Source organism: Lepidochelys kempii, chromosome 4 (genome assembly GCF_965140265.1).
Source record: "Lepidochelys kempii isolate rLepKem1 chromosome 4, rLepKem1.hap2, whole genome shotgun sequence".
NCBI lineage: Eukaryota > Metazoa > Chordata > Testudines > Cheloniidae > Lepidochelys > Lepidochelys kempii.
This window is the reverse complement of record NC_133259.1, coordinates 70,323,350-70,467,528: the sequence shown is the minus strand read 5'-3', so window position 1 is coordinate 70,467,528 and position 144,179 is coordinate 70,323,350.

Genomic DNA, 144,179 nt, shown 5'->3' with positions numbered 1-144,179 from the left:
GCGTCCAGCCCCTCACTACTACTAAAAAGCTACAGCAACATCACACTCCAAACTTTTCTCTTAAAGAACACTTGCAGGGCTAGGTAGTCCCTGCCCAGCCCTCTTGGGTCTCTGTTCCTGGATCTTTCTCCCCAGCATCTCCTACCTTCACCATTGTGCTCAGAGAACATAGTCCTTGCAGTGAAGCAGGGCGCAGAAGCCACTGTGCCCCATCAGCAGGGGCTGGCTGTGGGATGCCCAGCATGGGGCCAGAAAGCAGGCTGTCCCAAAGTGCCCAGTAGGCACAGAGGATCATTGTCCCTTAGTGTACCATTGGAGCTCACAGTCATTGTTCCTATCAAAGCAGCACAACTTAGAGTCCCTGGCATGCACCTCAGCGTACCTAGATCAACTCCAGCAAGGCACAGCTGTCCTCCTTCACTCCCACATTGATGTCTTATGGGACCCATTTAGATTCAAGGCTGTTGCTGCTGAGCTGGGTCTCCTGCCCCATGGGTCCTCCAAGCCATCTCCCTGCTCCAGTTGTGTCCCCGGGGGAGCAGCAGCTCCTGTTCCACAGGGCTAGACCCAGCTCCCTGCTCCAGCCTGTCGGCTTTTCCCACTCAAAGATTTGGAGGATTCTGTCGAAGTACCACAACCTGTATCCATGCACAGGTGCCTATAGTGCCCACAGGGATCAGTAGTAGCCCTGGCACTATTCAATGTTTTCACCAATGATCTCAAAGTAAATATAAAATCACTCCTGAGAAAGTGGCAGATTACATGTAGACTGATCAAATGGTAAATAATGAGGACAGGACAGCTATATAGAATAATCTGAAATACTTGGTAAACTGGTCCTATTCAAAGTAACTGCTTTTTAATGGTCTGCATTTCTTGTTCCTAGATGTCTTACAGAATGGTAGGCTGTATCCTGAAAGCAGTGACAGTGAGAAGGATTTATGGTCAAGAAACTGAAAGTGGTCTCCCAGGGCAATGCTGCAGCAAAGAGGCTTAATGCAATGCTTGGTTGTACAAATATGGAGTACTGATTAGGAATAAGGGAAGGGTTTTATCTTTGTATACTGCAGTGGGATAACAGATACTGGAGTACTGTGTACAGATAGTTGTCATGTTCACCTTTTAAAAAGGATGTTGCAAAAATTGGAGAAGTGCCAAGGAAGTCTACAGGAGTGATTTGAGGCCTGGAGAAAAAAAGCCTTACGGTGAGAGACTTAAAGAGCTCAATCTGTTTAGCTAATAGAGAAAGAGATGGAGAGGTGGCTTGATTACAATGTAATAGTACCTTCACAGGAAGAAAATACCGGATACTAAAGGGATCTTTATTCCTTCAGACAAAGGCATAAAGAACCACCACTGGCTGGAAGCTGAAACTAGGCAAATTCAAATTAGGCACACACTTAACAAAGAGGATAATTAAACTACTAGAAAAAAAATAATCAGGAAGTGTAGTGGATTCTCCATCTTTTCATGCCTTTAAATCAAGCCTGGATCCCTCTCTGGAAGATATGCTTTAGTAAAACACAAGTTATTGGGCAGAATACAGGAGTAACACATGAAATTTGTAAAATATAATGGCCTGTGCTTTACAGGTCGGACAAGCTGATCTAATGGTCCCTTGTGGCCTTAAGCTCTATGAATACTATTCCAATGGTCTGTTTTCAGTCTAGGTTACTGGTGGAAACGAATTTCTGTCTGCTATGCCATAGCTGTACTTCCCGCTGCCATTGCTTTCCCAGAGAAAATTTACTGAAAGGACATCTTTTTCCTTTCAAGCCTTGAGTAATCCTCCTAGGCATCTCATTTTTTTAAAAAGCAAATAGGAAAAATTACTTTATTCAATGTTTCAGAAGTCCTGTAGTCTCTCGGTTGCCCTCTTCAACTTCAAGTGGTTGGGGACCAGAAGGCGGGGCTGGAAATCAAAAAGGAAACAATTAACCCTTTCTGCTTTATAAGATTTTTCTAAAGTCTTTGGGAAATTCCTCCAAACAGCTTCTTGTTTCTTGCAGCTGCTCTTCTCTCAGCTCTAGCCACAGCTTAGACACAGGGTTCCTCTTTTCTTCATGGAAAGAAATCTTTCAGAAAAATAAAGTTTCCTTTTCCTTGTACATTTTACTATCTTAATGGTCTTCAAAGTTGTTCGAGTGGAAATGTTCAGGCAGCACAGCATTGAATTTATTCTGTTGCTTCCAATGAAGTTTTACCTGATTCTGGTGGACAGTGCTGAAAATCAGAGTTGCTGATTAAAAGCCACCTCGGTGCCTGAAGAACACAGTTTACAAGTTTGTGTACATTGGCGGTTTTAAGAGAAAGGATGGTCTTGAAGTTAAGGTTCAGATCTGGGTGTAAATCCTGACTGTTACAAACTTCCCGTGTGATCTTAGGTGCATCAGCTAGGTCTATATTCAAGAGGCACTTACACATGTACTTCAGTCCATCCTATTCCAGAAAGTACTTACACACATGCTTAAATTTAAGCATGTGCTTAAATGCCCTTCCTGAATACAGAAGGCTTTCTGGATTAGGGCCTTAATATTTGTATCTCAGTTTGCCATATGTAAAATGGGGATAGTATTTTTCCCCACCCTCTGTCTTCTTTTTAGATCAAGTACTTTTTGAGGCAGGACCTGCCTCTTTTTAGGACTTTGTACTTCATCAAGCCCAGTGCATCCTGATGTGGCTGGGAACTCTAGGCACTGTAATATGAAAAAGCTAAAAATGATACAATTCTCAAATGGGCACATATCACAAGATTTGTGATGTTTCCCCATCACAGTATAAAAGCACATGAAAAGTGCACAACACTGCTTTCTCAGTTTCAGATCTGGAACACATTGTAATATCAGGTTTATTAACATTTCGATTCATAAGTTAACAGCAAGATTAATTTATTTGTTTGCAAAATTATGTATTATAATTTCAGCTATTTGTATGATTCTATGTAAAATGACTAATTTACATACCCAACAAACTTCATTTTTATGCAGTGCTTAAGGTCAGAAAGCAGTCATTGGATATTTTTATTCTCCATTCAAATTTAAACTCTCCTTCCGGGCTCTCAGTTTTGCTGGCCATAAAAAAAGTTCAGCAGAGCTCAAAATACAGCCCTAAATAGCAGGCAGCTGAATAGATGCTTTATTGTCACTAGCTCTAGCACATGGCTAAGATACATTTATTGGCTTTCCAGGCGCTTAGTTCATTCTCACTCTGCACTGAAACCTCAGGCATGCTCCTAATAACTTATAATTCAATTCTCTCCAAAACTCTAGGCTTCAGCTACCTGGAGCTCTTCACATGCGCACGACAATTCAGCCAAAACATCTGCCCAAAATTATATTCTCAGCATCCCTGCATCCCTCTCATCATTCATTTTCTCAGTAATTCACCAATCTCTTTTGTCTGGATAGCAAGTAGTAAAACCTCTTTCTAAAGAAACTTCTCCCACCATGAAAGAAAATGGTGGGATCTAAGAGCTCATTGTGATTAGAGGATAGCCAAAGAGGCTATTTCTATGCATCTGAAGAAGTGGGGTTTTTACCCATGAAAGCTTATGCTCAAATAAATCTGTTAGTCTTTAAGGTGCCACCAGACTCCTTGTTATTTCTCTGTGTATAACTACCAATCTACTGGTTAACTCAAGAACAGTTGCCCTTTTACATAATCTAGAAGCCACATCGTAATTAAAAAAAAAAAGTGTTACATTTTCATTCCCACAACAAATCCATGTGACACTTAGCATATGTATTTCTCCTCCCACCCCACCATATAAAAATGTTGCTTCAGAGTGCTAGAAAAGTGGATAATCGTCAGTCTCTGTTTGACTGGGTATTAATAAGATGTCTTGAGAGAATCAGGTTCATTAAAGTTCTCTCAGATACAGCCACTGATTGTTGCCTTGTGTTTTATTTATATATATGGAAATTCAAACGTGTAACACTTCTGTCTAAACCATGTGAAATAAAGAATTGTGAAACAAGGTAAACTTTTTTTGTACTAATAGTGATTGTTTAGAATGGATTTTAACTAATAGCTAGTATTCATGGTGTAAGGGAGTATTTACACAAGGAATCTGTGGTAAGGAACTTCTTATGGGGAATCATTAGGGAGCAGGGTATTAAGCATTCCTACCTAAAGTGCCCAAGATTATTGATATTTTTATATAACAAGTTATTGCAAATTGGAAAAACCAATTTGTTGTAGTTAAAGTATGGCTACCCATTCATCTAAGGCCATTTGGAAAAAATATGGACCAACTTTTAAAATAAATTGGAAAAAGTGTCAGTGAAATAGACATCTGAATTTAATAACTAGAGATTTATGGTAAAATAGAGAGATTAACCTTTTATTAAAAAAACAAACTTGGGTTTGGTGGATACATGAACCTTCATGATGCACTATTACAGATTAGGCTGATAATCAGGATTTTGGATCTGATGACTTATGTGGGTCAGCAATATAGGGTCTTTTGACGTTACCTCTTAATTAGATCAAATTATAATAAGGTATAGGTGAAATAAATCTAAGAAAAAAAAATTGACCCAAACCTTTACTCACAACCTGCACAATATCTGAATCTCTTTGGAAACTGAATTAGCCAAATGGAAAGATTCCAGTACCTGCATGCAGTTCTATCCCATGTGCTGGATTTGGAGAAGAAAGTCACAGGCTCTTGGGAGTATCTGAAATATAAGATTGGTGAAGATCAGTTAGCTTCATGCAACTTATTGACAGGGGTAATTTCCATTAATATAGTATCTTAAGTATGCTGTCAAACTGGCACAAAGTCTTATGCATTAGGTTTTCACATGAACTCTAGGATGGAATATTGTTTGTAAGAGCATGAAAGCATGACACTGCTATAAAAAAAAAGCATACTGCACGCCATTAACATAGATCTTTTACTTTAATACACAGACTTTTAAAATATAGTCTTTACCTCTCCTGCTCTTTTAGACTGAATATGAAGGCAGAAAGTGATTTGGAAGCCAAAACTTTATCTGTTTTTGAGATATTTTAGAAATGTGCTTAATTTCTTAAAGTAATTTAGGCTTGATTGTTTAATTGCTTATTTTGCTTTCAAAATAGAATTTAAAAGTATTAAATGATGTTTCTAATATTCCTTAAATAGCTTCCTCTGGTGTGTAGACCAAAAGGATGGAGTTCACCAGAAAAAGAAATAGGTAGGGCTGATGAGGGAATCTTCCATTATTACAGTCCCTGCAGTTGCCTCCATGATTACGAAGGATTGGAGAGGGTTTGTCCCCATGCTGGAAATCAAACAGGCATCACAGATTGCTATTTGTAGACCAGCTGGTGTTCTACACAAATAGATATTCAGTCCTAGCAGTAAACCGATTGTTTGAAGTTTGTCTACTCAAAAATATTTTGATTATTATTCATTCAGGGAGGAATTTATTGTTAACAAGCAAGCAGAAATAGTGCATTTTGCTGCAGGGGAAGGACAAGATTCCTTGAGCCTATGCAAAGGACATCGGCTATACACTGCTAAACTATTTAATTGTTCTCCATCCGAGTGTCCTGGGCCCTAGCATAGAGGGAGCTGTGTGGGACTGGCAGCGGCAGCGCCGAAGTCAGCAAATCCACAGTTATGTAGATCTATCAGCCATTTCCTCCTCTTGCAATGCCCAGAGATACTTTCACAACCAGGCAAATCCTCAGGCAACTGAATTCCCCAGTTTTGCAGCCACTGTGGAAATGAATCAGTGAAAAGCAGCCACTGAATGGCCAGGATCGGACTCTGATAGTATTTATTCTAAGTACGGAAAGCTTAAAAATAATTTCTAGATAGTTTGTGCAAGAGTCTACTGCCAAAGTATGGGGTGAAATATTTCAGGAGAAAAAGCGTTAACAATTTACATGGAAAATTGTCAGTCCTGATGTTACTAGATATAAAGCTGCTCCACGTACTGAAAACAAGTCATTGTCAGAATCCCCAGATCATTTTAAGTGTTGTATTATTGTACTGGAAATTCACTGAACAAGCTTTACACTAGTTTCATGGTTCCTCTCATGTAGTATTTAATAATGTTAGAGTACGATGAAAAGAGGTGGAGATGTGACACCTATTGAGCAAATGTTATTTTTACCTCACATAATGTACATAGGAATTGTTTATTGTCATTACTAACACATTGCACTTGTTTAGTATCTCTCATTTGCAGATATCAAAGCATTTTTGTAAATGAACTGAGTCTCAGAAAAGCCCTGAGAGGTACAGCATTGTTATAAAGAGCAGACTGGAGACTGAAACTAAGGGACAGAGCAATTAACCCTTAGAATCATCAGGACATGTATCTGCATCCTGAGAATTCCAAACTGAGGGACAGGGCTAAGCAAACTCAGCTAATGTCTTTCTCCTGCTTTTCTCCAACAACAGGTCCCTGCCTCCTTCCTCTCTTCTGCTCCTTCTCTCCCATTCACCTGTGTCTAAAGTGACCACATCTATCTCCTCAGTTTACCACTTGTGAAGTAGATTACTGGTGGCATCATCAGGACTGAGTGTTCGCCATATAAACTGGGCATATTTTTGTCCTGTAACTTCACCCCAATATTTAGAATATTCTGATGGATAGTGTGGTTTATTGATAAAGATTATATAAAATGCATCTGAAATGTGTCAGCAGGAAAACCACTGCAATAACACTGTGAATTATTTAGTACATTTCCTTTAAACACAAAAGTAGACAGCATGCAGTTCTTTAATGCTTGGTTAACTTTCTTCTTAAATGACTGGCAGTTTAAGTATTAGCCAAGTTTGGCACCTTACTCAGGTATTGAGCCAATTGCCTGGATGACAATGTTTCCAAATATAAGTAATTCATAAGGATGTTTTATAACAGATTTTCCAGTAGCAGCATATTTTCATTAATGAGAATGCAAGACTCACACGAGTGTTAATGGCATATAAGCACCATTTGTGTCAAAGGAACATGACTAGGTTGCTTAAGATATTCATGCCAGTAGCAAGTTGTATTTTTAAAATGACCCTCACACCAAGGTGTCCTTGAATGTTATGCCAAAGCATTTTAAGATTCCAAAGTCAGTATAACTAATAAAAATAAAATCTGAAATACCCTTTGAACAAAAAATTCTGTGCTGTCTTCCCCCTTCCCCTCCCCATAAACACTTGGGAAACTCTGTTTAAGACACAATTAAACTTCACCTTCTCAACTAGGAGCCAATCCTGCAAACATGTATGTTTAACTTTACTCATGAGTGGCCCCACTGGCTTCATCTACATGTGTTTGCAGGATTGAGTCCCAAGTGGGTTAACCATACCTTTCAACTTGGTTTAACCGTGTGGAATATAAAAGAAAAAGTGAATGTTGAATAGTACCACAGTAACATAAGCAATTGTTACATTAAAAGAAAAAGGAACTTCCTAGATTCCAAGACTAGAAGAGACCACTGTGATCATCTAGTCTGACCTACTGTATAACACAGGCTACAGAAGTCCCCAAATCTTGATTTAAAAATTGCCAGTGATGGAGAAACCATCACGACCCTTGGTAAACTGTTCTAATGGTACCCTCACTGATAAAAGTGTACTCCTTATTTACAGTCTGAATTTGTCTCACTTCAACTTCCAGCCATTGGCTCATGTTATACCTTTCTCTACTAAATTTAAAGAGCCGATTATCAAATATTTGTTCCTCTTGTAGGTACTGTGAATGACTAAACTCTGACCAAGTTACGCCCTTAACCTTCCCTTGGTTAAGCTAAACAGATTGAGCTCCTTGAGTTCTACTGCTATAACATACATTTTCTAATAATTTAATCATTCTAATGGCTCTTTGCTGAAACCTCTCCAGTGTATCAATATCGTCCTTGAATTGTGGCTATCAGAACAGGACACATTCCATCAGTAGCCTCACCATTGCCAAATACAGAGGTGAGAACCTTTCTACTGGAGATTCCTGTTTATGCATTCATGCATTGCATTAGCCCTTTCAGCCACTGGGAACTCACGTTCAGCTGATTACCTACCACAACTCCCAATTCTTTTTTGGAGTCACTGTTACCTGTGACTGTAAATAGGGCTTACATTCCTAAAGTATATTTAGCTGTATTGCAATGCATAATTTGCTTGCACCTAGCATACTCAAGGCACACTAGAGTATGTCAATGTTATTACATGACAATATAGTCACTCCAAAGTCAGAGTGAAAGTTCAAGGATCATTTGAAGTTGTCCATTGTAGTAGCAAGTATTTTTTCTCCTTTCAGTAGAAGGTTAATGTTGGGATCCCAAACCCCAGCAAAGTGTTTGAAGTGCTTATATATAGGTGGCAATAAAAAGAAAGAAAAAAAAAAGACACCCAAAGGCATATATTACACTTCAGTGTTCAATTTTTCTAATGAAGTAAGTTCCTAAATTTGTAGCGAAAATATTTCAGTGCGTGAGCTGAGCCTAGACAACACATACATCCAAAACTACATCTAGGTCTTTATATTTAAATGGAACAGAGCTCAAGAGTTGTAAAGACATAGAACACAGACCCATAGCTCTCTCGTGACACTCTAATATTGTCTTTCTGAAGATGGCAGGCAGAAACTTGACCAATTTGCTCACTAGCTACCCTTTTTGTCCTGCCAGATCCCTGTGTCCCCTTTGTCCAGGACAGGAAGGAATCTTCCTAGTTGCTATATGATTTTCTATTGATACTCACAGCCATAGTATTGATACCTGACAGGTTAACCCTTTCCTTCCTACCTCCCAGGAGGCATTCTATCATAGCTAAGATATGTTAGGGCTTAAGAGTGGAGGAGTAGTCAACTATTTAATTTTTAAAGTCAGCGCAAAAAGAGTTTTTACCTGATTGTGACAAGGTACTCTACTCACCACTAGGATGACACCGCCTCCTGGTTACTCTGGAGAATAGGTCATAGGGTCAGTACCCCTTCCCCAGTTGTGTGCTGTCTCTCTCTCTCTGGGTCTGCAGCCCCTCTCTCACTCCACAAGCTACAGATTCTTCTTTGTGACTTGGCCCTCTGACCAGGTTGCCCTACAGATTTTACCCTTTCAGATCCTGAAGTCTTCCTTCTGAAATCCTGGGCAGTCTTCCCATTCACTGCCACATAGTGCCACTCCCTCAGTGTCTGGCAGGAGAACCCAGAACTACGCTCTGCTCAGGGTCCCTCTAGCCAGCAGCCAAGGTCTGTTCTCTTTTAGACCTTACTGCCTTTGAGTCCTTTCCTTACTATTTGGCATTCCTGCCTCCCTGGGTTTGCCAGCTTCACCACTGCCTCATCCCAGGGAAACAACTGCAAGCTACAGGTCTCTGCTGCCTCTAAACACTCCTTCTTCCAGATAGTGACTACAACCTATTTCCCAACAGCTCCCCTTCTAGTGCCAATGTCCTGTCTTTATAAGTCCAGCCTGGCTCGTTCCTTCTCAGGTGGGTTCCCTCAGTCAGGGGATTGCTTAGCCACATGCTTCTACTCAGCTGTGGACTGCTGGGTTAATTAGCTCCCTTCACAATCTGCCTTAACCCTTTCAGGTCAAGTGTGGGAGAGAACACCCCCATCACACTGATATTATCTTAAAGACGTAGGGGGTAAACCATTTGTCAGCAATAATGTAGTACTAGTCCCTGACTCACAAAGAATAGGAACAGAAATACTGAGGAAAGACAACCATAAATAAGATCCACAGAAGACCAAAGGTAGGAAAAATTTTAATTCTAACAAGCATTATTAACTGGAAGAACATATGTTTTCTATATCGTTTTCATGCTTTCTGGACAGGGAGGTTTTGTTGTTTTTAGAACTAATGAGAATCATTGCCCAAGCTCAGATCCTGGTAAATGGGTCAGAATGTTTTGGGTTCTCTCATTCCTGCTGAACGAATCAAAATCCAAGACTCAACTCTCCCAATTTGTCAGTTGCTTAACTGTCTTTACTGCCTATATCTACGTGTTTTGACAACATTTTTCAGTAAAATGTCCAATAAATATTTGGCTAGAAGAATACACCCTACAAAATAAGTTCAGCTTTGCTTGCTTGGGCTACATGATATGTTGATAAGCAATAAAGCATTGGTATAGGATAGCACCAAAGTGTCACCCTATTCAGCAACTCTTCAGATCCATGCACCAAAGGTTTAAAATTCCATTCAGGTGAACATAGGAAGGGTTGTGTGTTTGTTGTTATTGTTACATCTTAGTTGCAGAGTCCACAAGAGAAAAGAGCATTTGTGAAAGTTATCTCCACAACTATAAAGGCCAGAATCTCACTTACTACGAAATCTGTAACCCACTAACAACCTCCTGCATCTGCTTCTCCCCCCCTATGTCTGGAGGGGTGTTAACAGGTCACTTGAATGGTCCCTTGAAATGTGTTAACTACTTATGTGACAACTCTATTTAGCTGTGGCACTTTGAGTTAGTTTCCCAGACCTGAAGAAGACCCCTGTGTGGCTCATAAGCTTCTCTCTCTCTCACCAACAAAAGTTGGTCCAATAAAAGATATTACCCACATTGTCTCTCTAGAATCTCACTTGGCATAAATCAGTGAAACTTCATACCTGACTTAAATGGAATCAGAGCTCGGGCCTTTGGGCCTCATCCAAAGCCAATTTAAATCAGTGGAAGTCTTCAAGGGCCTCAGAAGCCAAAACATTTTTTAACTGTCAATATTTGAATGAAAGGCTTGTAGTAAAAGTTTTGTCCATAGCTCACTATGCCACAATCATAATAATGCACAATTTCAAGGAAAAATGAAAATAAAAAGGCTCCTAGCTCTGCTATATGCTAGATCAACTGACCATCACACATTAAAAACAAACAACAATTAATGCATTCTGTTTTGCAGTAAATCATTTGGGAATGTTTGCTACTTTTAGTTTGCCAGAGTTTTGCTCTTCTACAAATCGAATTAGCAATCATATATCTTGTTAGGCAGAATTTTAAGGAAACTGCAATTCATGGACAGTTAGGCAGCAATGCCCTAAGCTTTTTGTTGCTGCTGGGGGTCTGCTGCTTGCTAACAAGATGCAATCACAAGATGAGAGCGCCTAAGGGTTCTGATGTAACAAAAGTCAGAATTACAGAGTCCATGAAGCTCATTGAGCATCCAGATTCTGTGCTCGATGAGCATATTTGAATCTCAGCCACATAGTTTTATTCTTTTGATTGTTTCTCATTATGCAGCTGTACTAAAATATCAGTAAAATTAAAATCTTTTTATAAGTGGATTATAAAGCAACGATGCTGATATTAATAATTAACAGCCTAGAATGTAAGCTTCTCTGAACAGAGAGCTTGTCTTATTTTATGGGACTGATTCTGTAAATCCTTACTTACCTCAGTAGTTCTTATGTAATTAAAGCTCACTCATACATGTAAAAATTGTAAGATAAGGCCCTGGGTTTGTTAAGCACCATTAGAACAATGGATCTGTTGTGATAATTGGGCCTACAAATTTACCCTAGTTGTGATCTCAACTGTAAGAAGTATGTGAAAGTTCATAAGGTATCACAGTAACTTATAACAAATGTTAATGGAAAAGATACAAAAGGGAGGCAAAGACTGAATTTGTAAAAAAACAGCAACAAACAACCACCACCTACTGATATACAAAAGCTATTAAACTCATGTTTGGTAAACAAGAACAGTGTAGAATGAGAAATCAGTGAACCAAAGTTGGTGAGTCAGAAACTAGGCCTAATTGGTTGACAAAATAATAAGGGCAAGGGCTATTCTGCCCACCATACCCTTGTGGGTCCATACAGGAAAGACTTAGGAAGAAAAATTGGCTAATAGATAAAGCTGCACTATCATGGCTGACATCCCACCATCTCCTGGGACCATGGGCCTTCATTATCCTGATCCTTACAGATATTCAGACCAGGCCAGAGAGAGGGACCCAGATGACTTTGCCTCCTCTACCAGCTGCAGCTAAACCTCAAACTTCATCCAGGATGAAACAGGATCAGACTTTAGCAACAAGTATCAACAACAACAGCTCCAGCCCATCTCAACTAACTTCTTCTCTTGTCCCAAAAGAACAATTATTGCCATCTTTGATACCATCTAACAGACTGTCAAACAAGGTGGTTTTTCCATCTAAAAACTCTTTCCAGCTATAGGGAAAGGAGACAAGCAATGTTAAAATGAAAGCCTTATTTAATACTTTACATTTCAAATGCTTTAATTCTTTTTCCTTCTTTTATCTTTTATTAAAGATAAAAGAATATTTAACAATGTTTTTGCCATGGTACTAAGCAGGCTGAGGGCTCTGTATATCAAAACCCAGATGTTGCTTAATATTATTTAATGTTGGAGAGTAAGTGGATTACATTAATACCTTTAGTCCACATATTCCATCTAAATTAATGTAACAGCCCAACTGCAATATACACATTAGATAATATTTTTCCTTTAAAGAGGCCTCCTGACCTGCAAGTACATTAATATCCACATAAGAGTAATCTTCAAAATAAAATAGATGTATTTCTAAAGGGTTTTCAAATAGCAAGGTCTACTAAACTTATCAGGCACTATATGCCCTCATGTTGTATAACTGAGAATATACACCAAAACCGAATTACATGTCAACATTCTCATTTCTCTTCCATTAAGTTATTCTGTGCAAATTCCTGAACTAAAACTATTAATTTCAAAGATAATATACGCCAAAAAGGGAGCATATATCTACTAACCAATGACACAAAATCATATTGATCCGTAATTCTTGTACACTTTTTTTTACTTACTCTGTTGAGGGTTTGATTCTGCAAACCTTACCCAAACAAAATTTTCATTAACTTTAACAAAGGTTTAATCTGAGTAAAAGTATGCAGGATCCTGTACGAATATGTGTTTTACAAAGCTGAAACTTTTTAATAGGTATGACAAATATCATAGCTACATTTTAAAAATGCAGGAGGATTCCCTTTTTAGATGACCATAATGTACTTAAAATTAGAGCCCGGCAAATCTGTGCACATCTATGTTGTATCTGCAGATCATGCTTTGAGGATCACAGATCAGATGTGGATGCAAACTTTGTATCTGCACAGGTCTCTACTTAATATCTGTAACTGGTACATTCCCTTTAAGCTGAAGCAGTGGTTAGTGTTACATTTGTTATGACACTTGTGTGCAGGACATTTATTAAGAGAATTCCAGTATAAGATTACACATCTGATATTGTCTCTCAAAGTAAATTTAGAGTTATGGTGTGGTGGGGCCTACCTAATTGTTCTGCGAACATAGCCATTTCCTCAGTTTTCCTTGGCAAGCTGGTTTATCTGTCCAGCCAAACTACAAACTCCACCTGATCAAGGATGACAAAATTCCAAGTAAGCAAAAGTCTGGACAAAAGCAAATTCTCTAGCTGTTCTCTTAAAGCCAAAGGGGAGCTCGCACTCGGTCTTCTGAGAATGATAGCTTTGGTTCCTGGGTTACTAAATGGGCATCAAGTCTGACCCTGAATTTCTTTTCCCTTTAGATTACTTCCTTTGGCTCAGTTAGTCCATGGCCTTTCCTCCCCCTAGTCTTTCATAAACTGAGGAAAGGGAGCTGTTTATATATAGCCTCTCTTCCTAGCATTTTTTACTGTGAGGACTACAGTTCCCATGTGTCCCTCCAGACTAAATGTGGCAGGCTAGCACTGGACCCTCGGCCAGCCTTAAATGCTGTTACATATGTAACCCTTCTGCCCATCAGAGTTGGCAGCAACAAGGGCCGGGTTCAGTATCTAGGGGTTCCATTCCAGTAACACAATGCAAAACTGGCTCGAGCCCTCACCTAGTGACCTGGGACAAATATATACCACCCCCGCTGGGCGCCTCTAAGAGGGAATACTTCCCCTCTCGCAAGCACAGCGTCTGAGTGTAGCAAAAGCCTTTTAATAACAGAGAGAAACAATGTGGCATTATGTTGGGGAAACACCACCAACAAGATTCATAACACAACCCATGAGCAAAACCCATCCCAAGCAAATTGGGCCATGTCCTTTCCCTTTGGTTCTTGAGTCCAGCAACCCAAAAGTCACCCAAAGTCCCAAAAGTCCAACAACACAAAAGTCTCTGTCCCTGGTTAGTGCAGCCCCAGAATTTGAAGGTTTATCTGCAGAGTTTTACCTCCCAATCTGGGTGGAAATGGGGTGGGGGGTTTAAGGGTCACCTTACATGGTCCAAAGCCAATTGCCCCACCTCTTCGTGGGGCTCTACTCCACTCCACTCAACTTTACTCTACCAGCCATCCCACAAATCACTCTGCTGTGCCAGTCCCCCCCCTCCATGAGCTGCTCCACCCATCCCGCAAACTGCTCCATTCCACCAGCCTCTCTGCTCTGCCAGCCATCCCACAAACTGCTCCACAATATATCTTCAGCCCCCCTGCCCACTACTTAACACAACACACAGTAATTTTAGCTCTTTTGTGATTTTAGCTTGTAGTAGGGGAGCCTCAGCGCTGATACACCATTGGCCCAAAATGAATTCAGCTAAGCAGCCTATAATTAGACACCTAATAGAATCAAAATTAGCTTTGACATTCTACAGTGGAGGGGAAAAAGGAGGTGCAATTGGCATGTAAGATCCTCACTAAGAGCCCATACCACCAAGTATTAATACCTACCCTCAGCCTCTCTCAATTCACTGAGTTTTGGAACCCATGTCCCTTGCCTAGTGAGTGCTAATTAGTTGATGGCGAGTCCCTCCATCATAACAAAAGGGCAAGTACTATCAGGATAATAACAGTTTATTCTTCCTGCACCAATAACAGAGAAACTGGGGATCCCACAGCAGCCAAAGTGACCATTTGGGCAGCTATGGGCTCATTCTAGGTGAGGTGGGTGTGCCTATGCAAATGAGATCAGCCCCTGAAGTTCTTTTCCACAACTTGCCACAACTCACCACCAGATGTCAGGGTGGAGCTCATCCTGACTCTGCTAACATATATTTAGATTCAATCTTGTGTCAGAAATTTGATTGACCAATGGTTCAGCTAGTCTGAGGCTTAGATACCTGCAGGTATCCTACAACAGTGTTCAATTAGGCAGTCAGGTAAAACATAACCAGCACTATCACTCGCCTAATGGTGCAAAGTTTTAACACAGGTGGACTTAGGGTGATCAATTTATTTCCCAAAGGAAGCATGAGAATTGATCATTGTTGTTGTACCAGAATGATTGATTGAACTTGTGAGGTGCTGAATACCTGTTAGGCTCATGGCCCACATTTGGTCCACACCAGAGAACTAAATTAATATGATTTTTAAAGGTATTTTTACAAGTTGACTGCTATTTACATACAGTGTTTGAACAGAGTTACATTTTTGTTCCAGCAAACACATGAAGAAAAGGAATTGTAGAAACTAATCTGGAAAGTTGTTGAGCTGGAAAGGATGACATAATATATAGAATAGACACAAAAGTTTATAGGGCTGCATGCATACCACTGACTTTGCCCTGAAATAATGTGTGTTATAGATTTTGAATTTGCACATGATAAAACAAATTATTTCATATAAAGACATCAGGGTGCCATGCAAGACTGTTACCTACTTAGGAATACAGTTTTATGCATACTTAGTATTCATGTTACTCATGTTTTTCCTCTGACATTCTTTTGCCTCCAGATAGACTTTGATGTTATATATTTCAGCATGATGCTCATAATGCATTCAAATCTTATGTAAAATGAGATGTTATATAACATTGGGGGTATGTGCATATGCACATTCTGTATGATTATTAAAGGTTTTAAATATAATTTTGATTATTATATTATATTTAATTTAGTAGATCACATCATATATTTTAATTTTAAAAATGTGATTTGTTATTGCTAGTGTGGGTGTGTTTATGGAGGAAAAGAGACAAAGAAAAATATGTTTATCCTTTTGAGAAAGTCCTATGGAATGTAATAGAAAATTATAACCTTTCCATAGGTTTTAATATTTAATGGAGAATTATATTGCAGACATGGAATTCTATAGGATGGTTTAAATAAAACATACAGAAATGATATTTATTCTCTATTAAATCCAATCGATATTTCAGAATGAATTCTAAAGAACCTTACCAGTGCTTATAAGGTATAGGTATAATTAGGTAGGTCCAACACTGTACATGGACTGAAAGGGTATGTTTACACTTCAATTTGAAACCTGTGGCTGGTCCATGCCAACTGGCTCACAGGGCTTGCAGGGCTCAGGCTAAGGGGCTGTTTAATTGTGGTGTTGATGTTCTGGCTCAGGCTGGAGCCCAAGCTCTAGGACCCTCCCATCTCACAGGGTTCTATAGCCCGGTCTCCAGCCTGAGCCCAGACATCCACATTGCAATTAAACAGACTCTTAGCCCAAGTCCCAGTCTGCTGGCATAGGCCAGCTATGGGTTTTTAATTGCAGTATGTACATACCCACATAGACAGGTGCACTAACACAGAGTATCAGGTCTCCAGAAATCTGGCTTGTTAAACCTGTCCCTGGTTTCAAGAAGTCGCACTCTAACAATGTTGGATCATATTAAAGAAGTTCTGTATTAAAATCACAAATGAGTTTGATTCCCCAGAGTTTAAATTCCAGGGTATTACTAATTAAGAGGTCTCTTGGTTTTTGGTACTGTTTCTCTCCCTCTCTGTGTGAAACTTGCAAGCTGCTAATTGTGTTAGTACATTCTAAGACAGAGTCTGTTCTCAAAGCAATTCACAGAGAGAGAGACTCAAAGCAATACTCTAACAACTGAAACAGCACCCAGAGACTCCCCACCCTTTTGTTGTATTAACAATTGTGATTAAAATAGAGATAGAGGATGTATGTGGATGGATGCTTGGTGTGGATAATAACTGAATGATCAGGGAGGTGACAGCCTAAGAATCCAGTGTCCATTGGCTGAAGAAGGCGTCAAGTGGAAATAACTAGACGACCCCCCCGGAGGGCAGACTGGAATCCACCCAACAGCCTCAAGGATGGGAGAACCAAAGAACAAGATAACATCTTGGAGCCGTCAGGAATGTGCTATCTGCTGATTGATTCAGCAACAGCATGATGAAGCAATTCCCATAGACTGGCATAGGAAGAAATTCCTATAAAAATAGACTCTAAAAAGTGAGAACTTTGGGGTCTGATTCTGCAGACCAACTTCCAGGAGCATCAGATGAGCATCTGACAAGGCCCTGCTCCCTCCTCATGTCCAGGCCACCTGGCCAGTGGCTTGGCATGAGCAACTCTAAGGCTGGTAACTATGATAACAACCTTGCAGAACCTGTGTGTGTGGGTGTGTATGTGTGTGTGTGTTTGTATGAATGAATGTGTGAATAAATATGAGATTGAATGGAATGTTATAACTAGAACTAACTGCTTACTATGATTCTTTCTGTATTCACAATAAATGTGGTATTTTGCCTTTTTCCCTTTAATAAGATCCTGCTGGTTTTTATTTTATTGGTACAACAACAATATCGATTCCACACGTTTTTCCGCCTTCCTGTATATATTTATAATTTCAGCTTTTCCCTGGGGCAACTGCCACAGTGTCACTAAGACATCATGCAATGCCTTCAACCTGAGAAAGGAGCTCCACGCAGATAGGTAGAGCCACAGGTGACTTAAGTGCCTCAGATTATGTATCATTGTGTCAAAAGAACTAAGCAAAGGAAAAGCCTTAGGCAACAGAAGCCAATAGCCATCTTTTCAATGCCTTCAATGAGCATTTATCAGGCCTTTATCATGAAACATTAACCATGAAAAGTTGTGATGACAAACATTGCTTTCCTATCTTTCCTTAAAAATATTCTTTTGCAAACTTTCTTCATAAGATCTATGAATCACAAATCCTCCTAAAGAAATGTAAAGTGTCTTTATATAGCACATCCTAATTTAATTTCATGTTGTTACCTAAATAATCTTTTCAACCTCATATGGCAGTGGTCCCCAGACTTTTTTGTCTGTGCCCTTCTCTGGGAGGCATGGTCAGGAACCGGGGCCAGGAGTGGGGCTGTGTTTGGGGCTGGGGGCCATGGTTGAGAGAGGAGTCAGCGCGGCAGCTGGGGCCTCAGCTGAGAACAGGCCTGCAGTTGAGTCAGGAAGCCAGGGGCCACATCCAGGAGTGAAGCCAGGAGCAAGTGGCTGAGGCCAGGGCCAGACCTACAGCTGGGGCTGGGGCCACAGTGGAGATGGGGACAAAGCTGGGCTGCCCTGCCATCCCCCCAAAACATTCCTCTGCAGTGCACCCCCCTAAAGGTGTTTGTGCCCCACAGTTTGGGGACCACTGTCATATGGGGTATAAATAATTTGATTTCCTTGGTGGTTATGCTGATATGAAGAAAATAATTCTAGGCTAAAAGTACATACTTTAGAGGAGTCTTAATAGCATCTGCTGTATGGTTGAAATTGCAACAAAGTTTCAGTTACAGGCGCTTATTTTCACATGTTCATATCTTCACAAAATGCTTACCTTTGGGACTGGAATTTTTCATACTTATCTGTGCCCAAAGTTGATTTGAAAGTCTGGGCAAAATCCTTTCAGCCACATTTGAGTTTAGTGAGGATGGAAAATCTGCAGCTTGCAGTAAGTCTTTCATTGGGGCACATAATGTGTTTGGGTAGTTTCTTGTGGCATATGATTCGCTGGACAAAATCCTCATTTTTCTTCTCAAGTGTTATCTGAATACGTTATCCAAATAAAAAAAAATTGTGTATGCTTTCAAAATACTGCAGTCAAAATGTACTGTCTGTGCAATGGAGACTGCTGCCCTTTAAGCAAATACTTTTAGTTTCTTCCTCTCATAGTACTTTGAACAATGTCCTGCTGCCCGTTCCTCTCAATATGTTGCTTCATCTTCTTTCTTTGGCTTATATTGATAACCTCCTGTAGTGGCATCTTTCCTATTCACTACATTATGCAGCCTGCAGCACATCAGGCTCTGCATATTTCCCTAAATACTTTGCTGAAGGTCACCACTGTCATCTGGAAGAAAACAAAACACACGGAAAGTTATGCTGAGCATCACTTGCAAAGTCTGGGAATGAAAAAAATTACTTTTCTGGTGGTGGTGTTAATTTGCAACCCTGGGACATTCTAACCTTTGATTTTGGGCAGGCTGCCAAAAATAACAGCAGGAGATGGATTCTGGCATATTTCACTTGGGTTGCAAACTAACACAAAACAGACCTGGAGACAAGACAGGGCTGAAGGCAGTGCTACATGCCTACAACTGACAACCTGTGGCTGGATTGCATTTGGAAAGCTGGGGTGAAATTCAGGCAAAACTCCTGTTGATTTCAATGGCATTAGGATTTCACCCCTGCAATTCAAATGGAGCTTCTTGGACGAAGGAGCGGCGGTCTAGTGTCCCAGAGAAATGGATGCTCCCCCAAATAAAAACAGGAGGAGAAGTCTGAGCAGGATAAGGATTAGTTAAAGTAGGTTATTTGGTTATATGTAAGGTAATATAAATACGGTCACAGTGAGTTTATTTCCTTCGTTATTATTTAGATAGGAACAAATACTAACCCTATATTTGTAAGTCTGAAAAGCCCAATAGACAGTAGAACTTGTGCATTTTCACTCTCTTTGGTGTTTCCTCATGTGCACACACACACACACACACTTCTTAGCACAGAGGGTTCAGCATCGTCTACAATTCTGAGACTGAGCTGTGATTACTCCACAGATTCTTTGCAGTAGAAGAAGTGGATTCAAGCTCTCATGTGCCAAGTCATTTGACCTGGAATGGACAAAGGGCACAGATTTGGCCCACAATAGCATAGCTCCATTTGTGTGTATGTTAATAATAGTTGTCAGTGCTTTCATATATCATATATATGGTTCTTCTATCCAGACTTTTCAGACACCAGACTGCTTTACCTGCACACTGCCCATTCTCACCCCACACAGGACTACATCTAACCTTCCCAAGGCTCTGAACAGATTCAAACAACGGCCATTGCTTAAAAAAAGAAAAAAAAATGATGAGAAAAAATGCTTTTCTTTCCCCCCTTGTTATGTGGAATTTCCCCTCTAAGCTACACAGGCACATTGCTTGAAGAAGCAATATTTAGTCCTGGACCTGGGACAAATTTAGTGTGTGGAGTATCACTACCCACCAGTGGAAGCCAAAAGAACCCTTCCATCCCTGCAGTGTAAGGCATTTGTTTCTAGCAGATCATGGCACTGAACCTGTGGTGGATGGCAGTAAAATGTATACAGTATACAAGCTATTTTAGAAGCCTTCAGAATTGCCTAAAACATGTCATAATATTTCTCTCCTGAGCCCTGTATTTTCAGACTCATGCTAATGAAAGCATCTGAGTTTACCTGTACAAACATCAAAAATAGTACCCATCTATTTTTAAACAGCTCTCCCAAACATTGATAAAATAGCTTTTCTATAAAACATGTGGCATGTGCAGAATAAATAATGACTTGATGCACTCTAGAGGTTATTGGCACACTTTTGGGGATGATCCTGTATAACTTATATTTTTTAAAGTTACTTTGTGGCTATCCCAAGCTCAGGATTATAAAATCTGTATACCACACCATCATGGTATTTTCTTTGCCAGTGTACTGTGTTTGTACACTGGAGTTCTTTGTTTTATGCAAATTGTGTTCCTATGGTTTTTCTTTGCTCCTTTGATTTTGTTAGTATTTATAAATAAATACATCTTTTGTTTCTCTCCACTCTTGTAATCTGTCTCCTGACAGTAAAAGGAAACATAAAAAGAAATAGCCTAATTTTCATCCACCCTTACATTGCCCTGAATAGCTTCAAACCTTAAAGAAAGAGTTGAAGGTAGCAATAAAAGTTCCTACAATAACCCTCCTAGGAATCAACTTGTTAGGGACAGTATCTGTTTAGGTCCCCAATCTTGCAGTGGGCTCAATGGAGCTTTTATATAGGGACCTACCCCCATGGATCTCATTGCAAGATCAGGGTCTAGGTTACTAAGGGTTTATTTACATAGGGAAGCTATTGTAAAATAAATTAGAACAGTGGCTTTCAAACTTTTTTTCTGGTGACTCAGTTGAAGAAAATTGTTAATGCCCGTGACTCAGTGGAGCTGGGGATGAGGGATCTGGGCTGTGGGAGGGGCTCAGGGCTGGGGCAGAGGGTTGGGTGTGGGGTGAGGGCAGGGAATGAGTGGTTCAGGGTGTGGGAGGGGGCTCTGCGCTGGGGCAGGGGGTTGGGGTGCAGGAGGGGGTCAAGGCTCTGGGCTGGGAGTGCAGGCTCTGGGGTGGGGCTGTGGACGAGGGGTTTGGGGTACAGGAAGGGGCTCCAGGTTTGGGGGGGCTCAGGCTGGGGCATGGGCTTACCTTGGGCGGTTCCTGGTCAGCAGTGCAATGGGGGTGCTAAGGCAGGCTTCCTGCCTGTCCTGGCACCGCAGATTGCACTGCGCCCCAAAAGTGGCCAGCGGCAGGTCTGGCTCCTCGGTGGAGGCACGCAAACGACTCCACGTGGCTCTTGCCTACAGCCACCGACGCCCCCAGCTCCCATTGGCTTGTTCCCTGCAAATGTGAGTGCGGAGCTGGTGCTTGAGGTGGGGGCACCACACGGAGCCCCGTCGCCCCACCACCTAGGAGTCAGACCTGCTGCTGGCTGCTTCATGGTTTCAGAACAGGTAGGAACTAGCCTCCTTAGCCAGGCAGCACTGCTGACAGGACTTTTAATGGCCCGGTCGGCGGTGCTGACCAGAATCGCCGCAACCCAGTGCTTTCCATTCCGCGATCCAGTACTGGGTCGCGGCCCGCAGTTTGAAAACCACTTAGTTAGAGTATGAATTTAATGCATGACAGCTACTCCTCCCGAACTCCCCAAGGGACATTTCCAAAGTGTATTAAGGTAAACCTCACAAAGGAACTCAGCCTGGAATAAGTGTGTCCACAGGGGGAGCTACTGGAGAATGGCTATTGAGGTATTGAGGGAACAGCTATTTTCACATCAGCTCCCCATGTAGACAAGACCTGATAAGTACTAGATGTGCTCAGCGCTATACAAAATACAAATCAAAAGACAGTCCCTGACCTGAGAAACATCACCAGAAAGATTAGAGAAAGGGAGATACTGAGATGATGTTGACAGACTTTTTTGTTTTCTTTTAATTTCACTATCATTCTCCTCCCACAAGGAGTTGGGCATGAACAACACATGTGACTAGTATGAGTAAGTGTTGGTGGATCTGACTCCTGATTATCATCTTCATTGTCATTGGATTCACATGGCAATAAATGTGGTTTGTTTGGTTTTTTTTTGGTGTCACATAGAATTGACTTCCATCTTGAACATTCCCTTGCAAGTCTTCTTCCCTTGTCAAGAATTAGTATGGGAGGATTTATGTTTCTGAAATCCCTCAAAATAGTGTTTTCCAATCTCATTCCTGGCTGACCTCATCCTTTATGTCCTTCAACCCCACATCTATAAATCCTCAGTTCTTCTGTACATTGGACATGAGCCCATCATTGCAGTCATCTTGTTCTCAGCTGGTGTAAGATGGCAACTTACCAGTATCATCCAGGTATTTTCTCGGCTGTGACAAATCAAATCAACAGTTAAGAATACACCGTAACTTTTGGCATTGAAAATTGTTTAGTTTTCTCTCCTCAGCTGTTTTTAAAGGCCATGTTTCTGCTGCATATAACATATGACTCCTGATCAAAGGATTAAAACACAAAACTGATCAATCCACCAGTCTGACCCTGCTGGTAACATTGCGTGAAATCAATCCATATTCCACTAGGGCAGTCATATTTTGTGAATTTAAGTGGGACTTGCATGGTACATAGGACCTTATACTGGTCCTCTGCATACCAGTGAATTTTACCCAGTATGATTAGTTATGTGATGTAAGATTTACATATCACATTTATTGTGACTTCAAGATCACATCAATTTTTTTCATGTTTGTGTTAGGATGTCTCTATCCTTTTGTATACATCTTTCGTAGGCACATCTGAAATAGCTGCACTTGGTGATATGAAACCTATTGATAGAACTAGAACTTGAGAAAAATTGCCTCTGACCTCAGAGTATTCAAAAGACAACTTCTAAAGTGAAAGTTCCTTTTCCAAAGAATATTTTCAGTAGGACTTTGACTCATTTCTATCATAAGAACTTATATTGGACAAGCCCTCATCTCTCCAGTATCTGACTGGTGCAATATCCTTAATAAATTTATCCTTACCACAACCCTGTAAGATAGAGAAGTACTATTATTCCCATTTTACAGATGGGGAAACTAACTCACAGGAAGGCTAAATGACTTGCCCAAGGTCACACAGGAAGTCTGTGGCAGAACAGGAAATTGAACTCAGGTCTCCCAAGTCCTAGGCTAGTACCTGAATGAGTGGACCGTCCTTCTCATTTTAAAATGTCCTTTTGCATTTTTCTGACCATACATGTTCATTTTGATTAAATCCTACATTGAATTTGTGTTGTCTAGCCAAGAAAATCAGACACATTAGTGTAATGCATTTATGTGTGGCAATATATTCTGATTCACTCTAGATTAGTATCTGCTTTAATCTCAATTAAATATACAACAAATACATTTATTCACCTCATTATATGCTTTCGCTGCAATTTAGAAGTTAACAAAAGACAATTTAATTGCTTTAAGAAATTTACTGTTACTGTTTTCTGTGAGTTATAAACTAAATATTATGCATATCAGTCACTGCAAATACAAGTATAACTCACATTTTAATAACACTAAATGCACTTTCACTGAATAAACCTCCACTGTGATGACACATAATATTCAGATTACCTTTCATTTAATAGCAAAGGGCACTGAAAAGAAAAAGAGAGCTTAATTTTAACGCCATCATATTTTCATTTCTGTTAAATATACACAGTATGATACACATGAAACAATCTGGATATGCAGTACTTATGAGCTAAATTATGTGTAATTTTTTTATTAATTATTCCACAAATCAGTTTGTATGGGAAGACCATAACAAAATGAACAGTTTCATAAGGGCATCACATGTTGTCCCTAAGTTTTTCCCGGACTCCAGTTAAAGAATGAATCAGGAAATATCACATATTACTTTCCCTCTTGTGATATAACATATCATACAACTATTCAAGCAGGTACCAGTTTTCTTTCTTGTATGCTTTCTTGCTAATGATATGTCTTTGAAAGATTAGGCCTGGATATTCAAAATTAAGGGCACACAATTGTAAATACAATAATGTTTACATAATTGAATGTCTAATTTGCACATATAGTTACCACAAGTTTGATAATTAAATAGATAACTGTCCATTTGGATTTGCAAGTACCTGATCTGTGTGTGTGGTCATGGTAATGACATGTACCTAATTTTGAAATTTAGGCCTTACGCTGAATCTGAGCTGTGTGCTTTCAGCCCTTCATAATTCTGGGGCGAGCTGGGAACTGGACTGGACTCAAAGCTTATGGCTGCTTATAAGAAAAGACATTAGAAAGAATCAGACTGCCAGTTGCTGCATGTACAGTAGATTTTCAGTTCATATAGACAAGGTCTAACAAAGGAATAGTAGGGTGGGCTGTATTTGTTTCAATGCGTCTGAATTTTTCTGTCCACAGCCTCTTCAGTTTTAGATTTACCAGAAAATGACTGCAGGAAAATGCTGGTTAAAAGATAATGCCGTCAAAATTAAAGTGACTTTATCAATCAATTACAGAAGATATTAAATCACAATAGGAAAGATATTATAATGTGATGATTACTCTCTTGGGACATTCTAAAGCATGACAAGCAGCCAAGAGTTTCATACACTACGGAACTGTGAATATCTCATGACAACCATAGACCCTGGAGATCACTTCAGAGCTATTTTAAAGAGATTGTGGAGAAAAAAAGTGTGTATATGTTGTGCTACAGGAAGATGGAGGTGGCACTTTAGAATCACAAGAAGTAGTTTTAGCTGACTGTGAGGTACACATTGATTAATGTAAAGTGTTATCAGCCAATTGAACAACTCTTCAGTTGAAGCATATTTATAATACAGTGTACTGTACAGTTAATCACACTTTGAAACTGTAACATAAAGAGGCAGTTTCAGGGTAACTCCATTTTGATTGCAGTTATTTATCCTAATTCAAAGTGCTTTCACTCTATTTGTGCCTTTAAATAACTTTTTTTTTAAATGTAAGGCTGTTCTCCTATTTCTTAAAAATTACTTTAAACTTTGGCAGTTGGCCTACTTATAGAATACCGCTGAAGAGGGATAGTTAGAAGGGTTGTAAGTAAGCAGGTTTGAGTCCTGCGGAATTTCAATGACTGACCTAACTGAACTCAGTTTACAGTTTTCACAAATAAGATCTTTCTATCTTTGCCATATGTATATAATAATTCCAATTTTCCAAATATGCATCTGCTTACATGGTTCTATTAGTTACACATTTCAGTACCCCTGGAAATATGCAAATCATCCCCCTCTGTCTCCAATGTCTCATTTAAACAACAGTATTTCACTTTAGCCTGCAAGTTTTTCAGACAGCCCATGCATTCGATTACCGTTCTGTCAAAACAAACTATGTAATGAAGGAACTATATAAGAACTTTTGTTCTGAACTCTCTGTGCTGCTTTTGAAAAACAACCTTAAAGAAGTGCATAGAAAATTGAATTCTTACATATGAGAATATTTCATGCAAAAATCCCAATGTGGGTTAAGGAATTAGCAAGCAAAATGTTAAACTATAAGGCAAGGATTTTGATAGAGCTGGGTTCAGTTTTATAACAGCCAGTTCTGTAACATGAGCCATAGAAAATCATTTGTTGCTACTTTCATAGCCTTCTGCAGTGATTATACTGATATATTCTTCAATTTAATCAAGCCCTCTGAGGACAAGGTTAGCACCAAAAGACTTGTGGATGTATAACATCCTTCTTATATTTAATAAAGAATCAAGGGAGAATACAAGGAACTATAGTGCAGTAATCCTCAAAACAGGTATGCATAAGAGAAGAAATAGAAGCATGGTAATAAGAATATATTTTTATTTTTATTACTTTTTTAATTTGCTCCAGTAATGAATATTGGTGCAATTGAAACAGAATAGCAACAAGCAGCTAAAATGATTCTAAGGGTACGCATTATGAATAAAGGTTATCCAGATTTAGTCTATATTGTGGCTTATCTTTTTTACTAAGAAATCTTGTGGAGATATGAGAAAGGAAAGGAACAGATCATTGTTAGTGCTCTGAGATAGTATTTAATGGGAAACTGAAGCTTGTGCCTATTCCTACTTGGTGCTGGGAGTCTTCAAAATGGGAGCTGAGTGCTCTCAGCACCTCACAGACCTGTGAAGAGGGAACCAAACTATGAGAAATTTATGCAGAACTTCTATATGCAGAAGGGGTGAAATTCATCCCTGGGCAAGGGGCCAGAACAAAGTTTATGCCCCACTTAAGTTTTATGTTGAGGGCTTAAGAGGCACTTGTGACCTTGTGCTGGCCATCTGCTTGAGATGAATTTCATGTGTGGTGATTAGAATATGGAACAAATTGCCAGACAACATTGTAGTGTTTTTGGATAAAATATGAACAATATCCCTTTTGAGAAAAGGGATGAATCTAGAGGTATCATTAGTCACCAGCCATAGTTCAGAGATTTAAATGAGCCATCAGTTGTTTTGTGTTTCCTGAATTTAATAGAGAAGTAGCTAATTAATGGGCCATGTGATCGCTCTTGGCTTATTATTCCTCTCTTGCAGTTTACTCTTAAACACTCTAACACACTATGTAAGAAATTATGCAGTATTCCCTTTACAACACATCCTCTGTGCCCTTACTAAAAAAGCCTTACTTACTGTCACAGGTCAGAACAACTGCACCTGTATTTTCTCTCCATGGTCCAGCAAGGGCACCCACTCTCAGATTTCCAGATTTACCTAGTTGTTTCCTTTCTGGATGGAAACCCACATCTCTCTTCCTTCTGACTGGAGGTATTTCTAGGCTGCACATATCCTTGACTACATTGTGTTATTCCCAGCACAGATAGGTTACCCAAGGATACCTGCTTGTTTTCTCTTTAGAGACGGTTAACACATGTAATTGCTACAGTTATAAGGTACCACGCAGCACTTCCTAGGCAACCCTACTTTATTCAAGAGCAGTCTGTCAACCCCCTCCCAAGGGAGATTCCTTGTGTTTACAAGTTCATTGCAGCTTCAACTCAGAATCAGCACTCAGTCCTACCACCACATCAGTATCAGATAAACTGATTATCATGGGGCACGTTAATGCAGGAGTTGAATCTGGTGGCTTGATATCAGACAGCATAGGACTGTAATAGAGAATAGTAATGGAACTCTGCTGCTAGTGTCTAGCAGCAATAAGCAATCATGAATACCTTTTTCCACCAATCAGACAAAGAGAAAATGTTGTGGATGCCCCCAAGTTCTAAACAATGGCATTTTATTGACTACATCTTCATCTGTCGGCTAGATCTACAGAAATCACCGCAGCCATGCCCGGGGCAGTGTACTGGACAGACCACCACATGAGCCACTGCAAACTGTTATTAATAATTCAACCAGTGCATCGCAAGTCATCTAAACCCAATCAGACGGCTCAATGTAAAACGATTACAAGATGAAGTTACATGATTGCAGCTCTGTCATAACATTACTCCAGCTTTGTGTGACCCTGCTCGCTTGACAACTCGTGTTAATGTAAACAGTGAGCTCAACACAATGTATCAAGCTGCTCTTGCCACACTGAGTGGCAGCAAAATGACATAATCAAGACGGACTTGATGAGAATGATCCAGAAATTCAACAGCTACTCACTAAAAACAGGAGATGCATTATCAAATTTGTGTATCCCATGTCTCTGTAGGTACAGCTATAACATATAGGAATCTGTGTCATGAAATCCAATGTTCGATGAGACCCAAATGCCAGTCTCCGGATACATTTTTGATTGTCTGGAAAATTATTTAATCTGAATAGGTTGCAATCTTTCACAAAAATCTTTGAGGCAGTTGTTCACGAGCTTCAATAAGCCAATGACTGTGCTCTCCAGGCACATACTGTAGAAGATAGACCACTGATTATGGACAGATTTGCAGAGTCTGCAGAAAGATTCAGGCTGAAAATCAATCAGAAAATGACAGAGGTCATGTATCAACCTGTGCCAGGGAAACCCTACACAAAACCAAAAGTCACCATCAGCAACAAACAGCTGAAAGCTGTTACAGACTTCTGCTACCTTGGTAGTATATTGAATGATGTTACTGTAGACAAGGAGATGACAAGTGGTATCAACAAAGCTAGTTCGTTATATGGCAGGCTCTCAGGCAGAATCTGGCAGCAACATGGCATTAAGCTTCGAACCAAGCTAAAAGGAGTTGGTGGATGTGATTGCAGAGCCATTGGCCATTATGTTTGAAAACTCATAGTGATCGGGGGAAGTCCCAGACGACTGGAAAAAGGCTAATGTAGTGCCCATCTTTAAAAAAGGGAAGAAGGAGGATGCTGGGAACTACAGGCCAGTCAGCCTCATCTCAGTCCCTGGAAAAATCATTGAGCAGGTCCTCAAGGAATCAATTCTGAAGCACTTCGAGGAGAGGAAAGTGATCAGGAACAGTCAGCATGGATTCACCAAGGGAAAGTCATGCCTGACTAATCTAATTGCCTCCTATGATGAGATAACTGGCGCTGTGGATGAGGGGAAAGCAGTGGATGTGTTGTTCCTTGACTTTAGCAAAGCTTTTGAGACAGTATCCCACGGTATTCTTGCCAGCAAGTTAAAGAAGTATGGGCTGGATGAATGGACTATAAGGTGGATAGAAAGTTGGCTAGATTGTCGGGCTCAACGGGTAGTGATCAATGGCTCCATTACTAGTTGGCAGCCGGTATCAAGTGCAGTGCCCCAAGGGTCGGTCCTGGGGCCAGTTTTGTTCAATATCTTCATAAATGATCTGGAGGATGGTGTGGATTGTACCCTCAGCAAGTTTGCAGATGACACTAAACTGGGAGGAGAGGTAGATACGCTGGAGGGTAGGGATAAGATACAGAGGGCCCGAGAAAAATTAGAGGATTGGGCCAAAAGAAATCTGGTGAGGTTCAACAAGGACAAGTGCAGAGTCCTGCACTTAGGACGGAAGAATCCCATGCACCGCTACAGACTAGGGACCAAATGGCTCGGCAGCAGTTCTGCAGAAAAGGACATAGGGGTTACAGTGGACGAGAAGCTGGATATGAGTCAACAGTGTGCTGTGGTTGCCAAGAAGGCCAATGGCATTTTGAGCTGTATAAGTAGGGGCATTGCCAGCAGATCGAGGGACGTGATCGTTATTGTCTATTCAACAATGGTGAGGCCTCATCTGGAGTACTGTGTCCAGTTTTGGGCCCCACACTACAAGAAGGATGTGGAAAAATTGGAAAGAGTCCAGCGGAGGGCAACAAAAATGATTAGGGGACTGAACACATGACTTATGAGGAGAGGCTGAGGGAACTGGGATTGTTTAGTCTGCGGAAGAGAAGAATGAGGGGGGATTTGATAGCTGCTTTCAACTACCTGAAAGGGGGTTCCAAAGAGGATGGATCTAGACTGTTCTCAGTGGTAGCAGATGACAGAACGAGGAGTAATGGTCTCAAGTTGCAGTGGGGGAGGTTTAGGTTGGATATAGGAAAAACTTTTTCACTAGGAGGGTGGTGAAACACTGGAATGGGTTACCTAGGGAGGTGGTGGAATCTCCTTCCTTAGATATTTTTAAGGTCAGGCTTGACAAAGCCCTGGCTGGGATGATTTAGTTGGGGATTGGTCCTGCTTTGAGCAGGGGGTTGGACTAGATGACCTCCTGAGGTCCCTTCCTACCCTGATATTCTATGATTCTATGAAAAGTTGATAAAGCAGTTGTGCTGTCTGACTTGTTGTATGAATGTGAGATCTGGACCTGCTACAAGCATCACATTAAGCTTCTTGGTAAGTTCCATTTATGACATCTCATACCATACTTTGCAGCAAATGGCAGGATAAAGTTAAATAATGAGATTTGGGACTGTAGTCACTCCACAGGGATTGAAGCCAGGCTCATCACATCACAGGTGCGCTGGGCTGGTCATGTATGGAGGATGGGCAACAGCAGAATGACAAAGCAGTTGCTTGATGCCAAATAAAGCAGACAACCACGTAGGAGGCAGCCAGAAGAAACTCTTCAAAGACAAACTGAAGCATAACTTGAAACAGTGCAACATTGATGCCAACAGCTGGGAGTCCTCAGCAACAGACAGATCATTCTGACAAGCAGTAGCCCACTATGAGGTTGCCCAGTTCAAGACTACCGAGCATATAGATCTTGAGGCGCAGAGGCTGAGCCATAAACAGCAGTTGGCACAGATTGTAATCCCTTCCTTGGCATCGAGCATATAGATCTTGAGGCGCAGAGGCTGAGCCATAAACAGCAGTTGGCACAGATTGTAATCCCTTCCTTGGCATCAAGCTATCTATGTACTTCATGCAACAAGGACTGCAACTCATGCACTGATCTTTTTACCTACAATTGTACTCACAAGACGTAAAACTGTCATCAATGTCATCTTTGGTTATGAAGGACAAGGACACCAACAACAACAACTTGTTTTCAGTACTTACCTGCTTCCTTCAGTGACCAGGCTCTCTCTTCAGAACAGTGCATCAAAGACCTCCTGGTACATCAAACAAAACACCCAACTCTAACAAGGGCCCACTACTTAATGCCTGTTGCCTGTCAGCATCTTGCTCTGACTCCCCACGCAGCTATTCCTCTCAGCTCCCAGCAGCCAACAGTCATAATGTGATCTCTTTCCCCATTTGGCTGATTTCTTTCCTGAGAATGGGGTCAGGAACTGGTTGGTCATATAGGGAGCTCAGGCCAGGGGAAGAGTAAAGGTGGATTCTTTGTAGAAGGAAGAAGGGTCAGGTTGGGATTTGTTCCACAAACAAGTCTTGACCTATCCCACCTCCTACCTGTAAGAATCTCTTCCTCTTTACTGCTCAGTGCTCCATCTTACATCCAGAGCTCTTAACCACACAAAGTTAATGAGTTCCCAAATAGTAGCTACCTGAGAATTGGACAGTTTTCTAAAGGATAACAGAATATCACACCCGCCCTTAGCCCTGTCTGCATCCCTGACCCTGGGAGCCTGAGGTGGTGGGAGGGAATGCGCAGACAGGGGTAAGGGGGCTGAGGCTAGGGCTGCAGCTGAGGGTGGGGCTGGGAGCTGGGGGCCACGGCTGGAGCAGAGCTGGGGGTGGGGCAAGGCTGGGTTGCACTCCCACCCTGTCCCCTGTGTGGGTTGACCTGGCCCCCAAATGTCCCTCTGTGCCCCCAAAGAGGGATGCATCCTGGAGTTTGGGGACCTCTGGAATATGGCATAAATAGGGCCCTACCAAATTCACACTCCACTTTGGTCAATTTCAGAGTCATATGATGTAAAAAATTTCATGATTTCAGCTATTTAAATCTGAAATGTCATGGTGCTGTAATTGTAGGGGTCCTGACCCAAAAGGGACTTGTGGGGTGGGGGTCGCAAGCTTATTGTAGGGGGGGTTGCGGTGCTGCTACCCTTCTTCTGCACTGCTGCTGCTGCTGGCAGTGGCTCTGCCTTCAGAGCCGGGCAGCTGGAGAGCAGCAGCTGCTGGCCAGAGTTGCCGCTAGCAGCAGCGCAGAAGTAAGGGTGGCAGGGTATGGTGTTGCCACCCTTACTTCTGCGCTGCTGTCTGTGGAGTTGGGCCCTCAGTCAGCAGCTACTGCTCTCTGGCCGCCCAGCTCTGAAGGCAGCAGCACAGAATAAGGGTGGCATGGTATGGTGTTGTCACCCTTACTTCTGGTGCGGCGCTGCCTTCAGAGCTGGGTGCCTGGCCTACAGCTGCCGCTCGCCTGCCACCCAGCTCTGAAGGCAACACAGAAGGGTGGCCATATCGCGAAACCCCCAAAATAATCTTGTGACCCCGCTGCAGCTCCCTTTTGGGTAAAGACCCCCAATTTGAGAAACGCTGGTCTCACCTGCGAAATCAGTATAGTACAGGGTAAAAGCACACAAAAGACCAGATTTCACGGGGGGGAACGACCAAATTTCATGACGCATTTTTCATGGCCGTGAATTTGGTAGGGCCCTAGGCATAATACCTCGTGTACAAATATTTAGAAAACATTAAAAGTGCTTGAGGCTGAATAAGTGCTGCCAAAAGAAAATGGCTAAACTGAAGTGTTAGGAAGTATTAGTTTTGGGAACAGTTGACTCTATCTGGTTTTTGCCTTCAGTGTGCTGCTGGTCTCAATCCACTTTTATAGAGGTTGCATAACAGCTTTCTTTGTAATTGGGACAGACAGCTCCTTTTATAGCAGCACAAAGCAGGAAAGCTGTCCCAAAGGAGCAGCCAAGGATTATCACATAGGGATCATGTTGGGGGCAAGAAAGGGTGAGGAGGAGTTATTCAGTGTACAGGGAGGAGCACACCTATCCTTGATGCCTGCAACGGTCTCTGTGGGGCAACTGCATTCATCCTAACTAAGGCCTAAGCCTACTGTAAATTATCCTGGGGGCTATTTCAGCCCCCAGTTGCCCTGAAACCAAAACACAATGTAGAGCCCACTTTCATCCCTACTCTCCTCCATTGCAGGTAAGTTTAGCATAGCTGTGGATCTGACTCCGTGTATTTAGTATTGCACCATCTCGGTGGGTCTGAGATGGCACAAAGAATTTTTTTAAAACCAGGTTGCACAGAACAGAACAAAACAGAACGGTGAAGTGCAATTTTCAGTGCACAACCGTTAGTATGACACTTTTTTATGGACTCTCAATATGTCAGTCAAGTACTGAATATGGAAGAGATAGTCAATCTTATTATTTTCTGAAAAATGTGTAGCATTGATATCCATTTATCCTCAAACATTTCTGCTCACTGAGTAGTTTGATTGGTATAATATTCAATGAGTAGGTGGTCTTTTATTAAATGGAACCAATTGTCATAGCATGGGAAAGTGTCAAATGCCCAGTAGTTTGAGCTATATACGGTTTGTCAATGCAAGTAAAAACTGATACACTTCACCTGTGGTTTCCTTAATTGCTTTCTTGATTTTATTTCCAACAAGCAAACTTCAGAACTGGAGGGAAAAGTACATTGACCGGTTTGTCCTAATGCCAACTGGATCTCTTTGCAGAAATTCTGGATTATGAGATGGGGATGATATGGAACAAAGAAAGGAGAGGATGATTACTATGTCTGTTATCGTGGATAATATTAACATATAAAATATTCCGTTAACATTAAATTAAGGTAATTACTATATAAACTAGTAAGTTTAAAAAAACCGCTCACCTATTAAGAGAAATTAATATTCAAATACACGCACAGTTCATGCAGTATCCTAAATAAATGCACACATATAAAATTTCATATTGCATTTCCCCCAAACCAACAGTAACTCTGTCCACTATAGTGGCCCGCTATCCAGCTAGCAAAGGTACCCTTATATCAGAGCAACTACAACTCTAGATATTTTTGCAATCATTGACTACAAGTGAAAATGTAACTTTGTCTCAGTGTACTACATTGAAGAAATAATGTAAGTGAAAAAATAATTTGGCTCTTTGAACCAGATTTTTAAAACCCATCCACTCCTTTTTTCCCTCTCAGCTGATGCCAGTTAGTCATGCAAATGCTTTACATATGACAAAATTAGGTAGTTAGCCATCGGGATAACATGAACTTCTCTACATAGAATAATCAGCATTTACAAAAAGGGAGACCACATTGAGGCCTTGTCCAAAATGTCATCACCAGTCTGTATTGAGAACTCCCATTCAAGGCAAGAGGATTTCCGTATTTGGATGGCTGCAGTATTGGACCATTAATTTACATTTTCTTTATTTTGTTGCAAATGTTAAGGCTGCCCTGTAATAATGGATGTGCTCTAACTTTAAGTCAGTGGTTCCTAAAATGTAAATTAAATTCAACATTATCTTTTTCCTCTTCACAAAATGGGTGAAAATGGCTTTCAGCTGAACAGCAATCATGAACACCCATAATGCAGCTGACTCTTACTTGGCACACGTAGCTTCTGTCTCTACTTCTCTGCTACAACATTTTTTTCATTGTAAGTAAGTACATACAACAGAAAATTATTACAAATAATACTCTTTTTTGTGGGGAGGGACAGTAAAATACATCAGTGCCCACTGCTTTTCCTATCTATCTTTTCTCTACCTATTCTATCTCTGCAAAATATACCTTTTTGTCAGTTGCTTCACAAATGTATTTGCATTATCAAAAACATTCAGAGCGCACTTCCAGACAGAAAATGTTCCAGAAGGTCATGGGTGTCAACAGTACAGCCAAAATCCAGAATCATATTCACAGCCATTTGGTAATTTAGCCTAAAGTGATGAGTGGCCCAAAATCTGTCACAGACTGTGTTCAGCAATTTAGTAAAATGGCATTTTCTTTGTGATGTGACACGTGTCTAGACAGTGGACAATGATGACAAGTGGCTGAATAGCTCTCTGATAACATCAGTCACTACAAACTAGGCTCAAAATCTAATAATTGATAAATGATTAGGACTGTGATAAGCTCAACAATTTTGCTTTTCAGTTTTATATGTGTATTTTATGCTTGGCTGCCATTAGACATTTGCCTGAGTCACAAAGCTGGGTGGTATTCTGGGTCAGCATGTGATAAAATGGAAGATCAAGGTCAGACAACTTTGATCTACAGCTGGAGCCTGACTGAAAATTCCTCACAGTAGTTAAGAGGATGGTTTGGAGTGAGATTCAGTGACCCAGTTCAGACTTTTGTGTATACGTGTATTGCCTCTTTGTATTGCCGCAGGAAGCCAAAATGGAGGGGGAGAGGGTCGGTTCTGAGCACAAAGTTCTGCAGTCAGAGAAGATGTAGGAATAAGATTTTTCCTCATTCTAATATATTTCCTTGTTCATTATTAGAAGAAAGTATTTCTATTTGAGAGTCTTTAGTAGTGCTTGTTGGAATATTTCACTGCAAATGAAACATAAGACAAAAATCAAAAACAAAGTTTTGTGAAATTTTTCATAATATTTCCCCTTACCATCTGCTCTATTCTTTATCTTGTTTCATTTCCCCCTGGCTTCAATACCCACTATATAAAATGGTAAAATAGCCATGTTTAATCTAGTTCTACATCAAAATGGGAAACTTCATTAACTGTACTTAACTTTGAAAAGATATCAGAAACCAATGAGTTTATAACAAAACCTCACAGGGTGTGTGGTTTCACAGTGAACATTTTGCACAGCTTCCCTTGAGATCTAAAGATGAAAGAGTCCATGGTTTGGATCATTCTGCCGCATTCTCCCACCTTCAAAAAAAATATTTTACAAGAGGGTTCTGGGGGAGAAAATCTCCAGCACGATACCTCTGAGATACAGCTCTCCCATGTCCCATTGGGGGTGAGATTTGTTCAGAAACATGGTAAATTTAGGAGAAGTGATGTGCTTCTACACTAACTCTGGGCTAAGGTTGTTTCCTAGTAGTGCATGTCTATTGGAGTCACATTACCACACAGGCTTCCTGGATCCAGGATGTATTCTCTTTTCCACTTTGCTTCTTCAGGGTTTTGAAGAAGTGTGAGGGAGGGAGGATTTGTCTGTGTTCCTACTGACACTGCCATGGGTCTGCCCGCTCTTCCCCATGCCTGCACCCCAGACTCATGGAGAACGCTCTTCAGATCTGAAGAAGGGTGGGACAGTGTTGCTAATCCCCCACCTTTATCAGCACGTGAAGGGAAAATATATGTGTTAGCAGTGTGAGGAACAATGTAGGTTTCAGGCATATATCTTCATCTGCGATAGAATTTTGGGTCTTGTTTGTCTATTTGATTCTTAATACACTTAGATTCCTAACTACCTCAGGTGAAAATACAGGTCTGAAGCCTACATTGTTAAAACACTCCTAACAATATGTACTGAGGGGCTATATCCCTGACAATAAGCAGTTCTACAAAATTTTGACTTTTCTGGTTCATTTTTGCTGAATGTCAATCGTCAATAAACTTTTAACAAAATGCTGTGTCAACTTCATTTGGAATTAGCATATCTTTAATGAATCTGACCCTTTTATTCTCAACTCCAAGAAAAACAACAAAGGTATAATGAACTGTCACATTGTTTAGCATACATTCTTTTTAATCTCATTTAATTTTATTGCACGTTTTTTTAGTCTTAAATCTTTAAAAGTTTATTGAGCAATTAAACTATGTTCTCTGTCAGGGAAAAAATGCCCATAAAAAAGCAATAAGCTAAGCAGTAATTTCTAGAGAGAAGTCACTTTTTATTTCTTCCTGTCCAAGTATGAATGAGTATTTGCTCTGTAAAATAAGAAGCAGAGCCTGCTGAAAATGACAATTGATTTTTAGTGAGATGAAGTTTAGGATTCTTGGAGTAACAGACTGTTTCTGCTATACTGGCTTCCTCAGATCAATCAATAGAACGAAATAAGCAATAGTTGATGGGATCCTTTTCTACAACCTTTTTGCTGACTTACTGCTACTTTCATAGCACTGCACATTGAATTTGTTTCCAGAAAGCATCCCTGCGTTAACATGAAGTTTTTATTGGCAGCCCTGTTCCCACTAAGAAAACTAATGAAATCCTGTACTTGTTAAAAGAAATTGATCTGCTGCTCAAAGAAAAAAGACGGAAGAGACATCTTAATGATGTTGCTGTGATTCCTAAAGAGCTATAAAGATGATGCTTAGAAATATAAGATGCTACTTATGGTATGTAAACATGACCTCAACGGTAGCAACTACGAAGATCAGAATAATTTTTATAGGTAGGAGTCTTATGTACATTTAAAATAAATATTTAAAAAGTTTTTATAAATCAATATGAATGTACCCTATTAAGGGTCAGGTTCTGCCATCTTTATTTACAAGAAGCAATACCTTACTTCAGGAGTTGCCCCTTCGATTTTCACTGGATGAGTCACAGAGTAAGGCACCACTCAAGATGAGTAGAGATGGAAAAATCTATCCTCCCAAAAATATACAGAAATGCTAAAAATTGGTAAAAGTGCAGATGTATTTTCCTTGTGAAAAATTAAACATTTAACTCCCGAGGCATCCTGAGATAATCTAACACAGAGTAAATTTCTTTTCTTCTGTCTACTGCTAAAATATCATTGAGAAAGTGGATAAAAAAATCACTAGGTTTCCCAGAACAGACCTTGCTAAAACAGTTAGAAAATATACAACTAGAAATATACATAAGTGACCACTTATTAACTGTACTCTTTCTTTGAGTAAATATGAAAAGTGATAAGAAGATACTAGCAGGGAACAATAACTTGGGAAGAGATAACACATACTGCTTGATCTTCACAGAATCATAGAAAAGTAGGACTTGAAGGGATTCAAGAGATCATCTAGTCCAGTCCCCTGTGCTGGGGCAAAGACAAGTATACCTAGACGATCTCTGACAAGTTGTGGTGGGGCGGTGCCCCACACCCAGGCCAGATTGGGCTACAGTAGGCCAGAGTGGCTGCAGGCAGCCAATCAGAGAGGGCCTGAGGGGAGCCAATCAGGGCCAGGCTAGGCCTTATATAAAGGCTGCCCAGGAAAGAGGCAGTCAGTCTCTCTCAGACTTTTAAGGGAGAAGGTCTGTCTCCTGAGCAAAGGAGACCAGCACCCAGGATAGTGTGGTGCTGGGCAGGCTTGGGGAAGCTGAGGAGAGCTCCAGCCCAATATCTGCCAGGTTGCAGGTCCTGACAGAAGGGCCCACAAGGTGCAAGGGGGCCAAAGGAGAAGCGACCCAGGGAGGAGAGGCAGACAAGGGGAGCGAAGGAGGGCAGGGAGGCTGCTGTTAGAGGGTCCTGGGCTGGGACCCAGAGTAGAGGGAGGGCCTGGGTCCTCCCCTTGTACTAGACCCGGCTGTTAGAAGTGGACATAATAGACTGCACCCGACCCCTGATAGAAGGGGTTAGACTTTGGGGATGTGGTTGGCTACTGAGGCTGGGGTGAAGCGAAAAGACTGCTGTTAACAGCCCCCGGGAGGGGTTGAGCGTGGACTACGGGGCACTGCCGGAGGGCAGCGTCCTGAAGAGGATGCTGTGAGAAGGGAGCAACACGGGTCCGGATGCCAACAGAGGGTGAGAGACGGACTGGACACCACCAACGGAGGGTACTCCACATGGACTGAGCTAATTCCCAGATGTGCCAGTGGGAGGTGCTGCGGTGGTGAGTCCCAACCCCAGGTTTGCCTAACCTGTTCTTAAAAGCTTGCAATGTAGTTAGAAAGTTTTTCCTAATACCTACCATAAATATCCCTTGCTACAGATTAAGTCGATTACTTATTGTGCTACCTTCAGTGGCCATGGAGAACAATTATTCATAGTCCTCTTTGTAACAGCCCTTAACATATTTGAAGGCTGTCAGTCCCCACTCAATCTTCTCTTCTTATGACTGAACATGCCCAGTTTTTCAATCTTTCTTCATAGATCAGGTTTCCTAACCTTTTATCATTTTTATTGACCTTCTCAGGACCCTCTCCAGTTTGTTCATATCTTTCCCAAAGCATTGTGCCCAGAATTGTCAAGCAGTGCCAAGCAGAGTGGTACAATTACCTCCCATGTATTACATCTGACACTCCAGCTAATACATCCAGAATATTAGCCTTTTTAACAACTACATCACATTGTTGATTCATTAAATTTGTGATCTACTAGAACCCCTAGATCCTTATCAGCAGTACTACTGATTACCCAGTTAGTCCCTATTTTGTATTTGTGCATTTGATTTTTCCTTCCTAAGTGAAGTACTTTGCACTACCTTTACTGAATTTCATCTTGTTGATTTCAGATTGATTTTTCCAGTTTCTCAAGGTAATTTTTAATTTCTAATCCTGTCCTTCAAAGTGCTTGCAAATCCTCCTAGCTTGGTGTCATCTGCAAATTTTGTAAGCATACTCTCCACTCCACTGACCAAATCATTAATGAAAATATTAACCAGTACTGGACCAAGGACATACCCCTGTAGGACTTCACTAGATACGTCCTCCCAGTTTTACAGCAATCCATTGATACTCTTTGAGTATGGTCTTTCAATCACGTATGCACCCTCCTTATACTAATTTCATCTAGAACCCATTTCCCTCATTTACTTATGAGACTGTCATGGGGACTATATAAAAACGATTACTAAAATCAAGATACATCACAGAGGGGTTCTTAGTTGCGGAGAGAGGGGGGCACATGACTGCCCCATGTGTCGCCTCTGGATGCAGGAAACTTCTAGCCCCACCTTCCTAGGCTCAGCCCGCCAATCCCGCTGGCTCTTGGGGGAATGGAGTCACAGGAGCAGGATGCATGTGTTGCCAGGCCAACCCTGCCCCGGGTGTGGAACTCACAGCAACGAAGTTTCTCCCTGGAGCTCCCACACCATTGCAGACAACTCGGTGGGGGAGGGGCACAGGCAATGCCCATAACTCAGGCTGAGCAAAGGGAACCTGCTTCCAACACCTTCCCCAGCAACCCTCTTCCCTGTGCCCAGCTGCCATGATCTCCCTGCCCACAGGCCACTACCGCCACTCCAGCTGGGCTCGTGAAGGTAACTGCTGCACTGCACATGGGCAGCAACCTGGAGCAACCACCCTAACCTGGCAGGAAAAGCAGCTCCATCCTGCCCAAGCTTTTCTCCCCACCGCCAGGCTCAGCTTCCAGAGAGAGGGACCAAGCAAGCTGGAAACATGGAGCGGGAAAAGACAAAGCCCCCGACTCCCCTGGCAGACCAAGCTCAATGAGACCAGGAGTGGCCCACTGAATCATCATAGAATATCAGGGTTGGAAGGGACCTCAGGAGGTCATCTAGTCCAACCCCCTGCTCAAAGCAGGACCAATCCCCAACTAAATCATCCCAGCCAGGGCTTTGTCAAGCCTGACTTTAAAACCCTCAAAGGAAGAAGATTCCACCACCTCCCTAGGTAATACATTCCAGTGCTTCACCACCCTCATGGTGAAAAACTTTTTCCTAATATCCAACCTAAACCTCCCCCACTGCAACTTGAGACCATTACTCCTTGTTCTGTCATCTGCCACAACTGAGAACAGCCTAGCTCCATCCTCTTTGGAATCCCCCTTCGGGTAGATGAAGGCTGCTATCAAATCCCCCCCCTTTCTTCTCTTCTGCAGACTAAACAATCCCAGTTCCCTCAGCCTCTCCTCGTAAGTCATGTGCCCCAGCCTCATCATCATTTTTGTTGCTCTCCGCTGGACGCTTTCCAATTTTTCCACATCCTTCTTGGAGTGTGGGGCTCAAAACTGGACACAGTACTCCAGATGAGGCCTCACCAATGTCAAATAGAGGAACGATCACATCCCTCAGTGTGCTGGCAATGCTCCTACTTATACAGCCCAAAATGCTATTAGCCTTCTTGGCAACAAGGGCACACTGACTCATATCCACTGTAACCCCTAGGTCCTTTTCTGCAGAACTGCTGCCTAACCGTTTGGTCCCTAGTCTGTAGCAGTGCAGGAGTCTGCACTTGTCCTTGTTGAACCTCAAAAGAACCAGATTTCTTTTGGCCCAATCCTCTAATTTGTCTAGGGCCCTCTGTATCCTATCCCTACCCTCCAGTGTATCTACCACGCATCCCAGTTTAGTGTCATCTGCAAACTTGCTGAGGGTGCAGTCCACACCATCCTCCAGATCATTAATGAAGATATTGAACAAAACTGGCCCGAGGACCGAACCTAGGGGCACTCAACTTGATACCAGCTGCCAACTAGACATGGAGCCATTGATCACTACCCATTGAGCCTGACAATCTAGCCAGCTTTCTATCCACCTTATAGTCCATTTATCCAGCCTGTACTATTTTAACTTGCTGTCAAGAATACTCTTGGAGACTGTATCAAAAGCTTTACTAAAGTCAAGGAACAACACGTCCACTGCTTTCCCCTCATCCACAGCTCCAGTTATCTCATCATAGGAGGCAATTAGATTAGTCAGGCATGACTTTCCCTTGGTGAATCCATGCTGACTGTTCCTGATCACTTTCCTCGCCTTCAAGTACTTCAGAATTGATTCCTTGAGGACCTGCTCCATGACTTTTCCAGGGACTGAGGTGAGGCTGACTGTAGTTCCCCGGATCATCCTCCTTCCCTTTTTTAGAGATGGGCACTACATTAGTCTCTTTTCCAGTTGCCCAGGACCTCCCCCCCATGAGTTTTCTCCATGAGTTTTCAAAGATAATGGCCAATGGCTCTGCAATCACATCCACCAACTCCTTTAGCACTCTCGGATGTAGCACATCCGACCCCACGGACTTGTGCTCGTCCAGATTTTCTAAATAGTCCCGAACCACTTCTTTCTCCACAGAGGGCTGGTCACCTCCTCCCCATGCTGTGCTGCCCAGTGCAGCAGTCCGGGAGTTGACCTTGTTTGTGAACACAGGCAAAAAAAGCATTGAGTACATTAGGTTTTTTCCACATCCTCTCACTAGGTTGCCTCCCTCATTCAGTAAGGGGCCCACACTTTCCTTGGCTTTCTTCTTGTTGCTAACATGCCTGAAGAAACCCTTCTTGTTACTCTTATCATCCCTTGGTAGCTGCAACTCTGAGTGTGATTTGGGCTTCCTGATTTCACTCCTGCATGCCTGAGCAATATTTTTATACTCCTCCCTGGTCATTTGTCCAACCTTCCACTTCTTGTAAGCTTCTTTTTTGTGTTTAAGATCAGCAAGGATTTCACTGTTAAGCGAAGATGGTCGCCTGCCATATTTACTATTCTTTCTACACATCAGGATGGTTTGTCCCTGTAACCTCCATAAGGATTCTTTACAATACAGCCAGCTCTCCTGGATTCCTTTCCCCCTCATGTTGTTCTCCCAGGGGATCCTGCCCATCAGTTCCCTGAGGGAGTCATATTCTACTGAGCTGTGGTGAAGGCTGGGAGCTGGAGGGGGAGCAGCAGTGGGCACATTGGGCCCTCGCGGCATGTCACACAAGCCCAGCCATGGCTCTTCATGGGGCTGCAGGCCTAGTTTGCTCTGAGCCCTGCAAGGACAGCTCAGCACTCACAGAATTCTGGGGGGGAAATGATCCCATGCTCCCCTCCCCCCCACATGTTGCCTCTGATACATCATGTCTACAGCTTTATCCCCATCCACTAGACCTGTAACCCTATCAAAGAAGGAAATTAGGTGGGCTTGGCATGATTTGTTTTTCTTATCTCATATTATTGAAATATTCAGAGGGGGAAATGAAATGATAGTCTCATTAACATGTATAAAGAAGCAGCATTGCTTCTGGTTCATAATTCACTGTGGCCCTAATTCAGCAGGGTACCTGAAGTCAATAGGACAACTCAAATATTTAAAGTTAGGCACATGCTTAAGTACCTTGATGAACTGGGGCCCTAGATAAATAATAATGAGCCATATCCTGCAGTCCTTACTTAGACCTTGATTGAATGGCTGGGATTATTCACAATGCACAAAGTTAAACATGTATGTAACTCTTTGCAGGATGGGATCTTGGTCCTTACTGGGTTAAAACTCCCCTTGATTTCAGTTACTATCTGACAGATAAAACTGTGGTATCATCGGGGAGAGATTCTTACAGACTCACATTTTTGTGAGTTAGGAGTAAGGTGAGAAGGAGGTAAATTCATCCAGCATTATCCTGTAGTTACAGCTGTTTATTATTATCATAACACAATTTATAATAGTGTATAAAAATAAAAATGTAAATTTGAGATGAATTACCTTGACCATATGGAAGTGAAATTTCATAATGTTAGAATTTCCCACAGAATAGAAATTCTGAATTCCAACCCGGCTCTCTCTGGAATCATGTTTGCTTTCATTTCTTTTACAGTGGACTAAACAGTATGGAATGGCAAACAGCAGAGTTATACTACTGAAATGTAGGGGTTGTGAGATCAATAAAGTCATTGTGACATGCTGCACTCCCAGGTGAAAGGATAATTGAGCTGGAAATTGACATCTTGTAGCTGCCAGCTCCTTACACTCACAGGGACACTGTTATTTAGCTCTGTTGAAGGCAATATTCAAATACAACCAAAGGTCAGGATTGAGTAATAAATCTGAAACTGGAGTCTGTTTATCATATTATAGTCTAAATGTCACAATGCGTAGGTAAAGATAATTTTTATCAAGTCATGTTTAAGTATTTTTTCCTTTGGGATAATGCAAAACATCTTTAACACTATTCTGGAAGTAAATATCTCAAGCTCTAATGACCCCTAAATATCAAATTACAGATGATCTGTTAATCCAAATGGTGACACATTTGGAAATAGAGAGTATCTTATTTTCACAGAACTGCAAAATCTGTCTAGCGGAGTCTTTTCATCTTTCAGCACAACACCAAGTTAACCTTGTGACACGATGCTCCTCAGCTGATAAATGCAAAGCTCATTATACCACAGACATTTAAATGGCCCTCCAAAGTTTCATTACTTTTTGTATTCTACTTGAGGAACTAGGGATTTACAATGCCTTTGAGATAAAACATGGAAAAGCCTATAAAATCAAAACAGTGCAAAGAGTTATGTGGATCAGGTTGCTTTGCTGTAGTTCTTTTTCCAAAGTTGTAATCTGAGCTATGCTGTCACACTACTGTCAACACACAGGAGGCTAATGACCAACAGCACTGTATTAGTAGGTTAGCTGGGAATACTAATGCTTTTATACACTAGCACCATTCCCCATAAGGGCAATGCAGGTGAACTGAATGTATGCTTCACAAATCAAGAGCAGCTACCCAAAACTGAAACAAAGTCCATTAATGGATGCTGCTTTACATTGAGCCTTAGTGACAGAGCATTATACCTTGTTACTTACTTTTTGTTATATTATGTTACTCAAAAGTGATGTGATATAACTGTATACTGTGCAATGCAATCAAAACATTTTATTCTTTCAGGTCTAGTAACCATTACAAGTTCAGAAAGCAGATAAGGCTTGACATTTGTGGGTAATTTATGAGTAAGGCACTGGTGGAAAACTTCTTTTTTTTTTTTTAAATACTTATAAGTCAAGGGTGATAGTCAATATCCATTACAAATGGTTTCATGTTTCCAGGCAGAAAATAAAATACTACGTATGGCTTTCTGGAGGATTGATGTTTCCTCTCTGAGGGAACACACAAAGTAGAACTATATGTGAAATTCTTTGATCCTTGTCACTTACATTTCCAATAAGAGTTCCCTAGAGATATTCAGATTGTGTAGGTGTTTATACTATGCTCAGCATCATGAAGGCCATGTCTTTATGACAGTCTCCCAAACATTACTGTTCCTTCCTCCATCACCTGACAGTGGTTGAAATTATTTTAATGCTATTGGGATTTTCTTGTATTACACATTTGGGTGCCTATAACCTTAGATAGACATCCTTTATTCATTATTCAACTCTACATGTGCAATTTTATTTAATGTTCATAGAATATCAGGGTTGGAAGGGACCTCAGGAGGTCATCTAGTCCAACCCCCTGCTCAAAGCAGGACCAATCCCCAAGTAAATCATCCCAGCCAGGGTTTTGTCAAGCCTGACCTTAAAACCCTCAAAGGAGGAAGATTCCACCACCTCCCTAGGTAACGCATTCCCATGTTTCACCACTCTCCCAGTGAAAAAGTTTTTTCCTAATATCCAACCTAAACCTCCCCCACTGCAACTTGAGACCATTACTCCTCGTTCTGTCATCAGCTACCTCTGAGAACAGTCTAGAGCCATGCTCTTTGGAACCCCCTTTCAGGTAGTTGAAAGCAGCTATCAAATTCCCCCCCCTCATTCATCTCTTCCGCAGACTAAACAATCCCAGTTCCCTCAGCCTCTCCTCATAAGTCATGTGTTCCAGTCCCCTAATTTTTGTTGCCCTCTGCTGGATGCTTTCCAATTTTTTTCACATCCTTGTAGTGTGGGGCCCAAAACTGGACACAGTACTCCAGAGGAGGCCTCACTAATCTCAAATAGAGGGGAACGATCACATCCCTCAATCTGCCAGCAATGCCCCTACTTATACATCCCGAAATACCATTGGCCTTCTTGGCTACAAGGGCACACTGACTCATATCCAGCTTCTCATCCACTATAACCCCTAGGTCCTTTTCTGCAGAACTGCTGCCTAGCCAGTCGGTCCCTAGTCTGTAGCAGTACATGGGATTCTTCCGTCCTAAGTGCAGGAGTCTGCACTTGTCCTTGTTGAACCTCACCAGATTTATTTTTGCCCAATCCTCCAATGTGTCTAGGTCCCTCTGTATCCTATCCCTACCCTCCAGTGTATCTACCTCTCCTCCCAGTTTAGTGTCATCTGCAAACTTGCTGAGAGTGCAGTCCACACTATCCTCCAGATCATTAATGAAGATATTGAACAAAACCAGCCCCTGGACCGACCCTTGGGGCACCTGCCGAGACTAAATTAATTGTGAAAAGGAATGCATGGGATCATATTGTTCACTAATTCATTCTGATGTGAGTTCAGAATAACTTAACTGGCTTCAGTGAAGTTAGTCAGAATTTATACTGCAATAGATGAGACCATAGTTTGTCCCATATTCAGCATAGCATAAAAAATAGTTTGCTATAAATTATAAAAAGCCGTCAAAGCAGAATTCTCTCAACATTAATTCCCAGAGGATCCATCAGTAAGAGGCAATATATTCCATATTTTTTAGTATACTTGAAATGTCTCAATTTTGAGCTAATTATGGTGTTACTTCTGTATTAATTTTGTTTTGTATTTCCTAGTCCTGTAGGAATAGAGAGATTAATGGGATGGTGAGGGTTATATTGCATTTTTTCCCCAATATACTATTGATTAAGCTAGGTGTAGTGCTAGAGATTGGCTGAATAGATTTAACTGGGAAGGGTACCTTGGAGAACACAATACATAAAAAGGTGACATTTTTCCAAACCTTTCATTTGTTACCTGTGATGCAGCAGTTTTGGCTGATATTACTTCAGCATTACCAAAAATATATCCAGTCTCCTTTCACTGAAAGCAGGTGATACTTAGGAATATTACAGAACTAGAGACTAGTCTCAGTCAGCAAATGCAATTAAAATCAGAGAATCTCTCTTAAGAGTGCAGAGATCGATAGAATACTTCGCAAAAGATGAGAAATGGCCGGACTGTACAATACGGACATTGAAAAGCGTTTACTCTTGTCAGTATTTCCATGGAGGTCAATAAGGCAACTTGTGTTTCTATGGTCTTGCTAAAAAGCTCATTTAAATAAACAGGAGTCTTTCAATAGATTTCAAGAGGCTTCGTATCAGGTGCTACTCAGAGTAAGTAGAGCTTGTTTAAAACTGTTGAATTCCAAATTTTTTCAGGGAAAAAATCAACCCTTTTTTTTTTTTGCAGTGTTTTGACCACCTCAAAGTGTGAGGCAGTGTTACAAGTACAACTACAATTACAACTGCACAAACCTATTGACAGCAACCTGGTTGCATAAGATTTATTGATAACATAATCTGAAGATTATGGAGTTCCACAAGTGTAATTAAGAGAATTTGGCCTGCAGAACTTTGATGGATGAGAAGAAAACAAACCTGCTTGAATATGACAGCATAGTTAAAATGCTGAATATGACAGCATAGGTAAAATATACAGGGATATCAGTTAGAAAAAGAATACCACTTACAAACAGTGTGCATTTGATATGGAAACATTGAGAGAATAAACTTTCAGAGTCACTCTTCAGAGCAGAAGAAAGAACAACCTTGGAAATGACTCATCATTATTAGTGCTGTTCAAATGTTCTCAAATTTTGATGAAAATGTTGGGGGAATTTATGAGCTACATTTTAATTTTCCACCATTTTTAAACTAGCTTATTCCATCTCACTTTGATAATTTGTTCCTTATTTGACAAGGCAACAAATATTAAATTTTGTAAGCTCTTAGAGGATAATGGAAACAGTAAAAGCAGCATAAGTTTATGGATGCAAGTTTCCCAGACACTTGCCCCTGCTCAGAGTATGCAGTAGGGTTCAATTGAGGTAACAGAAGAGAATTTAGCATTCTCTACACAAGGCTGTCTTAATAAAACTGATAAATTTTAGGCACAAAATTTAGATTAAGATTTACATTACTATTATATGTATGCAAAGATTAAGAGCTCTTATTTCAATGTGAAGTTCATTACCAACATTTAGGCTAGAGAAATGCACTTCAATTATCATTAACAAATTTTGCATCATATGAAGAGTTTGCAGTATAGGTCAAAAAGAAGCAGAGCATATTCAGTTCTACTAGAACCTGGGAAAATACATTGGTTATTGAAATCAAACACACCTTTTGTGAGGGACCAGGTCTTGAAAAAATATAACATTGGACATATTCAAGCACTCAGTGTTATCAGCTGAGCCTTTACAAGATAAGTGGAGTAAAACCCATAAGATCTGGATTACCTGTGTATAAGCACGTGAAAATGTCAGATTGTCAGCCCTGGATATGGAATTCCTCTCTTGACACACACAGCAAGTACATCACAGACTGATGTCACAGACTTTGCCTTGACATTATAATTTCTCTCTGCCCTGGAAGAAACATGTAGGGCTGAGAATCTCTCCATACTAAGTCAAGCCAGCTTGCTGGAACTGTGAATTCATGGCAGTTAGTGTGGTGGTTCCAGGAATGTGAACACCTGTTCATTAGGAACTACCCATTTTTCAAAGGTAGCCATAGGCTTCAAATGGTGCAAGCATTCCATTGCTTAAACATTTGGGCCCAAATTGTACCGGTAAATGAGAGCCTGATTGATCTCCACCTGTGAAACAGTGGTGATTTGCAGTTTGTGTAACTAAAAAGTCAAGTACCACCAAAGCTACTTAACACACACATAGCCACACACGTGCATGCAAAATCCCCACAAAAATAGTTTTCAGAGTTATTCTTAAATCATTATTTTGGATTGTAGGGTTTGTTGTCTCCCCACCCCTGCTTCCAGAGTAGGCCACAGTTCTGTTCCCAACACCTTCAGATGCTAAAAATACATGAGGCCACGGCATTCTGTACAGAGTCCCGGTACCTCTTTGCTGGCCCCAGAACTCTGAGGCAGCATGGGTCCAAGGGTCCATAGAAAGAGTATAATTGCTATAGGTTATTACTATTTTGGGCCTAATCTCAGATGAAGAAGCCTCCAAGGCCTACTCCCACCCCATGCAGAGTAAGGGATGACAGTGGTATAGAACTATGTGGTCCTTGCCCCGATACCTAGGAGTGGAGAGCTCTATGGGAGCATTCTCCCACAAAGAATGGATTTCAGGAATACACTTTGCCCCACAGAGATGGGAGACACCTTAAATCTGGTTACCAGATGCCTAATCCTCCAGTCTCCCATGCAGTTTACATTTAACAGACCTTAGAATTCCTCGTAGAGGTCAAGGCTTAGTTGCTTTGGAAAAACCTCATTTTTCTTGTAGCATCTTTCTGAGAACCTTCAATCCTGCTGCTCTCAGAAGCAATCTTTCGTTCCTGTCTTTAGAGAGGCCCACCCTTAACTACTTTGGTTTCTTTGAAAAGTCTTATTTTAGAATGCATTATAGGGCCTGATTATCTTCCATCCTTGGAAACATACAGTAGATACTGGGAGCTAAACTCTCAGAGCTTTTTAAAAAAAGCAAATAGGAAAATGAAAAGGTTGAAGTTAATTGAAATATACAGGTGCCTGGGGAAATGTATCAATTTATTGATGAAGCTGATAATTTCTCCAGCAAAATGCTTGTATAAAAAGTAGCCTAGTTGGTTTTAACTTTTTTTTTGTATGAAACTGCAGCTGTTTCCTGAAAATTCTGCTTCATGCTCACTTTATTCCTTTTTTGGCGTTTTAGGCTCTTATGTTTAAATAGGAACCATGAGTTTTCAAGCAGGTAAACCATGTGGTGTGTGGAAAAAGAAAACAGATGTGCTTTACTTCTAATTGTCTTACATTTGCTTGGGAAAAGTAGAGGATGCATTAGCAGTATCTGAATATGGGGTGGAAAGCTAAAAAGCTTTTTAACTTCAAGATGCAAGATTTCAGATATTTGTGATGGGGCTCTTTCTAAAAACCTAAATGAATTTCATAACGTTTTAATTATCCCTCATTTTCTCCTTCAAACTGTGAATTTTTTTGTGGGAACGATTTTTTTTAAACTTTTATTCTGAAGATCAAAGTATTCATTAAGGTAGTAATTATATGAAAAATAGTCTTCTTTCATCTTGTCCCATCAGTTGGTGTCATAGGCTCTTGTTCTTACTGTTCAAGTGAATCTTCCAAACTGACACCAACCTTCTGCATGTCCTCCAGCATCCTGAACCACTTTTTTCCTAGGTCTTCATAGTCTTTGGGCCATAATTACGAGCTCTGGCACTCTCTGGCCAACATATCATCTTGTTGTCTCACAGAACCCATCTATCTCAGTCTATACTTGCTCAGCTTTTCCGTGATGAGGGCTACCTGCTTCATAGCTTGTCCTGTTTCATTGCATAGCCTATCAGCATTCGGCTTACCCAGCTTCCATCTGAACATTCTTATTTCAACAGTGTGTCATAGTAGTTCTTCCTTCCTGATTGGCCAGCATTCCAACCCATACATCATAGCTGATCTTATACTTTTTGCTCTTTAGGTTACTTTGCATATTCTTATCACAGAGAATTCCTGTTGACTCTCTCCATTTACACCAAACACTCTTCATGCAGTTCCTAACATCCTCATCTACATTCCCATCATGGATGAACACTGAAATGAGGTATTCATATTGTTGCAAACTAACTCTGTACCACCTTGTTTTACTGGTTTCTAGTTGTCCCTCTGGAAGCATATGTATTCCATCTTTTGTCAGCTGATTCATAAGTCATTTTCTTCATGTGCAGTCATCTATAATTCTTGGTCCCTTTCCAGTTTGCATTTATCTTCACCGCACATCATATCATCATTGGCTAAAAACATGGTCTCTAGAGCCTCTATCCTAATCTCCTGTAATAGACACTTTGATGCAATCAAATAGACAATTTGATGCAAATAGGAATGGGTTTAAGGCTGATCCTTTCTGTAGGCCTATCCTCATAGCGAGTCACTCACTGTAGCCACAGCTGCTTTTTACGACCGCTGTGACTACTGTTGCACAAGTCCATGATAGTCTGAACATATGTCTATGTTTAGTGTGGAAAAATCCTATGTTTAATCATTAAATATTACTAGAGAAATTATTTAAGTTGTTATGGTAACTGGAACTTTGAAAGGATAAATGATCTTAGAAGATGTTTAGGCTCCCCCCTCCCACCCCAATAATTTTTGTATTTAAAGCTTTTATAAACAAATTATTTTTAAAAGATTTTCGATGCTGAAAACATGGAACAAAGTAACAAGAAAGAGGAAAATAAAAAAATATTACACACAATGGGTACTGAATAGATAATATTTCTATGCCCTAAATAAAGGCAATACAAGGTAAAGTAGAAATCAGATTGACTTAGATATTGATATCTCACATAATAAAACATAATACAAACCAATAAACTCCCCAACAAACCGAAAAACACATTCTGGTGAGATGTAGAGTGATTATTGGTTTGATTTAGAAATCTCAGAATAATCAAATTCCATTTGCATTATATTTTTACTAACTACTATTAATTATTGTATACACACAGTAGATGTAGGTAGATTTATATCCATCTAATGCTATTTGGTTCTTGGGGCTGTTTTATGCACTGAAGCTGCACATCTGCTTGCACAGAGCCTCATTGTCTCCACTGATGTAGAGGTCCACCTGTATGCAACAAGTTGCAGAATCAGGACCTAGGCTAGCAGAAGGGCCAGAGAACCGAAGGAAGCAATTTATAGTGGCTGAGTTCTAAAGTGATGTACTGCTCAATATAAGGGTGGCAGACTCCGGCCTATACAAGGCCTATTCCTATGCAACCGACTCTACATAGGGGGTGTTTCTGTGCAGGGAAGGGGTGTGACTGGAGTGTATTGCACTTTGACTGTCCCTTTCTTATGGATTCCTTCTTTTGAGCCATTACCAGCTGGCAGATGCTTGGCAGATCTCAACTCAGTTGGGGCCCAGTGTGTAATTGGACTCACAATCAGGGAGCTATAACTGGGCACAACAGGGGATGTGGGCCTTTACACTGCAAAAAAAGTTACAATTCAAGAATGATTGAACTGATTTTCCTCAAGCCGTCCAGATTTTTTCTTGTAGCCTGAGAATCAACCTACCAAATTTCAGCCAGAAACATACAATTTACAATGTTATAGGCATCTGAAATGCCTTAGAAAGGAAACACTACTTAACTTTAACTATAGGAGTCACTTAGGTGCCAATAAATATTAAGGGGGTGAAGAAGAGAAAGTTCAGAGTGCAACTAGATTATGTATTGTAGATATTATCCCTTTTGACATGAGTGATTAGCTAATATTCAAGGTCTTTCAGGTAGCTTCCTTTAGGAGGAGAAATTTATGATGGAGTCAGATATTCTTTTCATGCAATCCTGTTTGTTTACAAAGAATGTATAAAGTCCATGCATCAAGGTAGCTGCATCAAGGCACCCCCTTATGGCCAGAGGTGGTGTCAAGGTCCCTTCCCCACTCTGAACTCTAGGGTACAGATGTGGGGACCTGCATGAAAGACCCCCTAAACTTATTCTTTCCAGCTTAGGTTAAAAGCTGCCACCACCAAAGTTTTACACAAAACAGGGGATGTGCCCACTTGGAAACATCTCTCCCCCCCCCCCCACCCCTGCCCCCCAAGCACTACACCTCCTCACCACTTTGCATAGGTGAACACAGACCCAAATCCTTGGATCTTCAGAACAATGAAAAAGCAATCAGGTTCTTAAAGAGAATTTTAATTAAAGAAAAAGTAAAAGAATCACCTCTGTAAAATCAGGATGGTAAATACCTTACAGGGTAATCCGATTCAAAACATAGAGAATCCCTCTAGGCAAAACCTTAAGTTACAAAAAGACACACAGACAGAAATATACATTCCATTCAGCACAACTTATTTTATCAGCCATTTACACAAAACAGAATCTAATGCATATCTAACTAGATTGCTTACTGACTTTTTACAGGAGTTCTGACCTGCATTCCTGCTCTGGTCTCGGCAAAAGCATCAGAGAACCCTTTGTTTCTGCCCCCTCCAGCTTTGAAAGTATCTTGTCTCCTCATTGATCATTTTGGTCAGGTGCCAGCGAGCTTATCTTAGCTTCTTAATCCGTTACAGGTGAAAGGGTTTTTCCTCTGGCCAGGATGGATTTAAAGGTGTTTACCCTTCCCTTTATATATATGACAGGTGGTTTTGCAGCACCCAACCTGTTCCCCTTCTTCAGGGCCCTTTAAGAATGCCATACTATCTTTCTTGTAACTAATAGCACTCCTACCTAACAACAGACTGTAAGTCCAAAGATGAAAGTGAATCCAAAGACATCTAATTAGAATTATTAGGTTTGCAATGAGCAAAGGACAACTTTCTCTGATTTTAAAGAAAATGTTCCTAATAAGGAAGTCTACCGAATTGTGGAATAACTTCCCAAGAAGTCCCAGCATGTGAGTCATTTATAACTGTACAATACTGGACAAAGCACTAGAAAGTATAATATTGTATGAATATTAACTATTCAACATTTGAGCTATTTCTAGTGGCCACAGAGGTCACATGTTATGTTTGCTTCCTGATTGGTAAGCATAGCCTTAGAATCAAGTTCCCATTGTGAATACTTGCATTTAATAAATCACAATTTTCCTTCCATGGCTATTTTCCCATATTTGCTTAAAATTTGCTGTTGCAGAAAATATTTCTGCCAGTAAACTAATATAAACTAGAATAGGGGACAAACATGAAACATCAACCATAACTGAATGAATATCTGTGGGAAAACTGTCTGCAATATATGCTGCCCATCACTATTACTCAGTAAGATAGTCACTAGCCTTTGAAAAATGAATGTTATTTGCTGAATTAATTGACACTGCACCAGGTTTTAGTCTTCTCCAGTGCTACTGAGAAACTTCTACTATACCTCATCTGACTGTAATTAATGTTTTAGAACATATCTAGTGTTGGAACAATCCAAATTGGCCCAGTGTTTTGAGTGCTTTTTTGGACATCCTTTTTCCTTTCCCAAATGGATAGGTTACTTATTCATTTATTTGGGGTGAAATTCACCTGCCGTTCAAAAGGCTTACTCAGGATACTATGTCCTACTTATTCTCTGTTGCCCTGAATTTAACCCCAGGGCCAAATCCAGTTACTACTCAGTCTTGATCCAGCAAAGTCATGTACTTTGTTGGATTAGAGACCAAGTCTGTTACAATCCTCCTGTCTACTTCAATGGAAGCCTTATCTGGTTCTTAAAGATTTGTTTATCAAAGACTTTGATAAGACTTTTGCCAAAGTTTAATTTTGGGGCCAAATTGTGCCATCTTACTCACAGTGAGTATGCTTATTCCTAAGAAGAGCAGGGTGAAATATTTTTGTGACACCAAAACATTTCATGATTTTTTGATATTTTAATTGAATTATTTTTGGTCAAAAAACCTAAAAGCTCCGCTACCCCCTCCCCCAAAAGGAAGGCTTTTTTTCAAATATTTCCTTTGAGTTTTTTGGGTTTTTGACCAAAACCAATTCAATCAAAATGAGAATTTTTGATTTTTTCCAATTCCAGATAAAGAAGTTTTGATTTTTCAGTTCCAAACAACTATGCATTTCAATTTTCCTTTTATTTTGTTTTTACATTTTTTATGCTAAATCTTAAAACCAAAAGAAAATGTTTAATGCTGGGCTAAATATAACATTTTGTTCAAACCAAACAGTTTTTCACATTTTTTTTGTAATTGCCAGTGAACAACAACAACAAAAAATGTGTTATTCATCCACCTCTACTCCTGAGTAATTCCCAGCAGAACCTATCCTTTACTGAGTTTGCCATATACATGAGAGAAAGAACTGAGTTTGTAAATTTCCTTCTGTTTTTATATATTTTGCTCCTGATTCAAGGCCCACTGAAGTCAATGATTCCTGTTGACTTATTCATCTCAAGGGGCTTCAGGTGAGGCCTTTGGACATCTGTTAAAGGGATAAAAATCAGTAAGTTATGAACAAGTTATATGCTCTTTACTGTAGAGCAATGCTTTTCTCTTGCATGATGTAGAAAAAAAAAATGGTTCACAAAGTCATTACTGTAGTCTGTACATTTTTAAGAGATAAATAATGGGGAAAATGAAAGGCAAGTGTGTGTACTTTTCTGCAGGTTTTATGGACTAATACACTCAAATTCAATAACAGTTCAAACTGAAAAATGAATACAGAATCAGGCCCAAGAATAGAACAGTAAGTTATTGACATTTGACATTCATTTTTCTATTAGCAAAAGTGAAAGTTTCAATTCTCTCCAAACAATCCTGTTTCACTTTGCAAGTAGAGGATGTTCACACAATATATTTTAATCTGATCATCCACATGATTGTAGTAATTTATGTGGTCAATCCCATCTTCCACAAGTTGAACTGAAATATATTATAGTGGAGTTTTTAAAACATGGTGCTATTGTGGATGGAGGTAATAGTCAACATACATAAAGACATCAGAATCTGGCCCTTTTTAAAGAATTTTTGGGTCCCTTGAAAGACAACTATATTAAGTTTGCTTCATCAAATAAAACAATGTTTTGTAGTCTGTAAAATAGCTAAATAATCAGATTTGGAATCTGTATTATTCATTGCCCATTTCTATTTTTATGTATACACAGAATACTTCAGCTCAAAAATGCAAATATATGCAGTGCTATTTTACAATTCTGAAAACTGCCGTTTATATATTCTAGCTATTTGGAACATTTTTCAACAAGTTTCATTATTTTAGACATTTTGAGAATATATTGAAAGCTTGAGTAAATTGCCTAACCATTGAATGCCTAGAGCAGCTAAGCACTGTCTGAAGACTCAGTGAATTGAGTGACTTAAATTAGAAATTTGCATGGTTATTTTTAATTACCATAGAAAATGTAATTAGTATGCACCACTTATCTATCGTTTGAATAGCAGTTGGCAATTTTTTTATTTATTTAGGTAAATTCTTCTTACAACATGCAATTCGCAAGGAAAAAGGGAATCCCAGGGGCTGATGTCAGGAACAATCAGGAGTGATTTAACTGGCTGTTTCTCAAGATATAGCAAGTATTTTTTCACTCTCTGTTGGTTGGCTTTTTGGCTCAGACATACAGAATTGCTGACACTCATCTTTCATTACTGTTTTTGAGTGTCAAATGCGTGGCTAAGAGGATGACGAAGAAATAAATGTAAGAACTCTGTGGGAGCAAACCTGCTGCCATTAAAGTCAATGACAAAATTCCCATTGTCTTCAATGGGTAAAACTTTGCACTTGTATGAAGGAAAAATGTCTAAAATTGCTGCAAATCATCTGCAGAAACACAGAGCAATAAATAAATGCTGGTGCATTCACAGGCTCAGACAAAGAACCCTGTCATACTTGTTGGAAATTATACTCACTACAGCTATATTAAATGTCACACTGAGCTAAATTCTGTACCTGATGCTACAGAAAGCTGAGGGCCTGTGCTGAGATGCTGACTACTTCCACCTCCCATTGATTCAGTAGCTTACAAAAGGTGCTCAATAACTTATAGTATTGAGTACTTCACTCTCGGTAAAACTGCTGAGGATCTGGACTAACTCAAATTTTAACTCCACAAAAGGTTGCGACTATCAATAACGCACTATGCTTTAAACCTATCCAGATCCTAGGCTATGGCTGAGGTGCACATATTGCAGGTAGGCAAAGGGGACAGCAAAAGTGGTGTGCAGCTGACTTTAGTACTTCCCAATCTGGGAGATGCTAGGTGCTGGCATAAATTAGAGTAGACAGCTACTCTGGCTTTTGTCAGCTGTTAAAACGGCCCCAAGATACCAAAAGGGCAAGGGGAAGGGGAAGGAAGTCCTAGCCACACCACATACACTGGTATTAGGCAGTAGGAGTGGCACAGGATGCACCACCTGCGAGTACCCTCAGACTAGGGCAATCCATCTATGACTGGTAATGGCAGTTTATTGGCCAGATCCCTCCGGCAGAATGCCATAAAGCAATTGGCTTCAGAGTAGCAGCTGTGTTAGTCTGTATTCGCAAAAAGAAAAGGAGTACTTGTGGCACCTTAGAGACTAACCAATTTATTTGAGCATAAGCTTTCGTGAGCTACAGCTCACTTCATCGGATGCATAAAGTGAGGCTGTTTTATACACACAGACCATGAAAAAATGGGTGTTTATCGCTTCAGAAGGTTTTCTCTCCCCCCCACCCCACTCTCCTGCTGGTAATAGCTTATCTAAAGTGATCACTCTCCTTACAATGTGTATGATAATCAAGGTGGGCCATTTCCAGCACAAATCCAGGGTTCAACAAGAACGTCTGAGGAACAGTGGGGGTGGGGGGTGGGGTGTAAGAAAAAACAAGGGGAAATAGGTTACCTTGCATAATGACTTAACCATTCCCAGTCTCTATTCAAGCCTAAGTTAATTGTACCCAATTTGCAAATGAATTTCAATTCAGCAGTCTCTCGCTGGAGTCTGGTTTTTGAAAACTTTGAAAACGTCTCCTTCCCTCCTCTACTTAATATCCTTTGCTTGCCAATGGACACTTTCTATTTTTCCTTTCTTTCTTCTTCCAGACTGAGCATTAGGAAACAGGGCTTCAATACTTATGTACTGAAATGTCATTTTTACTACCTCAGTAGCTGGCAATAAAACCATTTCCCCCTGTTGAGACCTTTTTAAATACTGCTTGTTTTAAGCTGTCTGTATGCTTATAAGCAGTTCCAGAGTGCTGTAAATTGATCTACCTAACACCCCTCTTCCTGGGGTGGACAGTTGGGATAAAGAGGGAGAGGTTAATTACAAAGAAGACGTCTTAATAGTGTAATTAACACGTTTCACATAAGCTGGCAGAAAGGAGGAGGAAGATAACTGGGGAGTTGAGTGAAGTATAGTAGAGAACAGTTTACAGAGCACAGAAAGCAAGGGACTAGGCTTGGCAAGACACCACATCTGTGTGTAATGCACCCCTAGTAAGCTGTTTAAGACAGCCCAGTCATTAATTTTCCCCCTTTCATTCAACCCAACCTAAAATAGTGATGAGTTTGCCCTCTTGTCTATGGGTTTGACTGTGTGTGGCTCCAATTCATGGGGCAAGTGGGGAGGGGGCTGGGTGGAAGGAGACCTTCCTTGGTGGGGTGCCCATACACAGGGTCCAGGAACTCCACTGAATTCAAGTGCTACCTGAAACTAGCACTAGTAATGGTGATATACATTTAGGGGTGGGAACACCACCCCCACTCTCAGCCCCTCCTCTGGGGGAGTGCAAAATGCACACTCCCCCCTGCATCCCAAGCAGTCACACTCCAGGAGTTTCCACAAGGTAGGCTAGCTTCTCACCATTTGCATTTGGAGGCTGTAGCTCAATACCACTATGGGTATGTGTACACTGCAATTACATATCCATGGCTGACCAGTGCCAGCTGACTTAGGCTTGGGCTAAAAGGCTGTTTAATTGCCATGTAGATGTTCAGGCTTGGGCTGCAACTTGAGCTCTGGGGCCCTCCCTTGTAGGGCCCTAGATCTCAGGCTCCTGCAAGGTGGGAGTGTCACCTCGAGCCTGAACATCTACATGGCAATTAAACAGCCCCTTAGCCCGAGCCCTGTTAGGCTGAGTCCATTGGCATGGGCCAGCCACAGATTTTTAGTTGCAGTGTAGATATACACAGCCTAAGTGTTTTAGTGATAGTCTGTAATACCTCATGCTGATCCTCTATGCATGTTGTTAGGTCTTCAGTGCTGGGGGGGTCTTGTTTTAAGACTGTATAAGGTAGAGTTGTAGATAAAAGGTTGTTACAAAGGAGAAAAATTGTTCTCGTTAACCTCTGAGGGTAGTTCAAGAGGCAACGGCCTTAAATTGCAGCAAGGGCAGTTTAGGTTGGATATTTGGAAAAATTTCCTAACTGTCAGGGTGGTTAACCACTGGAATAAATTGCCTATGGAGGTTGTGGAATCTCAGTCATTGGAGATTTTTAAGAGCTGGTTAGACAATCACCCATCAGGGGTGGACTTGATAACACTTAGTCCTGCCTTGAGTGCAGGGGACTGGACTAGAAGACCTCTCGAGATCCCTTCCAGTCCTACACTTCTATGATTCTATGGATTACTGGAATGTACTCATTTGTTTATGTAAAATGAATTTGGTGGTCTCAATCCAATCCTTGAAATATATTTGTCCATACCATAAAATCCCCCACCGCAAGTACAAGCCCTGGGTGTGTTTTCGGGGTGGCTAGCCCAGGCCACTGCTGCCCATGCTACCATGGCCACACTACTATTTTTAGCATACTAGCTCAATGAAAGCTAGGACGACTATGGCTACATGAACCAGGAGTCACACCCCCAGCTCCAGGTGTAGACGTAGACATAGATGTAAGCTTTCAAAGTTTTGGACACTTTCTGTATGGTGTTGGAGACTCAACTCCTACTGGAGTCAAAGGAAACTGTGGAGACTCATCATCAGACCACTTCTGCAGGTGCCTAGATGTGGCTTTAGGTAACTTTAGGCACCACAGTTTGGAAAATGTGGTCTGTGTTTATGCACCATTATTATCGGTTTGTATTATGGTAGCCCCTGTAATCCACAACCAAGATTGGGAGCCCATTGTGCTAGCCATTGTACAAACTCACAGTAAAATACAGTTCATATTCTGAAGCATTTACAATCTAAACCACAAGACAGACAAAAAGAATGGGAGAAAGTGTAACAAGCTTGGGGAAAAGCACTATGTTCATGGTAAGATATGATATTCTCCCTCCCCCCAACCATCCTGTACCTCAACTTACCTCTCTGCTAAAGTACAGACCACAGTTTAGTCTTTTAAGGGCTTTGAGATTGTAAGTAGGTAGATATATAGGCAGGTAGATTTGAGGGGGAGGAGTTGCAAGAGACAGAGAGGGAGGGGGAGCAAGATCTCTGTTATATAGAGTTAAATATGTCAGGGAAGAAAAGAGATGTCAAATCTCCAAAAGAAAAACATTTACTAAATCTCTCTTTATGTACAGTACAGAACAATTGTGAATAGTGCCCATAACAATTTTTTAGAGATAACACTTTCAGGGCATTTTCCCAAAATTGTAGTACTTATTACTACCACAAGTTCAAATGCAAGATATAAGTATGCATGTGAACATTTACACACCTGCCCACAGAGCTCTCCTCCTGGCAGATTTACTCTCCTCAGTCTCCATGGAATGGTGTCCGAACCTTCTGTAGAGCATACCAGCTCCTAAACATTAAGAAACAAATGATAGTCCCCCAGCCTCCTTCAAGCACCCCTTCAGTTTTTGCAATGTCAGTCTACAATTTGGAGAGCCTGCATCAAATTCTCATCCTCTTCTTCTCAAGTAGAGTGAGGGAGCCGGCAGTCCAAATCCAACAAAACCAGCAAAGTCCCGAGAATTCACTCCTTTCAGTAGACATTGCTGCTCTACCACTGAGTTCTCCAGTCTAGCTCCCACTCTTTTTATGTATAAATTCCCCCCTTTGAACTCCCATTGTTTCCACTCTCAGAGAGTGACTGTGGATGTGTCCTGCCAGGCTGCCTACTCATAATGGAAATCACCCAACTAGCTTCAAATAACTGATGAAATTGCCTATTACTCGCCACACTCAGTTTCTGGATGATTCTGACCCATCCAGCAGGATCACACCCCTGACTCTGGCAAGTGTCAAGGCACACAAAGAATCCCAAACTAACCCAAGAACTATGTATCCTTCCCACTATTTCATAGAATCATAGAATATCAGGGTTGGAAGGGACCTCAGGAGGTCATCTAGTCCAACCCCCTGCTCAAAGCAGGACCAATCCCCAATTAAATCATCCCAGCCAGGGCTTTGTCAAGCCTGACCTTAAAAACTTCTAAGGAAGGAGATTCTACCATCTCCCTAGGTAACGCATTCCAGTGTTTCACCACCCTCCTAGTGAAAAAACTTTTTCCTAATATCCAACCTAAACCTCCCCCACTGCAACTTGAGACCATTACTCCTTATCCTGTCCTCTTCTACCACTGAGAATAGTCTAGAACCATCCTCTCTGGAACCACCTCTCAGGTAGTTGAAAGCAGCTATCAAATCCCCCCTCATTCTTCTCTTCTGCAGACTAAACAATCCCAGTTCCCTCAGCCTCTCCTCATAAGTCATGTGTTCCAGACCCCGAATCATTTTTGTTGCCCTTCGCTGGACTCTCTCCAATTTCTCCACATCCTTCTTGTAGCGTGGGGCCCAAAACTGGACACAGTACTCCAGATGAGGCCTCACCAATGTCGAATAGAGGGGAACGATCAAGTCCCTCGATCTGCTCGCTATGCCCCTACTTATACATCCCAAAATGCCATTGGCCTTCTTGGCTACAAGGGCACACTGCTGACTCATATCCAGCTTCTCGTCCACTGTCACCCCTAGGTCCTTTTCCGCAGAACTGCTGCCTAGCCATTCGGTCCCTAGTCTGTAGCTGTGCATTGGGTTCTTCTGTCCTAAGTGCAGGACGCTGCACTTATCCTTATTGAACCTCATCAGATTTCTTTTGGCCCAATCCTCCAATTTGTCTAGATCCCTCAGTATCCTATCCCTGCCCTCCAGCGTATCTACCACTCCTCCTAGTTTAGTATCATCCGCAAATTTGCTGAGAGTGCAATCCACACCATCCTCCAGATCATTTATGAAGATATTGAACAAAACCTGCCCCTGGAGCACTCCACTTGACACCGGCTGCCAACTAGACATGATCACCACCCATTGAGCCTGACAATCTAGCCAACTTTCTACCCACCTTATAGTGCATTCATCCAGCCCATACTTCTTTAACTTGCTGACAAGAATACTGTGGGAGACTGTGTCAAAAGTCAAGAAACAATACATCAACACTGCTTTCCCTTCATCCACAGAATCAGTAATCTCATCATAGAAGGTGATTAGATTAGTCACGCATGACCTTCCCTTGGTGAATCCATGCTGACTGTTCCTGATCACTTTCCTCTCATGTAAGTTCTTCAGGATTGATTCTTTGAGGACTGAGGTGAGGCTGACTGGCCTGTAGTTCCCAGGATCCTCCTTCTTCCCTTTTTTTAAAGATTGGCACTACATTAGCCTTTTTCCAGTCATCTGGGACTTCCCCCATTCACCACGAGTTTTCAAAGATAATCGCCAATGGCTCTGCAATCACAGCCGCCAATTCCTTTAGCACTCTCGGCTGCAACTTGTCCGGCCCCATGGACTTGTGCACGACCAGCTTTTCTAAATAGTCCCTAACCACCTCTTTCTCCACAGAGGGCTGGCCATCTACTCCCCATGTTGTGATACCCAGCGCAACAGTCTGGGAGCTGACCTTGTTAGTGAAGACAGAGACAAAAAAAGCATTGAGTACATTAGCTTTTTCCAATCCTCTGTCACTAGGTTGCCTCCCTCATTCAGTAAGGGGCCCACACTTTCCTTGGCTTTCTTCTTGTTGCCAACATACCTGAAGAAACCCTTCTTGTTACTCTTGACATCTCTCGCTAGCTGCAGCTCCAGATGCAATTTGGCCCTCCTGATTTCATTCCTACATGCCCCAGCAATATTTTTATACTCTTCCCTGGTCATATGTCCAACCTTCCACTTCTTGTAAGCTTCTTTTTTATGTTTAAGATCCGCTAGGATTTCACCGTTAAGCCAAGCTGGTCGCCTGCCATATTTGCTATTCTTTTGACTCATCGGGATGGTTTGTCCCTGTAACCTCAACAGGGATTCCTTGAAATACAACCAGCTCTCCTGGACTCCTTTCCCCTTCATGTTAGTCCCCCAGGGAATCCTACCCATCCATTTCCTGAGGGAGTTGAAGTCTGCTTTCCTGAAGTCCAGGGTCCGTATCCTGCTGCTTACCTTTCTTCCCGTGTCAGGATCCTGAACTCAACCAACTCATGGTCACTGCTTCCCAAATTCCCATCCACTTTTGCTTCCCCCACTAATTCTTCCTGGTTTGTGAGCAGCAGGTCAAGAAAAGCTCCCCCCATAGTTGGCTCCTCTAGCACTTGCACCAGGAAATTGTCCCCTATGCTTTCCAAAAACTTCCTGGATTGTCTATGCACCGCTGTATTGCTCTCCCAGCAGATATCAGGAAAATTAAAGTCACCCATGAGAACCAGGGCGTGTGATCTAGTAGCTTCTGCGAGCTGCCGGAAGAAAGCCTCATGCACCTCATCCCCAAAGAATCCAAAGCCTTCTCTCCGACCCCACCTACGTAGCCATTCATTGACTTCCACGATTCGACGGTCCCTACCCAAGCCTTTTCCTTCCACGGGGAGGATGGACGAGAACACCACTTGCGCCTCAAACTCCTTTATCCTTCTTCCCAGAGCCACGTAGTCCGCAGTGATCCGCTCAAGGTCATTCTTGGCAGTATCATTGATGCCCACGTGGAGAAGCAGGAGGGGGTAGCGATCCGAGGGCTTGATGAGTCTCGGCAGTCTCTCCGTCACATTGCAAATCTTAGCCCCTGGCAAGCAGCAGACTTCTCGGTTTTCCTGGTCAGGGCGGCAGATAGATGACTCAGTCCCCCGGAGGAGAGAGTCCCCAACCACCACCACCACCTGCTTCCTTCTCTTGGGAGTGGTGGTCGTGGAACCCCCAATCTCAGGACAGTGCATCTCATGCCTTCCAACCAGCGGAGTCTCCTTCTGCTTTCTCCCCCCAGACATATCATCTGGTCCACTCTCCGCAATGGTACCTGCGGAAAGAACATGAAAGCAGTTAGTTACCTGTGTCTGCGTTGCTGGAACCCGGACATTCCCCCTTCTTCTTCTGGAGGTCACATGTTGCCAAGCTTCTTCACTGGCCTCTTGGCTCCTCTGTGCAACCTGCTCTAAATCGTTAGAGCTTTGTGCCCGTAGAAGCATATCTTGACTTTTGTCCAGAAAAATCCTCAGATTCTCGTATGCAACGCAGAGTCGTTATCTGTTGCTCCAGAACTTCAATCTTCTCTTCCAATATGGAGACCAGCTTGCACTTTGTACAGACAAAGTTGCTTCTGTCCTGTGGAAGGAAGACAAACATGGCACATCCAGTGCAGGTCACAACAGCTGAACCCCCTCCTTCCATATCACCTTCCTACTAGGAGCTTCCTCAGAGAAGTTGGCAAGATGTAAGCCTCACTGGGCTCACTCCAGGTGAACTCCCAGGCAAACTCCTTTTCCCCTCTCTCCCTATTTACACCACTAAATGGTACATCTGGGTTAAGAAGGAAATACTATTATTCTCGTTTTGCAAATAGACCCCTGGTGCATAGAGATTAGGGCTCCAATCTTGCAAACAATTATGCTATGTTATGTCTAACTTTAAGCATAAGAGTATTTCCAAGTAAGTCAATTAAAGTTAAGTAAGAGCATGTGTATTTTCAGGATCTTAATTGATTTTTCCCATGGTCTCTCTCTCTCTCTCCCAAACACAGACACACACCAAAAAACCCCCCACATTTATGGGAAAGCCAAGAGCTGAACCAACATGTCTTGAGTCCTAGCCCAGTGCATTAACTGTAAAACTATCATTCCTCTATGTGTGTGTGTGTTTTATTTGTTGTTACTCAAGAATTGTGTGGGCCTTTATCGAGGATCTAAAATGGGTGCCTGTATTGCATGCTTTGCTAGAAAATGTCTAATAAGGCAGTACTTCTTCAAAATACCCCATACGCCAGCAGCTTCAGACCCTGTTTAAAACATCCATATATGTAAATTGGTCATCTCACACTGCTCATATGCTAATAGCCCTGTTGTCAGTGATCAGAAATCCAGGAAAAAGACCTTGGGAGGTAAATAAGCTATGATTTGTACTTGAAGCTTTGATCTTACTATACATTGGCTGCTGCATGATCTTTGTGAAAGCTGGAATTGTAAATTGCGTCTTCTATTCCAATCCCTGCCAGCAATAGAAACCAAACATTTCTGGAGTGACACAGTAGATCCAATCTTGCTCTCAGTGATGTCAAAGGCAAAATCTGGGAGCACAATGGTGTCCACAATCAGCAGTGACATTAATGCAGTCAGCTATGTCCTTTTGTCTGTGGCACTTTTGTGATTTGTTACATGTCTCTAGGCTTTCTTTGTTAGGTATAAGGCACTGATTTTGTTCAAAATGTTCCCTGTATGTCAGTACTTGCATATATGTCTCTTTTTTTGACAATTCTGTGGCACTGTTTCCATTTTCTTTATGGTCACTGAACATTGTTCAGCTTGTCCACTACAAAATAAAAAAATTAAGTTATCTGAATGCTTCTGCACATCAGCATACCATTTGCTTATGAGAGGCATTTGACCATTTGATTTAATAAAATTGTCCTGTTAACTTTACATCTGTACTCATCAACCGAAAAATATCGAGGGTCCCTGGGATAACTTCCATTGACTTCCTAAATGGCCATAGATAGTAAATTATACAACTGACTTTCATCATTGTCCAATGACAAGGTATAACTTGGCCAATTATCAACTGCCATTTCAATTTTAACCGAGGATGTAACTTTGTCATGATAAACTCGTAAGGAAATTATAAAAATTATATCCCCTATACTAGCAGAGAGCTTAGACTTTAATTTAAACATGTTAAAAGATGAACGTCAGTCATCCATTCCAAATACCTGTCTCCTTACTGGACAGTTTCCATATTTTTCCCCCATGTAACTGTTATTTGCAATTTAAAAGGTTCACAGAATAATATAGCCACATATACAAAGTAGACAGACAGACAAGGTGGGATTTTCAAAGTCACCTAAGAGATTTAAACATAAAACTCATTAATTACAATGGGAATTATGCCTCTAATTCCCCGAGAGACCTTTGGGGGAAAATCCATCCATAAATGTTACAAGTGATAACATTGTTTCTTTCAACACAGTGCTGCTACATTCAGTTTGGTATACAGGCAATTACAGCAAAATGTTTATGTCCCATGAAAAAAGCAGCATTTTTGTGGAGTAGCATATGTATCTATTTTATCTTAATTTGTGGCTGCACTACGTTTCCCAATTAATCCTTTAGATCTGCCCATTTGAGGCAAATCTACCCCTTGCCAGTCTGATCTGTAATGGCAGTAATGTAGGCAGAGGAGGAATTTGTAAAAATTGAAATTGGGGGGTTTATATTATTTTAATCAAATGATTTCAGATCTGAGATTTCAAAAAGCTAATCTAACTGATTCAAATTATCCTGTTCCCGTCATAGAGTTTGTAAAGCATTCTGATCTCATGGGAACAATATGAAAGGATGATAACTCCATTCATAACGATGTTTATATGGGTATCAAAATGCAGGCAATTAAATATTTTCGGTAGGATGCCTGATAGCATATTGTGAAATTGAGGAGAATCATCTCCCCAGGATTCTAGAATATGCTACAGACATTTATCTTTAATTCTGCTAATTTAAATTCCTTCAGTAAATCTGGAAATATATGTAGCCAGAGATTGAAAGAAAGCTTTCTGGAAGCTTTAAGGGTTGGATATTAGGATAAGGTTAGGAATCTTATGAGGGTATTATTTTTTAACTATTTCAGCTTTGCCTGCAAAAGTAAGATGCAATATAGAACATCTCTTTTTTTAAAATTTGGTCAAATAATTTATGAATAATTTGGTCACATAATGACTTTGTGTCTGGTTGTACTATTCCTCTTAACTAGGGCCCTACCAATGTAATGGCTATGAAAATAAAATATGAAATAAGCCCTTCCCAGTGAAATCCGATCTCTCCCTGCTGCTAGGAGTGTCCCAGCCAGGGGGGCTCCTAGCTCCGGGTGGGCTAAGGAGAGAAAGGACTTGTTGATCCCCTTCAAAGCTGTTCTTGAGCAGAGCTCAGACTCATCTCCACCTCTGGGAACCTCCTGCGGCTGCAGGAATCTCTGCAGTTGCTTCCTTCAGAGTCCAGCTCTGAAGCCCGCACAGAAGTGAGGGTGGCACTCCTGTGACCCCTCTACAACAGGTTTGCCACCGCACCCCCCACCCCACACACACAATCCCCTTTGGGGTCAGGACCTCCACGGTTACAACATCATAAAATTTCAAATTTAAACATCTGAAAACATGAAATTTACCAATTTTCAAATCCTATGGCCATGAAATTGACTATAATGGACCAGGAATTGGGTAGGGCCCTACTCTTAACATATTAGAAGTCATCTCTGTTCCATTTACAGGAACTGTAAAGAAGGTTTCAGAGTAGCAGCCGTGTTAGTTTGTATCCGCAAAAAGAAAAGGAGGACTTGTGGCACCTTAGAGACTAACAAATTTATTTGAGCATAAGCTTTCGTGAGCTACAGCTCACTTCATCGGATGCAAAATAGTGCTTTAATCCAATATGTAATACTGCAAACAAGAATGTTCAAGGTTTACTCTCAATTTGATGCTAGGGTGATAGGGGAGAATGTCTGCTGAGTTCATGAGTTATATGAAAATTTTTAAAACTCTTTTCAGATTTTCTGAGCCTTGTTATTTTTTAAACCTATCTGGTCTAGGAGAATGAGGTTTTTCTGCTTTGTTGGTTATTTTTTCTAGGCTGGGTGGAAAATGTGGGGGATTATCCTGCAGGATGGTTATTTCAAAAGATGGAATGGTTACAGATTGTCTGATCTCTTCCCAGGTTGAGAAGAGTTCAGATTTTTATAGCCAGTTATTTTTCTAACTATACCCAGACTACACAACAGAAATCCCTTTTGTTTTTTTTATTTATTTATTTTTTGTTCAACTAGTTTACAGCAATTGTGAACATTTCACAGCAGGGACTAGCACTTCCTTTATACAGTAAAAGCTTTTTTATCTGGCATGCTGGGGAAATGTGGGGAAGAGTGCCAGTAAGTGAAAAATTCCAGTTAACTAAGAGGGAGGGAGTTTGGGTGTGGGGCAGGAGGTTGGGCGTGGGAGGGGTTTCAGGGTGCCGGATCTGGGAGGCAGCTCACCTTGGGCGGCTCCCCACATGCGGCAACTTGTCCATGCTGCTCCTAGGCAGAGGTGTGGGTAGGTGACTCTGCATGCTGCCCCCACCCCACCTGAATGCTGGCTCCGCAGCTCCAATTGGCCGGAAACCCCCTCCCAGAGCCCGCACCCCTCCCGCACTCCGAACCCCTCACGGCCGTTCCTCCACCTAGGAGCAGCAGGGACATGTCGCTGCTTCAAGGGGGGCACATGGAGCCAGGAAGGGAGCCTCCCAGGCCCGCACCAACCGGACTATAAACCAGACTTTCAATGAAGATCAGAAATGCCAGTTTACAGAGCTTTCCGGTTGGTAAAGTGCTGGATAAAACACCTTTTACTGTATCTTCTATTGGTCCAAATACACATTCATCATTCTGCCAATAAGAAGTAAGGGAGAAAGAAATAGTAAGAGAAAAGTGTATCTGAAGTGTATCTGGACTTGTACAATGGACACATACAGTGGCAATTAATTTGTACAAATACTGTTTTTCGCTGGATTACAGTAGTAATATTTTCAAAAAAACCCTATTTTTGATTTTTTTGTCTAAAACTTTTGGCACACATTTATCTTTTCAGTGTCAAAGGTTCAATACGAATGTTCAATACAACCATGAAGATGAACATGGTATAAATGCTGAGAGAGGTTAGGTAAAATAGACAGATGTTACTTTTGATTCACTTAATTGGTCTAAAATGAAACTCCTAGCAACATCTAAGGTCTATCGTTACCCTAATAAGGAGTATAGCCAATGGCAGAGTGATGTTCTACATTCCTAGCCTTTTTTGCAGGCTCTATGTGAAGATTTTAATGAGATGGGAACATTAGTTTTAGGGCTATCTTTGTGTATTCTACCTTTTTAGAACTGACACTGACATAAACATGTCCCTGGCTCCATTGACTAAAAGTCAGAAACACACACTAACAGCAGAAGATAGAGGAACAGCAATTTTGAGGATAATCAGTGCAATAGCAGGAGGATAAAGCAGTATGGATTGGACAGAGATGCTCAGATACTGCAGCGTTTAGTTACTAATGGGTTTCATGAACCAACCCCGGCTTTTTCATTTGGAGGAAATTGGACGTGAACTGACTCCTTCAGATTTGTTTTGAGACTGTGACTGGTGAAATGTTATCCCTGTTTTTTTCCCCCCTTGAAATTAGGTCAAAATTTGGAATTGTCAAAGAATTTCTACCTAGTCTATTAATTGGGGGAGGGGAGAATAAGAGAGAGCGAAACCTAAGATTTGTAAGGCAATTGTTAAATGTTTAACAATTTGTAAGGCATTCAAATACCTTGAGCAGGCTATAAATGAATGGATCAGTGGACAGATGGATGGTTGGATAGGTAGTAGGATGAGAGCAGATTTCTTTTATGGTATCCCTCTTGCACTGTGCACTCAGTAGGAGTATGAACCAGTTTGGACAAATGGATGGGGGGCGGTATCTCTGCCACAAAGAACTTACAATCTAAATATAAGACAAGAGGCAACAGATGCAGACAGATGAGGGAGTACAGGGAAACAATAATACAATATTCATCAGCATGATAGGCGGAGGTTTCAGTACACAAGCAGCCTATACTTGTAGGCATCATGGGAAAGTAGGTAATAGTAAGCATGCCACTAAGTATTATGTGAGAGATGCTACATGGTAACAAGGGATGATACTAGCACTGTGATGATAGATACAGCCTTCTAGATACCGTAAAATTAAATCACACTCTCCCTTCTCCTGTTTGGCATAAAATCAAGGTTCCCAATAAGCTTAAGATGTGACAGTTCACTTTTGGCAAGTAAAAGGAATATTTTATACTTAAGATTTGTTTTATAACACTAGCGATTATTTTTGCACAATTGTAAGAGATTTGATCTGCCTCTTCAAAACATATTTCCATATATACGAAGAGAAAATTGCTTAAAGCCCACTTTGGGATCTGATACACCAGTGACTGTTTTAAATCAGTTACAACACATCCTTTGAGGCATAATATTGTTAATGTTTATCAATTGCTTTAGCAACAAGGAAAGGCTTCTAATAATACTTCCCATTTGCCTTGGGACACAGAGTTACATACACATTTTTCTTCCAAAGATATTAGACCCAATTCTATTCATGTGCTTATACCATGCTCATCACAGTGGTCTCTGAGCACATTCTAGCAATACATTAAGCTATGTGACTAGCATTCATCAGATTTGACTGTTTCCTTCTTTCTATTTCTTGGACAAAATCCTAAGAGATGATGAGCTGCCTTGCTGATCTCAGTGGAAGCTACAGGAACACTATATGTCTTAGTGTTTGGCCCAGGAGGAAGATTTTTCCTCTGACTAGATTTATTTTTATTGTATCCCTGCATTGCTTATCGTGTGAGGTTCTTTGGATAACAAGCAGACTGCTAGGCCACAAGACTCTGGTTCTGTAGGACCAGCGGCATTTGGGATGAGCCAAAGGAAGAGCAACCATTTTACATCATACATTCCTACAGCTGAGTGCAGTTATTCTAGTGGATGCTTATACATAGTACCTGCCTGAATGTGGCAGCAAGGTTTAGAAGAAAACCTATTCTTCTACTACAGTGGTGGGCAACCTGCGGCCCATCAGGGTAATCTGCTGGCAGGCCGCAAGACAGTTTGCATTTTCACAGTCACCCGCAGCTCCCAGTGGTCATGGTTTGCCGTCCCCACCCAATGGGAGCTGCAGGAAGCAGCAGCAAGCAGTGTTATTCCATCACTGTTCTACAACATCAAAACAGGTCATAATCCTCAGTTTGTGAAATCTTATCGGTTGCTATGGAAATCATTAAAAGTAGTAAAGTGAACATCAGCTGTAGTCATAATCTTCCAAAGTGCAGACTCCCACATTCATGGTCTTGGGTAATTGTAAATGCATTCATATTGAAATGCATTCATATTGCCTGTGAGTTCATGTGCAGCTGAAGTATTGCTGAATTTGGCTTGTGGCCCCACCCTCAGACAGTCCTTGGACTGAAAATGAGCATATAGAAGCTGAACCAAGTAATATAATCTGGTGGCAACAGCAGGCTCCAAAACTGCCATACACAACAAACTGTTCTCAGTATGTAGCCAGAACAGAGGCATTAGTTAATCTTACTTTTGCACTGCACAGAGATACCCAACCCTCTTGAAAAAGCACATACAACATTTTATAATATTCTGGATTCTATGACACTTTATCATATTTTTCCTGTCTAGTTTAAAAAAATTCAATGGATTAATTAACTCTGAAACGTAGCAACCTTTGCACATTTATGCAGCATATCCAGAGTTTTAACTAACTCTCATTTAGCAGCATTTCCTGTTGTACACGCATTTGGGCAGATTTTCAGATAACATAGCTGGTGTTTTACAACAAAGTTTCCCAAAATTTAAAAAGTTTTTCCTTTTTAAGTTCACTGAGCTGAAAGTGTACACCAATATTTAAATGAGGAACACTGCTGGAACTGGTTCTTTCTCTCAGACTGGAAGAAACTTGAAGTACATCCCCTGTACTACACAATGAGCTGACTGATTTGAAACCCACTGAAGCATGTGGTGAGCGAGACCTTTTGCTTTGAATTCACTTAGCTTATTAAGTTAGGTATTAATTGCATTTTACTTTTTATTTTGTCATAACCAATTCTGACTTTTACGCCTCAGTACTTGTAATCACTTAAAATCTATCTTTCTGTAGTTCGTAAACTTGTGTTATTTAAACTAGTGTACTTGCATTGAAGTGTTTGGGAAACTCCATTTGAGGTAACAGGATTTATTCATATAATTTTCTATGAATAAAATGACTTTATATGAGCTTGTGTTGTCCAGGAGAGGTCTGGGTAGTACAAGACACATATTTCTGGTGGAAAATCTGGGAATGGGAATTTGCTGGCATTGCTCTTCACTGTAACTCAAGAGTGGCTGGCCAGAGCACTCATACAGTATCGCTGGAAATAATACATGCTGGAGGTGGCATATTAGCAGACCAGAAGTGGTTATGGTCACACTGAGCAGTGTCAAAGGTACCACAGGCTGGAGAATTGAGAAAACACAGCTGTTCAACAATCCAGACTCTCATGTGAGGAATATTAGTCATATTCACATTAATTGACATAGGACTAATATTTATTGTTTATATTACAATAACTCTCATGTTTAAAATTGTAATTGACCTACTCAAGTGAGTAAAGATATATACATGCTTACATGTTTACAGAACTGGGACCCATGTTTATTATTTCAATAACTTGCAGATCGTATTTGTTCAACTTACATCTAAAAATATATTTCCCCCATTTGGTAGCCCTAGCAACACAATCTAGGACCTGAATGTCATCTGTGTTGTTTTCTGCTTGTGCATCAGTTAACCAGCTGAGGTTGACTTAAAGTGGAATTGAAGAGTATAAGTCACATGGTATTGTTACACTTCCTTGTTTGGTTAAGCCTATGAGCAAAGATTTTTTTGCGGAAGTTAGATCAACTGAATGTTCACTGAAAGCAAACTGAAATGGGGTCACCTGGCTGTAGCCAAAGCTAGTTAATTTTAAAATAAACACATTTTCACTATATTTTCTTTCCATTTTTAAGTAAACAATACTTAAGATTCAGGCTCAGTTTCCAGACTAAATTTGTTAGGGTACAGCTCGAAAAAAATATAATTTTAGAACAGACTCTGATCTCCTTACTCATGTTTAATAGTATTTTAGCCCACAAGTGGTTCACTGAAGTCAGCGGGACCGATGGTGGAGTAAGGTGCTAGTACATCTCAGAATCCAACTCTTTATTTGGAACGGAGTGGAATTCATATGATATTACTGAATGTTAATAAACATGGAGATCCACAATGTTATTTTGATACTCATTCTTCTGATTTGAGCCATTTTAAGTGGCAATGGCAATAACTTTTATGACCAAAGAGAAGCACTTACCTTGAGAGAGAACATGTGCTCCTGTGATTAGAGCATGGAGCTTGCAGTCAAGAAATGGGGGTGCGCTAATCCTGATGCTAGTCCTACAATTGCAAATAATACTATACAGTGTCAGTGATAATTCCAACTCATCAACCTGCTAGTGGCAAGCAGGTGGTAAAACAGAGAAGAGAATAAGCTTTCTGCCATACCCATGGACCTCCACACATCCACAGTGTCCTAGCTATGATAACTTTACCTTTTATAGAGTCAGTAACAACAATTAGTTTATTTTTCTATCAGGCTGAAAAAATGAGCTTGAAATAGTATACATTGTGATAAATCCTAAAGCAATTAAAGACATCAGCTGTGATTTCAGGAGAGTTAACTGTATATTTTATTCCAATATTCCTCCTCTGCCTCAGAAGGTGTGAAGGGAGTTGCAGATAAAAGATACTGTACTACCACAGCTTTTCCACAGATGACGGATTAGCTATGCTTGAAAATTGACAGTGACTCATGAATTTGCTGTGTAAAACCAACAGCCATATATTTTCACAAGCTGGAATTCAAGTTTTAAAACTAAACTACAAGATCTTCTCAGTTAGGTCACCAACTAACATTCCATGATACTTAGTGAGAAAATGAGAAAAATTAAGTCCACTCCCAAAGATATAAGATATGCAAAATCTCCCGTGAGAGAAATGAATACCCTAATTGGGTCCATGGATGTTCTTTTCCAGGTTCTACAATATTATGCAGCAAAATGTTTGTGAGATTGATTTTAGCCCCCAAACTTTTGACTGCATGTGACCTTTTGGGCACTACAACATAGAGGGAACTTATCTGAATGAATCTTAGATAGTTATTACAGAGAATGACCCCATGTCAGGTCAGTGCAAATAAAGGAAAAGCTTGGCTGGTCTTAACCTAGAAAGCTATAAAATATGTCAAATGGATGTTTCTCAAGTGTGTGATAAAAGTGCATCTTCACTGCCTCTAGCAATATTGTATCTGACCTCAGAGCATTAGCGAAGAGAGACCATACTGAATGCTTTCATTTCCACATAAAATGCTGATCCTAATAGTTCAGACATGCCAGATGGTAGTAATAGTGATAAATGGTGTTGATGCCTCAGGAGAAATGAGCTAGTAAAGTTATATTATATTCAGTTGGGATTTAAAACATGTAATATAGTCAAAAGTGTTATTCTCCAGCAAAATCTTACACCTCATATTTCAACATATGGAGAAAAAACACTCATCCTCTCGTGCCATGCAAGATGCTCTCCATGTTGTAACAGAGCAACTGTGTGTCTGCAACCTTACACACATAAAAATGAGCTATTTGTGTAGGAAAATTCAACCATGTTATTTCTCTTTTACCTGCTGTGCTGAGGGGGCAATATTTTTTTTTCTGCATGGGTAACTCTGTGGCTCTTGTGAAATAAGGACATATCATTAGACTAAGTGGCACTATTGCCATAACATACAGATGTGATGTGTCCATCCACTCTCTGAATTGTTGAGGATGTCCGAGGTTAACCACAGTTAGAAAGATGCTTTTAGAAATGTAACTGATCTAGGCTGATTCTGTGAAGTTCCTTCAGGTATAAGGTTTCTCCCCTCCTGTGGAAGAATGGGTTTGGCCCCAAAACTCTACAGATTTTGTAAGATTGGAGAAAGCCATCCACACAGAGGGTCTGAGCAGCCTTTGTGCTCGTGAGATTCCCTAGCTTGTCTCAGCTCCCTGGCAACATGGTTCCATTAAAGCCTTGTTCCTAGTGTATTTTCCACTATTGGCTGTGCCTTTGGTCCACCCATAAAAGAGGTTCCAGCCTACAGAGGAGGGGTGCGGGAGAGGAAGGCCATACAAAGACGGTCTGTATTATTTGTAGGCTTTGATTTGATTTTGTAGAGTTCGGAGCTAGGGTCCCTTCTCCCTTCAAACTGTCCCTCGGGCTCCTGTATCTTCATGCACAGAGCCCCAGGTTCCTCTGTGGAATATGGGTCAGGGAGGAGATAGTGCCAAGAAAGTGTCTGATCCACTTCTTCCATGTAAGAAGGGTGTGATCGGCTCATGGACAGAACCATTCACATGCAGATCTCTAGGGAATTATCTCAAAGCCTTTATTTTAGTAACCAAAAGCAACTGATGCAATCAGAGGCCTAGATTATATCTAATAACATCATTGAATGAAATACATAGTTTAAATTATTGGCAAGAGCCAGCCAAAAATGAAACAAAAGCAACAAAACCCCCCAGTCAAAGTCACAATGCATATAATGATCATCTTATCATCTGTGTGACACATAACAATACATAATAGTCATAAACCTGAATTAACCTTGATTCTTGTTTGAGCAATTAGACTGCCTGAGAACAATTAAGAATAGCAGGTTAATGAAAAATCAGTGTTGTATGGAACAGAAAATGAAGATGAATGCTAAGGACCTATCACTTTAAAGTTAGATATGCGAGAATAACCAGAAGCTTATGCCCAAATAAATCTGTTAGTCTTTAAGGTGCCACCGGACTCCTCGTTGTTTACGGACGAACACGGCTGCCGCTCTGAGGCGTGAGAACGAAGGCTAAAATTCAACCCACTTCTGATCCTAATAAGGTTTATCAGCCCCTTAGCAGCACAGGAATACACCAGTTTTGCACATGGTAGGAAAGAATTCAGAGTGGAGAAGCGTTATACAGTAACTGTGCACTTTACATGGACCAGTTCCTAAGTGATGTAAGTTAGGATCATGAACATAGAATTGTAGGTGTACAGGAGATGTTGTTAACAATTGTACATGGGCAACCTCTCAAGCAAGGGTGGGGGGCTTCATGCTACTATATCACTCAGGTATGGTCACAACAGAAGTAAATAGTGCACTTTCCATTTTTTGCCTTCTGTGGTACAGCTGACACTTACGCCAAGCTGTTTTACTCCCTGTCTTTATTTCAAGCCCAAGGCTTACAACATTTTTCACAGATCAGGTCTCAGGAAGAGCTGAGTTGCCCTCAGTTCCATGGCTGCAATTCCCATTGATAACAAGAGTGGATCAGATGCTGATCTCCATTACATCTATCTAAATCCAAAGTAACTCCATTAGCATCTATGTCCCTCATGCAATATTTACAATGACCTATATTAAACTGAGCTATGGTCTTTATTTTCTGCTTGCTTGTTTGCCTGCTTCTGGCAAAAACAGATTCAGAGAAAGGAAAGAGATATGCTATGTCTCCAAACGTGCCTTTACCTGAACTGTCGTTGTTCTCTCTCTTGTCTTTGTTCATCTTGTCACTTTTTAGATTACAAAATCTTCAGGGAAGGAATGTGTCTTACTCTGTTTGCACAATGCTGTATAATTCCATACCACCGCACATGTGATTACTATTATTGAGCATGGTGATAGAAACAAAACTTCCTGTCTCTTTTAAAGGGACCATCCCACTTTGGGCCAGACCACATAATTTATAGCCTGGCCTGCATTGGGTGTGGTGTGCAGCTGCATTACTCAGGAGTCACTGCAGGAAAGACTGTGCTCAGAAGGTACAATCCCTCCCCCGCTCTGTGGTGCCCTACAACATTCTTTTGAGCTCCCCTTGTTGCTGCTAGCCTACTCTGTATGATGATGCAGGGGGGAGGGCTTTCCTCTTCCCTGTACCACCTCCCCAGCACACAAATGCCTCCTTCAGTGGGATTTGTACTTATGCATGCACTAGAGGGACTGCTATTGTGTCTGATCCTTCTTGGGATCCCTCTCCTGTGTGGCTCCTCCTCCTTATGAACCCAGGCTAGGGCCAAATATATCCTTCTATTTACTAATGCATTCATTAGTGTTTCAAGAAAATTGAAAATTATTAGGTCCAACTCAAATAGGGTATAGCTTGGGTGTATTCAGCAGATGTTACACTGCTTAGCATAGTGAGACCCTTGCACTTTGATGGTACAATGGGAGCCTTAACTCTGAACTTTCATACTTTTGTGGATATTAATCAAATGCTTTACTATTTTGTAACTGAGAGATTTAGTTTCATTTGCTTTAGTTTTATTAATCTGTTTGAGTAAATCTTACCCCTTTTAATGCTCTTTTTCTTGAAAATTAAATTAATTTACATATGAATGATTCTCCCAAAATCTTTATGGCAATAGCGAAGAGCGTGTTTAATTCTAAGGCTCAGAGCACTGGTTCTTAACCTGTGAGTGACCCATATTGAGGAATTTTATATGATTGACTGTTGGATTGTATATAATTATCCCCAGCATCTTCAGGTCTGTCCCACATGTCCAGGGAAAGGACCCCCTCTAATTACTAAAAGTGTCTAGAGAACTATGTTATACATAAAACTGGGCGATTGATAAGGGATACTTGCTATGGCAGATGTTTTCTGTAATGGACTGTGTGATGGATAACAAATAATTGTTATTACAGTTGGGTTATATAATGGATAAAATAACAACCCATTCAAAAATGTATTTAACTCATTGAGAACTGTTGGTTTCCACAGCCATTACTAAAAATGATTGGAATAGAGATTCCTTTTTACTCAACAGTCAGGTAAACTTAGGTCTGTAAAACAAACCTATCAATAATTAGGAGAACAAAACTCATGGTAAATTTAACCATGGGAAAGTATTTTTCCCTCCAAAAAGGAGTTTCTTTGTCTCATACCCTATAAAAGACCGAGGATTTGAAAGTTAGGTTGGGGAGTGCAAACTGCCAGCATCCCACCAGTTACAGAGGAGAGAGACACAGAGGCCGGCTCTTTATCTTGCACCAAAGGGGGTAATGCATCTATTCCTGCTGTGTTTTGTATAGTGCTGTATTAATCTCTGATTATATAATTCTATTTGAGCCTGTTATTTGACAATCTCAAATTGTTATTAAATTCAAACTCAACAAATTTTACTAATCCGAAGAAAGCTGAATTTAGAAGAAATACTTCATAAAAGTCTATAAGAATTGAAACAGTAGATGAGTCTATCATGTAAAGATTAATTTAGACAATTTCAAAAAGTATATTATGGTATTTTATAGCAGACAAGTGATCCTGGGCAGATGGTCATTACAATTTATCACTGCAGGAAGCTGTTAAAATGTCAATGTGGATATGTGTAAAATGTGATGAAAAAAATTACAGGAGATCATTTTCAAATGTTAATAACTTGTCCTTTCTATATTAAAAAAAATCATCAGAAGAGCATCTTCCAAAAGTCAATTTTAATTTTAAAGCGTGGCAATGGATAAGTTATAGGAACGCAGACATACCATTTACAACTGGCAATTTTTTACTTTCATTTCATGATATACTTCTAAACTTTTCCTTCAATATAAATGATTTCTTTTTAAAAAAAGACTGTTCTTTCTCATTTGTTTTTAATGGGGAGATTTTTCAAAGACACAAAGGGAGTTAGGTGGGCACCTAACACCCACTGATGCCTTTGAAAAAATCTCCCTTTCATTTTTCTTTTGCAATTATATAGTTTATAAATAGCAGCCAAATGGATTATTTTGAGGTTTAAAAGAAATGTTCTCAAGAACTGATCAGCTATATTGAATTGCTATGGCAGAGTTATAAACTTCCCAATACCAGGGTTTATAATGGAATTGCTTAAAGTACTCTAACTCTTGTGTGCTAACTTGCACTACTAGACACTGCTGAATGGATTCTCATTATAAACTAAAGAAAGGATTTTGGAATTCTCTCTTTATTGCTGCTAGCACCCAGTTGTTGCCTCTTGGGAACAGCAGCCTGGGGGACATTAAGAGGAGGCTTGCTTTATGGATGGATGTAAACATCTTTGAAATCTTTGGGGACTTTTAGCTGCCACAGACAGATCTTTAAAACAAAAACTGTAATTAACATACATAATTAATTAAAACATTAATAAGTTTGTATTATGGTGTTTTGTGTTTGTTCTTGAGTGGCAGGAGGTACGTTGGCAGTGTTGGGATGCAGCAAAGAGTATTTCTGCAGCCATGGAAAGATTCAGGGATGATGGCAGGAAAGAAGATGGGGAAATGTTCAACAGAGCACAGCAGGAGGAAGCAGGAAGATTGAAAACATTTTGAGGCATGGACCATTTTTTGCTATATAGTGCCTAGCACAATAAGGCTAAGGTCTGTAGACATTACCATAATATAAAGGAACACCAACATAGATCTGGTCTACACTAGAAAGTTAAGTTGGCTTAACTACATTAGTCAGGGCTGTGAAAATTAAGCTGACCTAATTCCTGGTGTAGACCCGGTTAGATCAACAGATGCATTCTTCTTTCAACCTAGCTACTACCTCTATGAGAGGTGTGTTTACTACAAAGACAGAAGAACCTCTTCCATTGCTGTAGTATGTGTCTACACTACAGTGGCACAGCTGCAACGCTGAAGCTGTGCCACTGTAGTGTTTGTAATGTAGATATACCCAAAGAAGAGGTCCTTTGTGGCAAATGAAAACTTCAGAAGAGAGTAGAATGGGGAACACTAGGACAGGGGAAAGGTCACATGAGACAGACTGGGCAGTGGATGGGAACAGAAAGGGGACCGGACTATATTTAAAATGGCCACTGGTATTGATAGCTGCAGCCATATAAAATATTTTATTTGGACATTTACATTCATCCAAAACCATTTAAAAACAGACTCCAGATCACAGAAGCACCATAGACAGCTCAGCGTCTGTAGGGACCGGGGGAGCGAGAAAGAGCTTCTGGCTGGCTGCTGGCCCTGAATATAGAATTGCCCTGAGGTAAGGGTGAAGCTGTGATGAAAGCTGGGGTTGCAAGGAAGTGATCCAAGGAACTGAAAACAGTTTTCTTAAAGTGACAAGCTGGTGCATGGCTCCTATATTTAGGGTCCCTGAGCTCGGACCTGGAGTAGTGAATGTGCCTGGGTCTCCCTCATAGGCCACTGGGGAAGTGGCCTACAACTGGACAGTGATTAACCCCTCCAGAAGGGGATATGAACTACTGAGCGGAGAGCTGGGCTCAGAGGGGGCAAAACCACTGTCTCCAGGGATGGAGCCTTGGCGGTACAGCCCAATATCAGGGCAGGGAATGTTTAAAGACTGAAGTCACACTCCTGAGGGGCGGGTGTCATGCCATTACAATTGCTGAGCAAAAAAAATCAAGACACTTTTCCCTATAAATTTTTTTGCTTCAGCCTTCGGGGCAAAAGAAGCTTACAACAAACACATCCTGTTAATTGTGTCTGTCAAAACTTATTCAAAAGAGTGTCACTTAAAAATTGTCGTTGCTTGTTAAAATATTTTTTTCATAAAAGATACTTTAAAAGCTTGATACAATTATACAATGAAGTATAAAATGCCATTTGAAGATGTCAGACTCCAGTATGGGGTACAAGAATATATATTAATTCATTTAAAAAACAATTACTGCTCCATTACATTCATGTTGACTACATGAAATTAAACATTACTTGTAACCATATAAGAGTTCTTGTCTTATTCCAACATGATGTTGTGAGTAATAGGTTTTTGAACTGATTACTAAGCAATGCAGTTATGCTATGCAGGCACTTACAGTCACTGATAATTAGTCCAGTGGCAGGAGATACATGGATGCATATTCATTAACTTTATTTAAATATTATTGGAATTAGATCCCAGTGCTTTATGCATATTGGATGCTGATATTTAAAGCTGTTTTAAGAACAACACTATTGCCTGAGAAAAATGATTAAGTGTTTTTGTGTGTCCTGAATAGTCATGCATGATGTTCATATCCATCTGTATAAACTTACTACATTTTTTCCTGTCATTTTCATACATTTTTTAACTGAACAAAACTCAAAACACAGGCTCCCTAAGTCACCTTTTGACATCAGTTATGCTTTCTACAGGCTCTCTTTGCTATTTGATTGCATATTTTATTTGAACAGGCCACAACATTTTAAGAGATACCATCAATTTGAAAATTGCATTTGTCTGAAAATTCTGTACCTGCTATATCATTCCAACACCTAATGGCCTTAATCAATCCTTCTCTGAGACACACCTGGACAGTTCCATCTGCTCAGGGCTTTCCCACGGCAGCTCCATCCTCTCCCCTCTTTTTCCCCAGACCACACAGAAAGTACTCTGGAGGGTTAGGGTCCATACAGGGAAGAGGGTAGTGACTGAGTCGGACAGTGAGAGGAGGCTGGGCAGAAGTGGGGCCAAAAGGACTCACACATCATCCCCCGCTGATCCAAAAGACCTTAGGTGATCTCAGGCTATATTATCTTTTTCAGTGTATGCTCACCACTAGAGAGGTCAGCCACAGATAGGGGAGTCTCTGTCAGAGTGTGGAAAGGAACAAGGACACCATGGAGGCACAAAGCCTCTTTACAGATGCTCCAGGCCTCCCAAAGATCCATTTCTTTATATCGGCCTCATGTAGTCAGAAGCAAGGAACTGGGGAAGGTTCCAGGCAGAAACTCTGGAAGCAGAGACAGAAAAGCTTTAGGGATAATATTGTTTTTCTTATTCTAATAAAGCACTTTGTTCAGTAGAGCTGGTCAAAATCCTTTGAATAAAAATATTTTAATAAAAAGGCCTCTATCGAAAGCAGCTTCCATTATAAGCTTAAGACTTTTGTTCTCCACCCAATGCAATTTTTATCATTTAAAAAACATTATTGAAATTTGTTATGGAAATGTTTCCATTTACCCAAAACTGGTTACTGATAAATGAACCTTTTTTACTTTTAAATTGGTTTTGGGACAAAAAAAAGAAAAAAAAAGTTTGTTCATGGTTTCAGATAAATATGTTGCAAAACAAATTCCAAGTAACATAGAAGATCTGAAGGACCATAAAATATTTTGGGTCTTGTCTATTCAGTGTGATTACAGATGGCTGTTTTTAGAGAGCAGATAGTGCCAAAGACAATCCAACTTTGTGATCACACACAGTATTCAATACTGGCAAACCTTTGCTTTGAGGGATTCAGAGCAGACTGAAAAATTATACATCAACAACAAAAACAACCCAGCCCCTGGAAAAAAAACTCCTGCATTCTAAATTAATAATGCAGAGCATAAAGTCACCATACACTATCAGAAATTGCTTTTTGAGTGAGTTGACAATTTAATAGAAATCAGTTGATCTTTGTACTATGAGAAAGAAAATATTTTTGCTGGAGATTACTTTTTATTTAAGAGTTTTACTAGTTAACTAACACTTTTCCCTTTTGTGCTGAAGAGATTTGGTGGCACAGATTGCGTAGAGGTTTTAATGCTTTCAGTTGAACAAGGGGGGAAATGTGGCTGAACTCCACCGCAAGCTTTTAAACGCCTAGTCATAGCATTCTCCAATGGCTGTTAATCAACAGGCTCTAATTTTTACCTGCCTGATCCAGAACAGTGAGAGGATCTGCATTACTTAGTGCTTACATCACTCCTTGGAGAAATGACCCTAATTTATTGTAATTTCCAGTTGGAAGTTTACCAAATTGGTTAGGAACGTAAGTATCCCTGTGGGTGCACAGTCATTTACAGCTGTCTTATATGAAGCACACTGATTAGTCTTTTGGAATTCAAAGCAATCTTTGTTGTTAACTTACATTTATTACTAAATATATTCCAAAAATACAAAATATTGGCTACTATCTTGCATTTATATAGCACCTTGCATTCCAATTTTCCCCAAAGAATTTGGAGACCTGTGCTATATTTCGGCCACAACTACTCTTACAAGAAGTGTCAGGTAATCTTTAGTAGCAATAAATGACCAGGAGCTTGGTCTTACATCTCATGTGAAAGATGACAGTCTTGTTAAAGGTTCCCAAATGCAGTGTAACCCTCTGATGGCAGATTTCTAGTGCTTCAAGAACATTATTTGATACCAGAAAGAGAAAGTTACAGTATTGTTGGTTACATATAATGGTGGAGTCCATAGAAAACAACAACACAGAAGCAAAAGGGTTTAGAGGCAAGGACAACAGAGGTCTCAATCCTGATAAGGAACCACAGATGCTACCATACTGCTACCACTTCTAATACCAAAGAACCACCACGGAAGAGGTTCAGCACACTGAAACATATCAAAATCTGTGAAAGAGTCCTAACAACATTTCTGACTGATATCTTAGTTGTCACTGTACTGGACACACTCACTAGCTTTCATAGTATACTTATGTGATTTGAAAACTTCTGGGATCAGTGGAGACCTGATTTTTTAATCTCACTGGTATCAAATTATTCCCAGTGATTTTTTTTCTGTCCCCACAGAATCTTTATCACACCCCTAAAGTCCCTCACTTTTCTTCACATTACCTCCTTCCCTCAATTCTCTAGGAAGCCTTGCATCTGGCTACCATTCTTCTGGTTGAAGAAGGCTGGACATGATTCACTTCAGAGCCCACGAACAACTTTTGATCATTCACCAGTGCTTTCTCTTGCGGGAATTTTTGCTGCCAACAAATATTTCCATTTTTCACTTTGTTGCACTGGGCTCAAGGTTTTCTGATTGCAGCTGCTTGATCCATCCTACAGGGACTATACAGTAAACATCCCACAGGAGGTCCTGATAAAAGCTTAATACTGGGTAGATCCTCCGTGAAGAATTCTCATCACAGGGAATTCCAAAACAATTAAGAATTCTTCAACCGATAAAGAAGGGTCTTTTCCCGGTAGAATTTGAATTGGATGCTTTTCCTGCTCTGTTCTTTCTCTTTCTTCCTTCATCTTTTTTTAAATATATGGACTGTCTATGTCTCATATTTCCATCAGTGAGCAATGTTAGGGAATTAGAATTCCAGTGGAAGTGCATGCAAAAGGATCCTTAAAAACTCAGAACTGACTCCTGCTTAAATTGGAGCATTTGTCATCCCTATTCTGGTGATATCATAATCTGTGCATAAAATGATAAAACCTTGTTTAAGCACACCTGACTGCAGTAATCTCTTATAGCATTAAACACAGTTCAAACACAGCTGATATTTTCTCTCTGGTCTGAATTCCTACTAGGTTTCTCTTCACTTCTGACTCTATTTTTATACTAAAAACTCAGAAGAAATTCATGTTTGTCACTAATAATCATAACCTTATGTCATGAGAGCAAACAGAAATGAAGATAACCCAGGTTTAAGGTATAGGGATTCTTTGTTTGTGGATACAAAAGCCAAGGTGAAGTATTTGTTTTAGGAATTCCCCTACCCCCGTTTCTTGATATGAATTTTCTTATCTTGTTATAAGATGTATTTACATAGATCTAGTCCTTTGCTTTACTGAGCAAATGGATCAAACTGGAGCTTTATAAAATATTCTTCATTGATTTTAAACTATTTCAGAAATACTATCAATATTTAATAAACTTTAGGGATATACTGCTCAATTTTTTTTTAAATAAATAATTATAACTTGAATATCTGCCCTGTTTTGGGAATCCAAAATGTCCTGAATAGTAATTTGGGGGAAGGGAAAAAGCAGGTTCTTGAGCTCTCCCTCCCCTTTTTTGAGGTCTGTACCATCACTTCTCCTTCAGAGCTCCGGGGTCCCCTCAAGGTCATATTAATCAGCAATTAGAACTCAGTGCACAGCAATTGTGGGTTGCCATTTTGGAAAGGAAGCCATTGTGGGCAGGCAGTAAGGAGAGTGTATGACTAGGGGAATCTCCAAGGTGTGTCTGACCAGCCATCATGAATTTAGAAGCCGTACATATATTGAGCTAGAGGAGGAACTGAAGTCATGAAAACATGACAGTAACAGAACTGATGAAGCAGCCTGGGGCTGCGGAAGAAGGGAGAGGAGTCAGGGAAGGAGCTGCAAAGCCAGCAGTTGAGCAGCCAGTTCTATACTACTCAGTTCCTGAGTAGGAAATTCTGGGAGCACTGCAACCCTTTGATCTCTGAGCCAGGGCACATGGGACAAAATGGTTTTGAATATGCAGAGGACTGCACAAAGTTTTCATGCCTATGGGCGGTCACTGGGGTTGGCCAGACTTTGAGACTACCTCATTATTGAGAGCTCAGAGGTCTTCAATGCCCCTCCTAACTCTTCAATAACATTCACTGCATTCTTTTCAGGGTGGCTGGCTGTTTCCCCAGTAGCCATTTCCAGGGCTGCCTGCTGTAGACACTTGTTTGCCAAGTTCAAAAATGGAGAAGTGGAGACTGTAATCTACCAGACAGGCAATTATCTGGGTTGCCTGCTATACTGGATTACTGATTTACTGGGGCGGAATATGTCCCACGTTCTTTTGTGGTAGCTGATAACTAGCCTACTCTTAGGTCTAATTAATGCCAATTAAATCTGCATGACTGTCTATCTGTTAGTCTATCAAAGAATATACTATAAGGTTAACAATTAAAATAACAAACACGAGTGAGTCAAAATTATCTTTCCAAGAAATTAAGGATTTGTTTTGTTTCCCTCACTAATCATATTGTGACTTACCCATCTGCCAAAATCTGTGTGTAGAGTTCCCCCTCTGTATAGAGTTTGAGATAACTATTCATTTATATACATTAGTACTGGTTTCATCCTGCTGACATTTAAACAAGGATTAGTCAATTCATGTGTGCACTCGGTCACTTGAATCGTTACTGATAAATTGCTTTTCATTTCCTTTTACCCTATTTGAGTAGGTTTGACATAATAGTAACTTGTGGCTTTATCATGCTGTGTTTTACTTCTAGCCAGTAGTTTAAAGCCCCCTTCTTAATCTATAATTCTAACAGAAATGCCTTGTGGAGTTATTTTAATGCTAATATGTACAGTTAAAAGAATAGTTAAATGGTTTCACTAGCCAATGTTGCATAGACTGAAAGCAATGCTTCAGAATACCTGGGATTCCTCGAATTCTAATGGGCCAAGGTGTACCATTTCGTACCTAGTCCATGCTAGGAGCAATACTGAACTTCCACCTCTGCCAGGAATCTCAGACTGGGATTGTGGTACCATACAATCCCTCCTCAAGCACCTCGATGCACATAGAGGGTACACAGGGTGCTTCATCTTTTCCGTTTCACAGATTCAAATTTTAAGGCCAGAAGGGACCACTAGATCATCAAGTCTAACTTCCCATATATCACTGGCAACTGAAATTCACTCAGGCAACCGCTGTATTAAGCCCAATAACTTGTTTGGCTACAGAGTATCTTCCAGAAAAGCATTTAATATTGATTTAAATACATCAGAAAATGAAGACTCAGCCATTGGAACAAACTACCACGGGCAATGGTAAATCACCCTCAGTGTTGAAAATGTGTGCCTTGTTTCTAGTTTGAATTTGTTTGGCTTCAGCTTCCAGCCACCAGTTAGGCGTCTCTCCACCAGAATACAGAGCCCTTTAGCAGAGGCACCGATTTCCCCAGTTCCTGGGGGATGCTCGACCCCTGGTCTGCCCCAGGCCCCACCACCACTCCACCCCTTCCTTCAAACCCCCACCTTGCTCCCCTCTTCCCCCCGCCTCTTCCTGCCCCCACTCCTCCGCCTCTTCCCCCAGTGCCTCCTGAATGTTGCTGAACAGCTGATCGTGACAGGCAGGAGGCACTGTGGGGGAGAAGGAGGAGGTGATCCACGGGGCTGCTGGTAGGTGCTGAGCACTGATTATTATGTTTCCATGGGTGCACCAGCCCAAGAGCATCCATGGAGTCGATGCCTATGCCCTTTAGTACCTGGTAGTTTCTCCCCAGTGAAAGTACTCTTACACAAGTTTTGTAGCCTCCATGTCATAGTGCATTTACTCCATTTCGTGAGGTGAAGCATGATGGGTGAGTTTGTGTGCCATCACTTCCGTATTCCATTCGGAGTAATGTGTGCCCTGTGCGTACACAGATAGAACAGTACCAATATTCTCCCGAACACAGCATCTGAAATTATGATTAGCTTGTGTGTAGGGTAACAGGCAGAGAACCCTTGTGCTCACTTCCTAGACTCCCTCCGAAGGAACACTCACCACCTGGCCCAAAATATCCCTTGTCCTTATTGTAAGGGTTTAATGGACATTGATAAACTTTTTTTTGGGGGGAGGGGGAGAGGGGAGGGTTAAGATTAAGAGTATGCAGCCAAACTAGAGACATTTACAGAGTCACATCTGTTCACAGCTAGCAAAGCTATTCCTACCAAGTCTGTGTGAAGCTCCTGAACTCCATTTTCAACTGGACTCTTTGATCATGAGTATTTCCTACCTGAACCTGCATTTCTTTGTGTTACCACTTGAAAGAAAAACTGCTCTTGAAAGCATCTTCAAAATTACTTCTTTACTCTAGTTTATTCAGTAATATTTCTGAATTACTGCAATTGACATTTCATCTATAGAAATATTTGCCTATTAAGGATGCAATTACTAGAATATATTAGAACCCAGTTAGATGTTAAATACATAAAATTAATATAATAATAATAACTAATTACAATAATGTTATAATGCAACATTTATATAAAAGTGTCACATCATTTTACATAAAACATCCCTGCCCCTAGGGGTTCACAATCCAGGAGCCTAATCCAAAATCCATTGAAGTAAATGAAAATAATCCCGTGGATTAATGAGCCTAAGAGGGGGTTCAAGTTGTCATGACAGAGGATATCATGGAAGGAAAAGGAAGGGAGCGAAGTTTACTTGATTTCACAAGATATATTAGTGACACATTGAATCTGGAACTTGTGTAGATTCATGGGGTTCAGGTGGTGAGGAGGACAAAAAGTTGTTTCCATCCCCTTTGTAATTGAAAGTTTGCACAATGATCAGGGATGACTGCAGTTCCTCCACTCAACAGGAGCACAGGGCTATTCCATCCTAGCTTCTACTCCTGGCTGGAAGGAAACAGAGCATCAGGACCATGCATTAGTCTCATGCACTGTATGCCCTATGCCTCTCAAACTCCAGAGGATAGAGACAATCTTTACCCAAGCTCCCTTTAGTACAGTACAGTGACCGTCCCCCAGTAAGGGTGGTGCTTAGTTGGCATGACCTACTCTAGCCCTCAATGTAGATTTTATTAGGTTGGTATGCAAACATGGGTTAATGTTCAGGACATTTTAACAAGAAATTTGTATTATGGTAATTATGGATTACAAGTCTTTACCATTGCTCTGAACTGCTTTTCTCATCATTATTAATTTCTGTTTTTATGGGGGTCACACAGGGTTTGATTTTGGAGGGGCATGGACAATTACAATAGGATCAGATGAGCAACATGAGGAAAATCAGTGGGAGAATCTACTCAACATCTTAGAGGTCTAGACACAAATGCAAGGAATATGTGGGCTAAATAGAAAACCTGGAAATAATAGTACATATGTTAAATTATGACTTAATTGGCATCACAAAGGCTTGGTGGGATAAGTCTCATGCCTATAATATTGGTTTAGAGGAGGATAGCATGTTCAGGAAGGACAGGTAGCGTAAAAAGGCAGGAAGTGTTGCATTAGATGTCAAGAATATATACATGTGTTCTGAAGTCCAAAAGGAGGTAGGAGGCAGACCAGTTGAGAGTCTCTGGCTAAAGATCAAAGGGGTAAAAATGTGTGTAAAATTTTGGTAGGGCTCTATTATAGACTGTCAAATCAGGAAGTGTATGTGGACGCGGCATTTCTAGAACAAACAACAGAAATATCCAAAACAGAAGACTTGGTAGTATTTCCAATAAGTTCTTGGAATGTACTGGGACAATTTTTTGCTCCAGAATGTGGAGAAAGTAACCAGGGAGAAAGACATTTTATATTTGAAAGGAACGGGGAGGAATTGGTAGAAAATCTGAAGGTGGAAGGCAATTTGGGTGAAAGTGATGATGAAATGATAGACATCATAATTCTGAGGAAAGGAAATTGGCAATAGTCAGGTGTTTATTTGATGTAGTTATATTTACAAAAATATACAAAAGTCCTATATCTAAATGCAAAAGGAATTAAATAGCAAGAAACAACTCCTTTGCTCACAGCACCAGCAGCAGTCTTTTCAGACTGCACCCTAACCCAAAAACCTCTCCACAAGTTTCTTCCCGGGCCAGTCACTATGCACTCAGCTACTCCTTCAGCTGAGAAAATCCACACTCCAAGCATTGCAGTTATCCAGACCAAACTCCTGGTATAGATAACACTGTGTCACCAGGAGAGCTTCTCCCATTAACATAGCTACTGCCTCTCGAGGAGGTGGAGTACCTACGCTGAGTACCTACACTGCGTACATCCGATGCAGTGGGCTGTAGCTCACGAAAGCTTATGCTTAAATCAATTGGTTAGTCTCTAAGGTGCCACAAGTACTCCTTTTCTTTTTGCAGATACAGACTAACAAGGCTGCTACTCTGAAATCTGTACACTGAGGGGAGAAGCTCTCCCATCGGCATAGGTAGTGTCTTCATTGAGCATGACAGCAGCACAGCTGCATCACTACACTGTATGTGTAGATAAGCCCTCAGACTTCCTAAAGTTTTTGTTTTGTTTTTGTCTACTGAGCTTTCCCCAACACACTCTCCTACCCAAAACAATACTTAGCAAAAGCTCCCTCTACTATACCCCATCTTATTTGCTTGCTGCTTACATCGAAAGAGGCAACAGTATGCATCAGAGTGCACTGGCTACAATTTCCAAATGATCAAAGTGTCATACCACTTGGCTTCCGTGTAGCATAATACCAAGTCAAATCAATACAAAGACAAACATTTCATATAAAATCATCCCAGGTCCCTTTTCATAAGGCTTGGAGCCCTTCTGTTTGAAAGATCAATATGTCATTGACTTGTTTGTTTCTACCATACTTTTTGAGACAGTCTGGTAAAAATCCCATTTACTGGCTCCCTGAACTGGGTTTTGTGAATATAGCATACTAGCCTGTCATCCTGATGACCTTTCAATCAAAGCTCCATGTGGTATGAGGGCCATGGAGAAGGCCACAAAGACATTGCTCTGGATGGGGCTCAGTACCAAATGTACTGTATTATGGGAGACCATCCCAGAGCAGAGTGGAAGACCAGTGCCAGTCAAAAGATGCAGTACTCTAGCAAGGCAGCCAGTCCAAGAGCAGCTGAGGCAGCTGCTGATATGAACCGGGATATTTTGTTGAGAGGCAGACAGCTGCACACAGAGGTAACTATTTTATAGGATTCTTAATTTATGAACAGTAAGGTTTTGCTAATTATCAATGGGACTTAAATCTAGCTGCGAACAGAGTAAACATTTCCTCCTTTGAACTAGTTGGCACTTAATTAGTTTACTGTGTGTGTTCACTTTAATTTTAATTTACTATGTAATAAATCATGCTGAAGCTTGTTCACATCAGCACATTTCTGTGCTAAGCTGTTCTTTTTAATAATTTTGAATTATGTCTTCAGTTTTGCTCTTTCCATTTAAGATGTGGCCTCTATACAAAAATTAATCTTGCAGTCATTTCATTTTTTGCTCTTATTTCTGGCACAAATTCAAAGTAACTATTTATAAAAACACACTAAAGGAATTACATATTTTTAACTTAGATAAATAAAACTAAGGAAATACAATTATCTACACTAAGTGCCTATTTGCTCACAAAATCCATTTGTCACAATTTGTCTCTATTGGAACGCTCTCTTGATGGGCCCAATCCTTCCCCTCATTGAAGTAATTAGGAGTTTTATCTTAGATTTTAATGAATGTAGGATTAGGTCTTTTTGAGAAGCAAAGGGTCTGGGTTAAGAATAGTGCTGAAAGTCAGGACTGAAGAACCTTAGCACAGCTGTCTAAGCAGGATGGACTCATTAAGTGAATCTGTGGTCCTCTTCAAAACCATTTGAATGAGACTCGTTGACTTCGAGGCTTAAGATTCAGTGTGTGACCTTCTCTTCTTACCACACCTCCCACAAAATGTTTTGACATCAGCTTGCGGTAGGAAAAGTTAGTCCCCAGGGTATGTCCACAGCCGGTGTGTGTGTGTGTAGATGTTTCTGGAGAGAGTTAAGGGAAATAGTGGAAAAAGTTTCATGTTAAACAGGAAGAAGGGGAATCTGTGGTGTGGGAAAGGAGAAAGAGATATTGGCTCCAATGGAGTCGGAGTTTCACTCAGTCTTATTTCTCATGGCACTCATGCTATTGTCTCAGACCTTGCAGTCAGCAGAAGCAGCTTACATTCCATATCAAGTGGCACTTGGAGCAACAACATCATACTAGAATTTGAACCATTCCATGGCGGGGTGGTAGAGGTAAGGCAGCTGGCTGCCGAAATACTAACCAACTGACAGAAGTTAGCCCTACCCAACCTTAGTGTTGGAAAGAAATGAATGATGATGATGATGATGATAATGGTGTGATGGAGTCACTATGAGCTGGGCCTTCTGTACTGTCAGGCTTGGTAATATTGGCTCTGTGCATGAAAAATCTTCCACTGCACCAGCTCACATTATATTTGACAGAAATCAATACTCCTGGGACTGAGCCAAAGCCTATTGAAGTAAATGAAAGTCTCCAACTGACTAATGGGTTTAAATCAGGCCCTCACACTGTCACTAACACAATCATTGAAAATGACATTCAAAATGTTAAAAAAGAAAGGAATTTGGTACACAAATCAATTTAGCCAAAAGGTTTACCTAAAATCTTTAGTTTCTTTACCTTTACTTGGGTCTACAGTTCTATGCACTGTAAGTAAAGGATGAATGGAGGATAATTCCCATTGGTAGTTGATGCTAAGTTTACAAAATCCTCTTGTATTTTACATTATAAATGGAGCCAGTGGCTCAGAGAGCCTGTTGTGTGGCAGTGGCTAGTTCATTTTGTCATTCTAGATACTATTTTCATGTTGAAAGAGAGAATTTGGATTTATAAATGTCAAAATCTCTTAGTTCTGAATGAGCTTAGATCTGCTATTGCCAGATGTTTTCCTCTTCATTGGCTAGGGAATGGGGTTGTGCTATTTTGTGATTCTGAACAATGAATCACGCTCATGTTCAGAGCAGACATGCCATTTTGGGGGAGTACAATACTTTGACTGACACGTTAATAGATAGCTCGACGTTAATAGATAGCTCCACTAAGGCACAATTTAAAACAAGGCAATTCACAGTGAGATTTTCTTTCTGAATGGATTATAAACAGACACAAGATAAGCATGAGTGCTAACTGGATTTTTTTTTCAGTAATATTTAGGTTTCAAAGATGCAGAATTAGACATTTGAGAGCGGTTTTAGTAAACTTTTGCTAGAATGCCATAATTAATCAGAATTCAAAGGCAAGATGAAAACCAAGCAGAGTTTCTGATAGTGGGTACTTAAAGCAGACTTAAACAAGCTTTTCGTTTTGTGTAAATTTGCAGAATGTGAAAAAAACAACTTGATTTCAAGCTGATCTAGAGTTTGATGTGCTATCATGACCTGGGGAAAATCTAGAGCCCTGTCCTAGACTAATATAACAGGGCAGGCTACTCTCTTGTCCTGATATTTTTCATAAACAGCCCTAGACACATATGATTGGTTACTACATCTGTGGGTTTTTTTTAATTATTACTACTTTCACCAAACCACCCTCACAAGCCTGTGCAGCTTTTCCTAATCATCAGACCTTTCTCCAGGAAGAGGAAGCAAGAGATTTCAGAGACCTTTCTTCTTCTGGGCTCTGCTAGCCTTCCCCTTTTGCACTTCCTTCTCATGCTTTTAACTAGCCTCCCCAGTGGGTGGGATAATTAGCTCCTTAGCTCATCAACCCTCTGCTTAGGCAATTAATAACTTCTTCCTCCATCAGGCCTTTTCTAGTGGAGCTAATTAATGCTTAAGTGATCTGAATGCTGGGTCAGCTACCAGCTCTCAGCATTGTCACAACTGGACAAATGCACAAGGGTTAGGAAAAAAACGGTCTCGTTCCCCCAGGCCAGGATGTCTGTGGAGCCATTCCATGGAGGCTGCTGAAGCCCAATGGATTGAAAGGTCTTGATGGGCACATATATGGTTGCCACCTTGGGGAGAAGGTAGGAACATCTTAATAGCTTGTCCTACACTTCCACCTATAGCCTGCCTATGTCCATACCACACCCACACGCTGCATGCTGACGTGCCATGAAGATGGTGCATACCTCCTCTGGAACCCCTAAAGGCATAGTCTTCCATGCTGCCAGGGACCCTCTGTGACCATGAAGGCACAGACAGTATTTTCCCTCTTAGAGATTAGAATAGGACAACCTAAACAGAGTATGGACTAAAGATTCAAATTCTCTACTCAGTTACCCTCAGTTGACTGGACATCAGGCATAAATTATCATAGCATAAATTAGAGGAAGCCTTAGTCATTCTGGTAACTTGGAACCACTGAGCAGGCACACCTTCTTCCTCCACCCATGCTCTATCCACCAGGGGGTAATAAAGGAGCGAGCTTAGAAAAACCTGTATGGTGGCTCTGCTCCACATGGGTAACCAATTAGTCAGAGCAAGACAGAGGATGTGGACCACAACACAGATGGACAAGTCCAGTGGAAGATAATACTTACTGGCCTAGAGTTTTCCAGTTAAAATACAGTTCTGTTACTTTTTGCTGTCCCAGAAGCAACATCAGCCATGCTATATAAAGCTTGCCAGTGAATTGGAACCGGCTGATTTATGTGGGTTAAGAATACACAGACAATTTACCACTCCAGATGAAACCCAAGGAAAAGCTCAATGTTAGAAAACAGGAAGTAGAAACTAGAATCATGATTGCATGACAGCTGTTAGATCACTTGAGGAACAATGAACCAATGAGGACATCTGTGTACTTAGAGGATAGCCAGTAAGGCTACCAGAATTCAGAAAAGCAAGAGAATATAGAACCACCACCTGCATGGGAACAAGCTGGAACCACAAGAAGTGTGAGACATCTATCACTTAACCAGAATCAGATAAATTCAGAGTTTAAGTGGCTAGGAGGACCAGAGTCAGAGATAAAACCTAAGTCTAATAAATAATTGAGCCAAAAATTGGAAGGACCAGTTAATGAGCAGAAGGCCAGAAAAATGCTCCAGATATATAAGCTGCAGGGAAAAAAAAGGGAGAGATAGCAGATAAGAATGCTGCACAACCACTTCAACTGGTGGGGGAACTTGACGGGACCAGTGATGAAAAGGGGACAGTCTTAGTAGCCAGGGAGGGAGATACTTGCCAAGGGACAATAGCTAGCTTCTCCCCCTGGGAGTTCTCTGGTACCCATTGGTCAGCTGGGAGAGAGGGTGCTGATTTGCCAGCATTTCCCAGCTCCCAAGATTTAGCCCAGCACAGGAGCCCACTGGAGCCTCTTTCGGGTCTGTTCCAGGATCCCACCCTACCACCTGAACTAGGAATGGGAATTTAGCTGGACAGATGCTACAGGTCTAGCAGATTGCTCGTTCAGGGGTCAGGAAGGATTTTTTTTTCTCCCATAGGCCAATTGGCAAAGGACCAGGGAGTTTTTTGCCTTTCTTGCAGCACCTTCAAGCCACAGTGGGTTAACTAGGAATAGAGTGACCAGATGTCCCAATTTTATAGGGACAATCCTGATATTCAGGGCTTTATCTTATACAGGCGCCTATTACCCTCCAATCCCATGTCCTGAGTTTTCACACTTGCTGTCTGGTCACCCTAACTAGGAATACCCTTAGTACCTAAACACCACCATCCCAGTACCTCATTTATTTGCCATAACTTGTGGCCAGTTTCCAGTGTGGGTAGGAGAACAAAATGAACGGTTCCCTGAGGTCAAAGGCTTGGTCTTTTGGCGATGGGCCTTCGGCTCATGTGAGGGGTGAGACCTTGTGGGACAAGGTCCCCACCCTGCTACACCCTCTGTCTCCCTCAGGTGCAGGAAGGGTGCTACGACTCAGAGAGAGTTGAGTCCCATGGGTAGGCTAAGGAGAGCCTACCCCATGTTATGGGTTATAAAGTAAGGAGCCTTGTAACCCTGGCACCAGTTAACAAGTTATATAAGAAGCCCTGTAACTCCTGCACTGGAACCAATTCAATGCTTGGTATAGGAACGTATTGGGAGATGGGTGGGTAGTGGCCCTCTCATGTTAAAGTTTAATAAAAGTTGCAGCCTGCCACTTAATTTCATGCATCTGTCCTCTTTTTGCCACTGTATCTACCTCAATTCCTCTTGTCCAATGAAAGTCCTACATTGTGCTCAAAATCTTTTAAACAACCATTTTAAATTAAATCCTATCTCTTGTGAAACAGCATGTTTATAATTCCAGTCCAAAGTTTGGGAAAAAGTGTTTAACAAATTAATTTGAAGGAAAACAGTAAACAAACCATATGGCCTGAGAAGATATATAATGTGTGACAGGTTTCAGAGTAGTAGCCGTGTTAGTCTATATCAGCAAAAAAAAATGAGGAGTCCTTGTGACACCTTAGAGACTAACACATTTATTTGGGTATAAGCTTTTGTGAGCTAAAACCCACTTCATTGGATGCATGCACTGGAAAATATAGAAGGAAGATATATATGCACAGAGTGCATGTAAATAAGCTTCATTATGTTTTAAGATAAATTAAGGTCTGTGGCAAATAATTGCTTTTCCTGAGACTGCAGTTCACACAAAGGAGGAAATATTAGAAAAAAATCTCCACATACTTTTATATATTTTGATTTTCACATCCTAGTCAGGTCAAAAGGAACAGAGTATTCTAATGATAATGTGACTGGGTTGCTCTATGAACATTTGTAACTTTGAAACTAAAATATTTTACGAAGAAATTGTTGCAAGGAACATTCTGAGAAGAGAAAATTGGAAGGAGTTTTGAAGGGCAAGAAAGAGACTCGCTTATTGCATAAATTGTTGAAAAGAAAACAAAGTTAAGAGCTTTCTTACAGTCTACATACTCATTTGATGAATTTGGTGAGATGTGATTACCCTCCAGAAACATCTAGAGAGGGTGAACACCCGAAAGGAGAGAAATGGTCGAGGGGATTTCCAAAAGAATGGGATGAATTGCACTCAACAAGAGACAGATTTTCCTATTTCAACCATTTGTTACAATTTTGGCTGCTTGTATTACACCTTGGGAAGGCTTCAGGTTGAGAGGTTGGTCTCCAAGCATACTTGCACTCAGATGTTTGCAACCCATTTTATTTCCAAACAGCAGTGAAATTAATTGATGTATATTAAATGCAAAAATATTTTGAAATACATTAGGCCCTGTGCTATTAAAATAAAATTAATGAAAACCATGAAAAATAAAATAAAATTTTCCTACATTATTAAAAACATTTCTAATTTTCTGAAATTAATTAAAAAATCAATATGCATTTGACTATTTAAACTATGTTATTTGCATTTCACTCAGCTTGCATAGTGACCATGAGACAATTTTCTCTTTTTTCATCGTTTGCATTACGAGGTTCCCAATGGTACATTAACTTGGGTTTCAAACACTACAAGGAAATTATTTGCTAACAACAAATATTGCCAGCGGAAAATAAATAAAGAAAAAAATCATGATAACATTTCTATCTCAAGCTCATAACACAAAAAGCAATGCTTTGTTGTGGTCTAATCTGCATACTATATATAAAGTTGAATATGCACATTAATGAAACAGGTTGATATTTACACTGGAGAATCTGACTGTAATATTATATATGCTTGAAGCCAATTGAATTCAGTCCCTAAGGATTAAAAAACCATACTATTTTCCAGTCTGAATATCTTATTACATTTCTTAATTTATACTACAAGCCTTCTATCAAAAATAACCATTTCTAATTAAGCTCTGGAAGAAATTGAGTTTAGCTGGTGGAGTGTTATAGATATTTTACATGGTTCTTGGTTCCTTTGGGCTATGGCTTTATATAAACGGATTGCATTTCTTTTCCAAGTGATTCCTAACTGCTGTTCCTGCATGCCATAATGATGTATGCTTGTAATGGTATAATTTCAAAGGTTATACTCTGAGAAATATAAATATGGCCATTAGAAAGTGTGCAATTTAATGCAAAACACAGCTAAAACATTCACATTTTCAGCTTTTTCTCTCTGTTTAACATTTCTGTTCATTAAGGAATTAGTTACCTGATGCAAAGTGCTCTTGAACAATATTTTTTCTTTAGAAAAACTAAAAATACATACTAAGAGATTCATTATATCTTATGACCCAGCAATACTTGAAACCTCTTTCCTTGCTAGCCATTAATGAAAAAGATTTGTTTACTTGTCCTGGGCTGATTACTTTTTTACATTTATTATCACAATATAATCCATCTGCAGTATTTTTAGGGTTGCTATTGCAGCTGAATGATATTATGATGTGGCATTGACTATGTTTACTACAGCGGAAAAACAGTTTCAGAGGCAAATGCAAAGCTATCTGTTCAACGGGATTCTAAAGGGACACATTTTTGCAAATACGTCTGTTTTTATTTATATAATTTCTTATTGAGATTGTGTTTGAAATAGCTATATTTGCATTTACCAAGAATCATGGTTAAACTTGTAATCATTTTGGACACAGTATGGATAAAAATAATACAATAAAAATCAAAATTATTGTGACAATTTTTTTTCAGAAATGGAAATGGAAAACTTTTCCCAATGAAAAATTATTCTTTTTTCAAATCTTTTCCCAAAACACCATACTGCAAGATTGTTGACCAGTTCTAGTGTTTATATTTTTATCATTGTGATAGATTATTATCACATTATGAGGCCAGAAGGGACCATTGCGACAATGTAATCTGATCTCCTATATTGATATGCAATATCTTTTTTTTAAAATGGAAAAAATGACAAAAATAATGAATTTTGTCACTAGTCTGCAAAGGAATAACAGGGGTAGCTGTAACATGATTAAGTAAGGAATTTAAAAGATAACATCAAACCTTAATGCTTCCCCCCCCCAAATATTAATGATTCGTAAGGACCCTGTGGGATATCCTGAGGTTATTCAAGGATATAACAAAGCTGATAGCTTTAGTATTAGCAAGGTAAATTCACTTATCTGCCTACTGGAAAAAACAAAAACACCAACAAAAAATCACGTCTATGATCCAGCAGTAAGAACTTACGAGATGAGTCCACTATGGTACATACTGCATACAACACAGTGTGCACAATGCAGATATTTATAATGGCTGTTTTTCTGCCTGAAGCTGGGGTAGGCAGAGGGAGACATGGGTATTCGCAGGTGTGAATTTACAGGAGCATTTTCAAAAGCTTTGAACACTGACCTTACTCTACTATCACTGAAGTCAATGGGACTGCATCTCTAATATCCACTCACTTTCCATACTCCTAATGTCATCTAATCAGTTCTGGTGATATCATCAACTGCTATAGGAACATTTTACACACCTGAGCTAATTGCCACAGTAGTAGATAATCTGATGCCTGTTGGGCCTGCAGGAAGTGTAAATAAGGGGCTATTGCAGCATATAGGAAAACATTATCCTCTTTGGAATATACGTCCTCACCCATACTGTACCTACGAGATGCTGCTTACTGCGGAGATGAAGGAAGAAGGGGACATGCATCAGAGCACACACATTACAAATTTACATGGATTTGGTGAGAGAATGGGGTATGAATAAGACTTCCCTGTCTCTATGGTATTTAGAGCATTTTTTTGCTTGCATGCTTTAAAGAAAAAAGATCAGGCCTAGAGTGTAGATAAACAGTGTGTGCTTGGTGCCAACTCAAAAAACCTGAAGCCACTGTTACAGTAGCTCAGTAACAAGTATTCCATCTCTTGAATCACTAATACCACACCTTACAGCACGCGTCTTCTGAGCACTCCTGTGCTAAGTACTGATTCACCCCAAACCTGCTTAGTTTGTGAGTAAGGACAGCAGCACAATACGCTGCAGAATGTCCCCCTTTATCTTTCTCTCATGCCAATTTCAATTAAGGTGATGATCAAACTTGCCATTGAGTTGTTTTGTTTTTCTGTCTCATAGTGAGTTTGCTTTCCTAAAGCATTCAAAAGTGGTGTTTTGTTGGTTTTTTACATTGCCCCCACCACAAGAATCGAAGCAAACATGTGGCAATCATGCAGTTGGGAAAAAGCCTATAGGGAACATGAAGCCCACAGATACTGTATTATTTCAGTGTAGTGCAATTTTCTCCAGCCTGTTCAAGATAAAGTGATGAAATTTACATCTATGCTGTAAATAAAGCAATGCAGCAAAGTATATTCCCTGTTAATTTGTGTAGGGAAACAGTTCTCGTTTGTGCTATCTTTCACTAGAAAAATCAGTATGCAATACAATATTCATGTTGGCAATCGAAATTCAGGTAAATAACACCACAATGTATATTCTAGCTATGTTTGTTTTCAGTGCAGTGTTGGAGTTGCAGATATAATTGTTCCTATACATGGTGTAATTATTTGTTTGATTAACTAAATATAAACAAATTCAAGAAATATAATGGAAACTACACCTTTCATCTGGAAACAGAAGATTTGAAGCAATCCTCAGACTCTTTCGATATTCTCATAAAATAATAGCATTTTGTATTTACAGCTAACCCAGTAGTCTTTTATTCTGTTTGTACATCACTTATCACAATGGGGGGTCCAGTTCTGATTGGGGCTTCCAAGTGCTATTCAGCTATGAATAATACTAATCATCACATTAATTTTCACTTTACTAATCCATGAACACATTAATTCTCAACCAAACAGCTGGTGTTTTACCTCACTTCTGAGCAAAATATTAATGGTAGAGTGATGTAATGAGGTCTGGAGATATTAAAACACTAGTATGTTTACAAAATGTATGATTATACTTATACTGTAAGAGAAAATATTTAATAAATAATTACAAATAAACTATGCCTTGCAAAATCACAAACCCAGGGCTGTTTGTGATGTATGGGGTCAAACATCAGATAACTGTATTCTTTGTTCACATTTACTAATTCCGCAAATTTGATGCTAGATTGAAGATAATGATCTGCCCCGAGTAAGGAGCAAAAAACTGCTGCATTGCTCCTGAAGTAGCTAAGAAGGCTCCACCCATTTCCCTTCCACTCCTTCTGTCCACAGAGAGGGATAAGAAGGAGCTCTGCAGAGACTGCTTCCACTGCCTTACTGCTACTTGTGATGTGGGTTAGACAGGTAGACAGTGTCCCTTTACACCCCGAATCACTGTGCAAGCTGGGCAACAATTTGACCCCTGATATGCCACCAAAAGTTTCTATGGGTATTAGTATGATTAGCAAGTTTCTTCTACCGTGGACTATTTCACCCCAATGATTCTAAAGGAAAATTGTTCCTGCCTATATCTGGGGTGTGGAGAGGCTGCAGGAGATTATTTTTTTACTGGTACCTATTTTTATGTTCTTCTTGTTTCTCCTGTTGTTTAAACTATAAAATATAAATGCTATTTTTTCTGAGCTACTAATTAATAAGAATCCTTCCCATCTGGAAATTTCATATCAGGACTATTACTCTAAAAATTTCTGTCTGCTTTCTCATCAGGCTTTTTCACAAACCCTTTCAGAAGTCTGCTGTTCATCATCGGATTCTCAGTTGGAAGGTTTTTGCATTTAGAGGGTTTTTTTTTTGTTTTTTTTGTTTTGTTTTTTGTAAAAGAGTTTGTGTCAACTGAATGAAAACTTTTATTTTACCGTGACTGAAAGTCCTTTTCTAATATCAGCAGTTCTTTCTTCTTGTTCCTGTCTAGTAATCAAAACCCAAGAAATACCAAAGTTGACTCAAATGACTCTTACACGTAATACAACCTAATTATTTCAAAAATTGCAAACAAGTTAGCCTTAGGTAGCTGGAGTGAAGGTTATACATTTGCTGCTAAAGTCACTGAGCCAGATCTTTTGCTATGAGCTATAAGGGTCTAGGCCAAAGAGGGTGCATGAAGTTTGTGAGAAGCTGCCCTTTGAAATCTCTTGTATTCTGGAGCTACTGTGGGCCAGTCTGGTCCCCAAACATAAGTGACAGCAGCCTGAGAGCTGCTCTGGTATGTGCTGGCTCTGACTTCCCCAGGGGGCTAAAACCACAGCAAGGCAGGAATCAGCCTAATAAAGGGATACCCTTGTTCTATGCCTTTCCTCCAGTCATTCACCAACTCCAGTGGTGGGCACAGAGACTCTACATCATTGGCGGATCCTTTTCCCACTGAACTGATTCTCCTGGGGTCATCAGATATGCTGGCTCTACTGCCAGATTCTGCTTCTCTCTTTCGAGAAAAGGTGCAAGGCAGCACCACCAAAGTATAATATCTCACTGACTGAATCTGCAGCTTGTCTTCTGAGAGATTTTGGGTGAACAGCAAAGCTTTTGTAATAAAACATCATGCCTGCCATTTAAAATACCAACTTGCTAATTCTATGGGCTGGACCGTGCCATCAGAGCTCACACTGGAAAAAATCAGAACACACAGGTGGGCCACTATCTGGAGTTGACACAACATAACTTCCTGAAACATCCTCCAAAGCGAAGAAACCGAATCACCTTTTGGATGAAGTTAGAGCTAGTCACATGACTAGAGAACACATGAGGCTAAGGACATCTGAAAGAAAGCTGAGTTCAATAAATTTGCAATGGTCAATACTTTTACTGCTGCCTATCCAAGTTAATTTCACATTACAGTTGTCTCCAGGGTATGTCAGCCATTTGCTGATGAATAGGCATGGAGGAATTAGATTTGTTTTGGCAAATGTTGATTTCACTGTACACAAACTGATGGAAAATATATTTCCATTGATAAAAACAGAAATGTACAGATAGACAAAGTAAGAAAAAATGCTACTTGAGAGCTTCTTACAATTTGATCTAAGGATAACAACCTTGTATATTTTGGCACGTCATGTTGATAATTTGTAGGGCTGTTGATTAATCGCAGTTAACTCATGTGATTAACTCAAAGTTAATCACAATTAAAAAATTAATCATGATTAATCACAGTTTTAATCACTGTCAAACAATAGAATGCCAACTGAAATTTATTAAATATTTTTGGATGCTTTCAAATATACATTTTCAAATATATTGATTTCAATTACAACACAGAATACAAAGTGTACAGTGCTCACTTTATTTTATTATTCTTATTACAAATACTTGTACTGTAAAAATGATAAAGAAATACTATTTTCCAGTTCACTTCATACAAGTACCATAGTGCAATCTCCTTATTGTGAAAGTGCAAATTACAAATGTAGACCTTTTTTTGTTACATAACTGCACTCAAAACCAATGTAAAACTTTAGAGCCGACAAGTCCACTCAGTCCTACTTCTTGTTCAGTCAGTTGCTAAAAAAAAAAGTTTGTTTACATTTACAGTAGATATGTTGCCCTCTTTTTATTTACAATGCCACCAGAAAATAAGAACATGTGTTTGCATCACACTTTTGTAGCCAGCATTGCAAAATATTTACATGCCAGATATGCTAAACATTTGTATGCCCCTTTATGCTTCAGGCACCATTCCTGAGGTCATGCTTCCATGCTGATGACACTCATTAAAAAAATATGTTAAATAATTTGTGACTGAACTCCTTGGGGAAGAATTGTATGTTCCAACTCTGTTTTACCCTCATTCTGCCATATATTTCATGTTATAGCAGTCTTGGATGATGACCCAGCGTATGTTGTTCATTTTAAGAACATTTTCTGTATGGATTTGACATAATGCAAAGAAGATACCAATGTGAGATTTCTAAAGATAGCTACAGTACTTGACCCAAGGTTTAAGAATCAGAAGTGCCTTCCAAAATCTGAGAGGGATGAGGTGTGGAACATGGTTTCAGAATTCTTTACAAAAGCAACATTCCGATGTGGAAACTACAGAACCCAAACCACCAAAAAATAAAATCAACCTTCTGCTGGTGGCATCTGATTCAGATAATGAAAATGAACATGCATCGGGCCACACTGCTTTGAATCGTTAGTGAAGGCCCGCTAAAATCAGCAGATTCCGGTACTCCAGTGCCCCACGAAGATTAAGGTAAGTCAACTGGAGAGTGTCTCCCATCAATGCAGCACAGTGAAGACCAGGATGAGTTGACCTAAGCGACATCTACTCCAGCTATGTTATGTTATTTACGTAGCTGGAGTAGGGTAGCTTAGGTTGACTTACCCCGGTAGTGAAGACAAGCCCTGAGACTGTGAACAAGAACCAGCCAGCCAGTAACCTGAGAGATAGAATGCTGGATTGAACCTCAGTGTCCTGGTCTACCCCATCCAATGTCCCATTTCCAGATATGGCCACCCCTGATGTTTCAGAGGAAGGAAAAAACAATAATTAAAAAAACAGAACACATTGGGGAGTGGAGGGGAAGGGAAGGAGGAGCCCTTCCTGATCCCTTCAAGTGGCCCTGAAGCATAAGACATAAACTGGAAGTGAGCCCCAGGGCTGCTGAGCCCTGCCCTTACCATCAGAAGTAACTCTGTCATATAATCACACTAATATATTTGTCCAGCTCTGTCTCAAAACTAAATAAGTTGTTTCCTCCTGTGGCGGTTCAGTGATGAGACAGAACACAGCTTTATGCAAGCAAACAGGCTGGTCAGCGGAGATGGGCTGTTCTGCCCCCCCGCCTTCCACCTTCTCCTTTTATTATATTTCTCCCCCTAAGCATTACACACTGCTACACAAAGGAATGTATGACATTGATTCATATGCTTAGTTACCATCCTCTATCTACTACAATCCTGGTTCTCAGGCCTTGAGCCCAGGCTAAAAAAGCCTCCCACAGTTGCTGTCCAAACAATCAAGTTCTCATGGTTCATATCTAGCCCTTGTCCTTGGATAGAGCAATGTGTGCATTGCTCCTAGGAAACAGTCAGGGTGTGCCCCGCCTGCTTCCAGGTGGAATAGCTAAACATTAACCCTTCATCCTCCCAAACTCCTATTGGGAGGCGCTTCCAGAATTTCACTCTTCTGATGGTTAGAAACCTTCTAATTTCCAGGCAGAATTTGTTTATGGCTAATTTACATCCATTTGTTCTTGGATCAGCATTGTCCTTTAGTTTAAAAGGATTTCTCTCCCAGTGCATTTATAGAGCCCAATGATATTCTTTCTTGGCCTTCTTTTTGTTAGACAAAACTAGCCACACTTTTCCAGTTTCGTATCATAAGCTAGGAATCCATTCCCTTGATCATCCCCGTAGCTCTTCTTTGCATCTGTTTAAATTTCAATTAATCTTTTCTTGAACATGGGTGACCAGAATTGTACACAGTATTCCAGATGAGGTCTTTCCAAAACCTTGTACAATGGCATTAATATATCTCTATTTCTGCTGGAATGCCAGATCTAATGCATCCCAAGATCGCATTCGCCTTTTTCACAGCTACATCACATTAGTGGGTCAGTCATCCTGTGATCTATTCACATGCCCCCCATGGTCTATTTCCTCCTGTCACTTCCAACTGATAAGCCCCCAGCTTATAGAATAAATTCTTATTATTAGACCCCGTGTGCATCACCTTGCACTTTATACTATTGAATTTCATCCCATTTATGTCACTCCTGTCTTCAAAGTCATCCAGATTTTCCTACATAATATTACAACCCGCCTCCATATTGATGATGCCTCCCAATTTTTATCATCAGTTGTCTCATTAGCACATTCCTACATTCTGTGCCAAGGTCATTAATAAAAATATTGACTAAGATTGGTCCCAAGACTGATCTTTGCGGAACTCCACTAGTAACCTCCCTTCCTCTCTCTCAGAAATCTGAAAATCTTCTGTATTGTAACTTACTTCTTTGCAATGAAAATACTTCATTTCTGATATTCTTGCTATTTGGGGGGCTATTTTAGGGGCCTGTTTATGTACAGTACTTTATGTACAGTACATTTTTTGAGCACAGCTGCAAAAACATCACATAAGTTCAGCTGAACTGGGCCCTTGACCATTGCAGTATACAGGATTGAACTATATTAGTCAATACTCACATAGTATAAAAACCTTTGTATTATAAAACTATTGTACTTGAAAATATTATTCAGTGCTGTGGGATGGGATTAATTTTAGATTATTGAACACCGAATAAATTTATTTTAACAATGATTGAAATATAGTTTATAGAAACAAGATGTGATTTTCCTGTTTTTCTAACTGCAAATTCAGGGGTGTGGCTCCCACTACTTGGTAAGATGGTTTCTTTTAGCTATCTTAGGAGCCACCAAAGCAAAATCATCACAAGGATTAACCTTAGTTATTTTATTATTAAAGAAAGCAAAAGAAAACATGCAAACCAACAGAAATGAAAAAAAAATATTGATAAACTATTTACTTCTATTATGTTCTCTTCTGTATGTCTCTCTGAGGGGGACTTTAACAGAGGTTACTCCATTTAGCATGTACTACACTAGAGGTGGTTTGTTTGATAAGTTAAAGACCAAAGGCTATTTTTCCCCAAAACTATTGGTAATCCAGTTTTAGTATTCCAGAGACCCATAAAAATGGTTTATGGGTGGGTAAATTAACTAGTTTCAGGGAAAGTGAGACCTGTCTAGTTTATCCCATTACTAACCAGGTAGATTATAATTGGGCAAGATGAGCAATCTGAACTAAATCCTATGAAATCAAAGAAAATATTTAAATCAGTTACTTAAAAGAAGCCATTTAAGAAATTAAAACAGGCCAATTAATGAATATTAAATAAGAATTTTAATATCAGTTTAAATCCCACTGTTTCTTTGTTTGCCAGTTTTTAGCTCTTGTTGCTTCTCCTAGGATACATGGTATAACCATTTGGTGATTAACGAAAGGGTCTGTTAATATCTTAAGTTACAATAACATCTCAATATTCCAATAAAATCATTACAAGAGTTATTGAATCAGAGCCACTGGTTGTGTCTTAGTTAATTTCCTCTCATCAATCCAGGTGGAAATTTTGGGAAGGGTGTTTTTTTTTTTTAAATCTTCTCTCTTCTTCTTAGCTGTCTGTAGTGACTTGCTCAGAGATGTACAGTATGCAGGGTGAAATTCTTCCTGCTTAAGCAGGGTAGATAAGCTGTGTGTGTGCGAGTGTGAGTGGTGCTCATCTCAAAGTTTTCCTGTTCTTTTTCTTCCTATTTCCATGGAGTTATAGGAAAACATCTTTTTCAGGCTTGTTTAGATTCAAAGTTTGTTGCTGTCACCCTTTCATTGGCGCAGTACCTTCATGGGTTGTCTTTTAGGGCCCTCTTCATATATAAATACGTAGTTTGCTAAGGCATAAATGTATTAGGGTAGTAATTCTCTTGAAAGATGAAATTCTTTCTTTATTTCTGTGGCAGAAGATTTTCAGAACATCTTTACATTGATGGTTTGAACTTTCTCCTTATTCAGTCCATTTCTGAGATACTTCTCTAATTTTATTAGGATTTAACAGCAAAATGAAGACGTTCTGCTTTTGAAAAGTCCAAACACTCTTGTTCTTTATATAAAATTTTTTTAGTTCTCAAGAAAGACTTCAAATTAAATTAAAGTTATTAAAGAAGTTGTTGATTTGCCTAATTTTTGGAGGGATGATTCTTCTAGTGTTCCTGAACTGGGTGAGGGAGTTTCTTGAGCACTGCCAAAAATTAATTAACTCCCCAAGAATATAAATATTTTATACTTAAATGGCTTCTTACATTAGTAATTAATTGAGTAAGATCATTAGATTCCAAGCTGGTACAGAAAGCATTTTACCATTTACTTAGCAATTATATTAGGAAATTATATTAGACATTTTGCATTTACTTGAAAATACGCCATTTGAAAGAGTTTGTCATTTGAACATTTAAGAACTAAACAAAGATTTTCTACCAAACACTTCCCAACTACACATGTTTTCTGTAAAGCTTTAAAGATACAAGCATAGCTTTTCTTCCAAAAGGGTACTGGTTGTTGGAGGATCTTCAGTGTTACTTCTCTTTAAAATCCTTTTGACCAGTTTGTGTTTACCAGTTGCAGTATTTCAATTAAAATTCCTGTCAAATATTTTCTACACCAATCACAACAGCCACATGCTTACATCCATTTTTCAAAACCTACTATAAAAGAAATTGACACAGAAAGTTAAAGCAAGATAGAGTTTAAAATGCAGTGTTTCTGAATGGGTATAGACACTCTTAGGAGTGAGAAACATGGTTTTATGGCTGAGCAGTTATTTTTCAGACACTTGCTTGCCTCCAGGGTGACAAAAAGCAGAAGCTTCCTGGAATTCCTTTGGTTAGCTTGAATATTTCATGGTGACAAAATGGGGATCTGCCGGTCCCCACACCACCTGCAGCAGGGCAGCTGCAGGGCGGCTAGGAGCTCCAGGGGCCCCCACCATTACTGAGTATTATTACTGAGGTCTCTCCCCTACAAGTATGATGGATTAAATCACTGGGTGTTAGGCACCTAAATACCTTTGAGGAGCTGGGCCTTCTTGGTTTGTTTATTTTGCCAACCTGAACTCTCATGCAAAAGCAACAACATTCACCTTATTGTGTATTGCATTTATAATAATACAAGTTATTGAAGTTCTACGTGGTTTACAAAAATGAGCAACTAACTTAAAAAAACCAATTAACTCAAAATCTTTCAACAGAGATTTAAAAGTGAGATGTTTGATACTCATATTTTTATTTAAAAATCAAAGCTAAAAGCTGTCAAAGCCCAATATTTATTTCAACCTGTCAAGTTTAGAGGTTCTTCAGGGAAAGTTAGTGAATATTGCTAACACCTGGATCCAATTTATAAAGAGCTAGGAGAAAACAATCAAGGGGAAAGGAGATTAAAAAGAAATTAAAGATGAGTTGTGACAAAATTTATAAAATTATGCTCTGGAAGTATTCTGCCCACTGCTGGATTGCAAGGCTTTGGAGTTGAGATGCTTTTCTTTAATTAAAAAATTATCCTGAATTATAACATTTAATTATTTGTAAGGATTCCTTGCTAATTGGAGTATGCAAAATTGCTCCCAACTCCAATTGTGTATTGTATTTAAAATATTTCATATATTTATTGGCAGTGGCATATGTTTTTCAGAGTTCTCTTTTGAGCAACAATGTGTCCCATGATATGTGCTGCAATACTTCAAGCCAGACATTGCATCCATTGGTGCTTCTGGGATCAAGAGAAAGGTATACCCCAGAATTATCTTCACAAATACAAGCTTTGCTTCAAAGGAGGTGTTGTGTGTACTGGTGTCTTCAGGGCTCTTATGCATCCCAGGTTCTTCTCTAAAGTCTGTCGCTTAAACCTAACTGAAGAGATCACAGAGTTTAATCTAAACAAGATAATCTGTACCTATTTAATCCATCACACTTGAAGGGGGTGGAGGTCCACTTTCCCCCTAGGTTTTATGGTTTATAAGGATCTTCAGTGTTACTTCTCTTTGAAGTCCTGTTGACCAAATTGTGTTTACCAGTTGCAGTTTTCAATTAAAATTCCTATCATATATTTTACACCAATCACAATACTCACACACTTACATCCATTTTTGAAAACCTACTATAAAAGAAATTGACACAGAAAGTTAAAGCAAGATAGAGTTTAAAATGTAGTGTTTCTGAATTGGTATCAACCTCTTAGGAGTCAGAAACATGGTTTTATGGCTAAGGAACAGCTGTTTTTCAGAATGTTTAGTAAATGAGGTTGTCATAAATATAAAGTGAAGGGTAAACCCCTTTGAAATCCTTCCTGGCCAGGGGAAAACTCTTCTCACCTGTAAAGGGTTAAGAAGCTAACAGTAACCTCGCTGGCACCTGACCAAAATGACCAATGAGGAGACAAGATACTTTCAAAAGCTGGGAGGAGGGAGAGAAGCAAAGGGTCTCTGTCTGTTGGTATGCTGCTTTGCTGGGGACAGAACAGGAATGGAGTCTTAGAACTTTTAGTAAGTAATCTAGCTAGGTATGTGTTAGATTATGATTTCTTTAAATGGCTGAGAAAAGAATTGTGCTGAATAGAATAAGTATTTCTGTCTGTGTATCTTTTTTGTAACTTAAGGTTTTGCCTAGAGGGTTCTCTATGTTTTGAATCTAATAACCCTGTAAGGTATCTACCATCCTGATTTTACAGAGGTGATTTCTTTACTTCTATTTCTATTAAAAGTCTTCTTGTAAGAAAACTGAATGCTTTTTCATTGTTCTCAGATCCAAGGGTTTGGGGCTGTAGTCACCTAGGCAAATTGGTGAGGCTTTTTACCAAACCTTGTCCAGGAAGTGGGGTGCAAGGTTTTTGGGAAGTATTTTGGGGGGAAAGACACTTCCAAACAGCTCTTCCCCAGTAACCAGTATTTGTTTGGTGGTGGCAGCGGCCAGTCCAAGGACAAAGGGTGGAATATTTTGTGCCTTGGAATTTTTGACCTAAGCTGGTAAAAATAAGCTTAGGAGGTTTTTCATTTCATGTACCCTAGAGTTCAGAGTGGGGGAGGAACCTTGACAGAGGTAGTAATATACACTGAAGTGTACTGTCTTCATAACTTAATTTTGGGACATGTTTGTCGTTGGAAACATTGAAAATGACAAGAGGAAGAGTAAAGAAGCAGTTCTGCAAACACACTGGTTCTGATCTTGTAAAGTTTTACTCACAACTTGGTCTGTAGTCATGTTGAAGACAATGGGACTAGACAAGATTGTTGAAGGACTGGGCTCATTGTCTTATTCCGTTGACTTTTATAACCCATTAAATTTAATGTCTCAGCAGCAACTGAATATTAGCCATTGGTTTTAGCTGGCTTCACTGGGCCTTATCTGAATAGGACTCTGTTTTGCATGGCTCAAAAGAGAATCAACTGATGAAGTTATTGAAAAGTCCTCTTCGGTTCTTATTTTGTGTATACGTGTGGCTTTCTTTAGGGACAGATTTTATCACAGAAATTCTTTTCAGATGACTGAATGGCATCTTCCTCTGGCTTCACCAGAGACAGAAACTGGCTACTGTAAACCTTTCTTCATGATCATTAATTTTATACAGCAGCCCTCTGAGTTCTATTCCAATTCCAAACTTTCACTGTGGAAGTTTGTGCCCACTGAAGTGAGGTTCATTGTTAATTTTAGATTATTTATATCCTACCCATGGAGTGCTATATTCATATGACTGGTTAGCTTTAGTCATATGATAATACATTTTTCTCCAGGAGATTACCCTGTTTTGCATTTTGAGGAAGTTTAATAAAAATTAGGCTGAACCATTCATACAAGGAGTATTGAATGTCATTGTATCATTGATTATACATTTAGGGTGGCATGTTAAATTCTTGGCTGAGGCTAGAGTCACTGCAATTTTCCAATAAAGATAGGCGTATACATAATGCAATCATTTATCACAAAGATGCTGAACAGCATTTTTAATAACAAAGATCTTTTTCTATGGTCATTCTACAGTGTATACAGTATTTAAATAGAGAATAAATTCAAATGTCTACCTTAAATTGACTAAATGACAAATGAATAAGCCCCAGTGTCCTAGTTAGCATTTAATACAATGTTGTAATTCCATATAAATCCAATATTGAGGCACGTAAAGACAGTTTACCATTTATAAAGCCAAAAATTAATGATAGAAAAGCCTTCCACACAGTTATAACTATACCTGCGGAGACAGCAACAGCTATAATAGAGGTGACATGACCATTTCCATTTTAACCCTTTAAGTCACTAATAACTTCTAAAACTTTCATCTATTGGGCTGAAAACTTCCAGGCACAGTGCCTGCTCATAGGTTTTTTTGTTTTTTCTCTGAGCCAAAATGGTGGAACAGTTTGGGGACCTACACTTTTTTAAATAGCAGCATTAGCAGTGAAGTGACTGGGGTTAGAAATTTGAGATTTGGCAATGAAATAGCCCTCATCACTACGTAAAAACATCATAAGGGTTCTGGTTTTGTTTCTGAGAAGTTGTTAGGGATTGAAAGCACAATTTCTGCACCTACAATACCTTAGCTGTGACTTTTTAATCACTCTTGCCAATATTCTAGATGATTGCACAGATATTAATTTAGGTGGGCAGTGAATATATGTGTAATGCTGGCAGACCACATGCAAGCTCATGCCAAAGCCCGAGGGCAATTCATAAGAACAGACATACTGGGTCAGATCAAATGCCCATCTAGCTCAGTATCCTGTCTTCCAACAGTGGCCAATGCAAGGTGCCCCAAAGGGAATTAATAGAACAGGTAATCATCAAGTGATCCCATTCCCTGTCGCCCATTCCCAGCTTCTGGCAAACAGAGGCTAGAGACACCATCCCTGCTAATCCTGGCTAATAGCTATTGATGGACCTATCCTCCATGAATTTATCTAGTTCTTTTTTTAACCCTGTTATAGTCTTGGCCTTCACAACATCCTCTGGCAAGGAGTTCCACAGGTTGATTGTGCATTGTGTGGGAAAAAAAACCTTCCTTTTGTTTGTTTTTAACCTGCTGCCTATTAATTTCATTTGGTGACTTCTAGTTCTTGAGTTATGATAAGTAGTAAGTACCACTTATTTATTTACTTTCTTCACACCAGTCATGATTTTATAGACCTCTATCATATCCCCGCTTAGTCATCTCTTTTCCAAGCTGAAAAGTCCCAATCTTATTAATCTCTCCTCATATGGTAGCTGTTCCAGATACCTAATCATTTTTTTTGCCCTTTTCTAAACCTTTTCCAAGTCCAATATATCTTTTCTGAGGTGGGGCAACCACATCTGCATGCAGTATTCAAGATGTGGGCATAGTATGGATTTATATAGAGGTAATATGATATTTTCTCTCTTATCTATCCCTTTCTTAATGATTCCCTACATTCTGGTCACTTTTTTGACTGCTGCTGCATATTGAGTGGATATTTTCAGAGAACTTTCCAGAATGACTCCAAGAACTCTTTCTTGAATGGTAATTCACTTCTGTGTTAGTATAAATCAAAGTGATTGCTATATGTAAAAATATATTTGGTGGTTAAACTTCATGAAAACTAATGGAAGATTACATATGCATTGTTTTCAGTTATCTATATCCAGTTATAATGTAATAGCAAACATATATCTTGTATGTACCCCTCATGTCCCCCCATCAGTCTTCTTTTCTCCAGACCAAACAAACCCCGTTTTTTAATCTTCCCTCATAAGTCATGTTTTCTGGATCTTAAATTATTTTTGTTGTTCTTCTCTGGACTTTCTTCAAGTTTTCCACATCTTTCCTGAAATGTGGCACCCAGAACTGGACACAATACTCCAGTTGAGGTCTAATCAGTGCAGAGTAGACCAGGAGAATTACTTCTCATGTCTTCCTTACGACACTCCTGCTAATACATCCCAGAATGATATTCCCTTTTTTTGCAAGTGTTACACTATGTTCACTCATATTTAGGTTGTGATTCTTTATGACCTCCAGATCCATTTCTATGGTATTCCTTCCTAGGCAGTCATTTCCCATTTTGTATATGTACAACTGATTGTTCCTTCTTAAATGGAGTACTTAGGATTTATCCTTATTGAATTTAATCCTATTTACTTCAGACAATGTCTCCAGTTTGTCCAGATCATTTTGAATTTTAATCTTATCCTCCAAAGCAACTCCTCCTAGCTTGGTATCGTCCACAAACTTTATATGTGTACTCTCTATGCCATTATCTAAACCATTGATGAAGATATTGAACAGAACCAGACCCAGAATTGATCCCTGTGGGATTCCACTCAATATGCCTTTCCAGCTTGATGGTGAATCACTGATTCTACTCTCTGGGAATAGTTGTCCAACCAGTTATGCATCTACCATATAGTAGCTCCATCTAGGTTGTATTTCCATAGTTTGGTCATGTGAGAGTATCAAAAGCCTCACTAAAGTCAAGATATACCACATCTACCTCTTCTCCCCCCCCCCATCCACACAGCTTGTTACCCTGTCAAAGAATGCTATTACATTGATTTGACACAGTTTGTTTTTGAGAAATCCATGTGAACTGTTTCTTATCACCTTATCTTGAAGGTGTTTACAAAAATGCGCTCCTCTTTCTGTCCACCAATCAAAGAAAGAGCCCACATGGGTGGTGACCTTGTCAGATTGTTTTCTGTGAGAAGAAGCTATAAATATGGATTCAGGGAGAGATCCTGTACTTCTGGACTGTTTGAATTCTAACAAATCAAAATAACTGAACAAGAACACAGAGATCCCTTAAGTTATTCTGGGTAGCCTAGAGAGGCTTTTGCCAAACTGGCAGATTACTACATCTCTGCTACCATTTGGAAATATAGACAGTGTCTCACCTGTGTGTGTATATATACATTTTACCTGCTTTAATGTCTCAATAACTTCCATTCCCCTTTTCTTAGTTAATAACCCTTTAGTTAGTTTACCATGGAATTGGCTACCAGCATTGTCTTTGGTGTGAAAACTAGGATGAAACTTGACCTGTGTGAGTGATTGGTTTCTTGGGGTTGGGAGTAAATGGCAATATTTGTGACCTTTTGTGTAAGTGACCATTATTCCAGCTTTCCTAGATGGCAAGATAGGAGTGTCTAAGTGGACTGTCTGTAAACATAAGAACATTAAAAGAAATGGATACCATCCCAGGATGGGCAGGGATGGTGTCCCTAGCCTCTGTTTGCCAGAAACTGGTAATGGGAAACAGGGGATGGACCACTTGATGATTACCTGTTCTTTTCATTCCCTCTGGGGCATCTGGTATTGGCCACTGTTGGAAGCTGGGCTAGATGGACCTTTGGTCTGACCCATTATGGCCATTCTTATGTTCCTGAAATGTTGCGCCCAGAACTGGACCCAATACTCCAGTTGAGGCCTAATCAGTGCAGAGTAGAGCAGAAGAATTACTTCTCGTGTCTTGCTTACAACATTCCTGCTAATACGTCCCAGAATGATATTCCCTTTTTAGGTGACAAATCTGAAGAACAGTCCCAGATTGAGGTGGTGTTAGAGGAGGTTTTGGAACAAATTGATAAACTAAACAGTAATAAGTCACCAGGACCAGATGGTATTCACCCAAGACTTCTGAGGAACTCAAACATGAAATTGAAGGATACTAACTGTCATCTGTAATCTATCATTTAAATCCGCTTCTGTAACCAACTGACTGGAGGACAGCTAACGTGGCACCAATTTTTAAATAGGGGTCCAGAGGAGACCTAGGCAATTAAGGAATCTCCTTCCTTAGAAGTTTTTAAGATCAGGCTTGACAAAGCCCTGGCTGGGATGATTTAGTTGGGGATTGGTCCTGCTTTGAGCAGGGGGTTGGACTAGATGACCTCCTGTGGTCCCTTCCAACCCTGATATTCTATGACAGACTTCAGTACCAGGCAAACTGGTTGAAACTATAGTCAAGAACAAAACTGTCAGATACATAGATTAACATAATTTATTGGGGAATAGTCAACATGGTTTTTGTAAAGGAAAATCATGCCTCACCATCCTACTAGAATTGTTTGAGGGGGTCAAAAAGCATGTGGACAAGGAGAATCCAGTGGCTATAGTGTATTTAGATTTTCAGAAAGCCTTTGACAAGGTCCCTCACCAAAGGCTCTTAAGCAAAGTAAGCAGTCATGGGATAGGAGGGAAGGTTCTCTCATGGATTGGTAACTGGTTAAAAGATAGGAAATACAGATTAGGAATAATGGTCAGTTTTCAGAATGAAGAGATGTAAAGAGTGGGGTCCCCCAGCGGTCTGTACTGGGCCCAGTCCTATTTAACATATTCATAAATGGTCTGGAAAAAGGGGTAAACAGTAAGGTGGCAAAATTTGCATATGATACAAAACTACTCAAGATAGTTAAGTCCTAGGCAGACTTCAAAGAGCTACAAAAGGATCTCTCAAAATTAGGTGACTGGGCCACAAAATGGCAGATGAAATTAAATGTTGGTAAATGCAAAGTAATGCACATTGGAAAACATAATCCCAACTATACATATAAAATGTTGAGGTCTAAATTAGCTGTTGCCACTCAAGGAAAAAAGATCTTGGAGTCATTGTGAATAGTTCTCTGAAAACATCCACTCAATGTACAGCAGCAGTCAACAAAGTGAACAGAATGTTGGGAATCGTTAAGAAAGGGATAGATAAGAGAGAATATCATATTGCCTCTACATAAATCCATGAATACTGTGTGCAGATGTGGTCGCCCCATCTCAGAAAAGATATATTGGACCTGGAAAAGGTTCAGAAAAGGGCAAAAAAAAATGATTAGGTGTACAGAACAGCTGCCATATGAGGAGAGATTAATAAGACTGGGACTTTTCAGCTTGGAAAAGAGATGACTAAGAGGGGATATGATAGAGATCTATAAAATCATGACTTGTGTGAAGAAAGTAAATAAGGGAGTATTATTTAATCCTTCTCATAACAAGAACTAGAGGCCACCAAATGAAATAAATAGGCAGCAGGTTTAGAACAAACAAAAGGAAGGGGTTTTTTTTCCCACACAATGCACAGTCAACCTGTGGAATTCCTTGCCAAAGGATGTTGTGAAGACTGTAACAGGGTTCAAAAAAGAACTAGATAAAATCATGGAGGATAGGTCCATCAATGCATCAATGGCTATTAGCCAGCATTGGCAGGGATGGTGTCCCTAGCCTCTGTTTGCCAGAAGCTGGGAATGGGTGTCAGTGGGTAGATCACTTGATGATTACTATTCTGTTCATTCCCTCTGGGGCATCTAGCATTGACCACTGTTGGAAGACAGGATACTGGAGTAGATGGACTTTTGGTCTGACCCAGTATGGCTGTTCTTATGAGACTCCATTATAAGACTATTATAGTACTTTGGAAGTTCACATTTGGCACTGGGTTATTGAAAACATAGTTGCTCTGATGTAGGCACTCACCATCATGAGCCACTCTATACAGTGTGACAATATGTATCATTTGAATAGATTTTACTGAGGCCACAGGTGTGGTGGTCTTCTCTTAGCTACTATTTAGGCACATCATACCACCACAACCATTTGTAATCTCTGCTTAAGTCAGACACAGAATTGCAATAGATAGTATGATGGAGTTGTGAAGGAATCTTGATTAGCACTTTCCTGCAGGATGCACTACTGAAACCATCACTGCCACAAACTGGGTCTTCAATTACTACTTAATATTGGCTACATACACACCCCCCCCACTCATACACAACTCAGCATCCAAGTACATACCAAAAAATGAGTATTGGGTTCTCTCCTTTGGTGCAGGAGATATTTTTAAATCAGTGATACCATGCCAATATGAAATACTAGATTCTTGACGTAAATGTATTTTGCCGCATTGTCAAAGAGCTCTGTGTGAACATAGCTGACAGACACACGCACACCCAAGAACAGAGTTGGGCTTCAAATGCATTAACCATTTTGTTCAGGATTGTGTAAAATGCACACATGAGCAAGTGATAAAAGTTCCCTGATTTTCCAAGTTTATACTAACTGATTTGAAGACAGTGGTACAGTATATTGGCACACATTTATGGTTGCAAAACAGTATCCATTGCATTCTAATTCAATACTGTGATTTTTTTCAAAGAATATTTGTACACATTTTAACTGTGCATTAGCTCAGCTTTAGTCACACTCTTCTTATGTGGATATCATGAGCCTCAGTAAATCATCCCTTTATATACAGGTTTCAGAGTAACAGCCGTGTTAGTCTGTATTTGCAAAAAGGAAAGGAGGACTTGTGGCACCTTAGACTAACCAATTTATTTGAGCATAAACTTTCGTGAGCATCCGATGAAGTGAGCTGTAGCTCACGAAAGCTTATGCTCAAATAAATTGGTTAGTCTCTAAGGTGCCACAAGTACTCCTTTCCTTTATATACAGGTTTTTCCTCTCTCATTTTTGATGTAGTTGCTTGTGTAAGCATTTAGGGCCAGATTATGCCCACCCCTTGGACATCTGGGAAGGGGTACAAAGACCCAGGCACAATTACAGTTCCTGCATTCAGAGAAGCAGTGTCTGCTTCCGCTCTCCGCACCCTAGAGCGCAAGATACCCTGAAGATGCAGAGTCATCGCCCTGTTTTCCTCAGCCCCTGAACTGGTTAGCAAACCTGACAGGTCACTGAGAGAATAACCCACTATATCATCCTAAAGGACAATGCAGAATTCACACTAGATAACAGTTGTTAAACTTCTAACAAGATAGAGGTAAACACAGCCAAATACAATTAGTATCTACTCTTGATTCTCTAACAATAAAGGCCTACAGTTTCTAGTCTGCTTAACATGGCTTTGATATCTACAAGGAATGGCCCTATTTATCATTTCAATACCTCCAGTTAAGTTGTTATGGGTCACACACAAGTTGACCAAGTCTGTCAGTGTCACACTCACACACAGTGTCTCACAAATAATTTAGATATTTTGACACTTTTCAGGACAAAAAAATAAGTTTAAATCTTGGGATTTCCTTAGGAAGAGAAATTCAGATATTTGAGAAGCTCTAAAGAAACACTTTTCCACATCCTACAACTTCATGGGATAATTCAGATTAATTTCCTTTCCATCAACTCAAAAATGTACCCTAAATGGTTCAAATGCTTTTCTACTACTATTTCCTAACCACGCTAAAATCCCTGTTATTAAAACTAAAGACTTCTACCAGCCATTTCATTCTGATTGTAATTTCCCTCCCCATCATTTCATCCCACACTATGTGCTATTATTGAAGAACTAGGCCCTCTGGTGCAATATACTAGACACACCAAAAAAAGCACTAATGCATTTGTTCTAGCAGGTAAAGGTTTCCAATGATTTATCCAACAAGATTAAGAAGCATCTTTAATTACATTACTGTATAGCTGCTGTATGAATATTTTATACATCCGGGATGATGACATTGTACTGTGTATTTCAGTGATGGCCTAGTAAAATCAAATATTTTTAAAAGGATAAGTCATTCATAAAAGAAAGTTAGTGAATTTTCATATTTTCCCTTCTTACAAAAATACTAATTTTGCCTTAAAAATCCATGCTAGGAAAATTGAAGAACCTACTATTCAATCTCACTGTTGCATTGTGAGTAATTGAATTGTACAGGCTACTCAACTATATTTGAATTTAACAGTTTCAAAGTTGAAGGGAAAGAAGTCTATTTATTAGATCAGTACAGTTCCCTTTAATACCTCTCTTGGTAGGAAGGATCGTTCGGGCTTTGCTCCAGTTCAGGGCTGTTTGCCCTCCTTTTCACTAGTGATGAGAATCTAAGGCCCAATGCATATTCATTTAACATACTATAGAATAGCTCATGCTTGAAAGAGCGAAGCACAAGGAGAAAAACCTCTGCTATATAAAGAAAGCTATTAGTCATTTCTTTCCGGTTTTTGGCATTTGAAATGCTTATGTTTCGCAAATCATCATAACCAAAGTCATAAAATTAATGTAGCAGGTTAAGAAAACAACCCAAACTGGGCTTTAAAGTGCAAATGTGTCATCAGTTTCTTCAGCCTGGTTCATCTCACCAAATGTTGCTTTCACTCTCCTAGTTTAGAGCTGTAGGGCTGGAAGGGACCTCAAGAGGTCATGCAGTCCAGCTCCCAGCACTGAGACAGGACAAAGTATACCTAGACAATCTCTGACAGGTATTCATCTAATCTGTTCTTAAAACCCTCCAGTGATGGATATTCCATAATTTCTTGAGAATCTATTGCAGTACTTAACTATCGTTATAGTTAGAAAGTTTTTCCTAATATCCAACTTAAATCTCACTTGCCTTAGATTAAGTTGATTACTTCTTGTCCTACCTACAGTGAACATGGAGAACAATTGATCACTATTCTCGTTATAACAGCCCTTAAAATATTTGAAGAGTTATCAGGTCCTCCTTCAGTCTTCTTTTCTATTATTAATACAACAAATAAGTAGAATTTACATAGCTCCATATATTTACAATGAACTCTGCAAAAGATGACTAGGGAGGAGTATAAAAATATTGCTCGAGCATGCAGGGGTGTAATCAGGAAGGCCAAAACACAACTGGAGTTGCAGCTAGCAAGGGATGTGAAGGGCAACAAGAACAGTTTCTACAGGTATGTTAGCAATAAGAAAAAGGTCAGGGAAAGTGTGGGACCCTTAATGAATGGGGGAAGCAACCTAGTGATGATTTATGTGGGAAAAAGCTGAAGTACTCAAGGCTTTTTTTTTTTTTTTTTGCCTCGGTCTTCACAGACAAGGTCAGCTCCCACACTTCTGTCCTGGGCAACACAGTATGGGGAGGAGGAGAGCATCCCTCAGTAGTGAAAACAGGTTAAAGACTATTTAGAAAAGCTGGACATGCACAAGTTGATTGGTCCAGATCTAATGCATCCGAGGGTGCTGAGGGAATTGCCTGATGTGATTGCAGAGCCACTGGCCATTATCTTTTTGAAAACTTGTGGTAACTGTGGGAGGTCCTGGAGGATTGGAAAAAGGCAAATATAAAATCGCCCTCCCCATCTTTAAAAAAGGGAAGGAGAACCCATGGAACTACAGACCAGTTAGCCTCACCTCAGTCCCTGGAAAAATCATGGAGCAGGTCCACAAGGAAACCATTTTGAAGCACTTAGAGGAGAGGAAGGTGATCAGGAACAGTCAACATAGATTCACCAAGGGCAAGTCATGCCTAACCAACCTGATTGCCTTCTATGATGAGATAACTGGCCCTGTGGATATAGAGAAAGCAGTGGACATGATATAGCTTGACTTTAGCAAAGCTTTTGATATAGTCTCCCACAGTATTTTTGCCAGCAAGTTTAAAAAATATGGATTGGATGAATGGACTATAAAGTGGATAGAAAGCTGGCTAGATTGTCAGGCTCAAGGAGTAGTGACCAATGGTTCGATGTCTAGTTGGCAGCCAGTATCATGTGGAATACCCCAGGGGTCTGTCCTGGGGCCGGTTTTGTTCTATATTTTCATTAATGATCTGGATGATGGAATGGATTGCACCCTCAGCAAGTTTGCAGATGACACTAAGCTGGGGGGAAGAGGTAGATACACTGGACGGTAGGGATAGGGTCCAGAGTGATCTAGACAAATTGGAGGGTTGGGCCAAAAGAAATCTGATGAGGTTCAACAAGGAGAAGTGCAGAGTTCTGCACTTAGGATGGAAGAATTCCATGCACCGCCACAGGCTGGGGACTGAATGGCTAAGCAGCAGTTCTGCAGAAAAGGACCTGGGGATTACAGTGGACAAATCAGTAATGTGCCCCTGTTGCCAAGAAGGCTAATGGCATATTGGGCTGCATTGCCAGCAGATCGAGGCAAGTGATTATTCCCCTCTATTAGGCACCAGTGAGGCCACATCTGAAGTATTGCATCCAGTTTTGGGCCCCCCACTACAGAAAGGATGTGGAAAAATTGGAGAGAGTCCAGCAGAGGGCAACAAAAATGATCAGGGGGCTGGGGCACATGACTTACGAGGAGAGGCTGAGAGAATTGGGCTTGTTTAGTCTCCAGAAGAGAAGAGTGAGGGGGGATTTGATAGCAGCCTTCAACTACCTGAATGGGGGTTCCAAAGAGGATGGAGCGTGGCTGTTCTCAGTGGTGGCAGATGACAGAACAAGAAGCAATGTTTTCAAGTGGCAGTGCAAGAGGTCTAGGTTGGATATTAGGAAACACTATTTCACTAGGAGGGTGGTGAAGCACTGGAATGGGTTACCTAGGGAGGTGGTGGAATCTCCATCCTTCGAGGTTTTAGTTGGTGCTGGTCCTGCTTTGAGCAGGGGATTGGACTAAATGACCTCCTGAGGTCTCTCTTCCAACCTTCATATTTTATGATTCTATGGTTCCCTTTAAATAATCCAGCCTTTGGCTCCCATCAGGACAGCCATATCTAATATAAAGAGGTTATTAAAAACCTTATTCACCATATATAAAGTTTTACCAATCCCAAGAGACTGGACTCATTGCCCACCAGATCAATGAATATTTCACATCTCACCCAAATACACATGTACAGCAAGTCCTTATCAACTAAATCTAAAATGTATTCATAAAAAGAAAGTGTTGCTATGGTTAAAATATCAATATACATACAGATATGAGTAAAGTTCTTTGGTCAGTTTCATAGCAGAGATGCGAGGTTCCTGATTTGTAAATGATGAAGGACTGGAATGGGTTACTTAGGGAAGTGGTGGAATCTCCATCCTTGGAGGTTCTTAAGGCCCAGGTTGACAAAGCACTGGCTGGGATGATTTAGTTGGTGTTGGTCCTGCTTTGAGCAGGGGTTGGACTAGGTGATTATCTGAGGTCTCTTCCAACCCTGATATTCTAGGATTCTAAGATAGACTGTAAATTCCTTGGGGGTTGGAATCATGTCTAAAGGTTCAATCCTGTAGGATGCCAATGAGGTTTGTCAGGCAGAAGTGCTAAGCTAACACTTTGTAACTACCAGCACTCCTCGCTATCTTTGAGACACCACTGACTACCTGAGGAAACTACAATCCATCAGTGATCTTCCCGAAAACACCATCCTAACCACTATGGATGTAGAAGCCCTCTACACCAACATTGCACACAAATATGGACTACAAGCCGTGAGGAAAAGTATCCCCAATAATGTTACAGCAAACCTGGTGGTTGAACTTTGTTACTTTGTCCTCACCCATAGCTATTTCACAATGGGGACACTGTATACCTTCAAATCAGCAGCACTGCAATGGGTACCTGCATGGCTCCACAGTATGCCAACATTTTTATGGCTGACTTAGAACAACGCTTCCTCAGCTCTCGTCCCCCAACGCCCCTACTCTACTTGCGCTACATTGATGACATCTTCATCACCTGGACCCACGGAAAAGAATTCCTTGAGAAATTCCACTATGATTTCAACAATTTCCATCCCACCATCTACCTCAGCCTGGACCAGTCCACACAAAAGATCCACTTCCTGGACACTACAGTGCTAATAAGCGATGGTCACATAACCACCACCCTATACCGGAAACCTACTGACCGCTATACTTAACTACATGCCTCCAGCTTTCATCCAGACCACACCACATGATCCATTGTCTACAGCCAAGCTCTACGATACAACCGCATTTGCTCCAACCCCTCAGGCAGAGACAAACACCCGCAAGTTCTCTATCAAGCATTCTTACAACTACAATACCCACCTGCGGAAGTGAAGAAACAGATTGACAGAGCCAGAAGAGTACCCAGAAGTTACCTACTACAGGACAGGCCCAACAAAGAAAATAACAGAATGCAACTAGCCATCACCTTCAGACCCCAACTAAAACCTCTCCAGCACATCATCAAGGATCTACAACCTATCCTGAAGGATGACCCATCACTCTCACAGATCTTGGGAGACAGGCCAGTCCTTGGTTATGGACAGCCCCCCAACCTGAAGCAAATACTCACCAGCAACCACACAACAAAAACACTAACCCAGGGACCTATCCTTGCAACAAAGCCCATTGCCAACTGTGTCCACATCTATTCAGGGCACACCATCATAGGGCCTAATCACATCAGCCACACTATCAGAGGCTCGTTCACCTGCACATCTATCAATGTGATATATGCCATCATGTGCCAGCAATGCCCCTCTGCTATGTACATTGGCCAAACCAGACAGTCTCTACGTAAAAGAATAAATGGACACAAATCAGATGTCAATAATTATAACATTCAAAAACCAGTTGTAGAACACTTCAATCTCTCTGGTCACTCGATTACAGACCTAAAAGTTGCAATTCTTCAACAAAAAAACTTCAAAAACAGACTCCAACGAGAGACTGCTGAAGTGGAATTAATTTGCAAACTGTACACCATTAAATTAGGCTTGAATAGAGACTGGGAGTGGATGTGTCACTACACAAAGTAAAACTATTTCCCCATGTTTATTCACTCCCCCACACACTGTTCCTCACACATTCTTGTCAACTGCTGGAAATGGCCCACCTTGATTATCACTGCAAAAGGTTTTTTTTCTCTCTTGCTGGTAATAGCTCACCTTACCTGATCATTCTCATTACAGTGTGTATGATAACACCCATTGTTTCATGTTCTCTGTGTATATAAAATCTGACCACTGTATTTTCCACTGAATGCATCCGATGAAGTGAGCTGTAGCTCAAGAAAGCTTATGCTCAAATAAATTGGTTAGTATCTAAGGTGCCACAAGTACTCCTTTTCTTTTTGCAGATACAGACTAACATGGCTGCTACTCTGAGACCTATGCCTAACGTGTATCATGAAAGTGTTGCTTTTTTTCCAGAGCTCTCTGGCTCCCAGTTACCTCTGCTCTCACTTTCTTCTAAGATCAATTTTTAAGCAGATTCACAAGTTTTTTCTATCACTGGTTGACAGAAAGAATAACTGAAAATTCTAAGCACAGCCACTATGTGTACTGGACCAACTTGTCTGCTGGCATAACTATTGCTATCAGCGGATTTATGCCAGCAAGGAATTTGGACCACTGCTTGCATTTACACACCTATCTCCTGGCCACATTTGGTCTCCAAACCCCATCATGCCCCCTACGCACCAGTGCTCACTTCAGCACAGGAACAAACATTTACTTACATTGTTAACCATGTGCATTTCTCTACAGCATGCAGATTCTGGCTGCACAGATCAGGAGCATCAGAATTTTGGCTTGCCATGCTTTTTTCAGCAGTGCTCAGCAGCCTGCAATATCAAGCCCTAATATAGACAAGAATCACACACAACACAAAGACGTACAGGGAAAGGGAAAGTTGTGGAGGTGAAGAGGAGGTGGTAGGAAGTATTCTTGGAGAAGCTTTCCTTTTAGGAAGGATTTGAGGAAGAGATATGGGAGGCCGTCTCAGACACTGAGAACTGCACAATTGACAGTGTGAAACAATGTTAAAAAAAAAAAAACTCATCACAGTTCAGAATAAATGCAACTGTATTACCCCTCTATGGTCCAGCAAGGGTGACCAGTCTCCACTTCTGGCTCCCCAGCCATTGGCTCTCTTGGCTGGATATATGCATCTCTTGCTCTTCTGACAGGGATATTTGCAAGCTGCACATTCCCCTGACTATATGGAGATCCCCAGCAAATGACAGACTGCCTAAACTAGCTTCTTTTGCCTTCTCTTCAGAGACTAATAATAGAGTAGTTTTGTCAACAGTTATCACTTGCAGTTCTTTCTAAGCAAGCATGTTGATTTTTGAGGTATAAAGCATTACAGAGAACTTGCCTGAATGTCTACACAGTGATTTTTTTTTTCAGCCGCGGACCCTGAGCCCTGCGAGCCTTAGTCAGCTGATGTGGGGAAGCTATGGTTTTTTATCCCTGTGTAGACAGCCCGAGTAACTCATTTATCTAGTTTGGGTCTTTAAAGAGACAAGGAATAGGTAATCAGCCAGCCAATGGGATTTCTGCTCAAGGCAGAGCTTCGAATGGATGGATTCGGAAGTGGGGCATTTGCATTCCCCAACCTCAAGTGTTTCCTAGGAAATCTACTTCACATATATTATCCCCAAAGGTTCCTAATCCTTCCAAGAGATTGCATTAATCCTGTCTCCCTCCTAAATAAATTGTGCACAATCCCCCGACAGTACATAAACACTTGCATTTCTAATACAATGCACTCCTGAAATACTTAAACTTAATTCCATAAGGTTCGTCTAGGATATTGTAGGATATGCTCATGTCTCTCAAGAGGTGAGAGGCTGTTAGTCATTGGGGACAGCATTACTGACAGTGTGAAAACCCCACTAACAGAGCAGTAAGGAAAAAAGACTGGGAGGAATATAAGTGGAAGAGTAGTAGGACATCAGATCAGATATGTAGATATTAGATCAGATAAAATATGTGGTTGAGGAGCTTGAATTCAATGCAGTACGAGACAGGAAGGAGGAAACATAGATGCAGTTGAAGATAATTAAGCAGCAGCATTCTGGATAAAGGAAAAGGGAGACAGGTCAGAATAAGGAAATTTCAGTGTTATGAAGAGGAATGATCAAAGTGCGAAGGGGTTAAGTAGATGAGCTGGTGGGGGGGAGTGGATTTTGGTGATACGAAAAGGGGCAAAGCTTACTGAAAGACTGAATGAAGAGAGAAGGAAAAAGTCAAAACTGATACTAGTATTGTCATTCTGGGAGACAAAGGGGTAGTGGAGTTCCTAATAGTGATAAAAATGCAATAGTCATGCATTTACTCCTACACTAAAAACACAGATGATCGTCCTTCATGCACAACAACAAATCTGCATCTTTATTTTTTTGTTATTTTCAAATTAAGAAAAAAATGGTCTTTGTTGTTTTGTATTTTCAACAGCATGCGCTGAAAGGAAGTGCTTGCTATGAATATCTTCACAGTAGACTGGAGCTGAAAAATTAGTAGCTCAGCTTTCTTTCCCTAATATCAACTGCAGACCAATGTTTGCAATGGGATTTTTACAGAATGACCTTCATCCCACTGGAATGGAGATGTTACTGAATAATGCTACATTTATTTCTCCATACTTAAGGGATGTGTACCTATGAGCTTTAGAACAAAACATAAATAATTCTCAGTGAGTCTTGTGGATCCTCCAATATCTCTTCTGGTGATTCATTGTTTGTATTAGAATGCATAGTCTCATCTCTAAACTAACACAGAATTCGAAAGACAAATGTCATCCCTTCCTAAAGGTCAAACATCCAAGCACAAAGAGATTGTTGTTAGAGATAGGTATTGAAAAAACATTATTACTTTATATATCACAAGCACAGCCGCTATTAAGAAATCTTTTGCCAAATTTTGGGAATAGCCTCATATTGTGATGCAGCACTGTGGAGATGTTGTTTGACTAATGTAATCAGACAACCTGGAATTTCTGGTATACGATACCTTGTAGTATAAATTTACTTGTTAGTCTATTCAGGACACACGTTGCTCTCATAGACATGAGCACAATTCCTACTGTCCTCTTACAGATAAATTTTAGTGTAAAATAATGGTTTTTTTTTACTAAGTATTAAAAAGGCATATAAAAATAAGTAGTCGAGTGCCTTAACATCCAATTCATAGCATTCAAGTTGGATTAATGTGTCTAGCTATTGATAGGCAGTAAAAGTGTTCTCTCAGCAGTATAAAAATGCGATCACTAGGTTTTCCAAACAGCATTTTTTAAAAAATTTGGATTCAAGTTTTCACCATTTGCATGATCACTCAGGGTGAAATTCATTCCTGTACATAGGGCCAGTAGAAGATCTATATACCACTTCGAAAGTTTAAGGTGGGATTTAAGTGGAGTATTGGTTTGTGCTAGTACTCTGCAGAGTGATCAATTTCACCCTCAGGTACTATGTTGTCCTCCGTCTAAACTAATATGTTGCAGTAACTTTCTTCACAGGATCACATGCATGTGAAAATGGCCCCAAAACCTCTGTCAGAATTATTCGAGCATGCTACAGACTCTAGGAGAACTGAGAAATTGCTAAGGAAATGATTTGGTGCAGTCACATTTGCCGATGTGGAAATGGTAAGGATGTGATTTACTTGCTGTTCGGTCTATTCACAAACAGTCAAATGCTGGCTCTGAGGATACAAAAAAAAAAAAAAAATTGTGCCTGCATGAGACAGACAAAATTTTCCATGCACTGATTTAATCACTATTCCACAGGACTGCTCCAATTTAACCACCAGCAGGAAAACAAATTTCTTTCTTTTTTTAAGTGAACTTGGATGATAATTGAGCTCAAAAGATGTCTCCTTTGCAGCCTAGTCTGGACTTTCTATCCCTCTCTATTCACTGTCAAGTATTAGGGGGTAGCGGTGTTAGTCTGTATCCACAAACAACAAGGAGTCTGGTGGCACCTTAAAGACTAACAGATTTATTTGGGCATAAGCTTTTGTGGGTAAAAAACCCACTTAAGGTGCCACCGGACTCCTTGTTGTCTCTATTCATTATTACCTTCATATTTGCAGTCTGTAGTTGTGGAACCTATGGCAACAACAAGGAGTCCTGAGGGTCTTCGTTGTCCCTCAGGAGCTTGAGCTGAGATAGGTGTGGGAGTGACTTGCTTTAGAGGAAGGAGTTTCCTAGACTTCTAAATCCATGTGAGTAGTTGCATAGCATAGTTAAACTACTATTATTTAGTTAAATTTAGGGGACAAGGCAAGGAAGTTATAGACTTTTGGAATTAATTCTGGCCTTTTCCTGTGACATTCTCAGCTGTAAAGTGTTTTCATTACCTAAGTGAGGCAGCCTGCCTTCCCAGTCTCTTCAATTATGTATTATGCGTGTGTGCGCACACGCATGCTCAGAGTGGTTTGGGCCAAATACTGAAGTTCTTATTAAGACAAACCTAAAGCCAATAAGAAATGTGCCCTGAATAAGGATATCAGGATCAAAAATATACTGACCATCAGGGTGTGACATTTCACTCCGTGTTCTTCATGAAAATATGCTTATGATATGAATGACATAACTGAGAAATACTTTATGCAAGGTGGGTCTTGTAAGGTAACACTGGAAAGGTTATAATTTACTGAATGTGTTTATCCAATCTGTATGCCTGTATCATTTCTGTATCTCAAGTTAGGAATATTGACTATTTCCACTATGCTACTTTGGGTGACGCCCACTGCTAACACTTCAGGTGCAACAATGGAAAGCCAGACAGGGCTGATGGCCTATTAGTGAGGACAATGGACTGTGAAAAGGCTTGGCCTTCCTGCAGATGCTCCATACTGCCACTGACTCAGACTCTGATACTACAGAGTCAGGTGGTCTTGTCCCCTATACTAAAAATCACTTGGGACATTTTGTAACCTATTTCTTTAGTATATTGAGTTTAGCTTGCATATTTTGCTTTATTTGGTCAGTAATCCTTTGTTGGGTCTGTTATCTCTTATATTCACTTAAGTCACCTTTTGTAGTTAATAATAATATAATATAACCCAGTTTGTCATTTCAAACTCCGGGTGGGAGAAGTTGTGCATATCTCCCTGCACATTGAGGGAGTGGGTAAATTTTATAAAAAACCTTTTGGTTTGTACCCCTTAAAGGCAGTGGGCACCAGAGTGTTGGGGCAAGACCCTAAGGCTGAATCTTTCCAGAATGGATCTGTGTCTCTCTGTGCAGCTGGGTGTAGCCCTGCCTGTGTGCTTGGCTGGAAGAGGCTTGTGAGCCTAACCCAGCAAGGCCAGATAAAGGGGACCCAGGCTGGAATAATAGACGGGCTAAGTGATGTCTCAGCACATCAGGTGACATCCCAAAGGGCTCAAACCCGACACAGAGTGTTCTATTAAAAAAATCTAAAACTACAGGCATTTACTGCCATTTACTTTGATTTTTAACACTATAAACACCTGCCTGAGTCTCCATCACTGTATTCCCTTTTATTATTAGAGGAAAAACTAATGATGATTTCTATAATTGGTTACCTAACACTTTCCATCATAAAGGATTCTTGCAAATATTTTTAGAAGCTGTAACATCTCCTTTGTATAAACTATGGCACAGAATCTAACAACATGATCACATGGTATTTTTCCAAGGAATTGGGCCTCATTCTGTGCACAGGTTGGATGGACATTCTTGACAAGCAAGCTATATGCAATAATGGTGTAATATTAAGTACAGAAAAAGTAAGGCAGAATATCCAGGTTTTTTTTCCCTTAATGTCCTTATGAACAGAATCCCTACAGTTTAGTAGGGACTAAATCAAGACGGTCCTTTAATATAGAAGGATATTATTCTCTAGTTGTATGAAAAATTCTATATAATTTTATAGAACACATTAATCTCTGTTAGATTCTAGAGAAGTATTCCAAAATTTATAGAAAATTAACTTTTTTTTTCCCTATTAAATTCTAATGGAGTTAGATCTTGTACTGTGAAATAGCCTCCCAAAAGTAGTGGTGGAAACTGAAAAGTATGGTTTAATTTAAACCTGGCCTTGATAAGGAACTACCCCATGTACTATAGTCCTAGGCACACCTTCTTTTTGCATCCTAAACAGTTCCTTTGAATCAAGTGTTATTAGATCTGTCATAAATATAAAGGGGAGGGTAAACCCCTTTGAAATCCCTCCTGGCCAGGGGAAAGCTCCTCTCACCTGTAAAGGGTTAAGAAGCTAAAGGTAACCTCGCTGGCACCTGACCAAAATGATCAATGAGGAGACAAGATACTTTCAAAAGCTGGGAGGAGGGAGAGAAACAAAGGGTCTGTGTCTGTCTGTAGTCGTCTTGGCCGGGGATAGACCAGGAATGGAGTCTTTGAACTTTTAGTAAGTAATCTAGCTAGGTATGTGTTAGATTATGATTTCTTTAAATGGCTGAGAGAAGAATTGTGCTGAATAGAATAACTATTTCTGTCTGTGTATCTTTTTTGTAACTTAAGGTTTTGCCTAGAGGGGTTCTCTATGTTTTTGAATCTAATTACCCTGTAAGATATCTACCATCCTGATTTTACAGGGGGGATTTTCTTTATTTCTATTTACTTCTATTTTTTTATTAAAAGTCTTCTTGTAAAACACTGAATGCTTTTTCATTGTTCTCAGATCCAAGGGTCTGGGTCTGTAGTCACCTAGGCAAATTGGTGAGGCTTTTTACCAAACCTTGTCCAGGAAGTGGGGTGCAAGGTTTTGGGAAGTATTTTGGGGGGAAAGACGCGTCCAAACAGCTCTTCCCCAGTAACCAGTATTAATTTGGTGGTGGTAGCGGCCAGTCCAAGGACAACGGGGGGGAATATTTTGTACCTTGGGGAAGTTTTGACCTAAGCTGGTAAAGATAAGCTTAGGAGGTTTTTCATGCAGGTCCCCACATCTGTACCCTAGAGTTCAGAGTGGGGGAGGAACCGTGACAGATCTCCCTTTAATTGTCTGGGCAAGCTATATCTATACATAATATAGATTACCTCTTCACTTTTAATGTAAAATAACTCTAGGTAAGGATAAGGGAACCTCAATGAGCAAGCTCAGAAACTCCTGACAGTGTATTTTAGTGTGAAGATGACAATGGAAAGACAGAAGAGAGGTTAAACCTTTTCCAGGAAGGCTGGCAACAAGCCAGCAACTAAATGATGCTAGTTGTCTTCTTGAACTCTCTGCAATAAAAATGTCAAAAACCAGCAAAATTTTGATTCAAGGTCATATATCCAGATTCAAAGGGAACGAGAGAGAACTTGATCAAACAAATCTAAGTTTCAAATAAATTAATGAGAGTTCATATTTACCAAATGGAGCCCACAAGAACCTCAGCTAGTGCTGAGGCTTTTGGCTGGCATAACTGCCCTAACATTTCTAAACAAACTGATTCAAAGAATGGATTGATGACCATGGGAGACAGAAATAAAAAAGAGAGAGAGAAAAAATGTCATGTCGTTGAGAGTGGTGCAGTATTTTGTGATTCTACCTACATAAAGCAAATTAAATTGGAGATTCTCCTATTTTGATAAGAATTAAGTTGAACCTATTTTATTACTGATAGGCTTGATCCAAAGCCCACTGAAATCAGGGGGAGTCCTTCCATTTAGAAGAGAGTCAAAAACACAAACCCATAACTGTTTTGTATTAATTGCTATCTGTTATCTTTCTGGGGATAGGGAACTTGGGGAGAGGTGCCTATTGGAGGCCAGGTTGGGGGAAGAGACAAATCAGATTAGGAGTCAGAAAAGTAGAAACTGGGATTTTCTGTGCAAGGACACTGGCACTTGTATGATGTGCATGAACAGTGGAGACTGCAATTCTGTATGTGAGGAGACAGGGATAGGGAAGAGACCCCACTGGGACAAGTACAAGTTGGAGGGGATTGGGCAGGTGGCATAAAGCTTGGTGGGGATGGGCAGAAAAGTGTCCATTACAGCACACTCCCCTCCAGAACCTGGAATGGAACCCAATATTCTGGAGTCTCACCATTCCTCTGCTGTCAGCAAATTCTGTGAAACCTCCAAGCAAAGCATACATCCCATCCCCTCTAGTATTGGTCCACATAGAAGACAACCTACTGTTATTTGTGTGTCTGTTAGCTCAAATGGCAGAGGTTGGTATGTGAATCTAAAGGTTCCAACCATATTGATGACCCATGTGGGTGTCAGCATGATGCCACATGATGGGATTTCTGGTTGGCGGTTTTTTTTTAGTTGGAATTTTATAAAGCTAGGAAATTACACACAATACTACATTACAGTTAATGTATTAATGTCCCTAAGTTAAACACTTAGAAAATGGCAACCTTAATTTGGTCCCCTTGTGTGTAAGCATTATATCTTTTTCCACAAGACCCCGCCTCATTCAATGAACAGGTCAGACAGTGTGCAGGGAATGAATCAAGGTTGCACACTGAAGAAGGCTCTGTGAGACCTTGTGGCTGAAGTTGGAAGGGGATTGCTGGAAGTGAAAAGATGGGCTCAGGGTTAAGACAACTGAATGTTGCTCTGGAGAAATGTATTCTCTCTCTCTCTTTCTACCACAAAGCCCTTATGGAATGCTGAGCAAGTCACTTAAAAACAGATTTTCACAGCTGGTCTCTAATTGTGTGTTCCTCATTTTCTGGATGCCTGTTTTGAGAGCTGGGGGTCTGATTTGCAGAAATGCTGAGCACTCACAGCTGCAATAGAAGTCAACAGTAGCTCGGTATTCTGAAAAATCCAGCTCCTAGGCGTCTCAGACTGGGCACCTAAAATTATTGGACACTTGTGACCTCAATCTCTCTGAGCCTCAGTTCCCTGACTGTAAAATGGAGATAATATCACTCAGTTCACAGGGGTGTAGGGAAAATAAAATATTTATGTTGGTGAAGAACTTTGATACTTTAGTGCTGAGCACCATAGTAAATGCCAGAGAAAATTCTGTATTCAGAGCAGAGTTTGAATAGTGTGTCACAAATAAGGCCCAGGGCACAGACAAACAATGAGGAGAAAACAAAATATTGAATAGTAGCTCATTAAGTGAACCCGCCCATTGCACCCAGTGCAATGAATGAATCTGGAGTCCTATGGAAAAAATAGTGTGATCATGTAATTAAAGACTGTCATATAATGGATATGTACAAAGGGTCAAATTAAGGTTGCACTGGTAACCTTAATTCTGACATTTTCTAATTTGAGTGCTTGCCTTAGTTAATTTTCTTTTAACATAGTTTGTGTATAATTAACTACAGATTAAATCTTATCCATGCAAAGTAACTTAAAAATTGAACACTTAATAATTGATATTTATATATATAAACTTACATAGCACCTTTCAGACAAGAATCTCAATATACTTTACATACGTGTTTTTATATCTATTCTACAGAGTAAAAAGAAAAGGAGTACTTGTGGCACCTTAGAGACTAACCAATTTATTTGAGCACGAAAGCTCATGCTCAAATAAATTGGTTAGTCTCTAAGGTGCTACAAGTACTCCTTTTCTTTTTGTGAATACAGACTAACACGGCTGTTACTCTGAAACCATTCTACAGAGTGTTAAACTGACACACAGATGTTACGTGTTTTGTTCATGGTCACAGAGTGAGTCAATGGCAGATCTGTAAAAGATAGCCCAGGACTTCTAGCTTTCATTCCCTTACTCTAGCCCCTGGTTCCTGCTCCCATTCAAATCTCATGGACTTCAGTGGGGCAGAATCTTGGTCTCATCTTTCTAAAATAATACACAGTAAATGTATTTGTATTTCATGACCTTTTATACCAGCCACCTCACATTCATTGCGAGAAGAATCTAACATGCACCTTGATTCAAGGCTATCTCATCAACATTTAATCACAAAGACCACCCTTCCCTTACATAACTATATTACATGGATTAGTTTTTATAAGGGGAATGACTTTTCCCATCCTTCTGTCTTATCTTCCCATTTAATGTGAACCATGTACAGAATGCATCACCACTCCCCTCTCATCCACACTTTCATCTCTTGAATCCAACTGCATCTTAACCTACAATGTCAATAATGCCCTGTAGGCACAATGACAAAGTAAGATGGTTTCAATGACTAAAAAACTGACAATTTCCTTTCATTTGGCATTTTTCATGGGTAAAGTCTACAGAAAATCGATGCACCTGATGCACAAGTAACAGAATTCATTTAGAATGGACCTGCCAAATATATGGAAGATCTGAAGGAACTGATTTTTACTTTTCCATTTTATCTCCAATGCTGATAATGTGTAGAAGCAAAGATCACTGAACTGAGTTATTTTTATTTAACAATTGTTTAGTCATTCATATTGTAAGACAATATAAATGGCAGATAGGTTAACTAAAACACAAGAATTTAATTCTTATTAAGCTAATATTACTTTTTGTTGTGCTTGTAACTTGTTAAATATTCAGAGTTAAATGTGCTACTTAAGAATAAACAATATTACTAATTAATACAGTATGATTAATTCACTTCAATTACTTTCAAGAATGAAATCAATATTAAATGCTCAGTTCAGATTAGGTTTTATGCACACTTTCTCCAAACAGTTTTCTTTGCTTTTAAATTATAGGAAATTGAATACATTCCTCAGGTTCTCTCTCACACACCCCGGTCTCTTCTCAAGCAACTATTTTTGCACCTGTCTCTTTATCCACATAGGATAATCACTATGGCACCTTACATCTTTCTTCTAGGAAATGGGACAAGCAGACTCCTTAGGGACGGTCTTCAAGGCTATTTCTGGAATCAGATGGTTAAGGACCTTAAACTAGCAGTGTGGCAACTGTGGGGTGTGCAGCTGACAAGCTCCTGGGTCAAAAACTGGTTCTTTATTTTGGAAATCCAAACTAGGGATTCATTACAAATGAATCATCCCATTAGTATCTCTGATAGTAGGATGAACATTTATTTGGACACTTCCCACACTTCAGCTAAATCCAATAAACCAGCCCATCCAGCCCTTCTTGAACCCAGTTTTGGCTTCCAGTCATTTCCAATGTCACATTCTGATGCCTTATTCTTGATTTGAAGGCCCTGCAGAGCTGTTTCTTGCCAACACTGTATTCAAATTTAGCCAGGGAGAAATTTTTTCCACCAATTGAATTCTACTCAGAATGAACTTGGCCCTTTATCTCTAGGTGTCCCCTGATCTCCTGTTCATGGCAGTAATTACTTCAGTTCATATTGATGTTCCCTTTATTTCCTTCTGCTACCAGTGACTTGAAACTTCTCTCATACCACCTACTGTGTTCTCTCCTTCTTTCAGTCCTCTCTTCCTCCAGACTCATTTCCTGTGACTAGCCATCAGTGCTAACCTCCATTCTAGATAGTATTTTCAAATTTTTATAATATAAATAAAGAAACTCCAGGGTGCTTTTTGTTAACTTCATAGTCACACCATAATCAGCTAATGAACTCTTCCACCATCGGACTCTGAGTTATTCTACACAGGATACAATTTCCTCATAAACTGGAAGCACTCCAGTCATCATAATAATCACAATCAATATTTGTAGCATGTGTAGTTAGGCTAAAATTTTTGCGTTTTGGTGCCTATAATTAGGCATCTACACTCTCTTACGGTACATATTTAAATTAGTGGTTTGATTTTCAGAGGTTCTGTGCACTCTCAATTTCTATGGGAAAAAAATATCCACAGGAGCAGTTAGTGTTGAAAATTAAATACAGGTTTGCATACCTAATTTTATGCAATGCAGTTTGAAAATTTTCCTGACAGTACATTTCAGATACACTAAGGTTTAACCATAGTGTGTACTTTTCATTTATTTTTGAATAGTATATGAACTGCAGGGGTCTCAGACCTTATGATGTGCAAAAGGGATCTTGGTTGCATTACATGTAGTGCTAAAGAAGTGTTTCGAATGCATGTGTCAGTCCCATGATTTGTATTTGATTGTATTGAAAATTTTAAAAAAATAGGGAGAAGGAAAAAATCAGGGTAGTTTGCTTCAGCCTTAGATTAGATGTTACATTTCTGCTTAAATCAACAGAGGAATCTAATGTGTTTTAGCAGCGATAAGGCAAGAACATACAGCCTCTCTGCCTGGGCTCCAGGCAGAAGGCACAGGTTGAAGTGTAATCAAAAATTGTCTCCTGGTTTGCTGGGTGTAGTCTGTCTCCCCCGCCCCCCTGTGATGAAGCATAAGTTGATGGTCTCAGCACTTCAGATTATCTATCAAACTGAGAAAAGCTGTCACAGGCAGCTTGGACCTCTAATCAAATATTGACAGATGAGATTTTTTGGGTGATAAAAATAGATTTAAAACTCAGAGTGACATTACTTGATGAGTATCATAGCCTGCTTGTTAAAATCATGATAAGGTGTATGATGCAGTCAGCCTATGGATGAATGTATTACCTTTCCTAAGTATAATAAGATATGGCATTCTTATTTAAAGCTGGGGTCAAGCCTCCACAATTTAGCTTAACCACATTTAATTTGCATTGCTCCCTAGATTGATAAAAAGAGACACCAATTAATGACAAAAAACACTTAGTTTTTACTGATTCAAAACATTTTACTGGTTTAAAAATATTTCCTGTAATGAGGAATACTGGTGGAACTGGGAAAAATCTTTCAAATCAAGTGCGTCTACTGTAAATACATAGTATTTATAGCAGGTGAGTATTTATTGTATATACAGAAGATTAGTCGGTATCTGACACTCGTTTTTCCACAGTAGAAATGGCAAATAAATAAATTCTAAATACCAGCAAAGTACAGGACAAGTGTACCTAAAGCAACCACAAGTTTAAAAAATTAAGCATAGAAAAATCTGAGAGATTGAATGCTGCCTATGAAATACCTTGAAGTACATTTTTGATAGTTACATAAGAGAAGTTAGATAAAAATAATAAAATGATAGTCATTGCTACTGCTCTAGGTCTCTCATCACATGGCTCATGTTTTTATGAGCTGTGCCCATGAATCAGGTTTTAGTTGATTTGTGGCTTTCACTTAGGGCTCAGTCCTATTCCTTTTGAAATCAGTGGCAAAATTCCTATTGGCTTCATTGAGAGAAGAATCAGCCCTTTACTCTGTTGTAAATCTGCAATAAGGGGACACCATCACAGGGCCTAATAACATCAGCCACACTATCAGAGGCTCGTTCACCTGCACATCCACCAATGTGATATATGCCATCATGTGCCAGCAATGCCCCTCTGCCATGTACATTGGTCAAACTGGACAGTCTCTACGTAAAAGAATAAATGGACACAAATCAGATGTCAAGAATTATAACATTCATAAACCAGTAGGAGAACACTTCAATCTCTCTGGTCACGCAATCACAGACATGAAGGTCACTATCTTAAAACAAAAAAACTTCAAATCCGGACTCCAGCGAGAAACTGCTGAATTGGAATTCATTTTCAAATTGGATATTATTAATTTAGGCTTAAATAGAGACTGGGAGTGGCTAAGTCATTATGCAAGGTAGCCTATTTCCTCTTGTTTTTTCCTACCCCCCCCCCCAGATGTTCTGGTTTAACTTGGATTTAAACTTGAAGAGTGGTCAGTTTGGATGAGCTATTACCAGCAGGAGAGTGAGTTTGTGTGTGTATGGGGGTGGGGGAGATGTGAGAGAACCTGGATTTGTGCAGGAAATAGCCCAACTTGATTGTCATGCACATTGTGTAAAGAGTTGTCACTTTGGATGGGCTATCACCAGCAGGAGAGTGAATTTGTGTGGGGGGGTGGAGGGTGAGAAAACCTGGATTTGTGCTGGAAATGGCCCAACCTGATGATCACTTTAGATAAGCTATTACCAGCAGGACAGTGGAGTGGGAGGAGGTATTGTTTCATATTCTCTGTGTATATATAAAGCCTGCTGCAGTTTCCACGATATGCATCTGAGGAAGTGAGCTGTAGCTCACGAAAGCTTATGCTCTAATAAATTGGTTAGTCTCTAAGGTGCCACAAGTACTCCTTTTCTTTTTGCGAATACAGACTAACACGGCTGTTACTCTGAAATAAATTTATTGAAATCTCTAGTGTTGCTCTGGACATGCACTGATGTAACTTGCAAGAGAATATTACTCCTCTTACCTGAAAAATTATATTTTTCATGTGGATATTTAAGTGACAGTGCTAGATTAAAATGGCCCAGTTATTTTTTTATTATTATTATAAATGACTTTCATGTTTTCTACATTTATTAAAAGACCTATTCATACACAGAATCACATTGTACAAAGGATCATTTCTGGTGGAGAAGGAGAGCCATAAGTTGTTAAACAAATAGCTTGCCAGCCAACCAAAATCAAAAATCTTACCCAACCCAGTTATATATATATATAAATCCATACATGAGTTGAAAGGAATAGAGGGGGTTCTACCGTATTCCAACTAGGTGCTGCTATGGGAGGGAGCCAAACAAATTGGGGGCACAGAAGATTGGGAAAAGGAGGAAAAAACCAAGAAAGCTTTTAGTCTATGATGTTTGAGCACTGTATTGGATTAGAGGTGTTTTAAATGAATATCTATTGGCTGACCTTGGTTTGGTTTTGTTATCAGCATTGTAGACATCTATAGTAACCTGTTACAATCAATTAATCATGGTCCAATGGACTTTTGGCAATAATGGTTTTCAGAGCCTATATATTACTCTAGGAAATAAATTACATATATTGGACTTAATCTCAATGAAGGTCACTAGTTATAGAAAATGTCATACATTCCCATTTTAAACAGCTGGGTCCTTTCACTCTCACCACTGCCCGACTGGCTTTAAAAAGATGGGTTTTGGGGATTACTGTAGGGAAATAGTAGAGAATAAAGAACATTTTGATACACACAGTAGCACATTCTTCTAGAAAGAATATTATGAAAAGCAGAGTTATTAGCACTCAAAGTCGGATACTGTGGTAACTGAGGAATTGTCAGCATTTACCAAGAGGTACCATAAAAAAGGTATCTTATCTATTCCCAGAATAATAAATAACTGATAAATTTTAACTCTTTAAATGGTGACCACTGTCTGATCTCAATGCAGAGTACAGAGTGTTTGGTACTGCAGAAGCCCATGAATGGCTTGCACAGATGGTGCCTCAAATACATATGCACATTGCAGTTATTCTAGGAGAGGAATGTAGCATAACATTTGTTTCTTCACATTGTGCATCTCTCACCCACATAACTACTCAAATAGAATGTTTAAAGCAAAATTAATTTTTACGGTCAATATCATCATACTTTTCATGTATAGACAAAACTATATTGTGTGTGAGGTGTTTCACACTGAAGGTCATTATTAGAAACCAAAAATCTTTACAACATGGCATAGCTATATATTTTTGGAGAGGAGAGTTTTTGGCATATCCTCACTAATATACATATAAATAAATAAAACCATGAGAATAAAGCATGCTCCTATTAACACTGGGTGAAATTCATCTCTTGCAATGGGCCAGCCTCGAAAAAGAGCTAAAGTGTACAGGTCTTAAGTGTCCCATAGTTAAAAAAAAAAAAATTTTTTAGAGGCATGATGGGGTTGTATTTTTGATGGGGTTTAAAAATATATATATTTAATTTCTGAATGATTTTAAACATTTTTCTTTAGTTGAACACTTCAGTGGAGGGTGCCAAATTTACCCCATGCCACATATCTACGAAGGGGTTTTTCATGGCATTTTACGAAAAATGGTACTAACTTAGTTTGTCTAGACATTCCATCCTAGTAGATCCTAGTAGACCCCCTCAAAACACACATTAATTACACTGGGAGCAATGAACAGTCAGTGTCCTAAGGCAGGGGCTCACAAGGAAAAATAAAATCCTTACCAGCTCTAAAGAAAACAGTTTGTCATTAAAAAATGCATATTTGTCATCAACTGTTTGTCGTAATCTCAGATTCAGTGAGAAGATCTCTCCGTTCATGGTAGATTTCTTGTTTCTTACAAAAATCTTCAAAAAGCATCTGCTTCATTCCCATTCTGCATGGGAAATGTTTTTTTGAAATGTCAAGCTTTTCATGTGACAGGAAAACCACTTCTGCCTAGTTTTTGTAATGAGAAACTTTGCTGCCCAAAAAGCAGCTCTGGACCTCCCTCATCTCCCTCCCTTGCCAGAAAGCATGGCACAAATTGAGAGGGGTGCACTGCTGGGCTCTCCCACTTTTCACAGAAGCATCTGTGAAAAGATGCTTCGGGGGGAGGGATAGCTCAGTGGTTTGAGCATTGGCCTGCTAAACCCAGGGTTGTGAGTTCAATCCTTGTGGGGGCCATTTAGGGATCTAGGGCAAAAATTGGGGATTGGTCCTGCTTTGAGCAGGGGGTTGGACTAGATGACCTCCTGAGGTCCCTTCCAACCCTGATAGTCTATGATTCTATGATCTAATATTAACTGTTGCTAGAGGCTGGAGACCAGACTTCATAGATCAATAATCTGATGTAGTATTGCATACACTAAAATTACAAATAGGCGTTGTTTCATGAGTGGTTTCTAGCACTTGGCTTCTTAAAAATGTGGCAAGTCACCCAAACTATTGGCCTGAAGTTTTCTTTGCAGTTATTATATTATACAAAACACAACACTCTGAAAAGAATTATTGAACTCTTAAGGATGTATTCTCTCCATATGTGAAACCCAGTGAGACAATTATTCCTTTACACTGTACTTAGTTAGACCTTAGCTAAAATACTGAATTCAGTTCCATTTTGGACACCTGACTTTAAAAGACAGACAAACTGGAGACAGGCCAGAAGAGAGCAACAAAGAGTAAATGGTTTGGAAAATAAGAGCTATGAAGCAAGGTTAAGAGAACTGGGGTTGTTCAGACTGGAGAAAAGAGTGAGGAAATGTAAATTGCTTAATACATATAGGAATGCCATAAAGACATTAGTAAACAAAGACACAGTCAAGCAGTAATGTGATTAAATTGAAAGGAAAAATTAAATTAGTAGATTAAATATTAGAGAAATCTTTATATCTGTTAGAATCGGAAATGGAACACACTGCCAAGGGAAGTTGTGTAATCTCTCAGTGGAGATTTCTACCTTTGCCATTGATAGCACTCAGCCTTTAATGCTTAGCACAAAAGGCATGAATTAACAAACACAACCTGTTCTCTCAACTAACTGTTTTCTCACAGTCCAACATTTAAGGGAAAAAAAAACTTGTGGTGTAACTGAGTCGGACAATGAGCTACCGTTCTTTTGTCTGTATATTGAGTGTCTGGGCGGTAAACTGAGTTGATTATAGACACAATCTATAATTTACCAGTCACTAGATTTTTCTTGCACATTTTCTAATTCACTTTATTAATAAAGTAGAAGCACCATTACCAGACATTTAAGAGGCAGTAATACAAACACTTTAGGGGACTAATGTAGAGGAAAATTCTGTTCCATACAGTAGATTGAACAAGGTAAACCAGAAGACCGTCTTTCCCAGCCCTACAGTCTATTGTTCTTTCTATTTTACCCAGTTCTCACTTCATGTACCATATCAATAGCCTATATTTTGTAAAGATTCCTACAGGATTCCCACTTCTGGGTCTTTTTCTCTCTAGCATGAGACAGGTGGATCTTTGCAGACTATAAAGTTTTGTTTCCTAAGGGCAGCAGTAATGGGTTCAAGGCATGAACTAGTGGTCACACACAAGCCACCCAGGACTATAACTCCTAAACTTGGAATCTTCCAATCAGATTCTTCTTGACCAGAGTTAGTGAAGAAAATTCCCCTGAGGAACTTTACTTCTCCAGTGGCTGCTCCTACTCTTCTTCGTGCTCTGCAGCTTTGGCTGCTCTCTGTGATTTCTGCTGTATTTTTCTCAGTCATTAAAGATATTGGCTCAGATTCTAAGCTGCACAGTGGTCACTTTGCACCACACCACTGGCATAGCCAGCCACAGGAGGATCTTCCCAGCGTAGTGGGGATTCTTTGGTTGTGCAGAGCCAACCTACTGCTTTCTATTCCATTTCCCTTCCAATGCCCAGCATATGGGGCATAGCTACCTCTGACCACTGTTTGCCAAGTCATCACCTTGGGACTGTTGGTAGGTAGCTCAAGTTACAGCTAACTTTGAAATCTCTTTCCTGACCTGCACTATGAACTTCTTGGTCAAGGGTCTAGGCTGTACAGTTTTTAAATTCATAAATCCAAAATTCAGGCAATTAGAGTTAGGAGAAGAGAAAAGCAGTGAAATTTTAAAAAGGTAAAAATGTATTAATATTTTAATCTGCAATTAAATTCTGACCCCATTTTCTCCTTTCCTGTTGAATTATTTGACTGGTTTAGGCTGTTACACTAAATGGATGGTGTTTAGTGAGCATGAGAGTGTTTCAAACAGCACCAGGTCAGTGCACACTAGGGAACTTTTAGTGTGCAACAGAAGGGTCCATATGGTCAGTTAGTGCACAACACACTGGAGTATTTTAGATTCACAGTCCAGCTTGCCATGCACTAGTTCATTGCACTGAGAAGCCCTCAGGAAGTTTCCTGTCAGCTGTATGTCCGTTTGTGAAAGATGGTGTAATCTTTCAGGAGAACATATGAGGGTCCTACTAGTATAATGGGAGGGAATAGAAAATGTGATAATTAGCTTAATACCAGCATGTCTACAGAAGAATATTTGGTTTCATTGTTATTAAATGTTGTATATTAAATTTACTGTGAAATTCTATTATGGAGTTGAAATGTAGTCTTACCAAAAGGATAATCTCATCCTTAATTTCATTTTACTTTAAGTATTAATGACTTTAATAAGGTGGGCTATGCTTCCCCAGTTCACCTTTAGTTCAAGACCTGCTTCTATTCCTGAAATGTAATGAAAAATATTCTGAGGTAATAGCTACCAGTAAGAGAATATTACATTCCTGTTACTAACAGTAACATTTGAAACACATGCATTTCTTTTTTTTATAACTTACCAAGGTTTTCTTATGTTAAAGTGCTTGTGTGAGCAGGACATGGCTTTTGAGATTTACACTCTTTGGTGTCTGTGAACCACTGCTGTATACTGCAGAGTCTTGTTAACTTCTATAAGTGCATGATGGGTTTGAGGTATAATTAGGTGAGGCACCAAGATAAGAACCTAAACAGAACAGAATTGTTGGTGAGAAGAAACAGGAAACTGGTACATAAGATACAAAAACCCTCTTCTTGGGACAAAAATCTGAACACAGGTTTAAAAACAGATTACTTTGGGTTTAACGCACAGGTAGTTTCAATTGTCTGAGAGAAATGGTACATGTTTGGTTTACCTGGCCATTTAAATAATGTTGTCATGGGAGATTTAAAGCTCATACTCTAAAGTTTGCAGTGTGCTTTTCCTGCAAATTGGGTTCACATCAGTGCCTCACTGTTTCCGTAGCAGGTGTAAGGATAAAATAGCACCAAGACATACATACAACAAAATAAGACTAATCTTCTGTGCAGGGTAGCTTTAAAAATCCACAAACATGGTAAAAGGTAAGATGGAGATTTTGTGATAAAATTAGAAACTGAAGAAACTACCAGTCCATAAAAGGCATAAGCCAATAAAGCTACACATTATTGAGGAATCTGGGGGACCTACTCTCCCATGCATAGGAGTGGAAAATGGGGCTAATTTCCATGAGCCCAGTGAAAAGTGGGTATAAAATGTTTCACATAACCATTTTGAACAGATGTAACAAAAGGTGCAGAGTTTCAGGCCCTCAGAGCATTGACTTGGAGAGAACCTGTAGATTTCTGTGGCAGGATTGCTAACTTGCATGTTAGAGCAAGGGTTCTACTCCCTTACACATATACATCCCTGAAGATATGTTTGGAGTCCAGGGTCCTCTGAGGCCCATACTTCTGCCCAGTCCCCTAGACTTGAAGCTTATAAAACATGAAAAGAAAAGGAGTACTTGTGGCACCTTAGAGACTAACCAATTTATTTGAGCATGAGCTTTCGTGAGCTACAGCTCACTTCATCGGATGCATACCGTGGAAACTGCAGCAGACTTTATATATACACAGAGAATATGAAACAATATCTCCTCCCACTCCACTGTCCTGCTGGTAATAGCTTATCTAAAGTGATCATCAGGTTGGGCCATTTCCAGCACAAATCCAGGTTTTCTCACCCTCCACCCCCCCACACAAATTCACTCTCCTGCTGGTGATAGCCCATCCAAAGTGACAACTCTTTACACAATGTGCATGACAATCAAGTTGGGCTATTTCCTGCACAAATCCAGGTTCTCTCACATCTCCCCCACCCCCATACACACACAAACTCACTCTCCTGCTGGTAATAGCTCATCCAAACTGACCACTCTTCAAGTTTAAATCCAAATTAAACCAGAACATCTGGGGGGGGGGGGTAGGAAAAAACAAGAGGAAATAGGCTACCTTGCATAATGACTTAGCCACTCCCAGTCTCTATTTAAGCCTAAATTAATAATATCCAATTTGCAAATGAATTCCAATTCAGCAGTTTCTCGCTGGAGTCTGGATTTGAAGTTTTTTGTTTTAAGATAGCGACCTTCATGTCTGTGATTGCGTGACCAGAGAGATTGAAGTGTTCTCCGACTGGTTTATGAATGTTATAATTCTTGACATCGGATTTGTGTCCATTTATTCTTTTACGTAGAGACTGTCCAGTTTGACCAATGTAAATGGCAGAGGGGCATTGCTGGCACATGAGGGCATATATCACATTGGTAGATGTGCAGGTGAACGAGCCTCTGATAGTGTGGCTGATGTTATTAGGCCCTGTGATGGTGTCCCCTGAATAGATATGTGGGCAGAATTGGCAATGGGCTTTGTTGCAAGGATAAGTTCCTGGGTTAGTGGTTCTGTTGTGTGGTATGTGGTTGTTGGTGAGTATTTGCTTCAGGTTGTGGGGCTGTCTGTAGGCAAGGACTGGCCTGTCTCCCAAGATTTGTGAGAGTGTTGGGTCATCCTTTAGGATAGGTTGTAGATCCTTAATAATGCGTTGGAGGGGTTTTAGTTGGGGGCTGAAGGTGACGGCTAGTGGCATTCTGTTGTTTTCTTTGTTAGGCCTGTCCTGTAGTAGGTCACTTCTGGGAACTCTAGAAGTTAGAGAGACTGGGTGTGGCTAAGTCATTATGCAAGGTAGCCTACCCCCCCCCCCCGATGTTCTGGTTTAACTTGGATTTAAACTTGAAGAGTGGTCAGTTTGGATGAGCTATTACCAGCAGGAGAGTGAGGTTGTGTGTGTATGGGGGTGGGGGGGGGGATGTGAGAAAACCTGGATTTGTGCAGGAAATAGCCCAACTTGATTATCATGCACATTGTGTAAAGAGTTGTCACTTTGGATGGGCTATCACCAGCAGGAGAGTGAATTTGTGTGGGGGGGTGGAGGGTGAGAAAACCTGGATTTGTGCTGGAAATGGCCCAACCTGATGATCACTTTTTAGATAAGCTATTACCAGCAGGACAGTGGAGTGGGAGGAGATATTGTTTCATATTCTCTGTGTATATATAAAGTCTGCTGCAGTTTCCACGGTATGCATCCGATGAAGTGAGCTGTAGCTCACGAAAGCTCATGCTCAAATAAATTGGTTAGTCTCTAAGGTGCCACAAGTACTCCTTTTCTTTTTGCGAATACAGACTAACACGGCTGCTACTCTGAAACCTATAAAACATGAAGTTAGCCTTGCATCTTGACTCTCTTGCTTTCCTCAAGTGGGTCCTGCAGGAGGGTATTCCATGCCCAACCCTCCCCCTCTGGAACTCATCATCAGGCCCCTGCCCTGTGAGCCTCTCCAGCTGTCCCCAACATGTCTCCTGTTCACTAAACTCTAAACCACACCCAGACAACATCTTTATGCACTCATGCTTCATGCCATTCACTTCCTTTCCCTCACATCCCACCCTGACACCAAGTGGCAGAACCTACTGCCACCCAAGGAGAGTGAGGAATCCCAGAGGGCCAACCTGTACTCACCAGTATGGTTTCACAGCCTGCTAGGGATATTAGGTGGCAACTCCTCCACAGAGCTGTGAGCATGCACATGTTCCTGGTGCAGTTCAAGAACTCTCTCAACACCTGTGTCTTTTGCAACAAGAGGGAGATCCCGGCACACATCTTCATAGGGTGCATCAGGTTGCAGACGCTCTTCGAGCTCTTTTAGAACCTCTTACTGAGGTTCTGGTTGCACTTTTCCCTGCACCTCCTAATTTATGCACACCTACATCTGTGGCCCCACAAAGTGGTGGTATCTCCATGTCAGCCTCCTCCTAGCAGTGGCCAAGCTGGTCATCCATCACTCAGGATGAGGCTGGCAGGTGTGATTTGTGACAGTGGGGCCAATTTATATTCCCTTATCCAGCGATACTTCCAGGCAAAGTTTCTCTGGGTGGTGTCCACCGATTCCTTTGAAGAGGAGTGGGCACTGTTGGAGGTTCTCTGCTTAGTGTTCCCTTCCAGTTACATGAGATTTATCCTTTGATCCTCACTCCTATTCCTGTTTTTCCATTTGTTCTTCCCAGTATTTACTTGTGGGATGGGTTCAATGGCTCCTCCCCAGTTGAGAGGCCTTTAGTTTTGGGCAGGCATAGGCCCACAATCTCCTGGCAACCACAATAGGTAGTCTTGCAGTTTATGGGCTCTCCCAAACATTGAATGCCCACAAGAATTTTCCCCCCCAAAAAGGGGGTCCATAGCACAGAGAATGAAGCAGCACAAGTGAATGCAAACCCCGTCTTAAAGCCCTCACTTGACATCATGATTAAAAAGAGACAAAACACGATCTGTGGGAGTAATGTGGTATTATTACAGGCT